Source organism: Leptinotarsa decemlineata, unplaced genomic scaffold (assembly GCF_025532065.1).
Source record: "Leptinotarsa decemlineata unplaced genomic scaffold, Ldec_3_MD MMD2_tig00026354_RagTag_RagTag, whole genome shotgun sequence".
NCBI classification, from domain to species: Eukaryota; Metazoa; Arthropoda; class Insecta; order Coleoptera; family Chrysomelidae; genus Leptinotarsa; species Leptinotarsa decemlineata.
Window position 1 is genome coordinate 3,649,628 of NW_027412702.1, and position 144,179 is coordinate 3,793,806.

Here is a 144,179-nt window from a genome sequence, read left to right on the forward strand (position 1 = left end):
TCTATGCAGGATGTGTGAACAGGAAGATGAAACTGTCAGGCATGTCCGTCTCAGACTTTTCGAAAATTTTTCACAAAATTCAATTGAAAATAAACAATCAACCTTCCTAGGACTTTACAATATTTTTTTAACAAAAATAAGGTTTTCTATAAAAATTAAAAAATTAAAAATTATTTGAAAATGGCGAGGATTCGGGCCCCATGTCATATGAACTTCTTTATTAGAAATGACTTCCTCAATTATCTCCTTTGGACCACAAGATACCTTCTATTTTAACATAAAAATTGGTTAAGATCTTCTCCCATAATGATAACAAGTTGATTATTAGCCAAATTGCATACAGTGATGCAGAAAAGCAATTTCGTTAAATCTGATAAATTTTGGAAGTATATTTGAAAAATCACTTTTTTCCGCGGTATTAATAGAACGGTAAAAAGTAAGACCTCGTTAATCCCCAACTTGCATAAGTTTATACTTCTGAGGGGTGTCGTTCGTAAGGTAATGGTAACTGGTTATCGAGACCACATTATAAACTTCATTTTTGTGGAAGTCGGTTTGATTTATTTGAAATGGCAACACAATCTTCAAATGAGTTTTATATTGATAAATTCGGTCATTGATAAGTACAGCTAACATTTATTGGAAACATTATCTTGGCATTATCTTATCCGTAGATATGATTACAATGATTATTCCTTCTTTCGAAATCGTATCATAATCATAGATGCTTCGTACAAATCACATATTCGTGTTTAGATATTCAGACAATGACATATTTTAAGAAATGAGTGGAAACAATACTTGGTTGGAAGATCAACTCGGTAACCAAAGTGACAATGAGAAAAAGTTTGAATTTAATTGGAGGTTGAAATGTAAAATATACGGATCTAGGATTTTCGGATGGACGTTCATCTCTGCATTTGCTATTATCATTCCAATTTTAGTCTATTACTTTGTCGTGGATCTGGGTACGTACATTTCCATAGATTCGTTCACTTGTTTGGTGAACGAAAGTTTCAGAGTGTCTTGTGGCAAAGTGGATATAACCTCCGAAGATTGTGTTAGTGTAGGATGCTGTTTTGACAGCAAAGTAAACTTTTGTTACCACTATTTGCCTTCGAGGTATTCATACGACCACGATGGAACAAATCATGTCGTATCTCGCCGAAAAACTCCTTTTGGAACGAAGGCTATTGATAAGTTGAAAATTACAGTCAATGAACTGAACTCTGACCAAGTCTCAGTAACCCTCCATGGAGTAAATTCATCTGTAGTAAGTGACACTTTACCGAATAAAAACTACAGGGTTACCAAAGTGAAAGAAAAACTCATGGTTGAAATTTATAGAAATACCACTGGAGAGCTCCTTCTTTCCACTACGAAGGGGCCACTCATAGCTTCTGATGACTACTGGGAATGGACTTTATATTTGACAAACCAGTCATTGTTTGGCTTGAATCAAACTCTAATATCTTTGAAACGCAATTCCAACTTCAGTATGGTTTTGTACCACAACAAAAATAACCACCACTCTTTGCCGACATTTTGGGCGTATACTAAGGGAAAATTTCATGGAGTTTCGATCAAACATGATGGACCGTTGGAGATAACAATTCTGCCCTCGTATTTGATCGTTATGAGGAGTTTAACGGGAGGAAATATCGAGTTGAAACTATCTCTGGGGCCGACTCCTAAGCTGCTGCATGATCAGCAATTGAGTGTCAGTAAATTGCCTCCTTTTTGGATGATGGGAGTACACATATGCAGGTGAGGAATGATGTTCGTTATCCATGTTGATCAATATGTTGTAAATCAATATTATCTATATTATTCGTTTACATTACTCAGACACCTGGATATCCAAGCATATTGAATTAATATTTTTTGTTTCTATATTCCTCAACATTTTTCTAATTCTCGGAGCGATAATTAGCACCAGTGGTTTATTATGACTTCTCTGCACTATATACTTTTCGAAATTAATATACTTTTATTAGTTTACAATTTGAATAAGAAACGATCTTCACCCGTCTGGTTAATAGATGAAACATGTTTTATGTGAAATTTAGTGTACTAATAAATAGATTGCGAGTGGGATGGCTGCGACTAAAAATTGAAAAATGACCATAAAATAGCTCCATAATCGGATCTCCGGGTGGGGGCTGATTCGAGAGCATCATCCTACAGAATTCATTCGAAAACCACCATTTCTGACAGTCAGCAGGCTCCTTCTAATATTAGTCCACAGGGAAATAGCATGGTAACTGCAGTTACTAAGAGGCCCACTAGCGACTTCAAAATCGATTTCTGCAACATTAGAGGACTCAATTCGAATATAAACTCAGTCCACCAACATCTGCAAACAAATAGTCCTAATATTTTTCACTCATAGAAACCAAAGTCAGTGCTGCAACAAACCCGTCAATTTTCTATATCCCAGTTATGATTTCCGCTCCCGTTTCAAATGTGTCTTTTTAACCGAAGCGGTCTCTCCTGTCAATGAGAGGGAATGCTGGAATCCCAAAACATTGATGTTATGGACTTTAAAATAATATCACAGAAGATCACTAAATTCATATGCTGTGTTTATCGACCACCAAGCGATACACAATAAAGCGCACTATTCTCTTCACTTGCAAACACCATTGACTTTCTGCAAATCAATCATCCCAGTGCCGAAATTTCCATATTCGCTGACTTCAATGTCCACAATATCGAATAATAATAATAATATGAGTTTATTCAGATATCCAATACAAATATAAAAATCATCAAATAAAACGAATAAACGAGAATACAAAATCACGAAGCGTCAGTGTTGAGACCATTGCTTGTATGTGATAGATTAACCTAAATATAATATTATTGTAGTTTCAAGACAAAAAATTACTTTAATAGTACAGATCCTATAATTTTATTGATGTGTACGTCACGTTACTTGTATATATTATTCAGATATGAGCCATATTTGGTGTTGACATAGTAGGGTGTATTATCATAGTTGGGAATGTTGTTATAGTTTGGGGAGTTGTCATAGTTGGGTATGTTGTCAGGTGTATTTTCATATTCACAATAGGGATAGTGCCTTGTAATTTTTTGTTTTTCAAGTTCAATATTTTTGTAAGTTTTGATTCATCGCATCATGGAAGAGTTTCCTTTCACTGACCATAATCCAAAGTTTTATTTTATTTTTATATGAAGTAGGAGAATATATTTTTTTAATTGTATCAGGTACCATGTTGTGAAGTCGAGGTCCAAGATAGTTTGCACATCGTTGGCCTATTGTTTTTTTTTGATCTGGGTAGTTTATTTTGTCTCCTCCTCATACCATATTTGTGCTCGACAGATTCAGTTCAAATTTTTTGTTTTCGTACATTAATCAAAATACTGAAACAGAAAATCTACCTAACATCCAGTACTTGAGACTCTTTGAAATTGTTGTCACTCGAGTATGTGGCTTTTTTCCTATAAATTATTTTCAGTATCCACTTTTGGATAACATTTGAATTCTTGAGGTGATAATCACTCACACCTCCCCATCCTATGATTCCACAAGACAATATTGAATGAATCAGAGCGTAATATACTATTTTTAGGTGTTTTATGTCTAAAAAATCTTTCAAATACTTGAATCTATACAAAAACTCTCTTAGTTTTCTTACTAAGTTTTGAATTTGGAGATCCCATCTCATATACCTGTCAATAATAACGCCCAGGTATTTTATCGAGATATCTTCTGGAATTTCGCAATTTTTTTCGAATTTTAATGGCTCCATATGAGGTAAGTATGATGATTGAGAAGTGAATGGTAGGTATTTGTTTTTTTCTAAGTTGAGAGTGAGCTTGTTATATCTAAACCATTCATCATGTTTGGCAAAATCGGTTTCGACCATCATTTTTAAATTAGTCCACGAGTCCGACTGGTACAAGATGGCGGTATCATCAGCGAAACTTATGATACTACCCTCTGCGTTCACACTAAAAATACTGTTCATGTATATAATGAATAGGAGAGGACCTAGTACCGTTCCTTGGGGTACACCGTATGTAACAGTCATCGAACTACTCATAATACCACCTATGCCGACACTCTGTTCTCGGTTTGATGAATAGTCTTCCAGTAATTTGTATATATTTCTTCTCATCCCGTAATTTTCCAATTTTCTGAGAAGCTTTTTATGACAGACAGTATCGAATGCTTTCGACAAATCAAGAAAAATGCCTAGGGCCGGTTTTTTTTCATCGATAGCCTCATATATTCTTGATGTTAAATTGTGAATGGCTCAGATTCTCAAATATCAACGGCGAACAAGGTCGCGAAGCTGAGGCTTTTGCAGTAAGCAGCGGACTTACTCAGATTATAAATGAGCCAACCAGGATTCCTGACTGTCAGAGAGAATATGCTAGTCTTCTGGATCTATAAGTACCTAATAATCAATCCAGAAATTTACACACCATTACACCGTTAGATCTCCATTGGGATTTTCTGATCACAAACTTATTTCAGTGTCGAGTGAATCACCGATAAATGTTGGGGAACAATATAAGCCGCGCAATTCCATTACAGATCAGCTGAATGAAATTATTTTCAAGACCATTTCCGAATTTCCCCTGGCTAGATGTCTGTTTCAGCTCTGAAGATCCATCAATTTGTTTTTCTAAAGTCACGAAAGTTATTCTGTCATCCATGGATGCATATATTCCTTCTTCAATGAAACGAGCTTCTAACGGCAAACCTTGGTTCAACAAAAGATCGCGAATAAGCTGTCGCCTCCAAAAATCTCGACTACCGGCAGTGGCGCAAAAATCTCATTAACGAAAATCGAACTAGGTTTGTTAATGCTAGCAACAGCTGCAAACTTAGAATCAATGAAAGCCAAGAAATTCACATTCAGAGAATTAGGGATAAACTGCTTATAAGTTTGTTGTGGGTTAAAATGGACACCAATATGTCTTGGCAGAATCATGTAGCTGATATTGCAAAGGCTGCTTCTCAAAAGCTTGGAACACTGTTCCGAACCAGAAAACTGTACAAACAACTTTTGATACTTTATAAAGCTTAGATTGGACTGAGTTGTATCGCCAAATGCATATGCAGGAATAACTTCAGTGAAGAATCCTGCACTGACACCTATCGGATATAATCCAACGCCCTTCTTTGTATTAGTCAGGGGAGTAGTCGTTTTCTGATAGGTGTTAGTCCATTAACCTAAAGTGTAGGTAATTTGAGACTGGCCTTGTAGATAATTTGATTTACAGCCAGTCTCCAAGTATGCTCACTCATTTTGTGATGTGAACTTTCTTTTGTTTGTTTTTTGGTAGTATATCTAGTAGCTGTGTAATTTCATTCATGAATTTTTATTAGGTTCATTCTACGTGTTTCATTTTGTAAAAATTATAGTAAGTCATGTATAACTTTCTAATTAAATTTTCACTTTTTGTGCTGTTGATGCAACTAGTGAAACATTTTTGGATTCAGCTCAGCAAAACAACTTCCGAAATTTTGGCTAACAATGAACTTATTATGTACGTAGTGTATATAATTGAATCATTTTTTTAAAACTGTGATAATCTGAATAATGACTTATCTGTAGCTTTCATTGTCCACATATAATTTTCTCTACTCGCATAAAAACTATCATTCAATGATCTTTAAGATATCATCAATATTTCCTGCATATCCTAAAAGCATATCTTATGAAAATTTTCGATTGGTATTACATGGTTGTGTAGACTCCAATCATTCATTGAACAAAAATTGAACAACCATCGTAAATTTCCAATATCAAAAATAGAGGTCCATAGAATGTCCACCAAATATTTCCTCGGAAGAGGCATTTGCCATCTTTGCCTTCTGACATTTGTATTTGAAATGAAATCATAAATTATTATAGACTGTCAAATGCATGATTGCATTGTTTATAAATTCTTGTCCATTTCTTCGTGTAGTTTTATTGTGCTTCTTGGAGCCGTCTTACTTAACACTTCTTCAAAATTTACGAAAACCAATGAAGCATTATGAGCTCGTTGAGTGTTCCTCCTCATCATTTGGGTTGTCCATGAATTATTGGCCCTCTGTGATGTAGTGCCTCACATAAAACACGACAAACTGCCCTGCTCTTTTGCTACATTACCTGCACCCAAGGTCTCCGTTGCTTTATTTTGTTCAAAAAATAAATGGACAGGCCTGTGTCCAGTGTGTGTAGCCCTCCAACTTTTGCCATTATGAGTATTTAGTAAGTATTATACCCTGGGGGAGATATTTTTCACTATTGCCCTTTCCGATAACTTGGGATATTTTTCAGATGCCCCTTTCAATAAAATGAAAACGAATGATATATAAATTAATAACAAGTTGTCACATGAAAGTTTGCCATTTTAAAAAAATTTCCCATCTAGGCAGTCTCTTCTCTTTGTACAGCACAAGACCAATATCCTTTGGAACTTGAATTTCAGTTGAGGTAATTTGAACAACCCTCTACACAATTTTCTTGAAATTGGCGGCAGGAACATACGTCACATACGTCTCAAATTTCAGTGATTCAACATTGCAGAAGCAACATGTCTGTCCCATTCCTGATTCGAACCACAGCACATAACCTATTTTTTCTACCTTTATTCAGAACCTTTTTTCGTTCCATGACGAATTTGAAGTCAAAACGGTTTTTTCCAAAAATTAATCTCTTCTAATTTCTTTTTTTACAAATGTTGTTTTGAAATTCATATTTTCTACTACTTTTTTTTCATTAATTTCGCTAGTGAAATTGAACAAACTTCTTTCATACTGAATTGAATTGCGACATTTTTTTAATACCATCAACCAAAATTTTAGGAAGACGAATAAATTGGACATCACCGAAATAATAAAACAGTTCACATTAGCAGACGAAGCTGACAGTTATTGTGTTGACGACAATCTTCTGATGGCTCTTATGGCTGATAATTTAACGAATATAAACATTCTGAATGATACCCTTACGAAATCAAGTAAAAAAGGAAAGAAATTTCTGCTTTCTGTTCCGCCACAGGTATGTAACGGTTTACAGTATCGATACTTAAAACCCATTCATCTTTGTACTGGTGAGTCCTAGGAAGCTCTAATTTGGTATATAGGTGCTTCTTAGGTCTTAGATGCGCACTAAGAAAGGATTTTCGAATATTGCAACTGGTGCGCTCCCTGGGGATAAAAGGGAAGCGTTTAAATATGAAAATTAACTTTTCATCAGAGTTTCATGGTACCACTATATTTTCGGAGGCTGAAATTTTGTATGTAGGTTCGTTTAATGTTGTAGATGTTTTTCACTGAATAATTGTTATTGTGAATCATTAACATTACTAACAATAAAAAAAGTATTGTCACTGAAATGCTCGATCAAATCAAAAATTTATAGAAAATGAAAATTTCCAATCGTTTTCTGATATATATCGATAACAATACCTACTATTATGTTTGTGCAAGTATTCTCAGTAAAAATCCAGACAAAAATTTTGGGGAGGAAAAACTTAAAAGTTGCTAACTTGTTAAAATTTGGATATTTTTTAACTTTATTCTGGGAGCCCCTATTCTGTGAAGGCACCGGGGCAGTAACCCCCCCCCCCGCCCTCCCCTAAATCCGGTTCTGGTAAGTTCAAGTTATAAGTTATGGACCCTAATCTGTAGGAAACCCTCTGAACAAATTAGATTCAGTAGGTTATCGCAAATTTAGTGCTCAATAGCTTTTTATGAACGCCATTGATTTTGCAATTCACAATCGATAATTTTTAAGAAATTCCAATCATATATATCAGTGTTTTCTTCATTGCTTCATGACAAGTAGTTCCATTTCCGAATATCTTATGTGGGTGCCTATTTTTATTGATTTTCTATTACATTTTTTTCAAGTCTCCATATATATAAAATACCTACTGGTATATGCAGGTCTTGTTTGTTAAATTATAACTTCCATAATTTATACCATAAAATACTGAGTGTATAAAATACAGTACCCCTTTTCTCAAACTTGAAGGTCAGTTGAAAAAACATGAATACCGACTTATAGTGTTGGAAGTGAGCTTTAAGTTTTGAATATATTAAAATGTTATCAACTCGCAAATTTGGGATACCCTGCATATAATATTTGATTAATATGTATATGATAAACCTCTCATATAAATGTAAAATATTTTTCAGGTTTCTGTAGATTCAACATTGCACGAAACTTTAACCCAACTGGATCTAGTATACACCTACAATTTGTCATCCTATGTAGGAAAATATTTGAAAAAAAAAGTGGTTTATCCGGATTACAGTCACAACCGCATAGAAGAATACATGGATGCACTCGATAGTTTCCTAAATAAATATATTTCGGTCAATATAGATGGATTTATGTTGAGTGCTAACTGGCCGTTGGATGACTCTTTCGAAATGTGGAATATAACTGACTTTCCATATTTTCCAAATGTAAGTTGAATCCAGCTACTATATACCTAGATTGAATTATCTTGTTTAGTGTGAATATCAAGAGTCTAGTGGTGTAAGATTACGTGATATTTCCAAATGTATCAATCGACCCCAAACATTCAAGTCCAAGATTCCAGATCCTAAAAAATAAGATATCTCAACAAAGCAAACATTTAAGTGAAGCTCCTGACAAATACTTCACAACCCTAGAATATGAAGTCAATATCTTCACCTTCTACAAAATGGCGGAACATTTAATAATTTCCTGAAGACAAACATATTAATATCGATATTACTTGAAATATTTCTCTTTATCTGCCATATGGCAATTCCAACAACCCGATAAGGTTTGCTAAGTTATTTTTCGTTTATAAAAACGACAAAAACTGTCAGTACGACAATGAACGTGTGTTAAATACTCAGTAACTTAAGAGCGAATCAGTTCATCTAAGTAACCATGATGCCTGAGTGTTCCATGAATGAATTTTACATGTTTTACTTTTTTATTCTTATAAGAAATCACTTAAAGTGATTTCGAATTGGGGTAAAAGAAACCAGGTTCAATTCAATGCCACAAAAACCCAGGCATCAGTTTTCTCCAAGAAGATAATTGTCTCCGAACCGGATATAATAATTTCAGGTCAGACAATTCCGCTTTTTGCTTTGATAAGTTTGTTGGGGGTCAAAATGTACACCAATATGTCTTGGCATACTCATGTCGCTGTAATTACGAAGGCTGCTTCCTAAAAGCTTGGAACACAATTCCAAACCAGAAAACTGTACACACCTCAGCAACTTTTGATGCTTCATGAAGCTCGGATCAGACTTTGTTTGGAATATTGTTCTCATGTATGGAGCTCTGCCCCCAAACAAACCCTGAGGTTACTGGATTCCATCCAGAAAAAAGCCATCCGCCTGATTGGAGACGTGAACATCACGTTCAACCTTGATAGCTTGGAACATCGAAGAAAGGTTGGAGATATATCTCTCTTCAATAGATACTTTCACGGGAAGTGCTCAACTGACTTGGCACATTTGATTCCACCAAGAGCGGTACATATCAGAAATAAGCGACGGACTGTGTCTGCTCATCGTTTTGAGGTTCAACTCAGTACACCTCGAATTTCACTCTTTAAAAACTCTTTCAGCTGGAGAACTGCGTTTATATGGAATAAACTACCTGAAAACGTTTTTACAAATGGATTTAATCTCCAGCGATCCAAATCTAATGTGAATCGCTACTTTCGTACAGGCACCGCTCTAAGAGCGCCTAAATGATTTTTCTGTAGTGCTTGTGTTTTGTCCTAAAAAAAACTAAAGTAGAGAATAATTTTACTCCACAGTCTCTCCAAGCTGACTCAGTTTCATTTCTGCAACTATTTTCATAAAGAAAATATCGCGTAGTGATAAAATTCCGGGACATACTGCAAAAAAATAATGTGACAGTATTTACAGTGACATGGAGAATCGAACGAAGTGGAAACTTTCTGGGAGTGGCATTTGAAAAACAAAGTTGGATCTGGTTTCTCATAAACTGCAATTGTTATTATGATTAATATCGTATACAATGTTTGATTTGTCTAACTTTACAAATAATGGAGATATCTCGTGTACACTAAATTTTGGGAGACCGTGTAAACAGTTTATTTCTGTTTCGTAATACAAAGTTTTTTAGTATAATTTCCTAAACAGGCAGGATGCTGATGGTTTTTAGCTCATCTGGTAAGTAATTGTGCAGTTTTGAATCGTAAAGTAATATTTAAATCTTTGTGTGTACGAATTTTGTAAAATTTTGGTGTCATTATGATTTATTTTTTGGCAAGTATGGTTCTCTTGTACCTGGATATGATATATTCATCTCAACTGTGAAACAGTTAAATCTAGCACTGAAGGGAGGAACTACTTTTCATATTTTATACCTCAGTCTCATCATGAAGCGGGTCGGTGGAATATAGTGTTTTTTATTGAGGTAATATAAGATTATAATATAAGATTTCTTTTGGCTGGGATTTAATCAGATATGTGAAAGAATGTAATTATGATGTCATCGTTGACATAAGTAGATCAAACTTATTCCGTGATATAAAAATCGTAACATATGAATGCATTGTGTGTTTTTTGTTATAATATTATCCAGATTGGTACTAAAGAGCCCTAAGGCGAAACATCGATGTCTACCAGTGAGCATGACAGTGTTCCATGTAAGTGAAATTTTTACCTTTCATTTAGTATACTATGTAAGAATCCCCTGAGAATGATATCTGATTCAATTCCATAACGAATATTTAGAATGCAAACTGAGTAGAGAAAAGTGTTTTTCAGTGTGTTCATATAAAAGTACATATTTGTTTCGAAAGAATTTTTCTTTCGTGTATGTCAATATTTATATGAAAGTAGCTAGTTCAGGGGGGCTTTTTCTTCCATTTTGTGTCTGAAAGTTACTTCTTTGCACGATCTACACATCTATGTATAGAGTTACTTCCTTCAAAATTGATTGCTTCCTTGCTTTCTCTGGAAGATTCCCACATTTTTTTGAATCAAGATGGAGTAGTAGAAAGCCAAAAACTTTCTATTACAAATTACAATTTTTGCAGCTGCGTAAGTTATGTTCATTTGAATCTCTTTATTATGGAATTACAAAGTAGGCTTTCATGCTCTCGAATGTCTAGGTAACTTGTCGACTGAAGTGAAACTGAGAGATTTTGACAAAATAACCAGCAATGAAAAAAATCAGTAGAAACAGAATCAGAATCTGCCAAGGGAAATTATAATCAGTAGAAACAGAATCAGAATCTTCTAAGGGAAATTATAATAGGAAATCGAATATGGAATCTGATAAAAAATAATAGTGAATTATTCCGATTCAACATCCTAATATACAACTTGAAACCAAATCATGAAAGAGTAATGGCCATCAACCTACCGAAATTGAAAGTAAATGAAGAATGGTAATTGATATGTGTTAACTGGATGATATCATAATTCAAAAAACACAAATTTTCAACACTCTCCTGCACTGATGAGAGGTAATACCTGGAACAGGTCTGTAGGTGTTCTAGTCGATTGATTTCAGCATGGTCCTGCTGCTTGATGAACAAGAACCATCTGCAAAACTTACCTCCGTGAGGTATCTTGCATAAATGTCTGTCAGACATAATTCAATGTCTAGCGTGGTATCAGTCGGGAAAGTAGTTGTTTTCCGGCACGCATTTACCAGAACCTACCGTGTAGGTAAGTTGGGAGAGATGAATATTTCGACTTTAGGATGAAGAAAATGATTTTGTCTAATTTCTACTAAGTTTATTATTTGTTACGACCAGTTTCAATATGAATTTCTACATAATAAATAGCTCATCAATCGAACAAGTTGAATATTTCGAGATTTTATTTCGAAATATTTATTTTCTTAAACGTATGCATCTCTCCTCGATACAGTCTTCAGACTTGAAAATATCATTGAAAATAATTGATCTTTCTTCTTGAAATTTAAGGAATTGTAGTAAGTAAAATTGATCGGTCCTTCTTTCTTTTCTTTCTTCATTATTTCAATTCATCTACTTCCCAGGAGAGTTCAACAGCATAAAATGCGTCATTAGAACACGAATTATGAAGTTTTTTGTCATCATCAAATTAAGTGATTTGAATACTTCAAGTTGCTTCTTACATTAATATTTCTATACTAGAGGTAACCATAATTGAGACTACCTCCAAAAAATTACCTAAACCTGTACCTAAGGTACCTCTTCAATTATGATCACCTGAAGCATATTACCTCACATCTACATCAATAATAATTCTTTCTCGATTTTAAGAAAACAATTTAAATAATGGTGATCTATCCAAATCCAGTTGGTCATTCATTAGAATGTTTGAATTTTTAAGTTTATTAATTTCCATTGCTTCTAAATGATTCAGTTTCAAACCTTTATTTTCTATGTGCAAAATTTCGAACTCTTCATTAAAGATATGATTTTCTTCTAGAAGATGATTTGAATATGTTTTCTTATTTACATAGCTCGAATGATGTTCCTGGATTCGATCCCTAAATGTTCTGCCAGTTCGACCAATATATACCTTAGGACACGTTCCACACTTTAACTTATATCCTCCTGATTTCTGTATAATTTTGATTATCTACCTTATCGATAGGAAAAACGTCTCGAATCGCTTTTGCGTAGACTTTCTTGGAAAGTATTTTATTTATTAATTCGGCTTTACACCCATTATTAACCGCAATTTGATTGATGACATCAAGTTCTTTATTGAAATTATCTATTGAAAGGGGAACACTGACTAATTTGTGAATCATGCTATTATAAGCTGTTACGTATAGGACGGTTTGTGATAAATTGAAAAATCATGTTTGCTCATCTACTAATTGTTAAGTCCAAGAAATTGATTGAATTATCGGCTTCTACTTCAATAGTGAATTTGTTTCCATGAATTTTGTTAATCCCTATGAAAAGTATCTAATTGTCTCTAAGTTCCTGTAAAACATACAAAAACTTCATCCACATATCTATGCCAATACAAGAAATTCCTAATCTACTGGTACCAGAAATGGAGCTAAATACTTTCACCAAATAAAACATGTGGGTTCGCCCGATCCAACCAGAACTACGAAGTAGGTATTGATCGCAGAAAGGTATACGAACTATCTTCATTAGTTTTTTTCATCATTTGTCCTTATGGTGATAAGAATGAAAAATTGGTAAATTCCAAAATTATTGTTACTACCACTTTCTCGAATGCTTTTGTGGGTCTGACGAAAAATTGAAATAATGTTCAAACATTACACTTTACTTCTTCAATTTCAGATATTTCAAGAGGCCATGTCCTATACTATACCATGGAATGCAACCAGTGGAGATGTCTTGCATATAGAAAAACACAATTCCTATGGACCTTCCCAACTGAAAGCCTTTGAAAACTATTACAATAATACTAACATTCAGTTTTTATCAGCTACGAGAACTTATGGGCAAACCGAACCTAATTTCATTCAAAATATTGAAACAACTTGGGACAATTTGAACAAATATCTCGACAATATTTTGTTCGATAGTATATCTGGAAACCATTTTGTGAGTCTACCAGTTTGTGGTGATACTAGTATGTTCAATTCTACCATCCAAGAAACACTATGTATTCGTTGGTACCTTGTAGCTGCCACGATGCCCATGTTCAGAATAACTTCCTTGCAGCCTTGGAGGGAACCGGCTAGTTTGGCAGACAAATATGCAGAGAAGGCCACTAAGGAGGCCCTCCGCATTCGAAAAATGTTCTTGCCATATTATTACACCATCCTCAGTCGTAATGAACCACTTATTAGACCCATGTTCTACGACTACTACGAAAACACAACTACATTCAGTATGAAGAATCAGTATATGATTGGAGAAAATATTTTAGTGTCACGTCCGATGACCTCAGATTTACAGAGACTGCGAATTTATCTCCCGAGTCGAGTAAGCGTGTGGTATGAGTTATTTGGGGGAAGTATGTATACCACGAATCAAACTGATTCTTGGATTGCTATTAATTTGAGAGAAACGGATTTCGTGGCATTTGTGGCCCAAGGAACTGTAGTGCCCTTAGTGGTAAGTTGACAATGTACAATAATTAGTGATAAAGGTCAAGCTTTTCTCACTGTGATTTCATCGTTGCATTTAATTTAATGACGAATAACAAACCTTTTTTTATAAATAATTGTTTTCACATACAATTATTTAATTTTTCCATTTCAATCTAAAGGACGAAACACAATCACTACAGGAAAATCCTTAAGGTGCTCTCAGAGCAGTGCCTGTGCGAAAATAGCGATTCTCATTGGATTTGAATCTCTGAAGATTAAATCCATTTGGAAAAACGTTCTCAGGAAGTTCTCCAGATGAAAGAGTTCTTAAACAGTGAAGTTCGAGGTGTATTCCTGATATGTACCGCTCTTGGTGGAATCAAATGTGGCAAGTCACTTGAACACTTACCGTGAAAGTATCTATAGATGAGAGACAAGATGGCTTTTTTCTGGATGGAATCCAGCAACTTCAGGGTATGTTTGGGGGGGAGCTCCATACATGAGAACAATACACGAAAGAAGGTCTATTCTGAGCTTTATATAGCATCAATAGTTGTTGAGGTGTGTACAGTTTTCTGGTTCGAAAAATTATTCCAAGCCTTTGAGAAGCAGCCTTTGCAATTCCAGCGACATGATTGTGTCAAGACATATTGGTCTCCATTTTGACCCCCAACAAACTTATCGAAGCAGAAATCGTTTCGGAGACATTTATCTTCTTTGAGAAAACCGATGCCTGGGTTTTTGTGGCATTGAATTGAACCTGGTTACTTTCACCCCAATTTGAAATCACTTCTAGATCCTCACTGAGATATGCAGCCTTCTGCTGCCGGTGAAGATGTGTCTCCGTAGCCGATGTCCTGGAATCCAAATAAATATAATGACGAGACAAGTGTGCTGTCGTCAGCAAAGCAATATATTGGATTCTTAGTTGTTTCTAATAAGTCGTTGATATACAATGAAAAAAGTGTTGGAGACAATATGGATCCCTTGGGAACACCAGCGTTGATGGTGAAAGTATTCGAGAGATATCCATAGACGGCCACTTGCCGGGAACTTTGTTTCAGGAAGCTGAAGAGCCATACACAAAAATGGTCCGACAAGCCATAGCATCGAAGTTTGGCCAGCAAACCCTCATGCCACACAAGGTCAAAGGCCTTAGAAATATTAAGCGCAACAGCTCATGATTCTCCTCATCTCTAGATTACGTTATTCCAAATATGGGTGACATACGATAGAAGGTTGCCTGTTGATGTTTGTTTCCGAAAGCCATATTGATGATCGCTCAAGATGTTGAAGCCTTCCAAATATTTGAGGATATGGTGGTTTACGACTTTCTTCATGATTTTTAATAAGACCGATAGCAAAGCGACTGGTCTATAGTTATTTGGAAGATTTTTCTTGCCCTTTTTGGGAATAGGCTGAATGAGAGCAATTTTCCAACAAGAAGAAAAACCCCTTTCCAGGTTGAGAAGTCTGCAAAATACTGGTGCCGGTTCATTGGCGCACTTTTTACGTACGATTACCGGCGCTTTATCAGGACCAGACGCCTTGTTGATATTGAACTGTTTCAAAATTCGACTGACTACACGCTGTGGAAACGTAATTTCTGGAATTGTGGATTCTAGTGTGGGAATAGTGGGTGGCGCCTTTCCCAGAAAATCGACTGTGGAGTGGGGCGAAAATTATTCAGCTAGTAGATTTGCTTTTTTCTATGGTTGTTGTTGCAGTTGAACCATCCACTTGTGTTAGTGGTGAAATTGTGGATCTTATAAAGTTCTGATTAACAGCTTCAGCTACCGACCAGAATGATCTAGACCCATTGGGATTGGCAAGCAGTTTATCCCTAATTCTCTGACTGTGAAGTTCTTTGCTTTCATTCATTCTAATTTTGCAGCTGTTGCGAGCATTAACAAAATTACTTCGGTTTTTGGCATTGGAATTTTTGCGCCACTGCCGGTAAGCAAAATTTTCGGAGGCGACAGCTTGCTCGCTATTTTTTTGAACCAAGTTTTGCCAATAGAAAGTCGTTTCATTGAAAAAGCATCCATCTATGATAGAATAACTTCCGTGACCTCAAAAGCACAAGTTGGTGGATCTATTATCATTTATTTTTAATCGAATTTCTGAAAGATCTCTATTGACATTTTAACCCTAGGTTATCCGGGCTGAGGAGTCGTGATAAAATGGAGACAGTAATTTCTAACGTTTCGCCCATAACTACGGACAAACGGACTAATGGATTTTAAACTTTGTACACTCATCAAGAATCCGTGACAATACAATAATTTCATAAGTTTATCTCATTATCCTGATCAGGATCGCCAGGAATAAATAATTCCCTCACACAATCTCTGTGTGAGAGCAAGTGAGACAACCACACTATCTGTGCATGCGTATATATTTTACATTAAAACAGATGAGCTTGAAAGGGCAAGCCAAACTATAAAGTGGAAAATAAATAATTGTTCGAAAAAACTAAAAAAAAACAGGCTATACCAACAAAAACTAAAAAATAAAAAAATTTTAAACTAATTTAAGATTGTGTTCAACATCGATAATGAGTCCTATGGCTTGATATAACTATAGTCTATTTCAAAAGAGTGTAGAGTAATAAAATCTCATTAAGTATTCAAAAGCGCTACAGGGTGATCCGTCAATAAATTCTGTCACTTCCCTAGTCCGCATTGCAAAATTATGTCGTTTCATAAAGAGCAGGTAGGTATCACCCTGTTTTAAGGGATTTGTCCATTGTTATCGACGGATAAATACTGAGCCAGAGGCGCGCTAGTGGGATAATTGCCAAAAGAATATGCATTCATAAAAATTATATTAAAGGAAATAAAAATTTAATACAGCAGAACAGTGTTATTAAAAAAATATAAAATGTAACAATAAAATATATACGAACCGAAATCGGGAAATACTCACAAACACACACGAACGAACTTTACGTATTGAAACACTTGTGGGGACTTTAAATCAATTTATTCACAAAAACGACAAGAACTTTACTGGATACGTTATTACAATTTGACACTTGAACAATACTAAAACTGTGAACTTCCCTTAACGTTTAACAACACTCTATTTATACCCTAATTGAATGTTCTAGAGATTACTAGGTACAATTTTCGAGAACCTTCCGAGAAAATAATTATTCAGACTACCCTTAATTCTAAACCCTAACCTAAGCAAAAGTGTCACTGTCACTGATACACTGGTCTCTGTCCAGATTGCTTATCCCGCTACAGTATATTTACAATTCAATTAAATTATTCTACATCAGTATAGTCTTCATCCGAAGAACTGTCATCATCTCCTGGTGTTATAATTATAGGGTCAACCACCTGATCGACCAAGTTGTCCAGTTCCCACATTTTATCTTCCTCTTTTAAAACATGCTGGATTGCTTTTTGCCAGTTTTCTGATGTGATTTCCATAATGGCTTGATCAAACAATACCTTGACATCTTTCATTTTAAATGTGGTATTGTGCCTTGCAACATATCCTTTAACTTGTGCCCATATAAGTTCTATAGGATTTAATTCGCAATGATATGGCGGTAGGCGCAGCACAGTTACTTTATACTTTTCTGCTATATCTTCTACGGCATATTTCATGAAGCGAGATTTATGTTGTTTTACTATGGCTAGTAGTTCCTTCTTTACTGAATTCGTCTCAAACTGAATACCTTTATTTGACAGCCAGTTAATAATTTCTTGCTTTCTCCAAGCTGAAGTTGGTACCTTCTCTAAGCGCCTTGAATGGTAGCTTGCATTATCCATAACCACGACCGAATCAGCTGAAAGAAATTTTAACATTTCCCCGAAGTAGTCTTCGAAGACATCCGAATTCATGTCCTCATGATAATCTCCCGTCCGGCACGACTCAAAGCTTAACAAACCTTCTTTTAAAAATCCGTCTTCGCTTCCAATGTGAGCAATTATAAGCCTCTTCCCTTTTCCCGAAGGCACTTTAATACCCGTCGAAAGGCCTTCTATGAAAGCTTGGCGAGAACTTGTTATATTTTTATCTTGCCACATTTTTTTGACTATATAACCTTCGTTTATCCACGTCTCATCAAGATAAAAAAATTTCTTTTGCTCTCTGCGGTACTGCTTTATAGTTGTCAAATATTTTCGTCTCCAGCAAACAATTTCATCACTTTCCAGTAATAGTGCCTTTCGATTGTGCTTTTCCCAGGCAAAATTCATACTTTTTAAAGTTTTCCATAAAAGTTTTCTGGATATCAAAGGAATATCGTTATCTTGGCTTATCTCGATAAATATTTTTTCAAGAGTGGGTATTTCCTTTTTAAAATAAAACGAATGAACTTTTCTTCGAATGTCACATTTGGTGTCTTCATCTAAGATTTTTATTGGTCTTCCTGATTTTCTCTTGCATGGACTTACCTGGCCTGATATCTTTCTTTCTCGCAATAATTTAAAAATCGTGGACTGTCCAATTCCAGTCATTCGGGCACATCGCTCAACACTTTCTTGCACAGACAAACTAGGGTGATCGTGTTTTATGCAATCATATACATTTAAAATTATAACTTTTTCGCAAACAGATAGCGGAGACTTTTTTACACTTCTTTTCTTTGGAGTAAATGTCCCCATTTTATAACTTTTTCACTATTTCTATATCACAATATCACTGTACGTTTAATTGGTGTAGTAACAATTACTATTATAACTCGAATGTTTAAGACACCATTACAATATATTTAAACCCTTTTTCTTAATTACCTGGGTTTAATAGGTATTGCATGATTGGTGGGCAGGGTCAAAAAGGGATTATTATAATGACATGGCACCTCGGAACTAAGTGTTAACCCTTTTTTGAGAAATCATGCTCAAGTATATGAACCCAAATTGCATATTAAATAAGTTTACAAGAACCACTAAAATTAATCTTAATCTTTTTTTAAGAAATTTTACTTACCTAAATACATGTAGGTACTTAGTTTTAGACCAAATTACTTCCCAAAAATGGCCTTTTATTATTATCTATGTCTGTAATTTTTAATTTACTTTAATTATTAAGTTTAATAATCCTAAGATTTGCCTACGCCCATGGACGACAACGAAATTCAGGCAAATTTTATGACACTTCATGATTTATTACTCTACACTCTTTTGAAATAGACTATAATTACTTTTAATAAGTTCAAAATCAGAATAAATCTATTTATAAAAAAATTAATTTTGTTGTAAAAAAAGTATGGGATACTTAAAATTATATTTTTCTTATGGATCCAGTCTGGCAAATAGCCCCTAACCAAGTATTTATAACAATGGATTGCACCCCACGCTTTTTTATAACAAAATAAATTTTTTGTAAATGGATTTATTCTGATTTCAAACTTATTAAAAGTCATTAGTTACATCAAGCCATAGGACTTATTATCGACAATCTCACAATCTCAAATTAGTTCCGAATTATTTTTCATTTTGTGTTGCTGTTATAGTGTGTTTTTTCAGTTTTTCAAACTATAATTTACTTGAACAGGTTAAACGTCCAAAAAAAAATTCACTGACGTATTTTAAAGTTGTTACTTTATCAGGCTCAAATGCTATGTTCATATTTAGCTGTTACAGAATTTGTATAATTACATTGGCAAACACATGTACATGGTGGATTGTATTCATCAGTGAGAATAATAGTGATGTTTTTTCCGAAACTTTACTCAGATCCCAGTTTCTTGAATTAATTAATTTTTATTAAATTGCATTTCGTCATATTCGTCCCTTTCCCTCATATAGGGTCTTTCATTAGGCGCTCCCTATCTTCAAATTCAAATAAAACAAAGTGTGTGTGAGATATCGAATTTTTTTATTCGTTTGAGAGGCCTATTGGGTGGAGCGCATCCGAAACGGTCAATTTTCCATGACTCTGGCGCATAATTCAGGCTGAATTTGATCGATGGCATAGGTTATGTTGGCTGCGACTGAAAAAAACCCACAAGAAAAAGTCTAACGGTGTCAAATCGCACGATCTCGGTGGCCAGTTCACATCACCTCCACATGAGATGACCATGCTCTCAAATCGCTGGTGCAAAGAATCCAATGTGACATGACCTGTGTGGCACATAACGCCGTCCTGTTCAAGCCACATGTCGTTGGTGTCCAGAGCATCCAATTCGTGCCAAAAGAAGTTGTTAATCATCGAGCTATAGTGCTTGCCGTTAACAGCGATTGACTAGCTAACATCGTTCTCAAAAAAATAAGAACCGATGACGCCGCCAGCACAAAATCCACACCAAATAGTAGCTTTTTCGGGATACATTGAATGTTCTTGAATCTCATGTGGATTGGTATCGTCCCAAATTCGACTATTTTGATTGTTCACGTACCCATACACCAAGGAGTGGGCTCATCGCTGAAGATGATTTTTTGATGAAAATTAGGGTCAGTTTCCAAATGAATAAATACGTCGTTGTCTATGGTAGATTACCTTCAGTTTCTGGTTCAGTTGAATTTTGTACGGGTGCAGCCCAAATCACGACGCAAAACTCGCCAAGTTGTGGTCTACGAAAGGCAGAGTTCTTGTGAGCGACGCGAAATCGACTGCATCGGATTATCCTGCATACTCTCACAGACAGCGGCGATGTTTTCGGCAGATCTTGCGTTTCGTCGGCGTACGGATATTGGTTGATCGTTCACTGAACCAGTGGACTAAAATTTATCCAACACATTGCGAATAGTCCTCTTGGTAGGACGATTATGCCGCCCGTAAAATGGGCGGAGCGCGCGGTACGTTGCCCGAACACCCATTTTGATAAAACAATGTTATTATTTGCATGTGTTATTGAATCCTATATCCGTACATGGTGATTCGGCAAAACAGACTGAATAAATGACAACTAATGTGACATATGTAGCTTCAACAAAATGATCGTTATCAATTGTCAAAGTTCGGAGGTCTCTGTTGAAAAACCCTATATATGTTTGAACGAGAAGTGGGACCTACTGTATATCTGTTGAATGTTGAAGTAATGAATGCTTCAATGAATAGTTTAAATTATATAACTTCCTTTTTTTTCAGGAGAATAATAACATTAACGCAATAATTGGTCTGAACTGTACGCACAGTCCGTGTCAGGCGACTGGAACGCTGTTTTTAGATACCTACATGCATTTTAATGCAAACGAGTCTTCAATCACCGTATCCAAAATAGATATGCATGACTGCATCTATACTTTGGGATATATAAAATTGTATCATTACGATAATAAAACAAATTACCAAAATTATTACACGAAAAATGTAAAACTATGTAATGGAACTAGCATCACAATATATTATGAAGAATCTAATTAGCTATCGTGTTTCTCATTTAAATATACATTTTTGATATTGTAAATCTGTGTTGAAGTTTATACCTATACATTTTTTGTAACCATTGGTTCCCAGGCTAAGTACTTATATTTGAAATAAATATATTTTTGTTATATTGTCTAGTTGAAATTCTGGAATAGAATGAATCTGGCGAAAATTATTTTACCTGCACCTTAGAGAAAAACTGCTAACGACCATTTCGCCAGACCATCATGGTATCAATGAAAAAAATGAAAAATTATTATTTCCAGATCCTGAATAATGAAAAAAAAAATTCTTATTACACTAGCGATTTATATGCGTATCAAACTCACCTAAACACCTACCCCTACACGTTTCAGTGATCAATTTATGGTGAATTTCAGAAAGTTATCGTGTTAGGAATCACACGTTAAAAGGTAAGACCTCGTTAGTCCGTAGCTCACACAAGTTTCTCAACTTCTGAGAGTTGTCGTTCGTATGGGGGCGACAACTGATTAACAAAAACAGATTTTTTTTTAAACAGACATAACCACATGCATGAGTTTGTTACTTATGAGAAACCAGTCATACGATGGTATCGGGAGGAGAAACCTATACCTATAAATAATTTTTTGAATTAGATATAGAGGATAGTTAGTTCATTTAAAGGCAGGATGGATAAAATAACAACTAAAGAAGCAAGTGAACCAGTGAAGTATTTATATTACTTCAGCCTAAAATATGTAGGGCCAGAGTTCAAAAAGTAAATCACTACATCAAATCATCCAAAGAAACAATTCGTTCAGGCCAGTTTCAACTTTCTACAGTGTAGGTTAATGGACTGACACCTATCAGAAAACAACTATTTTCCTGGCTAATACCACGAAGGGCGTTGGATTATATCCGACAGGTGTCAGTGCAGGAATATTCACTGAAGTATTTCCTGCATATGATGTTGGCGATACAACTGCTGGAATCGAATTTCAATTAATGTAACACACTTGCAGAACGGTTTCGGGCTGTTTGGTCACTCATCAGTGTAAGGTAGTGTCTATCATCAAACGAAAGTCTATGATTTCCGATAATTGAAAATCGAATTCCTTCAGAGTATCATTTCTCGAACTAGGCTGAAGCGGACAACAAGCAACAGTTTTGTCATCGCCCCATCTGCCTGTGAACGAAGTAACCAACAGCATATCTGAAATTTGACCAATTCCTCGTATAAGGAAATAAAACTTTTCTATGAATAAAATCATCTAAAGGAACAATTCGTTCAGGTCAGCCTCAACTCCCTACACTGTAGGACTGACACTCATCAGAAAGCAACTATTCCCCTGGCTAATACCACGAAGGGCGTTGTATTATATCCGTCCACTCTTCAAGTATGCCCACTGACTATATGTGAAATCACTACATAGTATAAAACAGAGTCGTTTCCCGCTGTCTGTCCCTATGTATACTTAGATCTCAAAACTACGCAACGAATTTTGATGCGGGTATTTTTAATAAGTTTTAGAGGTTTCCAATGTGATGTAAATAAACACATTTTTTGCGCTTACATTGCAAACACTGGCTGAACCCATACGAGATATATCAAAACAATGTACTACAGTATTGTACACATTTAAAAGGTCTACAAAAAAGTCCGCGATGGTATATGTATATCCACAATACTTTACTTTATTATGAAGCTATTTTAAGTACTACAGCATCAATACTTATCCAGTTAAGTACCTCAAATATATTGTGCATTTAATATAGATCAATATGGCCCATCACAGCATGTAATTTAAATGAAAATGTTTAAAGATATTAGAAATTTAAAATGCATGGACATAGCGGTTGCGGCGGTACCGGCCTGCAGTTCGTCGACCGGTGCCTATTAATAGCGCGTCATAGGCGGCGTTTAGCTCTATAGCACTCAATGATTAGCAGCGACCGCACGCGTATATATATGTATATTAAGTATCAGCATTACACCCGTACGGAGCCGGGGCGAGTCACTAGTGGGTTCATAGGACTATGCACTGCAACCCATGGGGATTTATTGGGGCTCACGCATATTCAAATTCAACCAAATAAATCCAGCTTCTCAACGAAGCCAATCAATGGTTTAGTACGTGATCTTGCGAGTCATGTGTCAGAAGAGTCTGACATACTGCTAAACTCCGAAGACCAGACCGTTTCTCATCGCAGATTCGCACAGGGCGAGTTTGTTTCATCTGATGCAGAATTTGATGCAAGGCAGATTCATAAAATATCCTGCTCTTAAGAAAGTCTCTCCCTGGCTGCACTACCTAGCCTCCTTGGATCAGGAGATGGAGAACTGAGGAACTCTCGCTCTCTATCCGATATTACAGAGAGGACAGATAGGAGTTCTTCAGTTGACGTGAATCTCCTCTGTAGGCTCAGGTTAATAATCTTTGGTTACTTTAGGGTTCATAAGGGTCCAACGAGTAGCTAGGGAAAGAATGTTTAGCAAGGCAGAGCCCAGCATTAGGGTGACAAGGATTTCTGCAACGAGAGGCCACCTGGTATCTCCAAGGTTCTGTTAGTGACACTAACGGTCTCTGAATCATACGTCCTTTCGGTTTGAATACTCCTACTAGAATAAAACTATTGTTGGGATATCAACATACCCCATACCCCATACCCAGCTATGATACAAGGAAGCAGATCTAAGGTATGTTACTGAAGTATTATAAGATAAGTGAGTTGTATTTCTGTAGAATGAAATGAAATCATTGATTGAAAAGTGTGCAACTATTCTAATAAAATACATATGTATGGCTTAAAAGAGTTGAAGTAATGCAGTCATCTACTCTGCAATATGATCATTAGATGAACTGAATTGCAAGAAGTAGTACATCTAATGGATAAATATTCCCGCAAATGTTTCAACCACAGATATAATATGATTTCGTTTTAACATCAACTAAATAATATTGCACTTAAACTTTATAACGTTTTTTAATTTTTTGGATCCCGTGGACTGCAGCATGGCCAACTCTATCACCTGATCTGATAGGTATTTTTCCTTGAGATATTTCGATAGCTTTTCATTCGACATGTCTTATAACGTTTGATGGTTGCTGATAGACAGGAGGAATTTGACATCTCAATAAATATTATACTTTCCTGAACAAGAAAAGAGTTAGTAATTACTTAATTGTAGCTTTACTCAACAGAGTGAATCATTTTTAAAGATTATATCTAGTGTGTAGCAATCCTGTCAATGAATGTTTGAAGTACAAACTTAATAAGAAAAAATGGTTTTTGTATGATTTATTGTTCATATAAAAGTAGTTGTTTCGAAAGTACTTTTTCTTTCGTTTTAATCAACGTTTATATGAAAGTAGTTGTTTCGAGAAGACTTTTTCTTTCAGTTTGTGTCTGAAAGTAACTTCTATGCATGATCTACACACCTTTGTAAAGAGTTTATTTTGAATATAATTGCTTTATTTTTTCCTTTGGAAGTTGCCCAAATTTTTTATATAAACATGGAAAAGTAGAAAGCTAAAAGTTTTTTTTCCTAAAAATTAATCTCTCCTAAAAATATATCCTTTTAAATTCAAACCATATCTATGTATCATAACTTTATTTTTCGACTTCAATGCACCATTATCTGGTTATTAAACTCTTGAAATTCAAGAAATTGCGGAAAGCAATTATTGCCTAGATTCTATATCTTTGTGGGAATCTAGTTTTTCGCCTATAAAAGATTCAGAAGTAATAATAAAGACATGTCGATTTACATTCTGGCACTTAGTTTGCACACCATATTTAAATAGAGTTGAATCTAATTCTCAAACAGTTATTTATAATTGTTTATTTTCGTCATTCGAATGTATTTTCCAATCGATGAGGTGTATTTAAAATATATCTCTGTTATCGAGCTGGTTGATATATCTTTATTAAAAATGTCATTGGAAAAAGAACCAAACAGCGTTGAATCCATATTGAAACGTTTGAATGAAAAAGATTTCAAACAAGTTTGGAGAATTTTGTATGGAGACGGAACAGAGTGAGTAAAAATTCTATGTATTAAAATGATTCGAGTTATTGACATTATGAACTTCAGAGAATTGAAGATGTCTGAAAAATGTTTGAAACTGGCTACGCGTTACAAGGTTGAACTGGTATCCTGCAAATTCAGAAAAATCCAAGATGAACAAATTAGAAATACAAGAATGGTGAAAGTTGGACTTTTTCAGCAGAAGTTACCTGTTCCATTGACCAATCCTATACGTCGAGTCAAAATGGCAATGTATACTTTAGCTATGGATGCCATAAAAGTGGCGGCTAAAGGAGGAGTGAATATATTTTGCCTACAACAAGCCTGGAGTAAGTACAGACTTATCTGCAATTTCAGAAATTCCAAATGCCAATAAGTAATAACTTGTTTTAGCGTGTTCTGTTTTAAAAAATTCAGAAAGTAAAAAGAGTAGCTTTGAATTAAAACCTCCCAAGAAACTGTAGAACATTGGTAAATAGGTATCTTTCGTTGCAACTAAGTATTGTCCGTTTTCAAAAGTTGACATTATACATATGGTGGCTGTGATGAGTTGATTAAAACCTTAAATTAAACTAAATAACACAACATTTATATAGTGTACGCGTAAAAATAAATTCATTTGCTGCTAAACGTATCATTTTCTTGAAAAATCCTCGAAGAACGATTTAGTCAAAAAAGAGGGGGTTCGGATTTTTGCAAATATCTCGGAAAATATTGAAGATATCTGAAATTTGAAAAAAGATCCGTGAAGAGGAGGAAATTTCCAAAAAAAAAAAACACATCACGGAACTCTATCACCAATATTTATAATTTTAATTTAGAAGCAAAAATAGCGCTAAAAGCCCATTTAACCATTAATATCATTATTGACAGAAAAAAAAATTCCCGTGATTATTTTATTAGATTACATTTTATTAGATATACTTTAGTTAATTAACAAATTTTTACAAGTTTTTAATTTACATAAAAATCCTGATAATTTTTAAACTAAAAACCTCAAATGTTGTTTACTTCTTGTAGCTTTTCTTTTTGTATTCTTATTATTTGAAGTTACATAAAAATGATTTTTCAAATTTTGGATACCTTTAATACGTTTCGAGATGTTTTCAAAAAACTGAACCCCTCTTTTTTTACTAAATTGTTTATAACTATTGCAAATTTTTCCAGCCACTCTTGAAATTTTTCAAAAAGTTGCTGGAGGTCATTCCGAATTGAATGAGCTCTGGATCATAATTTTTGGTGGCCTTGGACTGAAGTTCCAAAAAAATGATCTTGTGGCCCAGACTAAATAGATATCGAGTTTAGTTATTACGGTATTGAAGTATATAGGTTGGTAAAAATTTAACAAATCTCAGTAAATATTTGAATGCACTTCAAAGTATCAAACCAAAGGTTTAAGTAATACCCAAGACGTTACTGAAAATCTCGCAGAACATTTGAGATTATTTCAGGGTTTTTTTTCGAAATTTTAACCTCGTAGACACTTTTGTCTAAATACCACTGGTAGATTTTATTTATACGACCGGTTTCGGGTTTGACCCCATTGTCATTGTTTGAAATATCGGTTTTATTAGAATTTTCAGATATGCTGCAAGGGCAGGTATTTGAGAGATAGGTAGCCAGAGCACTCTATTCTATATACCTATATCTACTACTTATACTTTTAATAATACCTATATCTACTACTTATACTTTTAATAATAATTCAGTTAAGTACTTGTAATAATAATTTAGGTAGAAAATCTGTTAAAAAAAAATTGTTCAAAATCTGTTTTTCCGTTAATCAGTTGTCGCCCCTATACGAACGACAACCCTCAGAAGTTGAGAAACTTGTGCGAGCTAAGGACTAACGAGGTCTTACCTTTTAACGTGTGATTCCTAACACGAACCCTGTTTAATGCAAAACCCAAACTGTATAGAATGAAAAAAAACAGGTATATATAGAATAGAGTGTGGCGAATGATCTGCAGTATATACAGGTCAAACCGGTAGAAATTTTGACATAAGACTGCGTGAACACGCCTGTTTGGACAAAAAATCTGCAATGTACGAACATCTTAAAGAATCAAACCACAAGATGAATGAAGATGACCTCAAAATCCTACACATTTGTAATAAAGGGAGAAAAATGAATTTGTTGGAGGCCATGGAAATTAACAAATCAATTATAAACCAGAAACATATACCCCTAAACGAGCAACTCGATTTATGTAGATCATCTATCTTGAATTTATGAGTTTAACAACCCCGAGAATTTTCAGGGTGGAATTTTAAGTTGGCATCCTGATTCGCCCAACTACCTGTCTCTCAAATACTTGCCTTTGGAGCATACCTGAAAATTCTAATGAAACCGATATTTAAAAATTTCAGATTTCAGTTTTATTCTTGATAATGGGGTCAAACACGAAACGGGTCGTATAAATAAAATCTACCACTGGTATTCAGACAAAAGTGTCTTTATTCATGTCATTTAAGTGATCATGAATTACCATAAAGTAAACAAGTCATCAATCACACATATGAAAATTACATGTTTTATAATTCTAACCGTCTTCTTCATTTCAACTCTGTAGACTTTGTCACTAATAAAAAACTCTTCTTCAGAAAATAAAGTATATTTTGATTGATTGATTCGAGACTCAATTTATTTGTATTTTGTTTGTATGTAAGTTTTTTTGGAGTATTGTGCGGGAAGCACATGCTCCAATAGTAATATTCAACTTTCAAATGTTGAATAATTTGTACTCAGAAAGAAACGTATTTATCTTCAGATATGCCCTACGCGTTTTGTAAGGGTGAAAAATTACCATGGTGTGATTATGCTGAAAATGCCGAAGACGGACCCACAACAAGAATTTTGCAGGCAGTATGTACATGTTGAAAAATATTTTGCTTAGTTTTAATTGTTTTTCAACAAGCTTGCAGCAGAGAACAAAATGGTAATAATTTCCACAATATTGGAGAGAGATGAAAACTGCGAAGATAATATTTGGAATACGGCAGTAGTGATAGATAACCACGGGAATTATTTAGGAAAGCACAGAAGAAACCACATTCCCAAAGTGGAAAATGCTAACGAACCAACATATTACTGTGAAGGGAATACGGGCCACCCTGTGTTTAAGGTATAGTCAATGTCTGATTACCTAAATTCCGTCATAAATCCATTATGGGGGCCGTTTAAAATAGTGATTTATCATTTCAATACTAACCCCTATGATAAGGATATCAAATGAACGAAATATAAAATGTGACTTTATTGCAAATCCAAAGTGGCGAACCGCCCCAGATGGCCGACTAGTATTTTTTTATGCATCCCCATGATATAAGTATCACGTGTGTTAGCAGATGTTACTTCTTCAACTCCAAATAACTGTTTACTACTTTTGGATTCAATCACACTTTTATTCAGAATACATCAATCCAAAACCAGCACTTTTCCCAATCCCAATCATTGTATTTCATTTCTGGTAGTTGGAGAAATTGCTTATTTTGGTTTTATCCTATTTAACTAATAATTCATTTTTTTAATGTTGAATACCAAAACATTAATACAGGGTATGCAGGGAATTTGTTTTCTTGTCGTCATCTCCAACAAAATAAGATGGTTTTCTGAAAAGAATGCGAAGAATAAAATGACCTTCACTGTGAGTCTAATATGGCGGACTTCCAAAGACAGCGGGTTATTTTTTTCATGTATCACCATGATATGGATATCAAATGAAGCATTTGAAAGGAAAAACACTCAAAAAGACAGAAAACAAGATGGTCGCCATTATTATCATCTTAAAATAAACGTTTTATCCATTAAGTTCAGCTCTACAATATATTTTGTTGAAAAAGAGGTTACTGCCCTAAACCGTTCGTAGTAAATAACGCAAGTAATTCATTGATTTAAGTCATCACAAATTCTTTCCAACCTTATTTCAAATTTTAAGAACGTCTGTTTATCTTGAAGTCTGGAAAACTACTAAAGATTCAAATGAAGCTCAAGATTCAAATGAAATCAACAATCACAGACCTACCTCAATCCTCAACAACTTTGACAAATTTCTAGAAAGAATTTTGTATAGCCGTATCTATCGATCCTCTCGACATATAATATCTGATCATCAACATGGTTTCATGAATTCTAGATCCACAATTACGAATGTAGTGTTTTTAATTAATATTTGTGTGAATCTTTAGACCGTAGAGGGCAAGTCGATATGGTGTACACAGACTTCTTTAAAGTATTTGATAGGATTAGCCATAAGTTACTCATTCGTATTGAATTTTCATTGATATCTGCTATTATTTCTTTAGAAGTTTAGGTGACATTCTCATATCATTGTAAAAATAAAACGACAGAAAAGGTTTTTCACGATTTTTGATGTTTTTTTTTCTAGACTGAATATGGGAAAATTGCTGTTAATATATGTTATGGCAGACATATCCCCTTAAACTGGATAGGCTTTGCATTGAATGGAGCAGAAATTGTATTCAACCCTTGCGCAGCTGTGAGTAGTTTTTTTCGTATTTATACCTATAGCTTACCATTAGTGGAAACTTTACAATTATGGAAGACACTGCATTGTTCTTGAATTATCCCTATTATATACTTAATCCATATTATTTTACAATACAAATCAATGATTCAAATCATTGGTGATGGTAATAATGTTCTCAATTTTCTGAAGTTATTTGGTGTTTTGATATCACTGATTTTTTTACAATGTAACAAGATACCACATCGAAAAATGAGTGATGGATGAGCTACAGCACTTTATTATTTGCTTTTTTCAAATTCAATCAAATTAATTCAAAATTTTTCAAAAATAATTTTTGTGCATGATATTCATGCCTCTTGGATTTTTTTTAAAGGACAAAACACAAGCACTACAGGAAAATCCTTAAGGCGCTCTCAGAACGGTGCCTGTGCGAAAGTAGCGATTCACATTGGATTTGAATCGCTGGAGATTCAATCCATTTGGAAAAACTTTCTCAGGAAGTTTATTTCACATAAACGCAGTTTTCCAGATGAAAGAGTTCTTAAACAGGGAAGTTCGGGGTGTACTGAGTTGAACCTCAAAACGATGAGCAGCCAGTCGGTCGCGTATTTCTGATATCTACCGTTCTTGGTGGAATCAAATCTGCCAAGTCACTTGAACACTTCCCGTGAAAGTATCTATAGGAGAGAGATAAATCTCCAAGCTTTCTTCGATGTTCCAGGCTATCAAGGTTGCACGTGATGTTCAACGTCTCCAATCAGGCGGATGGCTTCTTTCTGGATGTAATCCAGCAACCTCAGGGTTTGTTTGGGAGCAGAGCTCCATACATGAGAACAATACTCCTAAGAAGGTCAGATCTGAGCTTTATAAAGCATCAAAAGTTGCTGAGGTTATCGAAGCAGAAAGCGGAATTGTCTGACCTGCCGGTTCGGAGGCATTTCTCTTCTTGGAGAAAACCGATGTCTGGGTTTTTGTGGCATTGAATTACACCTGGTTACTTTCACCCCCATTCGAAATCACTTTTAGATTCTCATTAAGATACGCAACCTCCTGCCGCCGGTGAAGATGTGCCTCCGTACACGATGTCCTGGAATCCAAATGGAATGACGAAACAAGTGTACTGTCGTCAGCAAAGCAATATATTGGATTTTTGTTTTTTTTCAATGAGTCTTTGATATACAATAGAAAGAGAGTTGGAGACAATATGGATCCCTGGGGAACACCAGCGTTGATGGTGAACATATTCGAGAGATATCCATCGACGGCCACTTGCAGGGAACATTCTTTCAGGAAGCTGAAGTCATACACAAACATGATCCGAAAAAACATAGCATCGAAGTTTGGCCAGCAAACCCTCATGCCACACACGGTCAAAGGCTTTAGAAATATCAAGCGCAACAGCTCATGTTTCTCGATTGCGTTATTCCAAATATGGGTGACATACGATAGATAGAAGGCCGCCTATTGATCTTCGTTTCCGAAAGCCTAATTGATGATCACTCAAGATGTTAAAGCCTTCCAAATATTTAAGGATATAGTGGTTTACGACTTTCTCCATGATTTTTGATATCACTGATAGCAAAGCTACTGGTCTATAGTTATTTGGAAGGCTGAACGCGAGCAATCTTCCAACAAGGAGGTAAAAAATCCTTTCTTGTAAGACAGGTTGAGAAGTCTGCAAAATACTGGTGCGGACGCTTCATCAGGGCCAGACGCCTTGTTGATATTGATCTGTTTCAAAATTCGCCTGACCAGACGCTGTCTAAAAGTTATTTCCGGCATTGTGGATTCTAGTGTGGGAATAGTGTATGTTGCTTTTCCCAGAAAATCGACTGTGGGGTGGGAGGCAAATTGTTCAGCTAGTAGATTTGTTTTTTCTATGGCTGCTGTTGCAATTGAACCATCCGCTTGTATCAGTGGTGGAATTGTGGATTTTGTAAAGTTTGATTAACATCTTCAGCTACCGACCAAAAGAATCTAGACCCGTTGAGATTGGCAAGCAGTTTATCCCTAATTCTGTGATTGTGAAGTTCTTTGGTTTCATTTATCCTAAGTTTGCAGCTGTTGCGAGCATTGACAAACCTATTTCGGTTTTCGGCACTGGGATTTTTGCGCCACTGCTGGAAGGCGAGGAAGGAAATTTCAGAAATGATCTTGAATATCCTCCCATTCAGCTGATCTGTAATGCCAAATTGGGCGCGGCTTAGACTGTTCCCCAACATTCATTGGTAATTCTCTCAACACTGAAAGAGTTTGTGGTCAGAAGATCCCAATGGAGACCTTATGGTGATTGTGTAAATTTCTGGATTGATTGTTAAGTATATATCCAGAAGACTAGCATATTCTCCATCACGGTCAGGAATCCTGGTTGGCTCATTTATGATCTGAGTAAGTCCGCTGCTTATTGCAAAAGCCTCAGCTTCGCAACCTTGTTCGTCGTTGATATTTGAAAATTTGAGCCATTCGATATTGTGAACATTTAAGTCACCGAATATATAAATTTCGGCACTGGGATGGTTGATTTACAGAAAGTCAGTGGTGTTTGCAAGTTAATAGAATAGTGCCCTATATTGTGTATCGCTAGGTGGTCGATTATCTTTTCCTATTACTTGCATTCAGTGAAACTTAAGTCCAGTGAAGTAATATGTTGTCATATTATAAATTGCTACTCATTTGTATTCATTATCAAAAAATTAAAAAATATTTGAAACTCTACAATTATGTTCGAAGAACAGAGCGTTAAGAAATATCTTGGTCAGAAAAGCCGCATGAACAATGAATGAACAATGCATGCATAAAAACCATAAAAAATGTCATAGTTGTAGTGTTTGTTTTCTAATATAAATATCTCGTGAAGCATATAGTAACTTTGAATACTGTTTACACTGGTTTCACTCGAATCCACCGTTTTGACTGTTAAGTTTGATTTTTCCGTAAACAATCACCTGAGAACTATGTGAAAATTTCAAAATTTTAACGTCCCTAGTCATAGTGTACAATTATCCTTCCTTCAATTCAAATCGTCACTATTTATTTCTACCTGATTTTTCAGATAGGTGACTACAACGAACCACTGTGGGGTATCGAAGCAAGAAATGCTGCCATTGCTAACGGATACTTCGTATGTGCCATAAACAGAGTTGGGACAGAAATATACGAACACGAATATGAAGATGAAGAAGGGAACAAAGAGTTTCACAAAGACTCGGGACACTTTTTTGGATCTACATACGTGGCTGCACCTAATGGAACAAGATCTCCGGTAATATACATTTTATGTTCTCGTAGAAAAAGTTATAACTGTATTTCAAATTGTTGAGTACGACATATTTCAGAAGGAATCTTGTTACTATTCTGTTCTGTTTAAAATCTGTTTTTCCGTTAAGCAGCTGTCGCACCCCTACGAACGACAACCCTCAGAAGTCGAAACTTGTGCGAGCTAAGGATTAACGAGGTCTTACCTTTTAACGTGTGATTCCTAACACGGCTGTGTTAGGAACAGGCTGGGGAACAGTATTTGAAGCAGTAATTAATTTTTGGGAAAGAAAGTTTTTGGCTTTTGATAACTCCATCTTGATACATAAGAAAAAGTGGAAATCTTTCAAATATTCCTTCTGGCTGGGATTTAATCAAATAAGTGAATGAATGTCATTACGATATCATCGATGATATAAGTAGATCAAACTCATTCCGTGACATAAAAAATCGTAATTAATGAATGAATTGTGTGTTTTTTTTATAATATTATCTAGATTGGTACTGAAGAGCCCTAAGGCAAATGTCTTATGGCGAAACAGTCGATGTCTACCAGTGAGGATAACAGTGTTCCATGTAAGTGAAATTTTACCATTCATTTGGTATATTGTGTAGAACTCCTGTGAATGATATCTGATATAATTCCATAACGAATGTTTGGAATATAAACTGAGTAGAGAAGAGTGTTTTTTGTATATATAATTCAGTGTTCATTTAGAAGTATTTCTTTCGAAAGAATTTTTCTTTCGTATAATTCAATGTCTTCATGAAAGTAGCTGTTTCGGGAGGGCTTTTTCTTTCAGTTTGTGTCTGAAAGTTACTTCTTTGTATGATCTACACTTCTATGTATAGAGTTACTACCTTTAAAATTGATTGCTTCCTTCCTTTCTTTGGAAGATTCCCAGTTTTTCTTTTGTATCAAGATGGAGTAGTAGAAAGCCAACAAGATTCTTTCCCATCACACTAAATTAACTGTTTATGTTAAATAGAAAATATGAAAACTAGAAAAAAGCATTTGCGGCTAATCCAGGTGCAATTATGTAATTCAAACTGAATAATTTTTCTAAAATAATTGTTGAGAATGTTCAACCTCATGTAATTGTAACGTAATTATGTCACTGTTTCTTATCAGTAAGTAAGCAATAATCCAGAAATAACACTGTCGAACCAATCACAGTTGTTGAATGGAACTGGCCGATATTTGATGAAAATCCATATTGAATACAGTTCCTTGTAGGATTTTCATCATGAAAGGTTTACGAAACCAAGCCACGTGTTTCAATATACAGTACTTGATCCAGAATTACAAATAACCACACAGATCCAGAGTTATCGTCAATAAGAGGGTGTGTGTTCGGCGAGTCTTGGCCAACACCTGCCGATATAAAGGAGATGTCTCCTAGTGACCTGTCCCCCTTCCTGAAAAGAATAGGATGGAAGATGACGTAGGAGGACAACTCCTCGGGAGGATGGACATGTGCCCTAAGTGCTGTGGGCCTACACTCACCTTCCCTACTCTACAGAACCACAAAAATTGAAATGACGACTTCATAACTTGTATATAACAAAGTATGCTCGAAGTTAAACATATAATTTCAAGGTTGATCTTTTAAAACATCATGTGATTCTTATTAAAAGGAAAGATAAATTGCAGCCAATACCTCATTTACAACCATTTATTACTATAATAGTTTATACTATAAAAAGAAGTATTTTTGAATGCTTTCTCAAGTTTTTTCTAGAAATTTAATATTACTCTTATTCGGGATGTCCTTAACAGATGAATTTTATTTTTAAATATTCCAGATTTAAGTCTTGGAAAAAGAGTTGTATTTCTCAAGAAGTGGTCAGTATTCGTTCGAATAATTTACGTCGCTCGCCTTGGTCTCACGTCAACAAATTTCGCTCTTTGAATAATATACTATTCCACACTCATTTAATTATATGAAACTTTGTTGAATTTCACTAGTTCGGACTTCCATTGTCTACTATATAAAATGATTGGAAATCCCTGAAACAACTAAAAAAGAAGAATTAAAAATGAATAGCTGAAAATAAGAATTATATTAACCAAAATAAACCTGAAATGAAATAATAGTGAAATAAAATACAAGTAAAAATAGAACAATTGAATAAATAAAAATAAAGAAAAGAAAAAAGAAAATAAAAATAAAAAGTGGAGAGATTCCAAGTCACGTTAGTTCACGACGTTTCGATTGTTGGTATCTACAATCGTCTTCGGGTGATGACTGGACTGATTCCTCCGAGAGATGACTATTTATAGGTCGTTCGAGTACTTTCACTTATCCCCGCTTTCCATTTTCCGCTTCACTGGATCCGTGGGAGATGACCGTTTTGGCGGGAGATGGCCATTTTTCGCTTGATGATGGGTTTCCATATGTTGCGTATTTCTACGCTGGCTTGGCTGAATATGTTGTTGGACAACATGCATGCGGCTTCCTTGAATTTTCTCCTAAACCAATGTTCCTCTCTGTGCAAGATCTCAGCTTGGGACCACCCGACGTTGTTGCTGGTTTCCCTTCGCTGTCTGTGTTTCTTGTGCTCGGCAATGCGAACATTCAATGGCCTCTTAGTTTCACCAATATAGGATTTTCCGCACTCACAGGGTATCCGGTAAATGCAATTCTTGGAATCGCAGTCCGCGTTTGGTGGCCTGGTTTTCGTGAGGCTGCTACGAATATTGTTACCGGATCTGAAGTAGGTTCTGATGTTGTACTTGGAACCAATTCTTCTTATCCTCTCCGATAACCTCTGATGTAGGGAAGTGCAAGCAATGGTTCTGGCGGCTTCTCTTCCTTGCGAGGCTGCTGCTGTCTTCTAGCCAAAGTCTTTCCTACCATCGCTTTGGAGTAGCCATTCCGTTGAAGATCATTTTTGATGATGTATAGTAGTCTAGTTCCTTCTCGAGACCTTCCTTCGTATTACAAAGCCCAAAAACACGGTCTAATAGAGTCTTGATGATTCCTCTTTAAGTTGATTGATGGTGGTTGGATTCGTGGTTCAGATACTGTCCCGTATGAGTGGGTTTTCGGTATACAGGACCCACTTAGTGTCGGTCCTTTTCACCAAAACGTCTAAGAATGGCAATTCGTTGTGGATTTCCTTCTCCATTGTGAAATTGATGGAAGGTCTCACGCTGTTGATGTGTTTCAGGAAGGCGTCTAGTTCAGTATTCCCATGGTTCCATAATATAGAACAGTATCTGAACCACGAATCCAACCACTATCAATCGACTAAAAGAGGAATCATCAAGACTCTATTAGATCGTGCTTTTGGGCTTTGTAATACGAAGGAAGGTCTCGAGAAGGAACTTGACTACTAGACATCATCAAAAATGATCTTCAACGGAATGGCTACTCGAAAGCCATGGTGAAAAAGACTTTGGCTAGAAGACAGCAGGAGATTCGCAAGGAAGAGAAGCCGTCACAACCAGTGCTTGCACTTCCCTACATCAGAGGATTATCGGAGAGGATAAGAAGAATTGGTTCCAAGTACAACATCAGAACCTACTTCAGATCCGGTTACACTATTCGTAGCATCCTCACAAAAACCAGGCCACCAAACGCGGACTGCGATTCCAAGAATTGCATTTACCGGATACCCTGTGAGTGCGGAAAATCCTATATTGGTGAAACTAAGAGGCTATTGAATGTTCGCATTGCCGAGCACAAGAAACACACACAACGAGGGAAAACCAGCAAATCAGGAATAGCATACCATGTTTGGACTCATCAACACAACATCGAGTGGTCCCAAGCTGAGATCTTGCACAGAGAGGAACATTGGTTTAGGAGAAAATTCAAAGAAGCCGCATACATGTTGTCCAACAACGTATTCAGCCAAGCCAGCGTAGAAATACGCAACATATGGAAACCCATCATCAAGCGAAAAATGGCCAACTCCCGCCAAAACGGTCATCTCCCACGGAACCAGTGAAGCGGAAAATGGAAAGCGGGGATAAGTGAAAGTACTCGAACGACCTATAAATAGTCATCTTTTGGAGGAATCAGTCCAGTCATCACCCGAAGACGATTGTAGATACTAACAATCGAAACGTCGTAAACTAACGTGACTTGGAATCTCTCCACTTTTTATTTTTATTTTATTTTTTATTCTCTTTATTTTTATTTATTCAATTGTTCTATTTTCACTTGTATTTTATTTCACTATTATTTCATTTCAGGTTTATTTTGGTTAATATAATTCTTATTTTCAGCTATTCATTTTTAATTCTTCTCTTTTAGTTGTTTCAGGGATTTTCAATCATTTTATATAATAGACAATGGAAGTCCGAACTAGTGAAATTCATCATGAAACATTGTCAATCACCTTCAAACAAATGAAACTTTGTTATTAATTCTTCTCCATGACTTCCATGCTTTTCTAGCTTTAATCTATACTATATTCTATTCTATACTAGATTCTATACTAGTCTATACTAGAAACTGAATAATGAAGCCGTACATACGTTATATTTTAATCGTCAAGTAGTTCCTTTAGAACGTCTATGTATATGTTCAAGTGGCTTAGACATGGACATCGATCTTTTGTAACTTGTAACGGTCCGTGTTTGTATTTGATTAAAGGGGGTCTGTCGTAAGCTCTTGCGTATTTCGTGCGTTTAAAAGAAAAACGAAATTTAATAAAAAATTTCTACAAATGTAAATTGGTTCAAATATGCGGACATCACTTATAACATATCCCGGAAAAACGTACACTTGAAGAAAAAAACGTGTGCGTTTCGGGACACCTGACAGAAGTGATAACAAACTAATCTAAGTTTAACTATTCAATGTTGAAATTGTTTAACATGAGAAAAGCTCAGGTTGTTACTCAAATTTCATGTATATTGAATATGATAATGTAAGGAAAGGTTATTTATTAATAACATATTTTATTGATTATTTTGTGTATGTATATATATTATAGCTACCATAAGCCAATTGTTACTTTTGTAGGATTAAATAATGATAATAATAATGATAATAATGTACATACACAAAATTAGTAGTATCATTTGTAAGCCACATATCACATAATAAAAGAATATTACGCGCTTTCATAATACTGTTAACAGTATATGTCTAACGCACACTCAACACTGAGCGTCTGTCCGACGAGAGAGGAGTCTGCCTCCTCTCTCGTTACGCGTTAGGTAACGAAGCGGTTTACCCTCCCATAAGAAGTTATCACTTCAATAATATAGATTGTCGGGAAATATACTGATAAAGAATATGGGATAACAGTTGGTCAAAAAAACTAGCTAATAGTAATATGCTCTATTATATGTAAGCCTTCGTTAACTTTTGAACAATTTTAAAACTCAAATTGATGGTAGCAACTTGTAACTCGAAGAAAAGCAAATTTAATCTAAAAAAAATATTCCTTGTACCGCTTCGAAAGATTCGGCCGTAACGCATAACATCAGGTGTGACGTTATTGTACGTCATTATGGTAAGCCATATCGAACTAAAACGGTCAGTTACTGCAAAACGCTTCTCATTCATATGAAAAAATGGTGTCTTGAAAAAGCCAGTGTTAAATTTAAGTGGGCATATTTTGTTTACCATTTTCTGAGGTTAGTTTTTCACAGTCTGGAGGGACCAAAGGGTAGGGACTCTTCAAAATAGTTTTGTGAAAAAAATTCAACTTCTATAGTCTCATTGTTGTATTTTGATATCTATATGTTAGTATATGCTCCCTCTGAGTTTTTGTTTTAACATCAACCTCTACTTTAGCAAAAATATCAATATACTTATTCATATTATTTAATAATTTCAGGGACTGTCTCGTACCAAGGATGGTTTGCTGATAGCCGAGTTCGATTTGAATATGTGCCGACAAATTAAAGATGAGAGAGGATTTGATGTAAAACAGTTGACCTATTATCAACGAATTGTTAGTAATACATTTTTTCTAGGTAACACAAAGGCTTCAATTATACCAGGAACTTCTCTCCAATATAATGAAGACAGATTTCAAGCCACAAATAATAAAGAAACGTTGATTTTTTTTTGTTTTTAATCATTCCACCTTTCATAATCAAAAACAGTAGTGTACAACTCAATCAGAAAAGACAAAATTGCATAGAATCAAAATGTTTGGTAGACATATAGGTCATAATTGATCCTTGATATTCTCTCCATTTTTTATTTGCACCTTCTTCTTATAATTTGAGGGCAGAAGTCGGCTTTGGTAGCTTTCAGTAACAACTCAGTGTAAATATCTAACCTTTGTGACATCTGAAAATGAATAAAAATGAAAGAATAACAATATAATTTAATTAGTTTTTGTTTACCAACTGAAAAATTCTTGTGGATTGACGTGTTACGAACGAAGTTGGAGTCACGAGTTTTTATATGTATTTCTACTACTTACACTAGCACTGTATACCGTAGATTATCTCATTTTTACCTGAAATCCCCATTGATCTCGAACTTGTCTACATAGATTCAAATCCATTTCAGCTATTAAGAGCCCATTTTTAGTTCTCGATAATCCCTAACAAAATATAGAGACAAATTAGTTTATTATTTCAGTTAATTAGTTTGGTTCAAATGTAACCATAAAAAAGTTCATTAGGATAAGTTCGTTCGTTAATAAATAAAAGAAAATGCGAGTTCTAAACATATAAACAAAGCAATTGCATTCAATATTCTCCTATGAATAAAATAAAAATGATTGTTTGTTACTGTTACAACAGTATTATGTTACAACGAATTTTGCCATATTGGCCGACCTTGGAGATATCCAAAATTTCAGGGAGTAACCTTAATATCATAAAAGAGATGAGCGGAAAAAAATTGTTTTTCGTATTTTTGTATTTACGTTTTATATGTGATTGCAATCGATTCCACTGCCATGCTGACAATAAGGATTACGTAGAACCGAAATATCTATATAAAAACAAAACATGCTTTCCCCGTGAGTGAGATACTTACTGATGACCTGGAACCGTTGGGAGCAGTTACATAACTTGAACCGTAGAAATAATCGCTTTCCCTATGAGGCGATTTTCCATCCCCAGAAGTGAAGTCATTTTCGAAAATTTCTGTACCCACCCTATTCACAGCACAAGTGTAATAACCATTGGCTATAGCAGCGTTTCTAGCTTCAATCGACCACAATGGTTCACTGGCGGTACCACCCTAAAAATGTAGTTAGGTATGCCTTTTTGAATCATTGAATAATTCCAAACGGTCCTCTTACCGCTGCAGATGGGTTGAATACTATTTCTGCCCCATTCAGACCGAACATCATCCAATTTATTGGATGGTGACGACCGTAGCACACGGCTATTTTACCAAATTCGGTCTGCAACATGAAGTTTCATAAATTAGTGTTAGAAAGAATTTTATAATTAATAAGTGTTATGAAAGCATTTTTATAAAAGTATCATACCGGAAAGAAATCATCGTTCGAAGTTTCTAACTTCTGCTATACAAATAATTGATAGGTACAATCCATATCTTTAAACTCACATTTTCCAACAAATAAGTATTTAGTTGAAGTGGACTGAAAAACATTGTTTTATGAGTTCGATCCCAACCTCGATCAGATATTTTTCTCGAGATAATTTATTTTGTTGAAATTGGGATGATTCTGCAACGTTACATGGCTGAAGGACTGCGAATAGCTATGATGCTCCCTAGGTGACTCGGGGAGTTATTAACATTGCCTACCCAGGACACGAGGCTAACGACCAATGCAGTCGATGCCGATGACACCCGAAGTAAAAAGTAAGGAGGAAGTAGTGCAAAAATGCGCGAGTATGACCGGTGTCAATAGATCGACAATTTTTAGAATTCTTAAGGAACTCAAGAAAAACAACAGCCTTTTGGAGTCGAAAGTATCCACTGACAGAAAGTGTTTGGTTATCGACGTAGAAGTCAAGAATTCTATTAGGAGGACAGTACTTTCTTTTTACATAAAAAAAAAATTATACCTACATTAAATTAAGTTTTGTCAGTTATTCCTGAAGACATTTTTTCCTGATATAAGAAGAACTAGATTATGGAAGATATTACAAGAGGTAAACTTCACTTTGGAAAACAAGATAGAAAGAGCATGTTTATAGAAAAATTTGAGATTGTAGACTGGAGAAGAAACTATTTAAGAGAAATAATGAGAGCCAGAATACTGGGAAAATCTATTTTTTATTTGGATGAAACATGAGTCAATGAAGGTCATACCTCCTCGAAGGTTTGGCAAGACCAGAACATCAAAACCTTAAAGTGTGTCTCAAAGTCGAAGCCGAAACGTCGAACAAGACAAAACTTTGAGCGCGGTTTAACCCGAAAATAAGAAACATATTCTGTTTGTATAATTAACTTCTGACGTTTCGAGGACTTTATTCATCTCCTTTCTGAAACCTAAGATCAATATATTATCAGTGTCAATAATAATTATATCAAATTGATTTATGTATCATTAGACGAATTAAAACTACAAATTATGGATAAAAAAATGGGTAATCTTTAAAACGTCACCAGATGATACATATTAATTTTATATGCAAAATTTTATAAGTTACTAACAAATTAGATTTTTTTCTTTCAAAAAGTCTATTTATCAAATGTAGTAATTTTTTGCCTTTTCTACATTTGTATTTATTTTTAAATTTAATATTCTCATTATTTTATAGATCTGTAGAAGGTAACAATCCTAAATAAAAAACTATTTCAAATTTGAGTTGTCCTTTCCAAAATAACATATTTAAACAAAATTAGTTTTCACGATATTTCAATTATCTTCGCATCATACAGAATATATCATTGTAAAATTTATATTAATACCCCCTCCCCCCAGTCCGACTTCTATTAATAATAACTTTAACGCAATATGAGAAAAACCATCGGCCGCCTTTTTTGATGTCGTTTGTCGTAACTCACTATTTTATTGGCTCGTTAGCGGCGTCCTCAAGGTGCATAGCGGGTAGAAATATCTCAGTGACTTTGTGTATGAATTGCAGTGCCTCCTGCTTGAGACGACTATGTTTCTGTCTTTGATGTACCGGCATGTTTGTATTCTTGAAATTCTTTCACTCTCAGATAATACCGAATGGACTATAGGTCTTTATTGCCATTAATTACCTACCTCGAAGACAGGATGTCCAGTATTTCCCTCAGAATAATAAATCGATTCATTGAAATCTCCTGCTTTAGGGATGTGATTCTTTCGATGTTTACCCAGATATTCACCGTGGTTATCTATGACAACCGCCGTGTTCCATATTGAATCGTTGTGAACCTCGTCACGTTCAAGAATTGGTGAAATGATAACCATATTATGTATTTGAGCTAACTGAAATGAGGAAATTACATGTTGCTGTCAAATTATCATAACAAGTCACGATACCTCTTCCAGCATTTTTGTGGTAGGGCCAAACTGAGCATTTTCAGCGTATTCACACCAAGGATTCTTTTCTCTGGTACAAAAGGCATAGGGCATATCTAAAAAAACAAAAAATTGAGAACCCACCAAATTGAGAACCCACCGATTCCTTGAAGTATAAATGCAAAAATATTCTTAGCTGGATGGTTTGGATTCAAAATTACCGGAGGGGTAGTTTTCGATAAACAGACGTTTCCCATTCATTGTGGAATTCCTTCCAGTTGTTCTCTGATCTTCCAACTGAATCGCTAACCAGCTGTCGCCCCCTAAGAACGACAACCGTTTTAAGTCGAAACTTGTGCGAGCTAAATATTTACGAGGTCTTACTTTCAAAGTGCGATTACTATCACAGTTTGGAGATAGGCAGTGCAAATCGATCGGTCGACCTCGAAGCTTGAACCACTGTTTCACCCGACGGTCAACCCAACGGGTTACCGTGCCGTGTCTGATTTCATTGAATAGTTCAGCGGTTTTCTGGATTTTTTCCATGGGTTGCTAGTAGGACGGTAGCCTGGTGGGTTGACGTAGGTGGTTGCACGACAAATTCAAACAACCGCTGTGCGAACCGGTGGTTCGAACCGCAAGGCCGAATGATCGATTTTCACTTCCCATCGTCTGACCCGTGTTACGAATCATACGATGAAAGGTAAGACCTCTTTAGTCCTTAGCTCGCACAAGTTACAGTTTTGAAAGTTGTCGTTCGTAGGAAGGCGACAGCTGGAACGGAAAAACAGATTTTAACAGAATTATTAATAACATTGTTATCTTCTACTTTGCACTCAGATGCAGGGCCGTCGCCATGGGGGGATGGGGGGAGCCCCCCTGCTTTTTCGACTTGGGAAAAAGTTGGGAAATTTTGGGCCGTGAAGATAGAAAAAAATAATTGTAAAAAAAATGAAAAAAAATTAAAAAAATAAAAATGAGAGAAAAGAAAGGGAGAGGTGATAAGAAAAGGGAAAGAACCAGGAGAAGGTTGGGATTTCCCAACATGCATAACTTGGAGATCCCATACTTTGAAATTCTGAGTTGTTTGAAAACTTCAAAAAAGTTCAATTTCTCCCAAGTAAGAGAACAGTCCTGAACAGTCCACAAATTGTGACAAAAGTGACAATTTTACAAAATTCCCAACTTTTAGCTGTTTTTTCGAATTGGAAAAGTTGGGAAATTTCTGTATATGAACATAGAAAAAATAATAGTAGAAAACAATAAGTACAATATTATTTAAGTGTTGTTTCCTTTCATTTGTATTGAATATTCCTATGAATGGTGGATATGGTGGAAGAACAAGGACCTAGGTCCAAAGTAGAATAATTCCCATTATTATTTTTATAATTACCAAAATTTATTTTTGTTTGTGCATAGGTACCCTTACGGGCATAAAAGCATTCATCCAATCTTTGGATAGCTAGGTAAGAAAATTAATATATTATAGTAGTAACTAATCCCTTGGCTTCCATTTTTTCAAAAGTTGGGAAATTTTGCTGGTGGGGTTGGGAAAATTTGGATTTCCTCCCGCCCCTGGTTTTTCTTATCGCTCCGGCCCTGCTCAGATGAACTTTTCTTTCGTAAACTTGAGCATAGTCTTTTCGTATCCTTGAAAGTCTAAATTTGTACTGTGAAAGTGAAAGAGGCAATTCCCATTTTTCAGGTTCTCTTTAAAATAGTTATCAATACAATGCTCGATCATTGTGGAAGTAGGGTAAAGATTGGCCCTTTTATCAGTTACATAATTGAAGATTGTACATGAAATTCAAAGTGAAGAAGAAATTCCGAAATGAGATAGTCTCTTAGATATGAAAGTGAAGAGTATTAACAAATGGAAAACATTTGCTTATTGGAAACGGTACATGAATTTTGAATCCAAACTTTCCGTTTTCATTTTCACATATTTTTTTTTATATCCGGTGATATGAAAACCAAAATCTAAAAGAGTTTTCTACACTATATGATGTCTGCTAGAGAAGAGCTACTTCTCTGTCTACTACTACAAATACTCAATTATTTTTCGATTTTGGGAACTGCTCTGACACTAGATTGATTCCAGCGAGATTCTGCTGTACGACGAGAAACATCTGCGAGAATGGTATTTGTAAGAAAACTTACAAAAATATCTCTAGGACAGAATTCAATATCCGTCGTTGTATTAGTCAGAGAAGTAGTTGTTTTCCGGTAGACATTTCTCAAACTTTTAAAAATAGGAGAAATGAAAGTTTTGTAAAGAAGTGTGAAGATTTAAAATAATGCGTATAGAAAATATATAACTGTGTACTTTATATTCAACAACGTTCTAATATGTCTCATATACTCTGGATAAAATTTAAATCGATACTAATATTTTAGGATTGGTATTAATTCAAATATGCAGTCACTGTCACTGTTCTATGATTAAATATTGAACTAAATATATGTACTAACTCCACGTTTCGGGAAAGCAGAAAATATTAACTCCTCCCCTGGCAGCAATTCTTACAGCTTTATTAGCAAATTTGAAAAGAGCATATTTCATCTCTTGAATGGGAGTTGATGTTGGAAATGGTACTAATTTGTGTTGAAAGAGCCCAACTCTTACTATCTTAGGACTCCGCAACTGCTCTTCTCTGCAGTTAAATCCGCATGTGACCAATTCAATATTGTACTTCGAAGCGAGTTCTTTAGATTCCTCCGATACTTCAATATTACTGAAAAAACGGACTCGCATCAAATGTCTTATTGCTCTCTGCTGATTTTTAAAATTACTTACTGCATCTCATTTCCGAAGATAATTTTACTAACTTTATCATAGTCTTCTTTTGGAAGCTGTTTTAAAGCACTTTCAACACTTTCAAATTCTTTTATTTCGGACATGGTAGCTTTTCTTCAATCGACTATCTGGGCCCTGATTTCAAGTATTGATTGATTCAATGTATTGAATAAGACTGAACTAAATTCTTGAGCAGAATTTATTGTTTAAAAATAGCTTCAATGCGGCAGTTGAGACACAATAGAACTTTGGCAAACCAACTGACCTAATGCCATTTATCACTGTAATGAAGGATGCCTAATTGAATTCCAGTCGAATTAAAATCCGCATTATAGTTTTCATTTTCATAAATTAGAAAAATCTAATTTTACTAATTTCACTGAAATGTTTCAGAACAGCCCCAGAACAAAGATTTTTCAGGACTCTTGGAGAAACTATTTTTGAAAGATTTTGAAAGCTTTTTTATCTCTATTTTTTTCGAATAGATGAGCTCTATTCGACTTTTTTCACCGCAGTTTCTAAAAGAGCAGAGTGAACTATGGATAGCATATATCCGTTCAATCCGCTTGGAACCTATATTGATACCATTTCTGTAATTGTTTAATTAGAACATTGAAGGACGAAAGATATAGGTAACCATTTATTATTTCTTTCGAGCATATCGAGATAAATGCCGGCGAATTACATTTTACATTTTGTTAGATAAACAATAGTTTTATTGAAAACAAAGTTTCCTCGCCAGAACAAAAATGCTGTCCAAGACAGTCTTAGTCATCTCCTGATGATGCTAAATTGGTTAGCGAAACGCGATATTCTGGTGATGGAAAAGTGATAGATATTGCAATTTTAGTAGGATAAAATTTTTTATATACCATACTTGATAATTATTACACAATTTTCACAAATATTTCAATTTCTATACGCGATTCGCGTATAGTACAGTAGCTTCCTTGGTGATGTACCGAAACGCGTATAGAAATCAAAATGTTTGTGAAAATTGTGTAATTATCATCATGGTGGGGAAATTTAAAATTCAGTTGAGTAGTTTTAGAGTTTATTAATTCCAATAAAAATTTTTTTGTTTAAAATTTTAAAACTAAAATACAACTCATGTTACCAGCTGATAATGTAGCTTTCTATAAGTGAAATGATTTCAAAAATAAGTCATGTAGTTTTTGAGTGTATTCATTAGAAACAAACAAATCTTTACTCGATTCAATGGGTACGGTGAAAATAATACCTCACAATTTACACAACCCTAACATTCAATGCTAACAGCTGTTTCGAGACACTGTGTCATCTTCTGAGCAGCGAGTTATATACTAGGTAAATGATGTCATCTCCTTAAATACTAAAAGTTGCATCGGTAGAGGTAGATATCAAAGGGCATTTGGGAAATAATAATAATAATGTCTTTTATTTACCAAGGTGAAAAAGAAAGTACATAAAGGAAAATTAAATGGGTTTGGTAAAATTCTGGAGCGGAATTCAGGAGACAAGTGTGTGCAACACGCCAAATCCTGCTCTTCCATTCAATTTCTTTACAATATACAAAACTTAAAAGTATTTATCGAACATATGATGTACAAAAAATTATAGTACCTACCTATGTAGTAAGAGAGAGAGAAAAAAAATTAAAGGAATGAAAGAAGGGTGATTCATCATGCTTACAGAATGACTTGCACGAGACTTTAGTTGCACGATAGCTGTTTTTTATATAGCCAGTTACGAGCCTGAAACTTGAAAAGTGGTAATTTTAATTTTTTTAGATGTGTGGGAAGACTATTGTAATGAGTGTAGATAGAAAAACTGAACGATCTCTCGAACAGTACTGTGCTGTGGTGGGGGGGCACTTATTGCATTTTTGTGTCGGATATTCACTTTATGTTCATTTTCACGAAATCGAACTTTATCATAAAGATACTGCGGTGATTTGTTCATGATTATATTGTGAAATAGGGTTAGAGATTGCAATAAGAAACGATTATTCATTGACAGCCATTGCGACTGAGGAAGCTTATGAGAGATATGCTGGAACTTACGGATGCCATAGATGTAGCGTAAACAGGAATTTTGGACTATTTGTATCCTGAATAAATCTAGACTATCCAAACAGGGATAATATATAGGTGAACAGTAGGTGAACTGTGAAAGGATAAGAGTCTGGCATAAATTGATTTTTTAGGTATGCTCGGTGAGGATAAAATAATCTTATGTTCGCGTAAGCTCTCTGGATATATGAGACTTGCTTTTTGAACTTGAAATTATTATCCAATATCAAGCCAAGATATGTTACCTCCGGTACTATATTTAGGGTTATACCATTCAGAGAGATATTTATTTGAGGTAAATATCTTTGGCATAATAACTTGGGACCAAACATAATAACCTGCGTTGAGTTAAAGTTCATGTTTCATATAGAAGAATCATAAATGTTTTGAAGTTCAGTAGGTACCTATTGATGTCAGCAACAACTTCATTCAGCAATCCTGGTTTAAACGAAACATAAAGTTGTGTATCATCAGCGTAAGCATTATACTTACCGAGATTTATCTTAGTCAGTATATTGGAGGTATATAAACTAAAAAGCAAGGACGCAAGTATAGATCCTTGCAGAACACCGCGCATTAATAGCACCGATTCAGATAGTTCGCCTTCGAGTTTCACCATTTGATAAAGTATTTGTGAAGTATTCTTGCATCATCTTAACGGCTGTTTTAGAGAATCCAATGTAATTGAGCATAGATATAAGTATTTCTGGATTCAATGAGTCGAATGCTTTACTGTAGTCCAGTAATATCAATAATGAGATGTCTCCTGTATCTGTTGCTGCCAATGTGTCATCCGTTATTTTAAGCAAAGTTGTTGTACAGCTATGTAGAGGTCTAAAACCCGACTGAAAGAGAGGCATTTGATTAAAGTTACTTATATATTCCCTGATTTGTTTGTTCAAAATGCGTTCCAATAACTTAGACATGGTGAGTAGAATACTTATGGGTCGGAGGTCTTTGTAATCTAAAATATCAGCTGTTTTGGGGACAGGTATAACATACGCAATTTAATTGGGAAAAAATCTTCAAGAATACAGCTATTGACTATATGTAATAAACCATTTTTTATTATCGGAAAGCATATATTTATCATTGTCATATTAATACCATCTACTCCAGTTGCATTAGTTTTCAAGCAATTTACTGCATCTACAACGTCTTCTTCAGATACAAGGTGAAATTCGAAATTATTTCCGTCCAGATTCGGGGATAAGTTGTTATTATAAAACTCAATAAGTTCTTCGTTGTCATTATTGAAATTTGGGACACTGTTTACAAAATGGGAGTTGATCTGATTGGCGTTATTCAAATTTTCTGGGATTGCAACGTAAGGTTTTCTGCTTGTAACATTCAGGTTTCTCAGCTCTTTCCATAGTTGCTTCTGGTCTTTATTGGCACAAACACGGTTGAAATAAACTTTTTTTTCATGATTTATAAAAGTGTTGGTGATGTTTCAGAGATTTTTATAATGACGAAAATTATCCTCTGATTTAGTTTGCTTGTATTTCAGTTTGGCTTTGTCTCTGAGGTTCATTAATTTTCTGAGATTATCGTTCAACCATGGAGAAGGTGCTTTTGTTAACTTTACTAACCGCATTGGGGCATGACGATCAATTACTGTTAGCATAGATTAATTGAGTATTTTCAATTTTTCATCTATATTTTTAGTTACTAATAACATTATTGATAATTGGAGAATTATAAATATCTATCTGATCATTCAGAACAATGTTGTTTTTGTTAGCAAGATGTTTTTTATGTCTATAGATTCCAATATATTTAATTTCAGACTTTTTGATTAAATGTGTAGAATTTCCGGATTTTGTGTGAAATTGTGAATGTTTTCCATAAGATGATTGGCGTTGTTGAAATCTTGTTTATACACTCTGTAATTTCTCAAATTCTCCTGGTTGGTATATGATTCTCTTCATGATCGTTGTCGAAGAACTCAAAATTATCTATTTTATTGTACAGAGCTTCATATAGAAATGTTATAGCCAACTGGTTTTGATATAACTCTAATCAAGCACATAAATAGTTTCACGGCAAGTCAAATATACTTTTTCCTAAAGTATCAGGTGTGGGGAGACACAAATAACTATTCCTGGCCCATTCTACTGTACCTATAAATGCCTAACGATAACAGTAAACTGCTGTTCAGTTATATAGTATCAATATATTTTATAGTCATAAAATTGCAAATAAAAAGATCCTTGCAAAAGCTTCCCTGTGAGAAACCATGATTATCACTGAAACTTGAAGATTTCAAAGTGCTGATTTTATTCACATTGTTTAAAAGAGTACGTCTGGAATAAAAATGAAAACAATAGGTAACAGTAAAACATTCGAATGTGATTAAAACAGCTGAAAATAAAAACACAAATGGGTGAATGAAAAGATAAAACAATTTACTTAAATGCCAGAGCAGTGTGCATGTGTAGGTACTGAAAGGCCTCAACATCTTGAGCGATCATTAATATGGCTTTCGGAAACAAAGATCATCAAGCGACCTTCTATCGTATGCCACTCATATTTGGAATGAAGCAATCGAGAAACATGGAGAGTCAAGAGCTGTTGCGCTTGATATTTTTAAGGCCTTTTACCGTGTGTTGCATGAGGGTTTGCTGGCCAAACTTCGATGCTATGGCTTGTCGAATCATTTTTGTCTATGGCTCTTCAGCTTCCTGAAAGAACGTTCCCTGCAAGTGGCCTCGATGGATATCTCTCAAATGCTTTCACCATCAACGTTGGTGTTTCCCAGGGATCCATATCGTCTCCAACCCTCTTTTTATTGTATATCACCGATTTATTGGAAAAAACCAAGAATCCAATATATTGCTTTGCTGACGACAGCACACTTGTCCCGTCATTTCATTTGGATTCCAGGACATCGGCTATGGAGGCACATCTTCACCGGCAGCAGGAGGGTGCATATCTTAATGAGGATCTAGAAGTGATTTCGAATTGGGGTGCAAGTAACCAGGTTCAATTCAATGCCACAAAAACCCATGCATCGATTTTCTCTAAGAAGATAAATGGCTCCGAACCAGGCAGGTCAGATAATTCCGCTTTCTGCTTCGATAAGTTTGTTGGGGGGTTAAAATGGACACCAATATGTCTTGGCACAACCACGTCGCTGGAATTGCAAATGCTGCTTCTCAAAAGCTTGGAACACTGTTCCGAACCAAAAAAATGTACACAACTCACAACTTTTGATGCTTTATGAAGCTCAGATCAGACCTTCTTTGGAGTATTGTTCTCATGTATGGAGCTCTGTCCCCAAACATACCCTGAAACCGTTGGATTTCATCCAGGGAAGAACCATCCGCCTGATTGCAGACGGTAACATCACTTGCAACCTTGATAGTCTGGAACATTGAAGAAAGGTTGGAGATTTGTCTCTCTTCTATAGATACTTTCACGGGAAGTGTTCAAGTGACTTGGCACATTTGATTCATGATTACATATCAGAAATACGCGACGGACTGTGGCTGCTCGTCGTGTTGAGGTTCAACTCAGTACACCTTGAACTTCACTGTTTAAGAACTCTTTCATTTGGAGAACGGCGTTTATGTGAAATAAACTTCCTCAGAACTTTTTTCCAAATGGATTTAATTTCCAGCAATTTGAATCCAATGTGAATCACTACTTTCCACAGACACCGCTATAAGAGCGCCTTAAGGATTTTCCTGTAGTGCTTGTATTTTGTCCTTAAAAAAATGCAGAATTAGAACATCCGGCAAGAACAAATTCAATAAAATAATTTTTCCCACAAAACCCAACACATCATTAGGCGATGATCAAAACTGTCATTTGAGTCTGGTGTGTAGAAAGGGTTTTTGCTGACCGGTGAAGATAAGTTAAATTATATTTTGCACGAGTCTACTAGGGTTAACGTGTAGCTGGATGATAAATGTTCTATTATATTTAGCATCAGCTTTTATAACCTTGCTAGACAAAAATAACACCAGTGACTTTTATGCTGTAGAAAAGAAAATAATCGTTTTCAATTACTTCTGGTTGGATAACTAAGGAGTAACTGAGTAACATATTTTATTTTTCATTGTTCCTTTTAGCTACTTTCACAGAGCTTTGTTTGTCGCCTGTGACACATCCTCTCAAAAATCAGCTCGCTGAAAATGTGTCGAGTCGAGTCCAATTGAGCTTCTATCAGACAAGAATATTTTCAACTACCAGCATTTGGTAACAAGCCACAGAGTCCGTTTAGTAACAAACTCAAAAGTACTCGGACCAAGAAGTCCTATGAAGTTATATCAGTTTTCCACTAGGTTTATAACTTAATACCTGTTTGTTCATCCTCCATGGTAGTTCCTAACTAGATATGCGCTTAGGTGTTATCCAAACCTGGGGTTCAGTATGCCTTTGTTACATTTTGTTTGCCTATTATATGAATGAATATCTTTCAGAGAACCCGTAATTGTTTCAGGAAAGAAGAGAAATTCTTCGACAAATGGTTGAAATAAATGTTTGCGAAATATATATCATTTATTGAAGATGTACAAAAACACAAAAGTTCAAATGTGTTGAAATATGAAACATCGGTCTAGGGAAATGTAAAACAGTCCTTTGCATATGACAAGAAATATTCAATTTTTTTTGAGTGACTCTTAATACTTTTTGCATCTTCCAATTTAACATCAGGGAAATGATCATTGGGGAACTGTTTGGTGAAAACTTTGGAGTTACTTGCCTCCGTAGGTTTTACAGCTTTCTCCAATAAGTGAAGAATGTCTGATAGGGCACAAAGGAGATAATATTTGGAATCTGACTTCTTTGGTCCATTGATGATTTTTTCCAAGTCGTCACGCATAGTTAATATGTTTTCAGAATCGCTTACAATCCAGTCACTCTGTAAATTGTATTTTGTAAGGAATGCAAAGAAAAACACTAGATCTTACTTACATTTATACATTCTTGTTCTACCGACTTCACAGCTGTTTCAAAGTCCTCAAAGTTTTGCGAAGATTTTAAAGTTAGGGAAATGTTTACCATGCAACTCACAGCCTCCTTCGAGAAATCAAAATGTTCACCATTGAAGTACCTTGCTGTGAAAGCGTAAGCTGCTATTATGTTTATGAGGTTATATTTAACGCAATCAGCAGGGATCTTTGTCTGAAAACAACCAAGTGTATTTACAACAAATTCCATTAGAAAGTGTAATAGTTGAATAAATCAGGTAAAAAGTCAAATAAAATCATTGGTTAATTAATTAAACTTCGAAACATAATATTTTACAAATCAATAATGCTTCATCAATTATTATTTAAGTTATATGTGTGGATTTTATGTTGAGCTATCGTTTACATTCAACTATACATGCATGTCTAGATGTGAGTTCTTATGTAGTGATACTTAATGACAAGAAACCTGAAGAGTTATAAATTGTCTTATGTTCATGACTTTCAAATAATTGCTACACAGGAAATACTTTTACTAGTCTCGACTTACTCTACCAGTAAACTATCTTAGGTATCTATGCATTGAATTTTGTGTGAATCCATGGTTTTTTATAAAATCCCTAAACCTTAGGTTGAGGTATTTTATTTTAAATTAATATATAAGAAAGTTTTCTCAAAAGTAAAATTTTGAAAATTATGGGATTGCAAGCATTTTGATATGTCCATTATATTGTAAAAATAACTCATAAATCTTCTCATGAAAAATTATCACACCCATCTTCAGAATTATCGAGTAGTTCATAATTGACTGAAACAATCCAAAATGTTATAGTAGTCTAATAACGGAAAAGCTTAGTTGGATAGTTTTGAACACAACAAAACTGCAAAAAAAAAGAATAGTTTTCATTAGGCCAAGGATTATCTTGGTTACAACTTTTGATATATTTTCTTCATCACATTTTCTAATTTGTACACCATGGATTTCAGCTATACGAATTTCTGTATTTGTAAAGACCTATAATTAATTCAAACCTCACTTTAAATGTAACAAGTGGAAATGTGAAAATCCCTTATTTCTTTTGAAATAATATAGTCTAAGGCTTTGTATGCGAAAATAAAAAATAACACCTTTTTATTGTTTACTCCTGACGAATGTAAATTTTTTTCAATGGTACTGTCAATCAACATAATTCTCGTTACTGGTCTGACCCAATCTTAAATATTTACTTTGATGTTGTTAGACATAAAGAAAGACTTTTGGACAATTTTTCTCACCAGGAAATTTAAATGAAGATAACCATACTTGTTAGAGCAGATCGAAAATATAGAAACATAAATCACTTCAGCAATATCAGCTTTTGATCGTTAGCATTACCTGTATGGCAATTTTTGGATGAAACGTTTCCTGGTAAATGGATTGGGAGGGATGCGATCAAATGATCCACGAGATCACCAAATGCATCTTCTCCTGATTTATTTTTGTGGGGACACCTGAAATCGAAAATATATGCAACCCCCACTTGAATCGCATCACTAATGAAAGCCAGCAAATAACACCCGATATTCTGCACAATGTTTGGAAACACTTCAAACAGGTGCTGAACTATTGTTTGAGCTGAAAAAAGGACCTTTGAGATATCAGGCGCCTTCTTGTCGTAAAAAGCTTTGTCACCTTATTACGGGGTCCTGCTTGCTGTCGTGATGGACTTTCCTTCTCTAGCTACTTGTGATACTCTGTATAGACCATTAGTTACCAAAATCCTGAACCTGAGTCTACAGATGGACTTCGCCTAAACAATCCCTTGTTTGTAACAAAAGATTAAGACAGTTCTCAGCTTTCGAGTTGAATTAACATAGGAAATGGGGGTTGATCTAACAACCCCATCTTTCCTTCCTGCAATATGCTTCTCAGTTCTCCAACTCTTGAACAAACGTAGGTTGCTAGTTGGTGCAGTCAGGAAACGACTTATCGCCTCCTCAAGAGCAAAATGCGTAATGAACCTACCTTGCACCAAAGAAGCTGAACCAGGAGAAGCAACAATATGCCTTACTATAGGAAGATAGCTGCGAGCATAAAGGTGAAAATCTTGCACTCTAAATAACCAACAACCTCAATGAGGTACGATTTTAGAGCTGCACATTCCGCTCTGAATGACTTGAGGCTATCAAGAAATGACAATGTTGAAGACTTAGGTAAATCTATCATACCAATCAAGTATTAGAAGAATCTATATGTAATATCTTGAGATTGGCAAATATATCTAAATATCTTGGCATAAATTCAGTTAGTACCTAGTTGATTTCTACTTTTTTGAATGGATATTTTTTCAATAACTTAAATTCAATACATATATAAAAATTATACTGTAATTCCGTAAGTTACCTTCATTTGTGAAAAACTTTTTATATCACAAATTACAGGACATTTATTTTTATAAGTCTCTTTCAGGGACATATCTTCAACTTTAGTGTCGGCGTAGTATAGCCACCATGGTTGCCAAGGTGGTATTAATTTTGTAACATCCTCCGACCTGAAAGTGAGTTGTTTCAAATTAGTTGGATATATAAAATTTATAGAGAAAAAATGAGAATGGGATTGGCATGTACTTTTTTAAATATATGGTAGGGATCAGAAACCAACTAGAGCAAAATAGTAAATTCTGTTTATTTTGTGTGTGTATTTCCCATCCAAATCTTTATACTTTATATCAATCTTACTTTGGTCAGCTAATCTCCATAAGTGAGCAATATGCTAGTGCAAACCTTTCCCTATTTGGTGCTTTCAATCTTTCTTCAGCATAATGGGATGTAGGTGATTACTGCTCCGTTGCTTTGTCTCTGCCTCCAGCTACCCAATCTGAGATCGATTGTATCGAAACGATATCCAACATCTGTGCTTTCATCATCTTTTCCAGAACAATAAAATAATCAACGATACAGGAGTTATCCCTGATCTCATCTTTGCCCATCCAAATCGCAAATGAATATTCATCTAGTGAAGAGTATTACTTTGACTTCCTTCTCGCTGACTATGCAGCAATACGTTTGTCTCTCGAAGCAATCAATTGGGATAGTGCACTACACAGAAAAGAGCCTTCTGATATGGTTTCTATATTTTATGACATTCTTTATTCCATCATTGATCGCTTTGTTCCGCAAAAAAATTTGTTAGAAGAGATTTCCATGCTGGCATTCCCGTGAGTTGAATAAACTACTGACGTGAGTAATTATCGTCCCATTTCTATTCTTAGCGTAATCCCTAAAGTTTTTGAGAGCATTATTTCTGACTTCCTTACCTACGACTGCTCCCCAATAAAAGGGACCCCACAATTCGGGTTTACATCCAAAAAGTCAGCAGAAATGGATCTGATTACATACGTTGACTTTTTGTCTGATGCAATGGAAAAGGGTTCACAAGTTGACTCCATGTACACTTATTTTTCCAAAGCTTTTGACAAAGTTAGTCATGGGCTATTGATTCATAAAATTTGTTAATATGGAGCTGATGGCCTAGTATTGCAGTGGTTCAAGAGCTATATTACAGGTAAAAGGGCAAACTGCTTGGGTTAATCATTACTATTTTCATACCATCGCAGTTACATCGAGTGTTCCCCAAGGATCACACTTGGGACCACTCAAGTTTAACCTTTTCATCAATGATCTATATCGCTGCTTCCATGAAAGTGAAGTTTTCCTTTTTGCTGACGATTTGAAAAGTTTTAAGGTAATTAAAAGTGAGGCCGATACATTGATTCTCCAAAATGATATCTGCCTATCTAACTGGTATACACAACCTTCAAAATATCAGTTTCCCGCTTAAAAAACCATATCCTTGACCTAGCCATTCAACATTTTCAGCTTGGGCTATTGTATTGTGTTGAGTGTTACTTGCCTGGAAGAATTAGATTAGTTCATATTGTTATATCTTGTGAATTTTTTCTTAATTGATCAATATTTTATCTTACTGTTTTGTAACTATTATTCTTATAATTTACTTTCAATCCACTACATTGCATTAACTACTATATAAGACTAATATTCGTAGTTGAAGTGGGCCTGCCCATGTATAAATAAATTAAAAAAATTATAAAATAATTGTATGAATTTGGGAGATAAACTAATTTGTTTTTAAATGCATGATGTCTATCACATGAATAAAAAATGATGGCGTTATTAAAAAAAATAATATAAATTTGAAATTTTTCTAGGCGATTTGACATTTCCTATAAAAAGAATGCTCATTTCATTAGGGTGTTGGCTAAACACGAACAAGAAATTTTATTGCTAAATGACTATCATTTTTAATAGCTCATACCTACAAAAATTTGAATATATGAAAATGTTGTGCAACACTGAACAATACAAATCTATTGAGTTATATAAAAAAAAACTGTTCATTTTTGGGCAAACAAAAATTATTTCAAAAATGTCCATAACAACAAGGTATTACCTTCGAGTAAATTTATAGTAACAGGGCCATTTATGAAAAAATAAAAAATACATTGGCCCTAAGGCACTTCTTCGTAGAATGCCAAAACAATTTTTACCCGACATAGAAACTTGTGTTGATTTTAGTCAACATTCAAGATAATTTCCATGAAAGTTCATTAATAACCATACCAAAAGCTATTTCAAAATTTAAGAAATACCTCAATTATATATCATCTTTTACATATTTCTTTCCATTTATGACAAGAGTTGACATAAAATTATTAAAATTCTCCAATGTTAATTGTCTGAAAAACTTTTGGATAAGTATTAAACTAAATACTCCCAAGAAAAATGTGTGTATATTTTGCACATCCAGAATGGAAAAGGCACAACTCAAAAAAGTAATGTTTTCAGTTAATCCTGATTTAAGTTTTATACTTTTTTAGTATAAATTTTTAACTGGGATTTCCTGAAAACATCACTATTACGAGTTGTCCCTTTTCCCTTCTGGATGTGCGATTTGCTATCAAACAGAATAATATACAGAAATCAGTAAAATTCCAAATTCAAAGTCCTAACTTAACAAAAATTCTGAGATTGAAATCAGATTTTATCAAAATTATTATCATTAAATTTCGACTTCAATCTTAGAATATCATTAAATTCAGACTTCAAACTCGGGCTTCGCTCTGTATTCTGGGTATTTTATCCTCATAAGGATTACGCTCATGTTTCTAGTTGAAACTAGACTCTAGTTTAGTTGAAAAACACCAAACGTCACCAGAAGATGGCAAATGAGACTTTGCCGAAATATTGTGAGAATAATCCTTGTGAGGAGAAAATTTATAGAACACAGAGCGAAACCCGAGAAAACAACACATCATACTTTGTCTGTGAGAATCCAATGCCTTTGTAGGTTTGTGATCCCTCAATATATTTTGTTGATAAAACACCTTTGCTATAGTAAATTTGAATTTTTTAGAATTTGTTCGAAATGGTAGAATTATACATATTATACAGCTCTTAATGATTATACTTAAATATTCAATTATTACTTTAAGAAAGAAACAAATTCCTGTTTTTCATCTTCAGTTAATTTAACCCAAACTTGTTCAGCATCATCAAGATCAACACCAGCCAATCTATCCCCAATGTCTAAATATATTTCATCGTCATCAGAATCAAGATTTGGAATATCTTCGAAATTAAGATTTGGATAATCTTCTTCAGAATCACCATCCTCACTAAATGCTATTTGGTTATTTCGGTGGGTTCCTTCAAGTATTTCCAGCATTTTTTTCTGAGATTCTACATCGTTCTTATCCAGAGAGAGTTCAGTTAGAATATTATCTTTATAAAAACTTTCACTGCATTCCAAGTGAGAATTGGACTGGTAACAATTCAAAGAGCAATACAAAAGGTTACACTTAGGACATGAATATTTTGCCAAAGCATTATCACAGCTAAAAAACATTTTTGCATTAAATGATGATCAAATGCCATCCTAAACTTACATTTTGCATGTATTAGTTTCATCAAGTTCGACTATTTTTGCGGTAGCCATAGTGTTATTGCCACAATAATTTTCAAGATATTTTGGTGGCGATTCAAAACATGGAAAGGAATCAATTCCAGAATTATCACATAAACCAAAATAAGATATAATAATAAAACAATTCAAAACAAATCTCTAAACTGTCAAAACAAGGAAGACCGCGACGCCTGGTGGAATTCAGAATTCTTACAGAAAGGGTAGTAGCACTTTCCTTTTGTAAAACCAGGGCAAATTCAGTATATTTCTATGTCGATTTCGAGAATATATATATATATATATATATATATATATATATATATATATATATATATATATATATATATATATATATATATACTGAAAATCGAGGATGTATATGTACTGAATGTCCTTTAGTTTTATTAATGGAAAACGCTATGAACTTTCCTGCATTCTTCATCGAGTGGGGTCTGCCAAAAATCGTTCCTGAGATCTGCCAATCTCCCGGACTGTTTCGTGAATAGGTGGCAAATAAGTCGCTTCAGTGATGATCAAATTGTTTATTTGTAGGTAATCCACACAGAACCATAGTTTTTCAAATTTTTTGGGAACCAAAACTACAGGCGAACAGTAGGGTGAAGTATTGCAAGCGACTATACCCGCTTCAAGCAGTTTAGATATTTCATCATGGACGACTGCTTTCCAAGCCTCGAAATCGTTTTTCCATATCTAGATTGCCGGAAGGGTCGCTCTTTCATGCACCACGGCCTTGGTCTAGGGTTGGCGAAACGTTTCTTTGAAAACGTCAGGAAACTCTTTGATTACCGACCAAAGCATGTCTTTGGTTTCTTCTGAAAATTGAGAGTGCTCTAATTGCAGGGGTATGCCGTCTTTGGGTTATTTTTTATTTCTAGGTTTCATTTAACATTGCAAATAAAATAGTTTTGACTATTGTATCTATCTTTACCAAAAAGAAATAAAGAAAACCAAAAAATTTTAACGTTCAGACTCAATTTACTATTCTATTCGTATTATACTGCGTGGTCTTGGTCACAGATGCGTAAATTTCTCAGAGTCACGGGCCGAGAAGAAGAAATAAGGAAGTTGCAGGTTAGGTTTTAGGTTAAGGTTATGTTCTCGTTTCACATATTTGCATTTGCATTCACAAAAAATAAATTGAATATATTTGACCAGAGAAAGATAACATAAATAAATAAAATAACATGACTTCCAATGAGTATTTGTTAACTTCCTCAGAAGCATCCCAACAATTTTCCATTTGTTTGTGGGATTACAAAACCATGAATGTTCAGAGATATTACAGAAATGGAGGTGTAGTACATACAAAGTGTTTGGGTATATTAGGACAAGATTATATTTTGACTGCTGAACAAGGAAAGCCGCTTTTGCACGTTTGGCCTTTGAATAGTCAGGACTTGGCTAAAAATATCAGGTAAGATCATCTCTTTGAAAACATATTCGTAAAAATTGAATGACGAGTTGAAAACATATTATTAACTTTGGTGGGGCTGTTGAAATCAGGCTTCATAAATTTTACTATGTTCACTGTTTCACTGGACATTGAGTAAAAAAAAAACTCTAAACAAACGTATTTGTTTTCCAATTTTGCTTTCTTTATCATAATATATATATATATATATATATATATATATATATATATATATATATATATAAATAAAAATCTAGAAAGGTTAATGCAGTCATATTGATTTCAATTCAAGAGCCACCGGTAGGCTGAAACAGCTGTCTACCGAAAGCAGGAAACAACACATACGCACGGAGTCAACAACAGAAGCCAACCGCACATTTGTGGTTCCAGTTAGAAGACCTAGAATTCCCAGGCTACATCTAACATAACCACGTAGGCAGCTATAGCTACCTGTGTGACATCCGGGTCCAGGATATAAATACAAATAGAGATTTTATCGAGTATGCATGATACAAATAAAAAATGAAACAATTCGCGGACACAACACTCCAAAAAAGGGGGGCAAACCGCGGACACGTGTTTCTGGCTACTGGCCTCATCAGAAGCCAACTCCGCGCGAATTGTTTCATTTTTGATTTGTATCATGCACACTCAATAAAATCTCTAATTGAATTTATATCCTGGACCCGGATGTCACACAGGTAGCTATAGCTGCCTACGTGGTTATGTTAGATGTAGCCTGGGAATTGTAGGTCTTTTAACTGGAACCACAAATGTGAGGTTGGCTTCTGTTGTTGACTCCGTGTGTATGTGTTGTTTCCTGCTTTCGGCAAACAAGTGTTGCCCATCTTTACACTTGGCTGCACTGCGCTGATGAGGCCAATATCCAGAAACACGTGTCCACGGTTTGCCCCCCTTTTTTGGAGTGTTGTGTCCACGAATTGTTTCATTTTTGATTTAATATATATATATATATATATATATATATATATATATATATATATATATATATATATATATATATATATATATATATTTATATTTATTTATTATATTATATTTATATATTAATATATATTTTATATATATTTTAAAAAAGCAAAATATTTCAAAGAAATATTGGTTCAACCTTATATTTTATTTACAAATAAAATTTATAAATATAACAAATTACTGACTAATCAAACTCCACAAAAGTTTTGCAGTGCAGGTTGGCATGTTCATTCACAAACAAAACTCATTTAAACTTCAATCAAAAACATGCATAGGTGAAGGCCAAGTTCCGTTACAACCCAAGTTACTATACAGCATCTAACGATAGTTGAATTTTGATAGTATCATCTAATATCATTAGTATTTCACATGTACAACCTTACTTTTTTATATTATGTTCTTTGATTGAGATATGCCTTTGTTCCAAATGAAGTAGAAAATAAACTGGAAAAAAAGAGTTGCAGTCCATGTATTGATCTCTGTGAAATACCAATGTGATTTTTTAATCTGACTGCTTATTCTGTATCTCAGGTACTCAATAATTAGAGTAGCAGCATCTGTCAACAAATTTAAATTCAGTTTCTATAATAAAAGTAATGTTTATTAATCTGTTATTTTGCAGGCTCATCTTACCAGAACCAGCAACTTGCATGGATATTTGTCCTCGCAGTGTCTATTTGGCAGTTGGAATCCAACGAAAAATATATGTTTGGCACATGTCATCTGGAAAGTTATTGTCACTTCAGGAAGGGAGTTATCAGTCAATAACTTGCATAAAGTTTTCAAGTGATGGATATTTCTTATTGATAGGAGGGAATAATGGATCACTGATCACTTATAATTTTAGCGAAATGATAAGGATTACCAACAACTTTCTCTCTCAGTCAGATATTGGACAAGCTGAGCCTTGTTATGAGAAAAATGATCACTCCATGTCGATTACAGATATACATGTTGGTGAGTTGAAACATTGTAGCAATAGTGACTTTTGAATTTTATTTAGAAAAAAGTGAATGTCTGCACAGCTCGGATGTATTCAAAACTTAAATACGTTTTTTTCGGCTCATGTTAGTTTTCAAAAAAAAATGTAATTACATTTACGTATTTTTTTCTGTCAATCATGAATCTACTTTCGGAGATACAGCCACTGAAAAGTCAAAACTGTCAAAAAATTGACTATGCCATGTACCCATTTCTGATGAAAAAACTTGTAACATAATACCTTTTTAAGATCGTGTGTTGCATGCATACTTTCTTTCACCTATTTAAAATGTTTGCACAGAATAAAAAATTTATATTTCATCAATATAATCCATTTTTAAAATTATGTTTCAAATGACATGGAAAGTTCTTTTATTTGTCAGCAATGTTGCTAAAGGTGAAAGTAAAGAAAAAAAAACGAACTTGTTTATTCATTTCTGCAAATGAATACATGTAAATTCATCATTCTTTTAAATTGAATTCTACACAAACTACAAAAATTAAATCAAATGTGGACAGCACATTCTAATTAACAGAAAATAAGGTGGCATTCCTTATCTTTTTGATAGCAATATAAATTTGATGACATTAAATTCATTTTTAAACACTGCCAACTGACACACTCTGCTAACATACTGATGAAGTTTCACTAATAATTGTGTTTATAACATTATATAATTTGCTGCAAAAGATATAATTCAAAGAAATTGAATGTTTTGCATGGAAAAATTGAAAATAGCAAGTGGATAAAGATTCAAAGCATGCAATCATGAAAAATTGCATCATTTTACAGAATAAAAAACTTTCCGGAAGTGGGTTCTTGAAGTAGTCAACTTTTTTACATTTGTTTGGTTGTCTCTCCAAAAATAGACCAAATGCAAATTTGTGATCACTTGAACAAAATACATATTTCTGATTGAAAATCATCAAAAACTAGCATGAGCCTTGAGCGAGAAAAAACTTTCAGTTCTGAAACCAATTAAATTTATTATAATCTACTTTTTAGGTCAGTTTGGCAGAAAGGCTCGATTTGCTACTGTATCACAAGATGGAACATGTTTCATTTACAGTCTGCTAAAAGGTGAACTACTGCTGAACTTGGTGTTTGGAGATCAGTTAACTAGTGTAGTTTTTGACAATCCATGTTTGCAGTTGATTGTAGGCACAGAACATGGAGATATCAAGGCATTTTATTTAAACAACCCACCCAAAACTCTGTCATATCATTTCGATGAAAAATCAGGAGTATTGTTCAGGGGTCACCAGAAAAAGATAGTGTGCATGGCTGTTAATCTTTCCCAAACAGTCTTAGCTTCTGGCAGTGAAGATAATTTCGTAATCACTTGGGATATGAAGAGCGGAAAGATTCTAAAAAAAATTGAGCATAAAGGTGTTATCACAAACATCAAGTTTGTGATGGCTTTCAAGAATTTTTCGACTGAAACCCTCAAGTCACAAATAATTTTGAAAAATTTAGAAAGAAGTATAGATTCATCAAGAAACTTCACAGTTTCTAAAATTCAAACTGAAGATATTGTATTAAGCGATGAGGAAACCTCATCAACAAGTTGTAGCAGCAACGACTTGTTGAGAGAAAATAGGGATTTACGAATTAGTAATATGCAGTTGTTCCAGGCTGCTATGAAAATAGCTAGAGAATATGGTTTTAAAAATGTGGACACTTGATCTGTGAAGAACGTGTATTTTTTAAAATGACTGAAGAATTTTTTTTGTGACTTTCATAAGTTTTAAAATATGAGTTAAACCAATGAAAAATTCATTGAATAATATTAATATGTTAGAAAAATGTATTGATGTTGAAGTAAATACTGGTACATATTTTTTCTCTCTGGAATTACTTTGTGACATATGAAATTGAACTCGTGCATCTTTCATGTATGAAACTCATTTATGCTCTACTTTTGAAATTATCTCTTGATGAGGTAAAAATATAATCATAACTACAAATCCTAAATTAAACTCTCCTGTCTATCTATTGTAAATATTTTTTCTTCACCAGGACAAAAATGCTGTCTTTCGATGCGTGAGTTACTAACTAAGTTAGCAAAAAGGGTTATTATTATGTTATGACAGAGTTCCAATAAGTTTTTCTATTGTCGTTCTGATGAAGTCAAGAAGAAAAACTAATGAATTTTATTAAAAGTACAGAACTAGTAAAAATTGACAAATCAAAAATAAATACACCCATCCTGGTTCTTGTTAATCGGTACATATTTCACTAAATGATTTTCAGCCTCCAGTTTTTATATATTTTGCAATAGTTTTCATCATTTGTATCAAAAACAATTCAAATTTCCTTATCGGTAGCAAGACTCATTGAAATGAGTTTGGTTTGTGCCACTAAAGGCTGCTCTGGGTATTGTTGTTTGATTTTCTTTCTCTGCTACATCCAGCATGTTTCACTTTGTGATACAATCCACTTCTTCCCATCAAATATTCATTTACGGATTCTTGGACCTTCTTTTCTTTCACTTTCACAAAGTCTCTAAGAAGTGACAATCCACGCCAGGTATCGTATTTTGTATCTATTTGTTTGAGCATCTCATACACTTTTTTTGCAGTTTTGCACTCTATATTTTTGTCTAAGCAATTGTTATTTAATATAAGATACAAAATGGATGTTTTGGCGCTATGATCATTTCTTTCATTTTCTGCAATTTTCAGACCATCTTCAGTGAAGCCTGGATCAATTGCTAACAAATATTTTTGACCTCTAAGATCCCTTGCGCTCTCATGGATCCATGTCTGAATTCAACTTTATTTTATTTATTTATTATTTATTTTATTTTGATATCGTCCATAGTCATCTATTACTTGTGACATTTTGCATCATTGAGTTCTTGTTATTTCCTATATGCCTGGACCCATAAGGCGAAATAAATTTTTTTGAGATTGCACTGTTACTTTCAAAACTAACACTGTTGCCAAATACCACCTATCATTCAATGCAATATCGAATATGATTCTGATTATTTTTTTTGTAAAAACAACACAGGTCTTGCGCCTATGGAAGTACCACACATTAGTATATTTTGAGCCATGTGGGAATAGGCCGAAGAATAATATAACGTCATGATACAATCTAAGTAGGGCACTTATTTAACCTGGCGTACTGCAAATATAGCCTGATCAAATTTTAGCACACATAATCAATGTGAGGCTCCCAAGATAAAGTTTTATCCAAGTACATTACTAGACGTTTGGTTGTGTTAGATAGTTGAACGTTATTCAGGTTTATTGCCTTCCTCAAGGAGAAACTGAGTGAATTATTTTGTTAGTTGGCTTCTGTCACACCAAGAAAACGTAGCACATGTTGACTCGTCCATTCACGGACATATACACCTTGGTCGTCAAAGTCAACGCCCCATTTATGTCTGCTACAGTAGCAGACGAAAGTTTGATACTTCAGGTTCTATTTGACCATGGTCTACAGTCTAGATTTTGTACTTTTTAATCGTGACTTTGGCCTTGAAAGCCTGTCGGGTAGGCGAACTTTTATCCATCAACGTGCCATTTTTTCTGAAGAATGTTTAATGAGGTCATAGACGTGCCACAAATAATTTTGACTTTCTGATTATTTGGAACTCTTTCCTTGTTTCAGTAAATTTTTGAATCCATATTGAACTAGATTGGAAAATAAATAAGCTCCTTTTTAAATTCTTCAATTTACAACCAATCGAATTGGGAGAAGTTCAGTTTATGAAATGACGTAACATCAGGGTACATAATACTCGTGAATATCAAAATCGTTGATATATTTTTTCAAGTTTGGAAAATACTTGTAGTTTCTTATGATAATATCGTTCCGGAAAACTTGCAGCTTAGCCTGAAAAGCGCGAATCAGATTTACGAGATATTTTGCAGAAAGTCTGATTTCTTCCAAGCAATCAACAAATCTTTATTCTCTATATTTTTCAGGTGTTTTGTAATTGAAATGAACTTGCTTTCATATAGCAACTCGCCATGTTTCAAGGATTCTAATTTGTTTTTAACTATTTTTCTATGTTTTAACTTTTCATTGTTACGAAACAGATATCAATCAGTTTCTATCAGGTCTTGATCAGATTTGAACACGTTTCGATCAGGTTTCAATCAGATTTGACCAGGTCAAGAACAACTCTTAACAGGTATTGATTTGGCGAGGTGGTTTGAACTCATTTTTGTTCTTGTGTGTGTATGAAGTGATCGAGCAATGACATTTGCAGCCGCGTATGTTGACTGTTTATTTCTGTCTTTCAATTCACTTGCAATTATTTCTTTTTGCTCTGCTTCGCTTTTTTGACTAACAGATTTGTGATTTGTTTCAAAATGCTGTTTAACAGACCACCATGTTACATACCACTGTTATAGAACATAAAACACACACCGCTTTGTCACCTTTACTAATCATGCCGTATTTCTCAGTCCACCAAGTTTGAATTTCTCTTATACTCTTACTATCTTGCACTTTTTGTTTTTTGCTGAAGTGGCCATATTAAATATCACTTAAAAATCATAAAAATAACTCGAATAAACTTTAAAATACAATTATATCAACGAAATTCACTACTACCTTATGCGTAATCAAACAATGGTTCATTAGCAATTGAAACCCACAAAAGTACAGAAACAAACGAGCGCCGCGCAGCACTTCCTGCCTGCCGCCCTGCCCCGCACCCGAACACTCCGTAGCTTAGGATCGATCACTCGCGTTCGATCGTTGTAAAATGCTTATTTAAAACTTTTTTTTTGTTCATAACGAATTTCGTAATCGGTGACGTGCCCAAAATTTTGTTTCGCATGCCATCAATGGCACGCGTGCCATTGGACAGATAATACAAACTCATATTTTCAAAACATATATAAATACTTTATTCCAAGAGTACAAGGACGGATACAAAAGTTCAGAATGCATGTATAAAGTCTCATATTTGTTTGGAAGCATATTGTCTCTCACCTATGAAATATAATGGCACTTGGTTCTGGGTGTAAATTGTCATAAAAATGAATAATTTGAAATTGTGATATTAGTTGTGTTTTTGAAATTGAGTGAATACTGTTTTTCGTAATGTTGAAAAATATAAAAATAAATAATTTTGGTTAGTATTTTAGTTTGAAATGCCAAGAGCTGAAATACAAATATAAATAAAATATAAAAACTAATTTGCTACATCACACTACTTCAAGTTGCATTGAATCTTTCTTACAGGATATCACTTTTGCAGGAGTTAGAACAAAAATTAATTATTTCTACTTTTATTCGCATATAACTTAAGTGCCCAAGTTATTCAGCAGCTGCCGATGACACAAAAATTAATATATTCGGAGAAATTGAGATATGAAAAATATTTGGAAGATACAAAAATGTCCATAAGGAATCAAACAATAATAACTTGAAAATTTTGTAGAACGAATAACTTTTGTGTAAACCCATATTTTGCCAAACAAATTATCAAAAACTATAAATAACTGGGAATGACTTAATGATTCAGACAAACTCAAAGAAATGAAAACAAAATCAAATATTGTTTTCAATTAAGCTCTGATTTGAATAAAACTTTGATATTAAGAAAAAGTTATAACATTTTTCCGATGATACACCTAATAATCAAGAATAGAAATGTGTTTATCACAATGTATAAAATTTCTCAAAATAGCTTAATAAAAACTATAAATCTTAACAATAACTAAAAAGCAATCTAACATAAGAACCTAGTATATATCACTTTAGAGATACTAATTACAAATCGATAAAAAATTGAAAAGTAGACTGAAGTATTATGAATATATGGCCTTCAGAAATATACCATATTGAAAAAAAATCATGGAGGAGGAGTAAAATAATTTTCAATAATGGTTAGCATTATAAACTTATTGAAAAAAGGTTTGGTTGATCTGTTTGGATTTGATAAAATTTTGAGATTTTCACAAAACCGCACATGTTTCACTATACAATTGCTTTTTAGATGAAGTGTCTTATAATTTGGTTAGAATCTCACAATAGGCCCTTTCATCATTTGACAAGCGCAAGCAGTGGCCACTGAAATAGTGGTAATTTAAAAATTTTGTAGTATTTTGGGAAAACAATATTATCTCCACGAACAAATCAACAATTGGAATAAATTATTGTACATGGTTCTGTACTCGTTCATAGTTGAGTGGAAGCAGATAATTGTGAACTGTAAAAAAGGTGGTTCTTGATTCCAACCTTCATTTTTTCTAACTCTGATCGTCTGGTCCAGCATTTTTGAAACATTTAAAGCCGCAATAGCTTTCAATACACATACAAAATGAAACAAATTATCAATGAATCATTTTTTTTCTTTATCATTTGCTTTATTATTATATTCTATTATTATATTGCGTGGTCTCGGTCACAGATGAGTGAATTCCTCAGTGTCTTGGTCCGAGAAGAAGATATAAGCAACTTGCAGGTTAGGTTGTAAATTATAAGTTAGGGTTATCTTCACACACTTGCATTTGCATCCACAACAAATATAAATTTGCTGAATTTTTAAATTTGTACCGTATATATATAGATATAATTTCAGCTACTTATTCTTGAATATATTTAACCAAAGAAAGTGATAAAAATATACAGAATAACATGACTTCCAATGAGTATTTCTTAACTTTCTCAGAAGCACCTCAATAATATTTCATTTGTCTCTGGGATTACAAAACCTTGAAGTTCAGCTATACTACAGAAACGGAGGTATAGTACATACAAAGTGTTAGGGTATATTAGGACAAGGAAAACCGCTTTTGCACGTTTGATTGATGCTGATGCTTGTCCACAAAAACAAATTTGTGATGAAAAAGGCCATTAGTTGCTATTTTTGATCCCAAACAAATATCATAAAAAATGCACTATTCCTTGTTTATATTTTGAATATTTGTTTTTTTTAAATGTTCATCAGAAAGGTTAGGTCAGTTGTTTCCTGTAACTGAACATACCTTTAAATAAGTTGTTCACCTGAGTTTTCAATACTTATCAATGATTCAAAACAAGTCTACTTATCGAAGAGCTCTTTTATGAACAGATATGTCACATGAAAACTCGTTAAGACACGTCTCCTGGCATGGCATGACAGCGACATTGAAAATGTAGAAAACATTTTCTGAATATCATATTTTAATTCCTTCAGATACTTTTCCCTTAGTTCTTCAACCAAACCTTCTTCAGTATTTCTTTCATTAATAAACATTTACACATTATTGAAATTTACTGTTTTCACCTGTTTTATAGGCAGCAAAAAATTCAATCGTATTTTCGATTTACTGCACAAGCAGCAGGAATTTTTTAATGCCTTGAAAAGACAATATACAGAAATGAACATGAATATTAACAAAATCTAATCCACTCAAAACCATGAATTTTTTCAATTACAATATGATCTTTACAACTGAGATGTTGAAAACATGGCCATTCAAAATTGGACACAATGAATAATAATAAAGATAGTGTCTTTATCAAAGGCTGTATCTAAAGACAAAGCCTGCACTGACACAGGGTGTTTATATTTGCCGAAGCCCTCTAAACTTAATTAAAAAATTGTTTTTGTGAAAATGTCACAAAGTTTTAACATAATATATACTTTCAACACCTAAAGAAAAGATCAAAAGTATGAAATATTGTTCCCATTTACTCTTCATATTATAACATGTGGTTCGATTTTAGGATATTGATCGATATATTCAACTTTTCCTCTATGGCAGTGGGAAATGAAGGCAAATCTCAGAACAATTCAAAAAACAGAGACCATTTTCAATATAATTCTGAAATAATACTGTCAATTTCAAAAATTTTGGTCAATGTTTACTTTTTTTCATTGGTGGTATAGTACCTCAATATTTCGAAAAGATAGTTGTACCTCTCTAATTAGATTTTTGACATCAATTAAATTTTTACCACCTGTTAAAAAAGTAGGAACAATACAGACTTAAGTTTGTTGGATTTTCCTTCAAGGGAATAGGTGCAATAAGTATGCCTGAAAATACATAAATGTATTAATATTTACATATTTTCAGAGCTGTGTTGTAATCACAGACTTTCTAATTATTGCTGTTTCTGTTGTGTTCACCTTCGAAACCGGCGAAGATACTACCTCTGATGAAACCAACCAAGGTGATACTTTGCTGAGAGTTGGACTGAGAGGAGTTGTCAATTTTGAGTCAAGTTCTTCATTTTTATTCTGAAATAAATATAAACGTAAAAAAAATTAATATTTTTTATTTAGACTATATCACGTCGGTGAAAATTATTCAGGGTCGACTTCTCATAATTGGTTTTCAAACAAAAATAAATAATTTTTATTTCAAGAAGGAAATCTTTGTAGTCTTATGAGTTCATGAATGCCAGATCTTCGTAATTTTATAGAAGCTGAAAGTTTAACAGTGCATGACCCCAAATATAAGTAGGAATTGATACTATGTAGTTTGGATCATCGGGGCTTTGGAACATAACAAGTAACAAAGGTCTGAAAGCTCCTCAAATGATGACTTGAAATTTTATTAAATTATTGTAGTATAAAAGCTGAATTTTAAAGATGTTATTTGGGTAACTGTAAGATGTTTCCTCAGTAGCAGGGCAGTTCCGACACCTAGCGAGACAAACTTGACCATTAGGTGTAGATGTGAGCTCAAAGCGATATACATCCAAGAAGATGTGAGTTGGAAGTGAGTTAGTAAGTATTTTGCTGCGCATCTTTCTGTTACTCACTATGTGTTATTGTAATCTGGTAATGACATTCAAATGTGTATTTCTGTTAACCAGTTGTCATCATCCCCTATTAACAATAATCCTCAGAAATTGAAACCTGTGCTTTGTAAGTATTATGGAGGTTTGATCGATGACCTATTCATTTTATAAAAATTCATATTGAATAAAGGATAAAGAAAATAACTTTAGTCTTATTTTTACTAAAATTTTTATATTTCTACTCAAATTTTTATTTGTTACGGCCGGTTTAAGTTTGTTGAACCATTTTCAAGTAAACTCTTGTTCGTGATGGTTTAACAAACCGAAATCGGTCGAAACGAATAAAAATCTTAGTAGAAATTACACAAAAGTTATTTTATTTATCCTATATTTATTATGGAGTTGTTGAATTTTAATGTACGACTTCTAGTTCGGGTCACTCGATACGCAGTGAAAATAAAAAATCCCATACTAACCAATGGGCTACTATCAGACCTCTCTGATTGTTACATCCTGTATAAGATATTTTTGATAGTTTACTGTACAAAGAAAATAGAAAGATTGCATTGTATTACAAGAGAAAAATTAATAATAAAATCCAAATTACTCTCATTCGCATCTGCTTGGATGTATATTACCTCGTGCTCACAACCTACACGTACCCTTTGAATTTATTTTTTCGAATTCAAATGTTTGTGAATAACAATAAACCTTCACCGGTTGCTGTGTAGGGTCAAACAGACCTACGCACTTTACATCTACCTACCATGATTAGGCACAACACCCTAACGAATTGAGCCATTTCTTTTCTTGGAATTATTACAAGAGACTGAATCCTGCATTCTTGAACATAGTAACCTTTACAATGACATTGACAGTTCAACAAGAAGGGGCACCTCCTCACTATAGCTTTGATGTTCATCAGTATTTCTATGGAACCTTTTCTGTTGAATATGTCAAAGAGAACCAGTGTAACGGCTTGTAAGATCACTAAATTTGAGTCTGATAGATCTTTTGTAAAAAAAAGAACAATTCATGAACAATTAATATAGATGACTAATATCAACGAATTAATGCTGACTGTCAAATTTACTACATTACATTATTGGTATTACAATAATTTCCGTTGAACATTGAAAAAAAACTTTTTTCATGTTGACTTGTCGTTAACTTATAATTATTTTGGAAAGTCAAAAAGAAAGAAGGAAGTGAATAGAAGAAAAATTGATAACTTTTCAACTGAGATATCAATTTACCCTCTAGTCCCATTTGTGATTTAAAAGACGAATCTCACCCCACCAAGGGTTGAAGTGCCAAGGTAAAAAATAAACACAAAAATTTCATCTCCTAAACAAAATTTAGAGGCGGCCGAGAGATTTCCTTCTAAATATCGATCATGTGAAATCGACGACCTTGTTTCCTATTTATTGGTTTACACTAAGCTGCCTATGATGACAAACATGGTTTCACGTGAAGTGTTTTAAAAATGAATAAAGCTCATACTCGGACAATAACTGGTATAATATGTGGTTAAGAATGTGTCCTTTCCACTTGAAAGTCCTAGTGTCGACATGCTTATTTTAAATGGATTTCGTGTATCATGTTCTATACCCAAGTTTAGGAATATTTGACATATTTTAAATTCAAAAGATTTTGTATAATATTCTGAACAAGTGAAGAATCTTTTTTGAAAATCAATTTTAGCGTTGTTCTTCGTTAAACATTCACTGATATATTGTCATATATATATTTTTTAAATTTTCTATAATTTGTTTATCAGCATGTGGTAATGGTCAATCAGCATATTAAAAAAAATACTGAAGTTCTCTTCAACAAAAAATACAATCCATATTGATGAATTGTCAAATTATGAAATCTGGGTGTTCCATTTAGAGTAAGTTGACACCTACTTCCATATTTTTTTGTATATACGTTATTACATATAGTTTAAACCACTACTTGTGAAATTAAAGATGTATAGTGAAAATATTTTGTTTGATACATTCACGTCAAGCAGACAATTGCGAACAAAAAATAAATGAAACAAAAGCATGGCAGCACTCACCTGATCAACTGCATCATTTATTTCAACTTCAACCTGTTCCTCTTTCACCTCATTTTCGTTGCTACAAAATGGATTATTGGGATGGAATGGATTTATGGAACGAAAAGGATTGGCATTTGAATCGTTCAAATAATTAGCAAAAGGATTGAGGTTAACTTTTTCATCTTCAACTTGGCAGATTTCTAACTTCCCATCGTTATGTCCAAAAAACGTGACAGTAACTGGAGTAGGACATCGTTTTGGATCTTTCTCTTCCACCTTATTTTTATTCTCTTCGGTCAGTTCTTTTTCAAGAATTTTCGGAGATTTTAGTATTGAGTTTGTTATAATAGGAGGCAAACTCGGTGGACCACTCACGGAGAGTGTTAACTTATCCCCGCCCTAAACGCAACAGAAGCATTTACAAAAAAGCACAAAAAGCATTCCTCACATTTTGTCATTCTCTGTCCTTCTAATACAAATATTTTCATATTCAGGGTATGAAACTGATCTTACAAATACATTATTTGCTGTTATAACAGGAATATATTTAGAAATAAGGGTATAAAATTTTCCAATAACATGGAAGTGTCAGAAATGCATGTTCTCTATAATAGATATGAGAAATCTAAACACACTCAAATATGAGTAATATTCTGAGACATAATTATATGTTTATTTATTATCATTTTATGAACATTCCCAGTGAACAACCAACAGACTGAACTAAAAAAAAAAAAAAAACGGAGACATTATAGGTATACAAAACAAAATAAAAAATTCTCTCAAAGCAGAAATAGTTACATACTGTTTTATTATGTATTATTCTTTCATTGACTTTCAATTGTTCATTCTATGACTATGACTTTGATTATGTGTCCGTCTTGTTGAGTAAAAAGGCAAAATGATCCATAACTCACACATTCAAACCAATCACAGTTGACCTGTTTGTTTGATTTTAATTTTCATTTCCAATTTATATTACAGAGATTTCAAATCATATCATATTAGATTAACGGAAAAACAGATTTTAAACAGATTTAGACAATGGAAGTCCAAACTAATGAAATTCACAGTTGCCATGATTCATAGCTCACTACCTTCAAAACCAGCTGAGCAAATTCAAAGTCGTATTTCATTTTTTTCAATGTCAAGTAGTCTTTGAGAATTTACCTGATTCAAAATATTCTCAAACGGCAAACCTAATCATTGAACTGATTTAATTTCAACATATATAGTTTCTAATGCAAAAAATCATAACATTAAATTGAGGTGTGAAAACGAGTGTAGATTAGCAGAAATTGAATATGTGACGAAGAAATTGATATATTTCAAAGTTCATCATTTAATAACAAAATTAGAGTGATCGAGTAGTTGGTGTAACATGCGACTGGCAAACTGGAGTAGTACCTGAGTTAAAATCCTAATGACGGCAGATTTTTTATATGAAATATAAAATAACAAGAACAGAAAGTATTTCAAAATGATTTTTCAGGTTGCTTCTTTTTATGAAATTCAATAATTGAATGAATTTTTAGTTACATATACATTCAATTACATATCTCTCGCAAATGAAGATTATTTTGAAATATTCTTGATGTAAGTTATAGAAAAAGTATAGTATTCTACTCACAAGAAATGGTCATTACTCGCTAGAAAGATTTATCCTAAACTTTTTATAAACATTTATAAGCTATTATGCTGCAGTTTTGTACATTCATCACGAATTTTCATTGAGCGTGTTAAAGTTCATTCGGAAAGTTTTGAGTTTATTCTTCTGCCTTCGTAACACTTTTAATAAGTAGTTTTGTCAAATATTGTTTTCAGTGTTTGCGCAAATAATTTTGGTTCACTCTTTGGATATAGGTATTTTTCAGTGATTATGTACTTTAGAAATTCTTAAACCACAAGAGAACAGTTGATTTCAATGATAAGCAATTACTTTACTGCAGTGATTATAGGTTTTACAGGGACTTATACTATATTGGAAATTCCATGACGGTATATTTGAAGATGTAAAGAGGACTTTATAAAAGATGAGAATATCCTGTCTATTTCTCAAAAATTTCACATTTTCCTGATATGACATCAGAATTATGAACATATAATAAATCTTCATGACAAAATGCGAGTTAATCTACATACAGTATTAGTCACTTATTGAATAGTCATTTGGGGATCATGCACATTCCATCTGTGTAATATTCACACTATTGAATTAGGTATTTAAGTTCTTCAATAGGCACAAAAAATTTTGAAATCCTGATAATTTAAAAATTGTGAAGAGAAACCCAAATAAGAAAGCCCTCCTTAATGAAAACGATTAGGTCATTTAGTTTTGTGAAAAAAAAACTATAACTATTAGGCATTCTCCACAGTTCTGTTCTTGCCCCTCTACTGCTAATTCTGTTTAACGATGATTTACTTGAATATGTTGATGATAGTTATTTAACAATGTTTGCTGATGACCACTATTGAAGTCACTGGACTCATTGTGAAAGAATTAATTATTGAAACCAATATAATGATCAATTCCCAAGCTGGTGAGAAAGTTTAATTGACTCATTCTAAATACTTCCAAGTATTCTACAAAAATGAAACAGTGCTTTAGATGAAATATTATCGGTGATGATACCTTATTTGTCACAGAATTTTCAAGATTTAATAAAAAAATAATGTATTGACCAAGAAACGAGATTTGTCCTCCATCTTTCACTGCAGTAAAGGCAACGGGCCGCCTGTGAAAGCTATGTTTATCTTTGATATATGTGGATTGAGTTTTTTGCCGATCCCATGGCGTTTTTGTAAGGGGAGGAGTTTATTGCCTTTACTTTATCTGTATTTGTTGAACTATTCAATAAGTCATTTTTCACAAAACAGGAGTATAACAAAATACAGCTTGTCAAACCTAGGAAGAGACTTGAGAAATTTTTCTCTCTCACTCTCACTGTCTTCTAAAGAACGCAGATTTAGTGGGCGGGGCTATACCGGAATTCAGAAGGCTCTTCCTACATTTAACAAGGTGTATTTATAATCGTTGAATGATCTGACTCTTGTTAGCAAAACATGAATCATTGGCTGGAATCGACAATACTATTTGAAAGTCCATATCAAAACTTAATAATTCAGTAAGATTTTCGCTATAAAAGGTTTACAAAACCCAAACACATATTTCTTTATATAATATCTTCCTCATCATTCCTACTTGAGGATGCTATTATATAGTGAAACATGTGTCAAGGTTTTGAAAACGTTTTATAGTGAAAATCTTGTAGTAAAATGTATTAGTAAGTTTTAGAACATGAATTACACATATTATTTGGTGATTCTGCTGTTGAGATTTATACAAGAATTGTTTTTTGTTTTGTTTTCTACTGCTCCATTAATGTATTACAAAACAAAAAAATCTCCAGACAAGAAAAAAGTGCCAAAAAATCAATGAAAACTAAAAAAAAATGTATGCAGATTTCTCACTCAGTTACAAAACTGAGAGCCCATGTATACGCATATACATACACCAAACATTCAATCAAAATTGATATTATTCATGTAAATCTCTATAATCTTTAAAATATTATTGGATTGTTTTATCCCCAAATGACAACAATAATCTTGTGGTCTAAAAAACAAATCACACTATAATTGTTTCATCAGAACTTACCACAGATATGAAAGTAGCTGCATTCAGAGATGTTTCCTCTTCCTTGGCTTGAACAAACATTTGATTTGTGAGTTTCGAGTTTTGCAATTCCTCCTCAGCTTTCGCTGTGACATAAATTATTTGATATAGAATTGAAATACTAGCATTTCAAAATACAAACCTTTCAAAATATTACATTTTATTTGTCCAGGTGGCAGTGGTTTTGCTCCGCCAATAATTCTACTGATATTGTTCGGTATTTCAGATGTTAGAGATTTTGAACCGCAATCAGCCTCTGCTGTAAAACATAATTCATTATTTCATTATTGAATTTATGATTCACATAGAACTAAAAATGATGACTCGAATTTTTGATAATTTCTAATTCCTTTCCTAGTTTTCAAGGAAAAACACTTACTCTCTGACTCCGTATTTTCATTCCTCTTATCATCCCTTGCGATACCTGTGAGAGATTCTTTGGCCAAACTTTTGAATAAAAAGTCCAACTGGCTATCAGTGTTCGATGGTGTTGGGCTAGTTGGTGGGAGGACTGTAGTTGGACTAACTGGTTTGCTACGAGGTAGTGTTCCGTTTTTACTACTGACTGATAACACTGGGCTGAAAATATTGAAATGAAATTTGTAATTACGCAGTATGTTGAAAAAATCTTGATTCAATTTTGAGCAACTTTAAAATAAAGAGTTCTACAGAACACATTTTTTCACATCAGAACTAAAATACACTATTTTTATTTTGGTATGGAAAAAGTGTTTTCAATAGATCCATTTCACACCAGAGGTTCCAAATACTACTTATCGAATCAACAGTTATTTACCTAGATGACCCGCATCCGACTGATGCCTTCCCAAATGAATTTCCATTGGAGACTTTTCCAAAAGAATGCACCGATGCTTTTCCGAAGCTGTTCTGACCAACTGAAGCTTTTCCAAAACTACTCCGACCAACTGAAGCTTTTCCAAAACTATTTTGACTTACAATGCCTATAGATTCAGGTCCTGTAATAAAATATTTGTTGTGGGAATGATTTGATTTGAATAAAATCAGGACATACCTGTTGGAGTCGGAGTGGATGGTGTTGGAGTGAGACTTTTGGTCAAGTCGTCCTTCACAGTACAGTAGATTGGTTCATTCGATTCATTTGTAGTAGGTGATGACTTTTCGCTACTGTTTGAGGAAGCCCTGAGATTTTCTCTTTCTCGTTCCCTCAATACATGGCTTTGTCTCTTTCCATATCTGAAATAAAAATATGAATAAAACAGAAGATAAATTTGCCAAATTATCTAAAAATTTTACCTCTGACTTGGCTTCCTCTCAAGTTGAACGATTCTTCTAGCACGATTCTGATAAGTACTTTGATATTCTGTGCGACCGGAGTATCTGAATCTTGAACCCATTCGAAAAAAGTTTTGCCTGGCTGACGGCCCTTTAACAGGTGCCCTGAGACGGAAGAATCCATGGTGTTCTACTGCACACTTCCAAAGGTGTTTGCATGCTTTTTCATTATGTAACCTGTCAAAATATTAATTTTATGGTAATACAAAGAATAACTTTCAATGGCGCTGTTAGTTTTGATTATTTTGATGTATATAAACTTCTCTACTAATGTTTCCAGGAACATTCAAGTTTCTAATCATCAAAAACATTTTTTCTAACGGAAAGCTCTGTATGTAATGTTGATAAATTGATTTAGGCTTTCGTGGCCGAGATTTTCATTGTTACCGTCTTCATTCGGGTTCGAAGGCTGTCGTGGTTTGGAACTGTATCCTAACGTTTCTGTATGTAATACTTTTTTTCTGATAGAAAATGATATTTTAAATTGAGCAGGTATCCATCTTGCTGGAAATATAAACTGTGCCTACTTATAAATTCAATTTCATTCAAGAAATTGCGAGCTTCAAATACGCACCATCCAAATCATCACAAAAAATGGAAAGATAATACTAGATATAATTATTCTGGACATTAAAAAAAAGTCTTGCTCTTGACAAGTGTCAGTTTTTTCTAATGTATATGCAATTGGAAAAATTGGATTTATTAGACCATAAAACATTCCACGACAAAAAACCAATTCTTCTCTATGGATCCCCTGAAAGTAATACCTAAACTCTATCGATATTTATATGGTACCAATTTTTGTTATTGAGAATCTTCCGCACTATACTATATACCAAGGACTCATATGGAGTTTTCATCGTACACTTCAAACTAGCTCACGATCTCGCCAATTATGAAATTCTTATTGGTATTCTAGGAAAATACTTTTTCAACTTTGAAATTTTTGTTACACATAATAAATAATTACACAATGAAGTTGTGAAAATATTTATCCATCGCTAGTCTCTGCAACTAGAGGTTTTGTACAACAGATCAACCAGTTTTGGTACCGATTCCTTATATATTCCTTTAATTAGATCAGCATTGTACAAATACCAATTGATAGAAATAGTTCTATTTTCAACATATCTATTCAATAATCGACTTAGCTTTTCGTAGTTACTGTCTATGAACGTTTTTCTGAATTATTTAAAAGCTTTTATTTGAGAAAGAATAACACAGTCTCTGTTGTTGCATGTTGATGTGTTCAAGAAACATAATAAAACTATATAAATATCTCTTACCTGAAAACAAAGGTGTGTTCTTGTTCTCGGCCCTGGTCATCATCCTCCACTACTACTAAAGTTAATTTTTTCTTCTTAAAATTGAGTTTGCCAATCTTTGGCCAGAAAAATAAGCCTATCTTCTGATTAGGCTCCTCAAAAACTAGAATACCTGTCGGTGTTAAACCTAACCTATACTCCATGCTGTCTTTGCCCTGGAAATGATTCATTGAAGCTTCATGATATAAAAAAAATTGAGTTATTTTAAAGAATAATAGGGTTTGTTTCTGTTGAAGTTAATCAAATAATGATATAAACTTTTCAATTTTCTCTAACGTCAGTTTTAATTGGATTTGTGCAAGTAATAATTTTCCAGCTTTATTTTGTACATCCTTACAACGTATTTGATGAAAAGTTTTCAGCACTTTATGAACTATAACGATAAAAATAAAGCAGAAACCAACAACTGATGTAACATGTCAAACCTCACGCTAGTTTTGAATCATGATGAATACGTTTCAAATCATAGTTGATGTGACGTCATCGTTTCAATGCCAGAATTAATGTATTTGAATGACAGGTGAATAAGTTTGAATACATGAGCGCCAGAAAACGCCTAAAGATAATGATTAATTCCAAATACTATGAATGAACAATTAAGCTGACAAAAATAGAGAGACCCTGGTGTAAGAGGAACTTTCTTGAAAACTTACCAGTACTGTATGCATGTCAACCCCGTACATTTCTAACCATTTGACTTCATTCAAAAAACTCTGCTCGGCATGAGCAGGTGTGAGACCTTTACATTTTTTGAACTCTTCCAGAATCTCTATTTCCATTTCCTCCGTTTGATTAGGAACAAACCTGAATTCTGAAACGGTAGCTGGGGAATGCTGAGTGTCATCATAATCTCCAAGTTCAGCTGAAAGTTCGATATAAAATGGATACATTTTTTTCGAGAAATATGATCTTGCAGTAATGAGAAATGAACTGTTTTATCTCAATAAAAAATACGTTTTGAAAGACATAATAGAATTTTCAAACTTACATAATCTGAAGAACAAATAAATATAAATCAACAAAAATCAGTTCAAAATTAATAAAAAAATCTGTTTCTGTTTAAAATCTGTTTTTCCGTTAATCAGCTAGGCTTATAAATAAAAAAATGATAGCAATATTAATACAACAAAGTAGTAACTTATTGGACACTTCAAAGGTTTATATTAAATACATAGTAACTTTTCACAGTGAAATTTTCAGTTTGCCCGTCATTACACTTGAACATATTCCCTATTGTGTAATTCATTTATTTTTCAGATTGTAGAAGGGTAAAAACCCACAAAACATTCTAACTACTCCCTTATAATAAAATATATTGGAAAGTTTGAATAAATATGTCACTTACATTGTAGAGCCAAAGCAGATAGTTTTACCGCTATTTCGTAGGGACATTCCAATCTTCCTTCAAGAAGGTCTTGCTTCAGTTGCAAGAAAAATTGGTATCTGGTTAATTCCTCTCTTAGATTGTTAGGTTCTGATGAGTAGAATTTCACTTTGAGCCTAAGAGTATATGGTGGGCCAACTAATAAAAAAATAAAACTTAAATATGAACAAAATATATGGAGTTCCTACGAAGCATAGTCATAAAAATATTTCTTTCAAAAATATACATATGATAATCAGAAGAAACTAACTTTTGATTTGTTTTTTGATAGATTTGGTAGGATCCAACCAGTGCTTGACATGATTAGCATCAGTGAATTGCAGTCCAAAGTAGTCTTTTTCTATCAGGTCCAAGGAATAAAAAACTTGCTCATATAGATCCCTGGCTTTTGCTTTTTTCTGAAACGATAATTTATAAGGAATAAAGATTAAATTATTGCCCAAATAAAATAAAGAATATGTTGTAAGATTTTTAAATAAAACAAATTACCAAAGTTCTATTAGTAACTGAACAATGCCTATTGTTTTAAGGACTTGGGAACTGGAATATACTGTTGCATAAGGTGATTCATTTATAAAAGATATTAGAAAGCAAGAAAATAATTCCTTTTTCTTCTCTCATGCACATAATTGATAGGAAATTGATCAAAATTATTGTACAACACCTAATTAATAACACCTAAAATTAACCATGAAAATTACCAATATTGAACATTATCCATTTGTTATCAATAACAGGATATCAGTTTATGATTTGCATACCCAGTATAACATACTTTTTTGTTGAAATCAAAGCCTTTTATTTGAATGAATCCCAGTTCTAATGGAAAAACTTCTTATAACAGCAGTAATAGTTAAAATATGACATGATTAATAAATTATGAAATTGAATACTGTTGAAAGTAACGCCTACACAATCAAAAATTTGAGCAGTTATTGTCGTTAACCTCTTTTATTTGAAAATAACTTACAGACAGTTCCACTGATAAATCCGTTCCATCCAATAATATGACCCTACATTGGATTAAATTTTTATTTATCACATTTTTATTCGATTTTCTATCACCTGCACCATTCGACGAGGTATTTCTGGGTTTTCTTCCACTTAAAAATCTAAACATTTTTAGCAGCACTTATATCTCATTTCACGACTATTAGCAATTATTTTGTTTTTATAGGTTAAACAGATAAACTTTAGTTTTGAATTGTTCAAAGTTTCATAATATTAATTATTCCACAATAATTACGATAATTAATACTTTCTCCTCTCAACTGTCACACTGACGAAGAAGCCATGACAGGGGAAGCCGTCCATTTGCGGTATTCTTTCAGTGTTTAGACGTGTTCAGAAAATTTTTGATGGATTTCTTCAACTAACAGAAACGCGCTTACGTTTCGAATGGACCAATAGATGAATTCATTGGGATCACCCGATGAACTCGTCGTGAATTTAAGAACTCGCCTTTTTTACTGTTTTCTGTTCAAAGAAATTTGTAGTCTTGTATTCTGAGCTTGGAGATGTTATGTCACGTCACAACAATGTTTTCTGTCTTTTGTCATCAAAACACAGATCAACATTTTGCAGAAGGAAAGACCATAATTTTTTTATATTTTCAAATGATTGATATGAGTCTCAACAGTGGAAACGATTTTTCTTATCGGTTTTTTCTCAAACTATTAGGTTTGTATATAAATACATTTTCAATAATAGTACATTCGACTTTAGTCAAATGAATTAAACATAATTATAGAATAAAAAAATGGAAAGGTATAATAGGAAAAATACTATAACCTTTGATTGACAATATCAATGGAATAATGGAGATATTCGTCTTCACGTGGCCTTGAAAAAGAGACTGTTATTGATTAGAGTGCCTGTAAAATAGAGTTACATTTTTAATTCACTGGTTTGTTACTAAGGTGATTTTGTTGAGATAGATAGATGAATATCTTTATATCTGTTAAAGTAGTTTTGAACTTTGAATATGGTTTTTTCGAAAACTGTACTTCTTTTTTTGTGCGTAACACATCTTTGAGCATATCAGTTTTCAAAAGTGACATTTACTGATTTGCTAGATATATCGCTGAAACATATTCGTAAAGAGAGTTTAGTAAAAATTTTGTATTTCTTCTGTTCAATGAAGATCCAAAAGGAAGAGAAGTGAAGAAAATAATCTTGCCATTTTTTGGATTCAACTTTGAAACGAATTCAGAATAATTTATTAACCATTCAACTCTTGTCAGTGAAACACTCAAACATTAGAAGTCTATACGAACTCCACGATTCATTTGAAAAAGAAACACTAGGTACTGCATCCTCTGCACATAGGTTAACTGATATCCTTATGAATACCGTCAACGAATTGTTGAGTAATTTGATACAACTACAATTTGTGAACGATATATATATATATATATATATATATATATATATATATATATATATATATATATATATATATATATATATATATACACATCGGAAAAGTCTAGGGATATTTTTATAACATACTAAATATCATAAAAATAAAAGCATGAGGTCATTTAATTTCGATTAAATTGATACACTCGACCACCCTGTAGATTTCTATGGGTTGAACAAAGTCTGCAAAAACGGTAACTAATCTTTTATCAAGTTTTTTACAAACTGTAGGTTTTCGGCTAAAATGAATAATCTGAAAGTGTCGAGTTTGTACATTCTATGCAGTTCTTGCTCAGCAATTAAACTGGAAATATTGTGCTTTAACATGGAACGCCATCACTTACCATTGGCTGAGATGAATAGAGCTGTAGGGCTTCTTCAAGGTGGCATGCGACAAAATGATGTAGCTCTTCGTTTGGGGGTCTCCCAAAGTGTTATCAGTCGATTGTGGCGGCGTTTCCGTGAAACTGGCAGTCCAGCCGAACAACATCCAGGGCGAAGACGCGCTAAAACTGCAGTTCAAGACCGATTTTTGGTCTTAACCACAAGAAGACAACCGACAATCACAGCACCTGAGTTGGTTAACGTGTTGCAGCAGACGCACCAGGTAACCATTGGTCGTGATACTGTCAGAAATCGACTGCATGAAGCAGATCTCCACAACAGAAGGCCATTCAGATGTCCACCTTTGTCGAGAGGCAATCGCGGTAGAAGAATAGAGTGGTGTCAAGAACATCAAAACTGGGATGCAAATGATTGGGCCACAGTTTTGTTTACAGACGAATCCAGATTTGGATTTCATCCAGATTCTCGTCGAGTAAGACTGTGGAGACGACCTGGAAATAATGAACGTTTGAGACACGTCTAGGAAGTCCACACATACAGAGGTGGTACAGTAATGCTATGGGGCGGAATCATGATCGGCGGCAGAACCGATCTCGTTTTTCCAAATCGCTCCCTCACAGCTCGACAGTACCTCGACACCATTCTTCTACCTATCGTCCGTCCGTTTGCTGGTGCTGTTGGTGAAAACTTCCACCTAATGCATGATAATGCTCGTCCACATGTCGCGCGTCTAGTGACTGACTGGCTCACCAACGAAGGAGTTGATGTATTGCCATGGCCAGCACAATCACCGGACCTGAATCCCATCGAGCATGTGTGGGACATGCTTCAACGAAGAATTACTCCGCATATGGGGAACATTCAGACAACGTTTCAATTGAGAGAGCTTTTAATCGCTGAATGGGCAAATGTACCTCAACAACACATTGACAATCTCATTTTGTCGATGCACGATAGATGTAGGGCCATAATAAACCAGCGTGGAGGCCATACTTTGTACTGATTCCAATTTTTTTTGTATTATGATTTTTTTTCGGGGTGCCAAAGAAGAGCCATATTTTTTTTAGTTTTGCTTATATGCGCACTCAGTATTTTTGACCATTTGATAAATTTTGTTGTAAGTTACATTCGTTTAATAATCACCCGTCAACTTTTTTTTCCCTAAAGCGATCTAAAAAAAAAAATTTTGCCATTTTTAAAAATATCCCTAGACTTTTCCGATGTGTGTATATATATTATAAATTGAGAAGCATTAGACATTCCATAAACCGTGGTAGTACAAATTCATACCACCCTCAAAATCAGAAGATGCTTATCGGTATTTAAAGAGACACACGTACGGAAGCAAAAGTCAAGAAAACCTAGAGAGAGAGAGAGAGAGAAAAAGACAGTAACAAAATACAAGAGGAAACTGAAAGGATATATTGTTTGGAGAGATTAATTTTTGGGAAAGAAAGGTTTTGGACTTTTACTTCTCCATTTGATACATAAATATTGGAATCTTCCAAAGAAAGGAACGAAGCAATTAGTTTCAAAAAATTACATCTATAAAAAGATATGTATACCATGCAAAGAAATATCTTTCAGACACAAACTGGAAGAAAAAGCCCTCTCGAAACTACTATTTTTATATAAACATTGAATTACACGAAAGAAAAATACTTTCGAAACAAATACTTTTGTATGAATGTTGAATTATACAAAAAACAGTTTTTCTATTCCGTTTGTATTCCAAATATTCATAATGGAATTAAATCAGATACCATTAACAGAATTCCTACACAACATAATTTTCTGATTGATTCGGCCGTTACTTGATGAAGATCCATAGCAATTTCAAAAACTACACCTCACGATTTGATCTCCACAAACTTTCTTTGAAAAATATATCACAACAAACAACATAATTAATGAAAGAACTAAAATTTCACTGATAGACATCCGAATGTTTCGCCGTAAAACACTTGCCTTTTTGGCTTTTCAGTAACAAGCACGGATAACATTATAAGAAAAAACACTCAATTCGTTCATGAAATTACGACTTTTTGTCATGGAATGGGCCAACAATGAATAATGATGTCTAAAAGGCGAAAGTTTGTTACTGGTGCATAAGTTTTCATTATGGCAATTGCAGAAAAAAGAAAGTTTGTGACAAAAAAATCGTTTGCATCATAATATTCTACATAAAATTATGGAGTATTTATCTGACACCAATCAAAGAAATCCCTAGCTAATAAATCCATTAATGATGTAACCTGCAGTACTTTACTCAAAATACTGTCAGTATATTCAATATCACCGCATTACTGATGGATGAAGGAAGAAACACCACATTGATAGTGCTTTAGTAACTGCCAAAATTGAATTGGCTGGTCCAGTTTTATCACTCTGCTGCAAATGGACAGATATGAAAAAGTTTACGCAGAAATATGTGGTTGCAGTTCCGATATATTTCACTCTAAAATGTAAAAGATTAATGTACCTACGATCCAAAACAGCCTGCACAAAACTATGATATTCAGAAAATCAGATTAAAATATCGTTCAAATTCCAATTCATAATGTTCAAGACAATCCAATCCTCCTTATTGGTCAGAATAATGCTAATCTGATCCTTATACAAGCAAATTGTCCAATTCTATCCAAAACAAAAATTTGATGAATACTACATGGATCTGTGGGGGATACTTAAGATCTAAACTCTGTCCATACAATAAACAATACAATAAACAAAGTAACCCAAACAATGAAAGACGCGTGATCAAAGCATGATCACCATGCACATTTGTATCTATTGGGTTAAATAAATAAGCCTCTTTACGCTGGCCAATCAGATTTAAGGTATTTGCCCACTATACCATACCAAACCATGACCGTGCTATGACCGTATCAGACACGGAAAATAACACGACACTGTCTACCTTGCCCACTGTAATGGAGATACCCGTTTGATAACTGTAGGTAATGTGAAGTATTGTATGTTACTCATCAGTGTAGTGTGAATGTGTAGAAGAGTTTACCACGAAGAACGAATATGGCTATGGCTAATGGCTACATTTCAATGGAATGTATTGCTGAATAAAATTGAAAATGATTTATACACCGTTTTGCTTCCGGATACCTACGGTTTAGCAACGTCACGTGCCATACACGTTACGTATCGGCACCGGCAAAATATTCTCAACTCGAATACTGTCATGGCACGTGCATGCTACGCTACATACCGCTACATACGTTCATATAAATCGAATGAAAGAATATTTTTTAGCATGTGCCGGTACATTTACGGTCATGGTTTGGTACGGTATATTGGGCAGATAGCTGTCGGAATTCATTCAGGTATATCGCTACAGGGTCGTAGTGGTGGGTTACGTTTTAACGCGTATGGGTGTACACATACGGTATTTTAAAGTTAAAAATTTTTCTGTCGAAAATGATTAACCTGGTCGAGATTTATGTCTGGCAGACCCGACCTGAAAGAATTTGTGTCTTCCTACAAGATAACGAGAGCAATGTCTACTGAGAACAATTTGCTGACCTGCAGTCCTGTAAAATAGTCATCTCCAAGAATATTTAAATTTTTTAATTCAATGAGAAATACTGCACTTCATCCACGTCGTTTCTCGTTTGCATTTTAGTAGATTCGTTCGTCTAGTAAGTGGCGCCAAAAATGTGCGTGAAGTCGAAAAACTAATCCAAATCGAAAGGAAGCTACAGATTTATCGATCTGCTTCATAGAAAGTTTCGAACTTCGTGGGTAGATGGCTATAGTTAAAATCCATCGTAATTGAAATACGTTTGTTTCATTGGCGCTTTCCTACCTACGAAAACAATACTACTACAAGAGCTCGAAATTTTCATTGATGAATTTTTATTTTTTAATAAATTTCTTTTATTTTGCAATGCAATACTATAAAACCACCATAGATGTTTTATCTATTGCTGATTACTGTAATGGTATTGCTTTAAAATAACAAGAGTTCCAGTTTGATAAATGGGCATTTTTATGAGAAAATGTTTAGGTCGAGTGGTACCTATTCGTGAAGATTTTTTTTCTGAAATATTCTTATTTGGCTTTCCATATTTTCTTGTGACAATTTATAGAGTCATTCTACTTGTATAATTATACTTTCTAGAAGTTTCACTAAAGTGCTGTACCTATCATTTTCAATATTTCGGTTACTCTTATTGGAAAGAGTTTGTTATTTACATACAGTCCACAAATGCTGCAGTTATGTCACAAGTTATGAACTTGATATTTTGAAAAATATAATTTTTTCGACAAATCAAAATTTTGTTTTGGGATACACGCTTTATCACTTCACTTTTTCACTTTCACTTCACTTTGTACTTCGGTATTTCGTTAGCAACTAAGTACATATTTCAAAATTAAATGTCGATCAACCTATTAAATTTGGCATTTGAAAACATATTTCGAAATAGAAAATTCTGAAGATTCATCTGCGATTCGAAATAATTGAAACACAACAACTATGAAGTTATCAACTTGTGATATTGTGATATTGGTTTCGAAGGTAGTGAGTTATGATTCTATTCAACTGTGACTGGTTCGAAGGTGTGTGAGCTATGGATCATTTTGCCCACATACCCAACAAGAAACGGTGACATAATTGACCTTTTTTCAGTGGTCATAAAATTATTATTGAAAATTCCCGAACAGGTCGGCTACACACTGTCCTCCGACAGTTCAAGTTTCTTCATGTGATGATTCAGACGACAGTTATCACAAAGCAGACCTGTTAGAGAACTCAAATCATTCCTGCTGTAGTCTAACACTTGTTTGATAACGTGTTTCGAAGGATGTATAAATACCTTGAAATACCTTTTGTCAGGAGTCGGCAACTCTTTTTGCGGTGCAAGTATTCAGTGTTTGTTTGGTAAAGCGATGCCAATGATCGTTTGCCTTGTTTGCAACACCCTCTCTTGCAAAAAAGGCATTAGCTTGATAACCTCAAAAGCCAGTGTGACCATGAAAACAGACAATTTGTTGAGCCATCTTGGACGTTGCTCGGTGGGAGTCAAGTGCTTCCAAACCCGCTTGGCTGCCCAAGAATATTTTTATTGATTTCTGTATGAAGTACTTTGTGCTGGATCTGCTACTATATACACCTGCACCAGAACCTGAAGGTGTTTTTGATTCATTATGAACCAATAGCTACCTCTTCTTAGTTTTTTCCCTTCCAGAAGATCCAATCTTCTCTACTGGGGGTTGGACTATATGAGGAAGGTCATAGTTGACATTTGGAGGCAACCAATCCAAGATCATTTCCAAAATCCGCTGACATTTACTTTCAGCCGGTAGTCTGCTATGTTTTGCATTAGTCTGATTTGTACAACTGGCAGACTTCACAATTCTGTATGTTGTACTTTTAGACTCCCACCCCAGTAAAATGTGGAGAGGAGGCACCTCTAAAAATATTTCCATGGCCGCTGACGGTGTGGTGCTTATGATTCCGAAGGCAAGCCGAAACAGTTTGCTGAAAATCTTTCGACCCCAAGGCACTGTCAATGAAAAATTACCAATGAAGCGAATTGCTCTACTTCACATAGAGTGGAGAAGTTTACAAATATCTGGTGAGAATGTGGTGCGTCTTGTACTTCCAGAAGAGCAAAGCTCTTTGAATTTTTGGATCACATCTTGTAAAGCAAAAAAATTCAAGCATTTCAGTTTCAGCAATTCTTCTTGCGAGTCCATTGCTTACTATCTGAATAACCAATTCCAGAATCTCAAATTATGCTTTTTTTTAGTTACTCTACAAATTATATATTAGCATTAATTATTATTTTCATGTAGTTTATGAGAAAGCTGACTGCTTTCATTTTATAATATTCGGTTTTGTTTAGAAGAACTGTCACCTTCATAAACTCAGGCGGGCAGGAACTGTTTGCCTTGATTATTCTCATTTAGAATAATTCTTTTTTTTTCGGGCCCTGGTATACTGTGGTATTCTAATTGGGTCATCTGATAAAAATATTAGAACATTTTATATTTTCTTTTATAACTGATCTCTTGTAGAAATTTTTTTAAGTTGAATTTCTTCCATTGATTCCATCGATTGAATCGAATATTCACCTTTCAAGCGGGTTTTTTATATGTCTCCTTCACTTTACCAGTGAAAAATTTGAAATAGTCGCATATTTCCATTGTATAGGTACATTTGAAGTTGATTACTGAATATTTCACTGGTTAAAAAAACTTATATTTCGATGCCCTTATTTATGATAATTTGAACTGAGAAAACATTTTGGTACATTTTGAAAATGAATATTCGAAATAATATTTGTTTCTACTTCTCCACCTTTATACAAAAAAATTGGTAATCTCTCAGAGAAAGCAATTTAATTCCAAAATAAATTATTTACGAATATGTGTAGATTATGCAAAGAAATAATTTTCAGTTACAATCTGGAAAAAAACCCTCTCCAAAGAACTACTTTCATATAAACATCGAATTACACCAAAATGAAATACTTCCGAAACAACTACTTTTATATGAACATTGTATTATACAAAACACTTTTTTTATTCACAGAATTGCTACACAATATAGTATATGAAAGAGGAAATATATCACATACATGGAACGCTGTCATCCTCAATGGCGGACATCGATGTTTCGGAATAAGACACTTGCCTTATTGCCTCTTCAGCACCAATCTGGATAACATTACGAAATGAAGCACTCAATTCATTTATAAAATTACGACCTTATACCACAAATGAGTTAAACCTACTCATTTCATCGATGACAATATGTAAAGACATTCATACGTTCATTTAAAATAACATCAGCCATAACAGTCTTGTTTAAAATGAAAGAGGTATATTTTTAGGAGAGATCGATTCTTGGGAAAGAAGGGTTTTGGCTTGCTACTTCTCTATCGTCATAAAAATGTGGAAATCTTCCAAAGAAAGGAAGAAAGCAGTTAATTTCAAAATAAATTCATTGTGACTTTCAGACACAAACTGGAAGAAAAAGCCACTTCGAAACAACTACTTTCATATAAACATTGAATAACACAAAAAAATTCTTTAAAAACTACTTTTACATGAACAATTAATTATACAAAAAACACTTTTTTTCATTCGATATGTACTCCAAACATTCGTTATGTTAGTTTTGAAGAAACACATAGAAAATATCGATAGTGTTACTATCTTTATTCGGTTTTGAAGGCCGTCATAGTTTGGAACTTCATCCTAACGTTTCGCTAGCACGAGTAGCTGGCTTCATCAGAGTTTTATTCATCTTGATGATTCACCGACGACTGGTGATTTCTAGTTCGTAGGTTGTATTAATATTGTCCGTCTCTCTTGTTGATGCGTTGCTATTGGCCGAAATGTTATTGCCTGTTAATGCCTTTTCTGTTGTAGCTTTCCGTATGTTTATGGATTTCTATGGCTTTCCGTACAAGCTGATTGTGGTATCCATGATCAGGGGCAAGTGGTTTCACCATTTGAGTTTACTCCCTATTTTGACTTGTGGAAGTCTTCAGTTTCATGGCCTTGTTGATCTCGGTTACACTGTATCCATTCGGTTGCACGTGCATTTCTACTGTATATCCCTAGGGTTACAGACAGATAATCAAAAATAAAACATTAAATAAAAACAGTGTTAAAGCACACCAGGAAAATACAACAAAGCCTTACATCTGCGATAGACAAAAGAGATCCATTATTATCTGCTGCGGAGATATATCGTATACCTACCATGCACCTGCGAAAAAGTTGTTGGTACCACCAAAAGATCCATGGGTATAAGGCTGGATGAACATCGCAGAAACTGTAGATTAGGTCAAATAGACAAATCGGCAGTAGCGGAACACGTGCTTAGTGAAGGAGATCACACGATACTTACTGTTTGAAGATGTGAAACTATACGCAACGTTAGGATGCAGTACCAGTTTCGGCCGCAAAAGCCTTAACCAATTTATCAAATATCGATAGTTTTTAATCTTCATATTCATTTATATTTTTTGTCAAAACATACTAATTTGCTTCAAATGATTACTTTTATGGTACATTAACTCTTCTCAATTCCTTCGCCCATCAATCTGAAGGTATACACTAGGGCGCTAAACAAACAAATCTTTCCAACGATTCTACCTGTACTCCCCGTACTCGCCCTTCACAAAGAGAGATGCCCCTTTGTACAAATTCTTTGACGGGATGACCCTTAAAAATAAAAATTACTCTTAACCGGTTTGACCAATTCTAAAGAAGAAAAGGGTTGATATTTAAAAATATTGACCCTTGATTTGCATACTGGCCTGACCAGTGTGGGAAAAAGTTTCGGGGTCCTTATCACTCCGGCAATAAGGACCAAGATTAATAGATTATATTTTTTGCCATGGTCATTATAATATACTAACGGTTTTTCGATTTTTATTTCGATTCTGTTATTTGTTATGCAGAGAGAACCGATGAGCAGATGGTTAAATTTCATCTGACTGAGAGGTTTCTTCGACTTTGGGAAGTGATTCACAATTTAGGTGTGAATACAATTCAGAACTATTAATAATTATGATAACTCTCAGAAGAGATAGTATGTACCTTTTGTGACAATCTATTTTGAAAAAGAAACTATTCAACTTTTTCTTCTTTTATGTGGTTGGTTTGTTTTTTTTTCGAAAATTCGATCATCATGAGTATTTATAACCTCGTATAATCGAAGCTGCAGTATTAGTTTTCGACTTGGTTTTATACAACTAATGAAAGGACCGAGAACAAATAAATTAGTTCAACTGAATTATGTGAATCGAGAATAAATTCGCTTGGTTGAACTTGATTTTTAATTCTGGAGAATGCAAATGTTTTATCTATATCAAACTTTGCGAATGATTGTTCGCGAATGTTATTTCGCCATCGAACAAGACTTAAAAATACTTGAAAATTTAGGTGAATTCACATTTTCAACGTTTCAAAGAAATCTAAACAAACAACTTCGAAGGCCGCCTAGGCCTTTGGCCACTTCATTTATCAGACTTAACGCTTTTGGATTATTTCTGGTTAGTATGTAGGACAACTTTTCTGAAATCAACATCAACTAAATGAAGTGAGATGGATTCATTTATTCCGACCTGACATCATGAACATATTGTTGGACTCTCCTTGAAGAACAAGCCTGATTACGAACAGGGGCGTGTTTACTCACAATAACTCCATCTTTGTATCGACAGGAAACGCATAACATACTTATTCTCTTATCCAATATAAATAAGGGTTCTTAAGTAAGGCCCCTACAATTTAAACGTGCAGAGAAAAACAGAAAGCGATTTCTGCGGGGATGTCTACATGCTCACATATTACTGTGACAATCCATCAATGTTTGTAACACATGGGCTGAAAAGTCCCGGACCACTCAATCATTCCAACGCCGCTCTAACATTTCAATACCAATTTTGTAGAAGCATTTTTTTTTGCCTCAAAATAGGCCTCAGTTTCAGCGATAACCTCTTCATTCGAGCGAAATTTCTTACCGGTGAGCATTTTTTGAGGTCTGCGAACAGCCAGTAGTCGCTGGGAGCTAAATCTGACGAATACGGTGGATGTGGGAGCAATTCGAAGTTCAATTCATGTAGATTTGCCATTGTTTTGATTGACTTGTGACTTAACTTGTGTGGTTGTCGATGAATATTACATCAGGCACATTCCAAAATATCGAGGCCATAACCTTTCCAGCCGATTGTTGTGCCTTCGCGGGCGCTTTAGACGTGGTTCACCAGTTGCTCTCCACTCAGATGACGATCGTTTTGTTTCATACATTGTCACATATCGACGGAAAAATGTTGGTATGTTATGTTCAAACAGGACCAAACACTGTAAATGGTAGATATAATTGTATATAACTGGCCGATACTTCATGAAAATCCATATTAAAACTAATTAATACAATTTATTGTATGCTTTTCACTATAACTATCACTGTAGTGAAAATCATTCAATGAACTGTATTAATTAGTTTTAAAAGGTAGATGCTGGTCCCACTCCGCAACGGCTTAGGCAGCGTGAATAGCTCAATAATCGGACATCATCCTGCAGAAGTTATTCGAAAACCACTATTTCTGACAGTCAAGAGGGTCTTCCTAACATCACTCCACAGGGAAATAGCATGGTAACTGCAATTGCTAAGAGGCCCACTTGTAACTTCAAAATCGATTTATGTAACATCAGAGGACTCAAACTCAGTGTACCAACATCAGCCAACAAAGTTCTCATATTCTTGCACTTACAGAAACCAGAGTGAGTGCTTCAAGAAATCCCGTCAATTTTCTATATCCGGGATCTGATTTCCATTCCCGATTCAGACGTAACATTGGATTGTCTCTTTTCATCAGAAGCGATCTCTCCTGTCAATAAAAGGAAATATCGGAACCCCAAAACTTTAATCTTATGTGTTTCAAAATAATATCAGAGAAGATCAATAAATTCGTATGCTGCGTATATCGACCACCAAGCGATACACAATATAGAGTACTATTCTCTTCGCTTGCAAACATCATTGACTTTCTGCAAATCAATTATCCCAATGCCGAAATTTCCATATTTGGTGACCTCAATGTCCACAATATCAAATGACTCAAATTTTCAAATATCAATGACAAACAAGGTCGCTAAGCTGAGGCTTTTGCAATAAGCAGCGGACGAGGATGCCTGACCGTGATGGAGAATATGCTAGTCTTCTGGATCTATATCTAACAACCCATCCAGAAATGTACACAGTCACCGTAAGGTCTCCATAGGAATCTTCTGATCACAAATTTATTTCAGTGTTGAGTGAATTGCCGATAAATGTTTAGGAACAATCTAAGCCGCGCAACGTTTGGCATTAAGGAGAATCTTCAAGACCATTTCCGAAATTTCCCCTGACTAGATGTTTGTTTCAGTTCTAAAGACCCAACTATTTGTGCTTCTGAAGTCACGGAAGTTATTCTATCATCGCATGGTTGCATATACTCCTTTTTCAATGAAACGAACTTCTAACGGCGAACCTTGATTAAACAAAAATTGTGAGTGGCGCAAAAATCCCAGTGCTGAAAACCAAACTAGGTTTGTTGATGTTCGCAACAGCTGCAAACTTAGGATAAATGAGAAATAAATAACTTGCCAATCCAAACGGGTCTAGATCCTTCCGGTCGGTAGTTAAAGCTGTTAATCGAAATGGTACACAATTCCATCACGAACACAAGCGGATGGTTCAATTGCAACAACAACCATAGAAAAAGTAAATCTACTAGCTGAACAATTTGCGTCCCACTCCACAGTTGATTTTCGGAGAAAGGTACCACCCATTATTCCCACTCTAGAATCCACAATGCCAGAAATTACTTTTAGACAACGTCTAGTCAGGCGAATTTTGAAACAGCTCAATAACAACAAGGCGTCTGGTTTTGATGAAGTGCCCGTCTTCGTACTTAAAAAGTGCGCAAATGAGCTCGCACCAGTTTTTTGCAGACTTTTCAACCTGTCTCGCTCACGTTCAGCTTATTCTCAAAAATGGTTAGAAAAATCTTCCAAATAATTATAGACCAGTCGCTTTGCTATCAGTGATATCAAAAATAATGGAGAAAGCCGTAAACAACCATATCCTTGAATATTTGGAAAGCTTCAACATCCTGAGCGATCATCAATATGGCTTTCGGAAACAAAGATCAACAGGCGACCTTCTATCGTATATACCCATATTTGGAATAACGCAATCCAGAAACATAGAAAGTTAAGAGGTGTAGCGCTTGATAATTCTAAGGCTTTTGACCGTGTGTGGCATGCTCGCCAAACTTTGGAGTTATGACTTGTCGGACGGCCTGCAAGTGGCCGTCGACGGATATTTCTGGAATGCTTTTACCATCAACGCTGGTGTTCCCCAGGGATCTAGGGACCTATATTGTCTCCAACCCTCTGTCTATTGTATATCAACGACTCAATGGAAAAAACAGGAATCCAATATATTGTTTTGATGACAACAGACATTTGGATTCCAGGACATCGGCGGCGGATGTACATTTCCACCGGCAGCAGGAGGTTACATATCTTAATGAAGATCTAGAAGTGATTTCGAATTGGGGTGAAAATAACCAGGTTCAATTCAATGCCACAAAAATCCAGGCATCGGTTTTCTTCAAAAATATAAATGTCTCCAAACCGGATATAATAATGTCAGAACGGACAATTCCGCTTTCTGCTTCGATGCTCAAAAGCTTGGAACACTGTTTCGAACCAGAAGACTGTACACACTTCAGCAACTTTTCATGCTTTATAAAGCTCAGATCAGACTTTCTTTGGAGTATTGTTCTCATCTATGGAGCTCCGCCCCTAAGTACACTGAAGCTGCTGGATTCCATCCAGAAAAGAGCTATCCACCTGACTGGAGACGCGAACATCACTTGCTACCTTGATAGTCTGGAACATCGAAGAAAGGTTGGAGAGTTGTCTCTCTTCTATAGATACTTTCACGGAAAGTGTTCAAGTGATTTGGGACATTTGATTCCACCAACTAAATATCAGAAATACGCAACGGCTGTGGCTGTTCATCGTTTTGAGGTTCAACTCAGTACACTTCGAACTTAACTGTTCAAGAACTCTTTCATATGGAGAACTGCGTTTATGTGGAATTAACTTCCTGATTCAGATTCAATTTGAATCGCTACTTTCTCAGAGTAGAATATCAAGAAATTTCAAGAGCTGATTTTGAAAGTTAGTACTAACTGAAAAAGCGGTGAATGCAATAAGACTAGCGCCATCTATGTGTTAGGCTTGGGTTCTTTCAGCCCAGATAGTATGTTAGTTCGGGTCATTTCATAATCTCAATATTACTTTGATTCCTGTCGAGTCTATCTGCTGGTTTTATCACTTAGGTTCAAAAAGTCAGCAAAAGTAAATTGGAAATATTATTAATAAAAAGATCATTTATGATGATTTCTTGTCTGAAGTTTTCGAATTCCAAATCGCTGTATTATTTGAAGCACATTTTTGAAGTAACTAGCGCCTAACAATAAATACCCAGTACCTATACCAATCACAAAATGTATCAAACCAAAAAGGAATGTACATCATACATATCTGACTTATGAATCTTTGAACTATCGTAACCAATTATAGAATTAACATTTCAAAATGCAGTATTTTCATCCTTCAAAACTGTTTTTGCAATTTCACAATTTTGCAGGAAGACTTCTATGCTGTATGACTCGATGACGCAACGAGACATGTAATAACCCATTTCAAGAGTTATCCTGAACTTCCACATCGGACACCCCTGTTGCATTGTCACCTCTGACTACCCCTTTCGAAAATGACCAAACCGTCCGTTGAGAATCTAACATCAATTTAAAAAATTGCTCCATTGAAACATCCGACGAGTTGAGCAGATGCATCGCCAGCGGTCCTTTGATTAGTGACCTTTTCTAGGTAAATTTACATACTGGTCTGACCAGTCTTGAAGCCGAAGACTCGACCCTATTGTTCAAAGGAATGACCCAATTCGTACCCCTGGATGACCGAAAGGGAAGCGTAATAAAATTTGCAGTGTTTCTTTTAGTCTGCGTTTGAGTTCCGCATTAAAGTTGTTTGTGAGCAAAGTTGGATTTTGTTTTGTGGCAGTGGAATGTGTGCAAGTGGTAGAAACATGGGTTGTTTTTCAAGTAATTGAAACCTATAGTAACTGCTAAATTGGAATAATTTTCAATGAGCAGACATTATATTAGATATATGTGTACAAAGGTTGACAACAAAAATTTTATTCCGGGTATTGGGACTTTCGTCAACTATATCAAAAGTGATAATTTTTTATAGAAAAACCAAAATAGTTATTAGGCAAATAAGTAACAGATTTACTGCCGCGCGGCTGAGACAGTGAAACTAGCTAAGGCGGTAAATCTGTTCCTCTGCCGTGTGAAACTTATAATTTTTTTCCAATTGTTTCTACGGTATGTTCAAAAAATCGAAATAAAAAATAGTTATACTATGATTACAAAGGGCTAAACGGAATATCAAATCAGTGGAGTAATATTAAAAATTTCTTCGCACATTATCCGAAACAATCAATAATACAATAGAATTTCATATACCTAATTACATTTTTGTTATTATGTTCGTTATTTTCCGTGTTATGTTTCGTATTCTGATTCAATTATTGCTTGAGTTAAAATTATTATAAAATTCTGAATTTTGTCGTGCTTTTCATAGGTATCTGTCATACATTACATTTTCCACAAAAATATACTTATACTAACTTTAATAATAATAATAGTAATATAACATATTACAGGGTATGATTTACATCGTTCTGCAACATAAAAACATAAAATGCAACAACGTCAGACAGATTGTACGAATATTAAAAAGAAAAACTTTGTTTTGTAGTTACTTCATCAGAGTATTTTTTGGGCCGGTTGCTTATGCAGAGCAAAATTTCAAAAAAAGAAAGAAAAAGTAATTTTTCAACGCCTTAACATTCTATGATCCATATATGTCACTGAAATTGACGTTTGACGCCAATCGGAGAAAAATATGTTTCAAAATTACTGAATGGGAATATTCTACTTATATTATACATTACACACACATTATACACAAAAAAAAAAAACGAAAACATGAAAATCAGTTTTTTGGACAAGAGGGATTTCTCAAATGACAGATTCAACTTAATTCAGAAAATATTATCTTTATTTATTCGCATTAGATAACTAAAATCCAAATGAGTTGAACATAAATATTCTTTAGAGAAAATTAATTAATGTTTTTAATAACACTCTCGAATATAAAACAATTAATAATTTTTTGTTATTTGGTTTCGAAGGTTTCAAAAAAAGTTCAAAAAGTTTAAAATTGACAATAAACAGAGAAAACGCGAACCAATCAAATCGAATTAAATTCGGGAAAAACCGACGAACCGAGCTTTTTTGTTTATATTTTTTGGTGATATCATTCCACATTCAATACAAATCAATAGTGTTATGAAATTGTGACAAAAACGAATTTGTTAGTCAGAAACTAGAGAATTTCAATATTGAATATTTTAGCTATGCAAATTAGTGAATGTGAAGATCATTGGTATATTAGTTTGGTAATAGAAAGTTCCCCCTTTAAAGTTCCAAATAGCTCGTACAAACTAGCTGAAAGAAAAAAAGATTGGATTTCATCCGATGCGATAAACTTCCTCAGAAAGGGATTCACGGCTAGATTTGCTTATTGTTAGGCAGTAAATGGTGATGACAGTTTGAATATCAATAGTTCTTAATTTCATCGGGGTTTTTTACATAGGAAAAACAAAAATTATTATGGGGCCTACGATGAAAAAATCTGCGTCAACACCAATATACTTTTCTATGAGAAAACTATAGAACATACGTATTTAAATGTCATCAACAAAAAAGTACAGATTATTATCTTATCGATTGTGTTATTGATTTCTGACATTTGCTAATCACTGTATAAAAGTGATTGTTTGCTTCCTACTTTTTTTCATACTGTTCATAGTGTTTCATGTTTTTGTTATAATTTCCAATGACCCAATTTTCAATTCAAAATTTCTTCAACTACATCAACCTCCACTTTTTTGAAACGACAATAGATTCTTTCATTCGATTTAGATGTCGGCAATAAATTGATTATTTGCAAACTTAAGCAGGTTGATGAAGAAGTATAGAAATATCACGATAAAAGTATAGAAATATCACGATATTGCGTGAAAAAAAATATTACTTTTTTTAACATTCGTATACTTACTTTCATTTCAAATATAACATAAGTTCAGCCAACCGTATATTTTCAAAGTATTACAACGTATCAAAAGAAGTAGACATACGAAAAGATTTTCAACATATAACTGGAATTTAAGTTTAATTAATAAATATTTTAAAATATAATATATTGCGGTTTTGAGAAAGAATTTGAAGAATTTTAAATATACACGGCAATGAAAATTACAAATTTGACACAATTTCACAATTATGAAAAACTTATTCATAAAAAACAAATAGAAAATTTCGATTGAATTTCGATATAATTTTTTAGCCGATTTGTGTAAGTATTTTTCAACAGTGAAATAATTCAAAAAGGAAATTCAAAAATAGGAAAAAGGTTAACTTTGATTTGAAAAAATACGCCTCAAGAACTTTTTCAGATTATTTTTTAACATCCTATATTTCAGTACTGTAGAAAGAGACCACTTTTTTTGTACACACCTATCAAAATAATGAAAAATACTTGTGATGCACTCTTTGGAACCCTTGGTGTAGTAATGAATACTACTGGAGTTTTTTTCCCAACACCAAACTGTTATTTTAACATCTTGCCACGTGTTTCGATCACCAAGTGATCATCTTCAAGAGGAAGATCAAACTGTTTGGTAATGGAAAAAACTATAGAAATATTCATTAAAAAATGAATGAATAATTTTTTTTATCTCATTTCAAAAGTAAATTATAAGTATTTGATATTTTGGATAAATCTATCGTAGAATAGAAAAAATATTTTGAGTTTTCCTACATAGATCATTTTGGTTCAATTCCTCATTTAATTTAAAAGGAAAAACATCCCTTCATTTTTTTTAAACAAAAAACGGTGAGAGAAAAATGTATCTAATACAACTCTTTTTATGATTCGTTTGAAAGTTTTCGTAAAGTTTATGAAAATTTTTGGTGAATCGGCAAATAAGTTTTTCTCTCATTACGAACGTATAAAATTGGAGTATAAACACAAATTCAATGAGAAAAAGTGATATCAGTGTAATTCAATGTTAAAATCTTCAAAAGTAGTTATTTCGGATGAAGTTTCTTACTTTCTTCCCATATTTTTTCGTATAATTAAAGAAAAATAAGTAAGTATAAAGCGAAAACAATTTCTTTTAAAAATAATCCCCCTGTAAATATATTTCCCTTTCAAAAGTTTGAATTTGCATTTTTTATTCTGAAAACTAAGCACTGGTGCTCCTTTCCTTATCTGTTTAGTTGGCGCTCATATTCAAAAACTCATTCAAGTAAATGACATTTTTCAAATCCGTAGAAATGCGAAGTTCGTATTGGAAATTCATTACAGCGAAGAAAACTCCTAATCAACCTGTTGAACCACATATCCGTTCAAGATATCAAGTTTCAAATAAAGCCACTCTCAATCGCGAGGCAAATAAGAGACAAAAAATGAAATGTCCCCAGTGGAAATCAATAAAAGTGAAGACTACAACGAAACTTTAAAATTTCTGAGTTCGGCGTACAATCGGACATTAAGAATTTCTCCTGTCTCTTTTCCAACGATTGATTTTACGATTCGCTCGACTCTTTTCTACTTATTATACAGCCGACCCTTTCGAGAAGTGTAAAAGTAGGGTGAAAGAATAAAAGAGGGGCATAAACGGGGGTGTTTGGGGGTGGTAGGGAGTAAAAAAGGGGTGAATTTACATCGGAAAGAGTTGATTGCTTTCCCTGAGAGGCGGCCATCTTACTTCTTTATTATTGGCCATTGCCTTTATGGAACACTGCCAGATAAAAATTTAATGGTTGTTTTTTCAAGTTTTAATACCAATTTCGGCGTTATGGTTGAATTTTTCATAACGGAAAACAGAGCTTTAGATTACTCAAGTTATATCAGGAAACGCTAATCCATTATTAAAATACTAATCAATATGGATTCGGTTCAGCAACTGGTATATTACTTTTGGATTATCAAAGATCATTCTTATTGCACTACATTTTTCAATGACTTGAACTTTGAAATTAACTAAAAAAAACACTTTTCACATACTGTAGACTTTGGACAAGATCTCTCAAGATGACTAAACCTGCGATTTTCCTAACATCGCTGTACGCGTCTTGAGAAACAGTGGTTTCCGGGAAAAATTATTTCCATCCAAAAAAAAAATATATAATCTTATGACGATTAGTCCGCATATAAACCTGAATAAATCGCATGTTGAAAGCTAATTTCCTTGATATTCCGCAGCGGACTGACAGCGTGATTAGCTCATCTTAGGCATCATACTTCAGAAGTTAAGACCTCGTAAGTACTTAGTTTGCTTCGTTAATTGTTTCTTCAATAGTCCGGGTCGATTTTGTGTCTCAATTTTTTAATTATCTTCTGGAAATTACCTAACAAATCTCTGTATAACCTACTAATATTTAGTAAAGACATAAAAGTCACGGGTGAATGAACTCCGAAATTCACAATTACCATCAAGATGAGAAATATATCGAGTGCTAATAATACCATTCTCATGTAATTATTGCTTCTTTGTTATTTAATCTATTGTATGAAAACCTATAGTAACTTATTCAGGACGATAATTTATTGTGATATTTTCCCTGCACAGTTCACAAAACCACATCGCGTGTTTCACTTCACAATAACTTCTTCAGGCGTATTCAATACTATGTACTATATGAGCAACACCTTCCAATAATGAAAAAAAAAGGAAATCAATGAGATTCTTTTGTGAAATAGTGTACAGATCATCTGAAACTACTTTCCCATTACAAAAATCACCTTCTCTCATTGATTTACTGAAAAATTCCAATACTTTTGGCTCCATTCGTTTCATAATTCAGTTATTTTCCAAAATTATTGATAAATTCAAAAACAAAAATCTAATATAAAAATTGCACAGCAAAATATCGAAACAATCAGTACTATATATTCTAAATTGAAAGTTCAAATGAAATAGAATGTAATTTATAGTACCTATACCTTATATCGAAAATAAAAAATAAATTGGTCAAACTAGTCAGAATTTGAAATCTAGAACAGTTGGAAATAAAAGTGATCATCGACTATGAAAAAGATGTTGTTCTCTCACAGAATATGTTATTGATGAAGAACTTTGAGGAGGCGAAAATATTACATACAGAAGAAAAATTGACCAAGATAGTTTGAATAAAAAGAATGACCTAGACCAAATGAGCAAAATATATTCATATCTCTCTTCTCTGTAACATTTTCTGAATATTTCGGTATAAACTAGCTTAATAATAATATCTATCAATTTCTAAGTCAATCAGTGTTTAAAAAAAAATCTGTTTAAAATCTGTTTTTCCGTTAACCAGCTGTCGCACCCCTACGAACGACAACCCTCAGAAGTCGAAACTTGTGCGAGCTAAGGATTAACGAGGTCTTACCTTTTAACGTGTGATTCCTAACACGTTTCTGTCAACAGAAATGAAAATTTACTATTTCTGTCATATTTCATTAATTTCTTCATTCTAACTCATTTAACCCGTTAGCATAATTGAAGTAATACTAATAACAAGGAAGAAATAATATTTCATCCTGAGTTTGATTCTCATTTCCAACCGTTGTATGTTTCGACCATCCTTTTTAACTGAAACAATGTATATTCGAGTAAAGACATGCATGCAAGTTCATAGTCAGTCGTAAATGAACGCGAGCCTTTAGGAAGCCCGGTATTTTTCTACAAATTACTGTGTGGAGTGTACCGCTCTCTTGCAAAAGGGAGAAAATATATAAATATCTCAGCTTCAAAGAAAATCTTTTAAAATGCCCGGCTTTGAAATGATTCTTTATTAGGAAAATACGAGAAGTGGAAACCTGGAAAAAGCATCCTACTCGCGATGCTAAGGTTTTATTTATTTCTATTTACATTTTGAAATTACTAACGTCGGAGAGAGCAGTTTTCTTTGTGAATAAACCCGACTTGATTGTTGATTTTCAAGCAATATAAAGAAAAATGACCTGGTAGAAATAGACTGTTTACAGTCTTTGATAAATTTTTCTAACAGGAGGTACACAATGTTTCGTTAAATTATCGAAAAATTCCTTTAAGACGATTGAAAACATATTCGCATTTCATTAAAAAGTAGAACACGTTATTTTTTAATTTGAGTTGTCATTAAGACATGTAATTTCCTACCTGCATTTTTCTATCCTTAACGGTTGATAACGCCATCATTGAAAAGTCAATCAATCCCTTGCGATAATTATAATAGTTTTTTATCACATTATCATCACAATAACATGGAAAATCTCCGAATTAAATGTTTCAATTGCTGACTATTAACGTCAAGTCAATACCCTACATCTAAACCTTCACTATGAAGCTTCAATATTTTCAAAAAAAAATTCCAAGTTTTCCAATAGTGTAAAAATCTAGTGATCTTGGTGGCCATTTAATAAGCTTCCGTCTACCAATCGATATATTGGTAAATATACATTGATTGTGGTGGTTTGAGTTCAGTCAGTTGATTTTCTTAATAGTGGACTGTATATTTGTTACGATACTTAAGAATACCCCAGAAGATAGAAAATACTTTGTAAAACGTTCACGAATACCTTTTATTTAGCAATAATTACTTCGCTTCTGTATGAAAGTCAATCTGACAGTTCTCGCCTCTTGTCAATGATAATTGAACATAATGGCTACGGATTAGCTACGAATTCTACAACCGGTTATTGCGTTTAGAATTGAAACTAATCACCTTCAAAACTTCGATTCTTCTCTACAATTGTTTCTATCTCACTCTTCGTCAATAATTTTAGCTCAGAGTGACAGAAACCAAATTCGAGCTAAAAAAATTGTCGTCAGTTTCTTCTAAGAGCGGAAATGTGAAACAACCAGACACTGATATACAAGAGTACTTACATAATTTCGCTGGCTGCTTTGAATGATTTGATCGGGGTCAAACTGGACACAATAATACTTGATACGAACATTTTGGTGAAATAGCAAATGCTGAAATACTAATATTTTATTAAGAAATTTTACCAAACTATTAAATGGACATGTAATAAAAGCATTATCAATTTCCACATTAGTAAACAGAGTAGACCAAGGGGTAGGATTCAATTCTATATGGTTTTATTCAGTAAATTTTCTGAAATCCTAAATCTATCGATTTCCAAGCATTCCAAAAGAATGAGTAACAAATCATTCTTTTCCGAATGTAATACGTCATAGTCGTGATTAAACTCATGGCCCTCCGCCAAAAGATGGTTTGCAAACGTGGAATTGGTCTTCACGATTGGAAAATACTCCCATGTTATTCAATTCTTCGGAAAGAGATTCTTCCTGTTTGGCCAATATAAAGTTTCGAGCAAGGATCAAGGAGTAAGTCAACTTTTATACTCCAGATCTATCCGAGTTTATTGGAATTGACAAATTGGATAAACTTGCTCAATTGCTCACCTGTACCAGTAAAATACACTGAGATATCATCTACGTGTCTGAATCAGGATAAGACACTGTTTATCACATTTTTATTATGAAATTCATTGTCAAGGTCCTACATACAAATTTCAGATAACATAAGATGATTCTTGAAATATTAGAGTACTGTTTCCAAGTTCGAGTGTTGTACACACCTCAGGAACTAAATTTTTTATATAGCTCAAATTGGTCTTTTTTGGAATATTGATTACATATAATTTCAGAGCTCTGCTTCACAAGCACAATCTGATGCTGCTGAATTCTATTCTGCTGGAATATCAATCAATCTCTTGCACTTTTGCACTTCTTCTTAAAAGCTATTTTGTTAGAAGAACTAAGTTTACCAAAAACACTTCATGAAATACATTTTCCAAATATAACACATGATTTGAATGCAATAAAACACGCCAGATTTACATTATTGCTCTCAGTGCATCTTTATTATTTTCTTTCAGTGTGAAGCTTCCTGCATTCTCTCTCTCGACTCATTAGGATGGATTGAACTTACTATAGAAGAGAAACATTTGAAAGTCGAAGTATTTCATTATTAATTGTACTCTCCCCATGATTGGGTACATTTATAAAACTTTCACTTCTCTTCATACTTTTTTACAGTAGAGTGGTCTGTAACGTCGAATAGTAATTCCCAGTTACTGTTCCACCCTTTTCTAGAAAATTAATCCCAATCCGAAATATCTTAGGTATTGAAGAACTAGAGCGATTGATAAAATGGAGACACCATTTTATCAATCGCTGCTTTGTTTTCAAATTTCCTAAGTACCCGGGGCAGTCGATTTAGCGTCACTCACAAAAACTCGGCCTTTTGTATTCCACAACTTGGGGAATTTTGAGTCGTGAATTGGGCTTGCACTCGAACAAAATTCAAATGACCAAGGAACTGAAGGTAAACGACCGTAGACAACGACGTGTGTTCGCTGAATGGGCTCTGGAGGCCTGAGGCCTACATCTGAGGCTCTGAGGCCTATATTTTGATGAATAAGTACGTGAACAAACAAAATTGTCGAATTTGGGACGATACCAATCCACATGAGATCCAAGAGCGTCCAGTTCATCCCGAAAAAGTTACCCTTTGGTGTTGATTATGGGCTGGCGGCGTGATCAGTCCATATTCCTTTGGTCAGGCCATCACTATCAACAGAGAGCACTTTAAGTCGATGATTACCAACTAATTTTGGTCTGAATTGGGTGATCTGGACACCAAACGATAAGTGGTTTCAACAGCATGGCGCTATGTGCCACATAGGTCATGCCACATTGGATGTACTGCACGAGCAGCGATTTGATAGCATGGTCATCTCGCGTGGAAGCGATAGTCGTATGTTATATTTCAGCTATAATGGCACCAAATCGACATATACTATATGATGGACGTTCATAGAAAACAATCAGTGGGGGTGGACACTGAAATTGCCCTTTTCGATTAGTATTCATCGTCAATGGAAACTTTACCTTTTTTGAAGTTTGTAACCCAATTTTTCACGTTCGCATACAGAGGACACTTATCGTCAAGAGAATTAGGAATAAATTCGTAAATAGCTTGTCTTTCGATTCCTTCAAAACTATGTACCTACTTGATGATGGCTCGTTAATCCAATTTTAATGATTTCCATAGACATTATTTTCACATTTTATTGCTTAACCCTGGTTAACAATTGGAGAGAACAAAATCCGGGCTGGTATGCCGTGGTTGAATGGATCCTGATTTCATTGTCTAGACTTCAAGATATAACCTTTGTCCTCACAGTCAACGCGCTTACACCTGATGATAATTGTAGCAGTAGCAGACGAAACGGTTGGTACCTACTTCAGGTTTAATTTGACCACAGCCCGGATTTTGTTTGCTTCGATTGTGGCTCCAGTCGTAAAAGCCTATGTTTTTATATCTGATTAGACTTTTTTGGGAAAGAAAGTTTTTGGCTTTCTACTACTTCATCTTAATACAGGAAAAAAGTGAGAATCTTTCAAAGAAAGGAAGGAAATAATCAATTTTAAAAGAAGTAACTGTATACGTAGATGTGTAGATCATGCAAAGAAGTAACTTTCAGACAAAAACTTTCTTTCCCAAAAAATTTATCACTTCTAAAAATGTAACCTTTTCTTTGTTTAACCTTAGCTTTATTTATTGTCTCATTAACTATTACAGTTATTAAAAACATTCATATTGATAGTGAATACATTGGTTTTGCGTTATACTTCACATTGACAGTTCCAATAAGTTAGTTTTCGTTGCTATAGTTACCCAAGCTAACCTAACCTGCTGTATCTAGGTTAACTGGAAGTCAATTCATCATCGTATAAATTTGAGAGCAATACTGTTTGTTGTCTCTTTCGATGAAATGAAGTCCTAAGTGACATGAATGAAATGACTGATTCGTTTTGTGATGTTGTTCAAGACAGTGCTGATGAGGTGACAAGACAAGTATTCTGTCCCTAAACTTCTAAGTACACCACTGAGAGAAATTTATATTAATACAATTTCATATATTACGTTGTATAGGGTTCCTATGAATGATATTACTGTTTCAACTCAATAACGAGTATTTGGAGTATGGGAAAAATTTAAATTTGTACCAATCAATGTGTGTGTGAAAATAGTTGTTTCGAAAGGTTTTCTCTAGTTTGCATCTGAATGCAACGTCTATGCATGATCTACATATCTTTATAAATATTTTCTATTATTGAATATTGAATTTCGGACTTCCATTGTCTAATATTATATAAAATGATTTGAAATTCCTGAAATAACTAAAAAGAAGAATTGAAAAAATTAAAGAAGAGGAATAACAATGCATAGCTGGAAAAACAATTATATTAGGCAAAAATCTGAAATGAAAATTAGTGAAGTAAAATACAAGTAAAAATGACAATGACAATGGAAGTCCGAACTAATGGAATTCATCATGAAACATTGTCAATCACCTTCAAACAAACATTTTCTATTATTGTTATTTTTGTTTCTTCTTTGGAAGTTCTCTTCATTTCTTATTTAATAATGGAGGAGTATAAAACCAAGAAGTTTTTCCCCAATACTAATCTCATTTCCTGTCGCTCGGCATGTACAATACCGTAGGCAAAATTAGTAGATATTCTCAATATTTCCTCGAAATTTGCTAAAGGATATCGCTTAAAAGAAGGATCCCATTAATATTTGCCTTCCATAACTGATTTTTACGAGAGTTGCTTTTCGATTACCGCGTCAAGATTAAGACTCGGCCGATCTTGATCTTTTTTGATGACTTTTCTCTTCTGCGCTCCCCCTCGAGATACATCTTTCGCCTTTATCAATCACGTTCAGCAGGAGGGAATGGTGTTTTCAGGAATTTCTTACAGAATAAGCATTTTAAATAATAATTAGATGCACTTTGATGCCGAGGGACTTTTTGGTAGCAAATTATTATTGCATGAATGACGTTGTGCAAATGGAGTATCAAAATATACAACGTCATTACCATCTAATTGATGTTCATCTTTTTTGGCTTTGTCAAAATGCGTAGGGAGTGGAGCTTTGTTGTTTTCTGAAGCATAACTGATAATTAATGAATTGATATGGAGTTTTGACAAGTGGAAGGATAATGTTTCTAATGAAAAATCTGTAAATGTTAGTGAAGACGCTGAAAAAGCACCTTTTATATCTGAAATCAAAATGAATCATATCAGATTTTTTTCCAGATTGGCTTCTCTGGAAACAAGGATGGAATCATCAAAAACTTTCCTTTCTTTTTGAAGTAATAATTTCTTATGGAAGTGTAAACCGCTCCGTTACCTACCGCGTAACGGCGCCAGTTTGTTTGGCTTCCCTTTCTCTCACGCACACGTCAGTGGAAGGCAGGATTCTCCTCTCTCGTCGGACAGACACTCAGTGTTTATTGTGCGTTAGACATATATTATTGATAGTATTACAAAAATCTAATCAGCAAGCACGTAATATTCTTTTATTATGTGAAACGTGGTTTGAAAATGATGATACTAATTTTGTGTACATACACAAAATTATCAATTTATATAAATAACCTTTCCTTATATTATCATATTAATATACATAAAATTTAAGTAATATCCTAAGCTTTTCTCAACTTAAACAATTTCGATATTGAATAGTTCAACCTAGAGAAGTTTATGTTATTACTTCTGTCGAGCGTCCTGAGACACACACTTTTTTTTAAGGTCACAGTGAAGTGGATATATCCATTCGCTTAAGACCTTAGGCGCAACATTTTTATAGCATATGTAATACTGCGTTGAAGGCATCTAATTTATCTTGCACTATACCAGTCCATATTTAATTATTTCATCGATTTTTTAAAATTTCATTGACTTTCTACCTTGAATATAAATCCCACCTTTCACATGTCAGCTGGACTTTTTGAAAATATAAGATAGGTTTTACAGGATTAGTCAAGTCCATGCCAATTGCATATTAATGGTATGCGTGAATGATTTAGGAATGCTTGGGTATAACTTCAAAAATCCCATCTTTTTTATAACCAACTGAATTTTGAAGCCTTTATCCTCAAACGATCAAATCGACATTTTGCATACATGATTAGCTGAAAAATATAGCGAGTCGCCCAAAAGAACGGCCTGGTTTTTTCCATATATACCCATGATATGGCTATCAAATGAAAGCGTTTGCTGAGAAGAATACGAAAATTAACATGACGTGATTCTAAATACAACATGGCGAACTGCCCAAGATGTCTGACTGGTTTCTTAAGCACTTTATTGATATGGGTATCAAATGAATCGGTTTGCTGAAAAGAATTCGACAAATAACATGACGTCGCTATCAATCCAATATGGCGAATCGCCCAAGATGACGGACTGGTTATTTTATGCATCTCCCTGATATGGGTATCAGATTAAGGAGTTTGCTGAAAAGAACATCGAAAACAACATGACGTCTTTCTAAATCGAATATGGCATACCACTCAAGATAGTGGACTATACAGGGTGGGGCACTGAAAACGAAACAGATCGAATATCTTCAAAACACACGTGTTCTGAAAAAAATGCAAAAACACGTCGATTTTTAATCCAAGGGGGACATCTTTCTATCATAACTTCAACTGTCATACCTCTTCCCCCACCCCTTGTGACTATCACCGAAACAATTTGAATTGGGAAAGTAGTAAGTGTGACACATCGTTAAAAAGGTAATTTCACAAGAAATTCAGCCATGTCAGTTTTATCTACCTAACTTTAGATTTTGGCGACTTCTTGCGGGTAAAAACTGTTCCGTATTCCAAATTATAATACTTCATTCGCAAGCTAATTTGACATAAATTCGGTGACAATGCATTATGGAGTTTTTCTAGGGAAAAAACAAGATGACGGCTTCACAATGGCAAAAAAGACTTGCAATTATGGTCCGATTGGATTCAAAATTGATAAGTGGTGGTTTTCAGGGTCGGAAATTATGAATTGTTTATCAGTGCAAAAAATCAAGATGTGGCTCCAAAATGGCGGACGAAATTTGTAATTATGGTTCGATTTAACCCGACACCGAAAACGAATTCTTCAAAGCACATGTGTTGTGAACATGATGCAAAAACACGTCAATTTTAAATCCAAGGGGATGAAATCTTATCGATACCTTAACTGTCATACTTCTCTCCCCACCCCTTGGTCATTCATACAATTTGATTAGGGAAAGTACTAAGGGTGACACAGCATTGAAAAGGTAATTCCATAAGGAATTCAGACATGTGAGTGTAAGTGTAAAAATTTTTTTCCCACAAGAAGGCGCCAAAATCGAAAGTTAGGTAGCTGAAATTGACATGACTGAATTCCTTATGAAATTACCTTTTAAACGATGTGTCACATTTACTACTTAACCTATTCAAATTGTTTGGGTGATAGTTACCGAGGGGTGGGGGAAGAGGTATGGCAGTTGATATTATGAAGGGAAGATGTCCCCCTTGGATTACAAGTCGACGTGTTTTTGCATTTTTTTCAGAACACATGTGTTTTGAAGATATTCGATCTGTTTCGTTTTCGGTGCCCCACCCTGTATAGTTGTTTTATGCCACTCCCATGATATGAATATCAAAATAGAAAGGTTTGCTGAGAAAAATACAAAAAATGACATATTGTTTCCTGAATCCAATATGGCGGTCCATGCGATATGGCGGATTAATTTGTTCATGCACGTTCGTAACATTGTAGTTATCTGTGAGGTTTTGCTTCCATTTGAAATAGGTAATAGGTGAAAATATGTGATGGAATTGGCCTATACTTGATGAAAATCTGTTTAAAATCTGTTTAAAATCTGTTTTTCCTTTAACCAGCTGTCGCACCCCTACGAACGACAACCCTTAGAAGTCGAAACTTGTGTGAGCTAAGGATTAACGAGGTCTTACCTTTTAACGTGTGATTCCTAACACGGGTTGGACGATAGCAAGTGAAGATCGATCGTTCAGACTAGGGCTTGAACCACCGACCAACACGGCAGTCAATTCGAGTGAGTGAACAAATCACCCACGCCGAACCGCTTGGCTACCGACCGGCCAAAATCCATAACGTATTCGAGTAACATTTTATTGTGAGATTTTCACTGGACAGTTTACAAACCTGAAAGCCATGTTTCAATATACAATAGCTCCCTCACACATGTTCATACTGACTCCTCAGTCAGTATAGAGTGTTACTTGAAGAGAGAAAATAAGTGGAAGTGGACTACTAGAACTGGGATAACAACTCCAAAAACTGACCGAAGTGATGCATTGAAGAAATTTTATGTACTAATCTATTCAATTGTTACCATAATAATCCTTTCAAAGAATTACCTGCTCATACGGTATTATTTAAATACTACCGTTGCATTGAGAGTTTCTTAAGTTTATTCCTAAAATAAGTTAACTTTCAGGTATCACGTGGCAAAAATAGATGGCACTCACGAATGTCACTGAGTACAACTAATTGCACTCTACACTCTATGGAAGTGCGAATCTCATCTCCTATTTTTACGAATTATTGGAAATCACATTTTGATGTTTGTTTTTCTGATACACTATACCAGAATGCCATACAACGATATTTGAAGCCTGTCGTGTATGTCAGTCAAACAGATAAGCCTTAGATATAAAAATGAGTCTGAAAATTGTATCGAGGAAAGAAAATATATATTTTGAAATGAAAACTCGTAAACATGAATCTCTCACAACCTACTCACACAATAGGTTCTCGTAAATAAATACCTATTGGAAAACAACTACTCTTCCAGCTAATATCATGCTGGACATTGAATTGTATCCGACAGACAGGCTGTCCTCCAGCAGCGGGACAGGAGTCGTCCCGCTGCTGGAGGAGCGAGAAACATCTGCAATACCATCCTCTGTGAGTGAGGTATCTTGCACAAATGTCTGTCGGGTATAACTCAATGTCCAACGTGGTATTAGCCGGGGAAGTAGTTGTTGTTAGGTTGCCATTTACCAGAACCTACTGTATAGGTACGTTGGGAAAGATTAATGTTTTGAGTTATCATTTCGAAATATTTTCTATTAGCCCTTAATGAATATTTGTACTCGTTTCTTGTATATTTTTTTCATTTTGCCGTTCGTGAGATAAGAAATTCTTTTCTCAGAATTTTCATATTACATTTTGTGAATTTTGCACTTACTGTAAGCTACCACATTTCCATATTAGTTCTGCTTTACTTATCACAATGCAGGGAATAGTGAAAACATTTTTGTACTCCGAAATATGTGTTTTCTTTGAATACCTTTCTAAATAGTTATATTTATTATTGACTTTTTGTTGAAGAAAATTTTTTAAATCAACATTTCAATAGAAGAAGAAAAAAAAACCTGGGAATTTACCAGTTTGAACTGCTTTGGTGCTGGTGTCTCAAACTCATTACTAATAGCCATACACAAGCCTCATTTTTTTGTATCTTACATGTATTCACTTTGCATGTGCTCTGAGAAATTGAAAAAATATAAGAAAAAAATCATGTCTCAGTGAATAATAATACACCCGACTAAGCTTAACTCAACGTAATTTTGTAATCTTTCAGCTGTAGATAAAATTCATGCTTCAATAGTTTGGCACAAACACTTTCAAAACAGTATATTCAAAAGAAAGGATTTATGAGGTCATTTATTTATTTATTCTCATACAGGTGTAACCTAATTACATGAGAAAATCGTTGTAAAAGTATCATGAATTCATATCCAGTATACAATGAAAGAAACTATGATATAAGAAAGAGTAAATAAGTAATCCAAAAATATAACAGATAAGCTAATGATTGACACCCAATATGTGCTTTTTCAAATCAGTGAGACAAAGCTGAGTTCGGACATTATTAATATATTATTTGTGACTTTCAACATCGTAACGATTGGGGTACCTTGAGTCGTGGTGACTAATAGAATTTCAAAAAAAGGGGTTAATCTTGTAATTTTAATAGGGATTCTTCTTTTCGGTAAACTACGTAACTGAGGACAGTTGAGAGAGTTACTATAAATTTTGTCCTCTGGGTAGACTCCATATTTCCTAAAATATAAATGCCGTAGTAGTCTATTTTGAATTTTTTCCAAATTATTTTATATATGAAATGATACGGATTCCAAACGGCTGCACAATATTCGAGTTTGGGTTTCACCAGAGCGTTATATATCCTAATGACTGGTATTTTCTAACATATTTACTTTGCCCCAAAACAAAACCCAAACTCTGTAAATCCTGTGAGAGTACTATTTTTGAACGACAGAGTTGAGTCATATGGTACCCCCAAATCTTTAACATTACTTACTCGTGCCAATGTGATATATTCCATTTCATATGCATACTCTATTTTTTCTCTCTTTCATTTTTGCAACGCATTACAACAGAATTTGACGTATTGAACTTATTTTTCACACTCCATTGGTAAACGTTTTCAATATCCTTTTGCAGCTTACTACAATCTTGAACACAACCTACTTTTCTATAAAATTTAAGGTCATCTGCAAAAAGTAAACAATTTTAATATTTAATTTCTTCTGGTAGATCATTAATAAAAATAAGACACATCTGAATAGTTAGTACCAAATTTAACTCTGAATGTTCTTTAGTCTAAGTATGATGCTGAAAATTTCATAGTTCCTTTAGTAGCTTCACATAGAGAAAGTTTGTTTAACAATACATCATGATTTACTTTGTCGAACGCTTTTTGGAAATCAGTGTATATCACGTCGATCTAAGTAGAATTTTCCAGACTTCTAAGTACGTTATGACTGAAAGATACAAGTTTTGTGGAAGTTGACTTCTTTGGTACAAAGCCGTGCCGTTATTCATTTATTAAATTCTATACTTTGTACCACACTTTTGCAAACTATTATCTGTTCGAACAATTAACCAGGAGAAGGTAGCACAGCAATTGGCCTGTAACTTACTATAAATGACATTTTACCAGATTTTTGTATAGGAGCTACGATAGCACGCTTCAATCGTGATGGAAACTCATTTTGTCTCAAAGAAAGATTATATATATATATATATATATATATATATATATATATATATATATATATATATATATAATATATATATATATATATATATATATATATATATATATATATATATATATATATATATATAGCTGCGTAAACGCAAGCGAAACATAAGTGGAACCACCTATTGGTGTGACACCCAAGTCAAGTTTTATGCCAAGTTTTTATGTCAGTGTTGGTGGTTTGACCAATCAACCGACAACTGCGGTAGCAGAAATTTGGGAAGCTAACCTGAAATGCCATCGGAAAACGAATCCACATGTTTCTAGAAATGATATGAAATCTAGAAAAGTTAATGCAGTCAAGCTGCTGGAAAATAATTCCATGAAAATCAAAAAATAAATAGATAAGTACTCTTTGATCATTCCCATATTGATTTCAATTTAAGAGCCACCGGTATACAGCTGTTTCAGCCTATTGGGCATCGTCAGTACCGGGCAGGCGGTCCTCGATTGAAGACAAAATGAGAAAAAACCAAGAAAGTACTTGATAAAAATAGCTGCGTAAACGCAAGCGAAACATAAGTGGAACCACCTATTGGTGTGACACCCAAGTCAACTTGCCAAGTTTTTATGTCAGTGTTGGTGGTTTGACCAATCAACCGACAACTGCGGTAGCAGAAATTTGGGAAGCTAACCTGAAATGCCATCGGAAAACGAATCCACATGTTTCTAGAAATGATATGAAATCTAGAAAAGTTAATGCAGTCAAGCTGCTGGAAAATAATTCCATGAAAATCAAAAAATAAATAGATAAGTACTCTTTGATATATATATATATATATATATATATATATATATATATATATATATATATATATATATATATATATATATATAAATATGAAAGTTATTGAGTGTCTTGATATAGAAACATAAGTTAATATCGGACATAGCACTCATGAAAGTGGCAAACCATAGACACGTGTTTCGGGCTTTTGGCCCATCATCAGTATGGTGCAGCCAAGTGTAAGGATGGGCAACACTTGGTTACCAAAAGATAGAAATATAGAAATACAAATGCACGAAATGCGGTTGGCTCCTGTTGGTGGCTTCGTATAGAGCCATGTATAGAGTTACTTATTTCCAAATTGATTATTTGCTTCCTCTCTTTGGAAGATTCCCACATTTTTTTTTGTATCAAGATGGAGTAGTAGAAAGCCAAAAACTTTCTTTCCCAAAAATTAATCACTCCTAAAAATATAACCCCTTCAATTCAAGTCAGTTACTGTTACTTCGTCTAATGAGAAATAGGATGTTTCTTCAGTAACGAGGTTAATGTTGTATTTAGTATTTGCTTGCAATATATAGTTTCAAAATATTCACCAAAGCTATTTGGAACCTCAGCTCCACTGAGTTTCATATTGTTGTATTAAAAAACCGAAGCTGATGAAGAATTTTTTTATTAATTTTTGTATATGTCCAAAATTGCTGGTGTCAGTTTTGATAGCGTTTTCAATACCAGACATACTGGCATGCTAGTATGTCTGGAATGAAATGAAATCATCCATACATTTTTTTCATCTTTTTTCTGAAGCAAGTATATTTGTTTAAGTATTTCAATAATGACCACAAAGTTTCTGTTTCATTGCCGAGAAACGCCCAGTAGATCATAAATATGAAAACTCGTAGAGTTTCTGACGATTATCATCTCCTGCGGTCCAACATTAAAGACATTAAAACTGTTTACGAAGCCATTGCTTTCTGAAAAACTCTAATAAATTATACGTATTCAAAAGATTGTCAAAACTTATCTCCAACCTTAAAATTTAAAACGTAGCAATTAGTCGTTAATGGCTCCGAAACAAAGAAAGTCGTTTTTCAAAATTGTTTCTCCTCGAATACACCTTATTCATTAAAAATGCTCCCTGCACAACTTTCAGACTGTCTCTGTCGGCCTTCGACTACGTGATATAATTCGTCTTTGTTTTTCTTCTGCAGGAAGATAAGACGGGACATCTTTTAAATACAAGACTGATAGCGTTCTTAATTTGAAAACTTGAAAGATAAATTTTCTTTACAATACATTAGAGTTGATATCTCGTCTTCAACTGTGGAGAGTACAATCGATTCAGATATACAATTAAGTTTTGTTGTTGGTTCTTGAAAAATACATCTTTCCTACAAATACTAGATGAAGAAGAATTTAGTTTCACAAACAATATTTTTGTTCATTGACAGGAAGTAATGACTGATAGATTCAAAACGTCAAAAACTAAATAGAGAATCTAGCAATTATATGTCTAGTCATTTTTAAAATATATCAATTATATTTAGTGAGGTTCGGAAAATTATTTATTAGAGTTTGATGATTCATAATAAAAAAATGTATTTGTCAGGATTGAGAGTCAATCATTTTTAATAGAGAACGTTGAAATGGAAAAATTGAATGTGATGATGCAGAAGAATTGCTTGACAAGTTTTAAGTTCCCCATTTAGCAGTTTTAGAATATGTCAATTCATAAAAATAAATTCTTAAGAGATAGAATGACTGGAAAATTCAAGTATATCCTGAAGTTTCATTGTATATGAGGTTGAAAAAATATATTTTGTAATTCAAGGCTAATATTACTGAATATTACTGGAGTTTTTTCCCAACACCAAATCGTTATTTTCAACACCTCGACATGTGTTTCGATCACCAAGTGATCATCTTCAAAGAGGAAGATTAAAACTAGAAACTAACGCGAAGCTATTTGTGCTATATAGATATCCCTTACAAGTAACCCATCCAGGTGTACCACCCATACAGGTATACCAACCTAAATTAATTTTACAATTTTTCCTTATCTATTATTTTACAATATATGTTCAACTGTTATAGCTGTATATAAAACAATTTTCAGCTATATAAAAATTAATTTCACAATATTGCCTATCTAAATTTATTTTTGCAATGTGTCCTTATGTAGTAATCAGTAAACCCAAAAATATTATTTTAACAAGCTATATAGTATGCTCTTTGGTATAGGTCCGTCATCGTTATTCATAATATTAACGTGTTTACTTACTTCTACACTCTCATAGGCATCTAGTGGCCTGTTGTTGTTAACTTGTCTAACTAATTTTAATGAACTGAAGTCTATGGAATGGTTTTGTTGCAAAATATGATGGGCGACTGCTGATTTTTCAGGTCTTCCATATTTTAAGTGTGCTATGTGTTCCTTATATCTTACTCTAATAGATCTTTTCGTCTCTCCATAATATGGCCATGGGAAACCCTTTGTCCCCCTACCTGGCAGACCTGTTCATGAGCAGATTCGAAATGGAAACCAAAGAAAAGTAGAAGTATTTTCCTAGGATTTGGCTAAGGTTTGTGGATGATATTTTCGCGATATTCGATACCAAAAAATGGAATATTGAGGACTTTGTTTCCATTTTAAATAATAGATGTCCATCAATAAAATTCACGTATGAGTTAGAAAATGAGGGACAACTACCATTTCTTGACGTTTTGATAATGAGGAGCCAATATGGAGGGTTAGAATACGATATATTTAGAAAAGAAACAAGCACGTACAGGTATATTCCTGACAGTTCACATTACTGTGGACAGCACAAACGTGTTGGGTTGAATTTTCTAGTACATCGTCTTTTGACTTTCCCTCTAACACATGATAGGTTCACAAAAAAAGACCTACAATACAGGAAATAGCAGCCACTAACGGTTTCTCGAGGGGTATTGTAGATGACATAATAAGGAAGAAGAAGTTTAGGTTAAGAATGAACGAAATCTCGACTTTCAGAAAGGACAAAAACCAAGATAAATACATCTCCATACCACCAATATACGAGGAACTTTGGAAAGATTTCCAAGGAACTAGGTATGAAGGTGGTTTTTAAAACAAGTCATACACTACAGAGCCTTTTGGGAAGTCCAAAAGACAAAGTCGAGAATTCGGAAAATTTTGGAATTTACGAAATTGAATGTAAGGACTGCGATGCAAAATATTATGGACAGACAAAACGATCTATTAAAGTAAGATATAAGGAACACATAGCACACTTAAAATATGAAAGACCTGAAAAATCAGCAGTCGCCCATCATATTTTGCAACAAAACCATTCCATAGACTTCAGTTCATTAAGATTAGTTAGAAAAGTCAACAACAACAGGCAACTAGATGCCTATGAGGGTGTAGAAATAAGTGAACACAATAATTTTATGAATAACGATGACGGACCTATACCAAAGAGCATCATACTATATAGCTTGTTAAAATAATATTGTTGGGTTTACTGATTACTACATAAGGACACATTGCAAAAATAAATTTAGATAGGCCATATTGTGAAATTAATTTTTATATAGCTGAAAATTGTTTTATATACAGCTATAACAGTTAAACATATATCGTAAAATAATAGATAAGGAAAAATTGTAAAATTAATTTAGGTTGGTATATCTGTATGGGTGGTACACCTGGATGGGTTACCTGTATGAGATATCTATATAGCATAAATAGGGTTAGCTTCGCGTTTCTAGTTTTAATCTTCCTCTTTGAAGATGATCACTTGGTGATCAAAACACGTGTCGAGGTGTTAAAAATAACGATTTGGTGTTGAGAAAAAACTCCAGTATTATTCATTATTACACCAAAGGTTCCAAACAGTGCATCATAAGTTAATATTACTACCAAATATTTTAAAACATTCACACTCCAATGCGAAATTTTCATTGACCTAATAAAATAAAAATTTCGGAATATGTTATTTTGTGTAAATGACATAAGATATTTCTTTCAGTATTTACTCTAGAAATATACCCCATCAAAATTTAAAATTGAAATGATTTCATTTTCAAGAGTGACTAAGGAAAGAAAGTTTTTGTCTTTCTATTACTCCATCTTGATACAAAAAATGTGGGAATCTTCCAAAGAAAGGAAGGGAGCAATCAATTTCAAAAGAAGTAACATAAACTGGAAGAAAAAGCCCCCCCTGAAACAACTACTTTCAAATAAACATTGAATTACTCGAAATAAATACTTTTATATGAACACACTCAAAAACACTTTTCTCTACTCAGTTTGTATTCCAAACATTCGTTGTGGAATTGAATCATATATAATTCTTGGGATTTCTACACAGTATACTAAATGAAGGGTAAAAATTTCACTTACATGGAACACTGCCATCCTCACTGGTAGACATCGATGTTTCGTCGTGAAACACTCGCCTTGGAGCTCTTCAGTTCCAATCTGTATAACATTATGAGAAAAAACCCACAATTCATTCATAAATTTCAATTTTTTATGTCTTTGGAAGATTCCCACAATTTTTGTATCAAGATGGAGTAGTAGAAATTCAGAAAATTTTTTTCTCAAAAAACCCCATCAAAAATTTTGAATTTGAATTATAAAAAATTTTTTATTGATTTTTTCGTTTAGCAGATGGGCGGTGAACTGTGTACCCACCGATTAATTTTTTCCCTTTTTTGAAGGTGTAGTTTACCAATAAAATCAAATGAACATTTTCCAGAATCTATACTTTTATACTACTACTTCATTATAAAAAAGCCGTTGCCCACTTTGTTGGGATTTCAACATTTAGGAAAAAATACCGAAATTCTTTAATTTCGTTTTTATTTTTTCTGACATTATTTGAGAAAATTAAAAACATATTACTTGCCACTTTTAAAGTTCACATATTTTAATCCGACGTTCAGTCTCCGAGAAATCGTAACCAATTTTATTTTTTTATATGGACCCGAAAAAAGAATCACCATAAATCAATCAATCAACCAAGTTGATCTTTTTTGAGAAAACTTCACCAAAATCAATCAATCTCTAAGTTTTAAAACATCGACCATCTTTTTTTTTAATTTAACCGACTTTTTCTTTTCTATAGCACCTTTCATTGAGCGCTTCCTATATTTAAGTTTAAATAAAACAAAGTGTGTGTGAGATAACATTGAATTTCCCAATTCGTTTGAACGACCTATTGATACCATTATGTGTGGAATATAACATCGTTCAAATGTCCGCCACAGCTTCTCTGGATGGAGCGCATTCGAAACGTTATGTTGGCTTTGAGAACCGCTATGATGTGTGGCTTATTCGCATACCCCTGCAACTTAAAAAAGCCCCACAAGAAAAACTCCAATGGGGTTAAATCGCACGATCTCGGTGGTCAGTTCACATAACCTCCACGTGAGATGGCCTCATGCCCTCAAATCGCCCGTGGCATGAGCTGTGTACGACGTAGCGCAGTCTTGTTGGAACCAGATGTTGTTGGTTTCAAGATGATCCAATTCAGGCCAGAAGAAGTTGGTAATCATCGACCTAGGTACCCGTTCATCTAGAAATGGGCCTCATCACTGAAGATGATTTTTCGATGAAAATCAGTTCGTGGGTCAGTTGACTTTTGTACGGGTAAAGGCCTGAGTCACGACGCAAAATTTGACAAGTTGTGGTCTGCCTCCGGCACACTGACAGTGGCGATGTTTTCGGAAGATCTTGCGTTCCGTCGACATACGGGCCAGTCACTTTAGCATAAAAAAGGAGTTAACCTCGAAATGAGAGGTAATAAGTTAAATATTTGTATATATCTTTATTATGGCGTTCTAAAAGCTGTCTCATATAATCTCGTGTATGTACGGGAAGTTATACGAGGTCAAAGGTAAAAAAACAGTTTTTAGCGGTTATCTCAGTTTCTATTGCTCCAATGATGTTAACGTCTATTATAAAAATTGTAAAGCATAAAATTTAGGATAAATTTTATTTGAACCTTTTTTTCATGCGCTCAATCTTTTTTGAGATAGAGGGCAGTATACGCGCAGCGCTCTGCTGTGCGTACTGTGATCCAAGGTCAACCGCGAATATCTGTGAATATTACCCTCAATTTTGAATAATTTGTATTATTTATCAGTATTTTTTGCTCACGAAGAATATTCAACAAAAACCCCAAGAATTCGGAGCAATCTTCTTGTTCTCTTAACGAGAATCTAGTGGACTTCAAAAACTCCAGGAAATCGGTTGGCGGGAAAGATAATACATTCTTTCGAAACTGCAACTTTATGAACAAGTGTTTCCTAAATTATCTAATTCAATTCTCTTCTCAAGATTTTCAGGACAACTGTCTACTGATTCGTAAGGAAGAAGATTTTTCACAGAATCTGTTTCAGAACCATTTCTCAAGCTGCAATTGATTTTTTCAAGTGATGAAGAGTTTCGTAGAGGGGTCGATTCGGCTCTTGCTTCATGAAGCTCCTCCACTGAAAGGTGGTAGTTCGATATTGATTTGTGGTGAAATGACACAACAAATATAAGTATCTGAAAAAAAAACTATCAATCAATACATGGAATTCCAATCTTACGATTTACTTAATTACTAATTGAAATTCATAATGATTTCCTTAGAAATAAGTTCACTAAGAATTTTAAGAACACCTGAGATTTAGGATGCTTTTCTATTTGCTATGTGTTATCACAGAATAGTAGGTAAGAGTTATTTCAACGGTGGTTTGCTCTAGACTTTCCTGGTCTACGAACTCGAAGGTATATCGCGTTTAATATGTGTGACTGATGACTTGTTTACTTTATGGTAATTCATGATCACTCAAATGAAATGAATAAAAGCACTTTTGTCTAAATACCACTGGAAAATTTTTATTTATACGCCGGTTTCGGCTTTAAACCCATTATCAAGTATAAAACTGAAATCTGAATTTTGAAATATCGATTTATTAGAATTTTCAGGTATGCTGCAAGGACAGGTACTTGAGAAACAGGATGCCAACTTACAATACCACCATGAAAATTATAGGTGTTGTTAAACTCGTAAATTCAAGAGAGGAGACCTACATAAATCAAGATGCTCGTTTAGGGGTATATAATTCTGGTTTTTAATTGATTCGTTAATTTCCATGGCCTCCATCAGAGTGTGGCGAATGCTCTGCAGTACATACAGACCAAACCGGTAGAAATTTTGAAATAAGACTGCGTGAACACGTCTGTTTGGACAAAAAATCTGTAATGTACGAACATCTTCAAGAATCAAACCACAAGATAAATGAAGGTGACCTCAAAATCCTACATATATGTAATAAAGGGTGAAAAAAAATGAATCTGTTGGAGGCCATGGAAATTAACAAATCAATTAAAAACCAGAAACATATACCCCTAAACGAGCAACTTCATTTATGTAGGTCTCCTCTCTTGAATTTACGAGTTTAACAACCCTTAGAATTTTCATGGTGGTTTTGTAAGTTGGCATCCTGTCTCTCAAGTACCTGTCCTTGCAGCATACCTGAAAATTCTAATAAAATCGATATTTCGAAATTCAGATTTCAGTTTTATACTTGATAATGGGATCAAACCTGAAACCGGTCATATAAATAAAAATTGTCCAGTGGTATTTAGACAAAAGTGCTTTTATTCATTTCATCGTTCTCTTCGATTCGAATTATATTATTATGGTTCATTTAGTTTGGGCACCATTGTAGTATAATGAAAATATCTGTAGGTTATTCTGGATACTCTTCAATAAACTAGAAATTAAAAAAGAAATTTTCATTTCTCCGTTCCATTACAAAAATTACTATCACTAACATATTTTAGTAACATAATTGGACTGTACTAGATAGAATAGGATGATACTGTATAGTTTTGCCAAACAGCATCGATTTTCACAAGATGGCAAGTGAAAGTTTTGCATTTCAATAAACAAATATTTTCAGACATAGAATTCTTAATTAGTTCTGCAAATCTATACATATAATCTTTGATTAAGAGGATTTCATATTATGACAAAGTAAAAGTTACTTAAAATTACCGAAAACAACCAAAAGAACGTTAGTCTGATCGAACGAATGTTCACAAAAAATTTCTTTGTTAGCATTCGGAAGTATTTCAAAAGTAATTTTTTGGTATATTGGGAACAATATTTTTTTCATTCAGACCATGATTATGAACAGTCTGAAATATGAAATTGAATTATTCACCATGGATTTGAAACATATGATGAAAAATTATCTGAATCTTCTGCCAAAATGTTTTACTTGAGATTCTTTTTCATTTTATTTTCCCACTCCAACCAGCGTTATTAAACGAATTCTTAATGGATTTTCAATCCGAGAATTACGTTTTCTTGTTAGTCAAAGGTTCAATAATATTCAGCTTTTCCAAAGGAATTGAGTTATAAAACGTCTGAAGTTTTCAATAATTGATGAATGTTCGAGAGTTTTTCTTTCTTTTCGTTCGCTGAAGTTTTTAGCTCGAACAGAGTGCGAAAATGAGAAATAAGAAAATTGTAAAAACCTGTTATTGATCGGGACTTTTCCGTCCTTGTCAAATCTCTCTTTCATATCCTTGTCTTCCCAAAGAAATAACAAGTTCCAATTATATACAAAATTAAAATTCATCTCATTGAAAAAGCGAACGAACTCAGTTTCTATTAAAAGTTTTTAAGAGAATTTTCACCCTAAAGAAATGTACGAGGAGTTTCATTAAAAACTTAAATTACACAAAGTGGACGATTGAGTTTGATAATTTTAGTTTTCCTTCATCAATTAATTTGCTGAATTATAAACTTTGCAGCTGGAGATGTGGACGGTTGTTCGTTTTGTGAAGGAATGGACAAATTTGAATATTAAAAAAAAAATACAGAAAAGAAGAAAGTGTGAACTTGTTAGGAATGAAAAATAATAATCTTCGAGAACATACGTGTTTCTATCATTACATTACATAAAAATTAGGATATTTAGGATAGTTTTCTACCCTTAGTGAAATGAAATAAAAATGTGGGTTGGTGATGAATTAGATAAATTTACAAACACAATTTATTCTCGCATTAGAACTTGAAAGGTTGGAATAGTAACTGAAGAGGAAAAAGTGGCTTCCGTGAAATTCAATGTTCATATCCTTGAAAGTAGTTGTTTGGGATAAACATTTACAGTTTGTATACAGGGTGTAACATAAGTAAATTAAAATATTCAAGTATAACTGAGAAAATTTTAAGAAAAAAGTCTATATATATATAAAATTATATCCGGTAATGTTTCGGTTCGGAGATAGAGGGTGTTGAAATTGAATTTCTTTTCGTGTTTTGAAAATTACTTTGGCACGAAATTTGGTACCCGGAGTTTATTTGACGTAGAAAACAATAATTTCGTATTAATTTTCATGTATTTTTTTAAGGACAAGCACTACAGGAAAATCCTTAAGGCGCTCTCAGAGCGGTGCCTGTGCGAAAGTAGCGATTCACATTGGATTTGAATCGCTGGTGATTAAATTCATTTGGAAAAACGTTCTCAGGAAGTTTATTCCACACAAACGCAGCTTTACAGATGAAAGAGTTTTTAAACAGTGAAGGTTGAGGTGTACTGAGTTGAACCTCTAAACGATGAGCAGCCACAGTCTGTCGTGTATTTCTGATATATATCGCGCTTGATGGAATCAAATGTGCCAAGTCACTTGAACACTTCCCGTGATAGTATCTATAGAAGAGAGACAAATCTCGAACCTTTCTTCGATGTTCCAGGCAACCAAAGCTCTTTTATGGATGAAATCTAGCAACTTAGGGTATGTTTGGGGGCAGAGTTTCATACATGAGAACAATAATCCAAAGAAGGTCTGATCTGAGGTTTATAAAGCATCAAAAGTTGCTGAGGTGTGTACAGTTTTTTGGATCGGAACAGTGCTCCAAGCTAGAGGGCGTTGCGTACGAAGTCATTATGTATTTCAAATTGCCAGAAAACTTTCGGTACTTTTCGTGAACAAACCTAATTCCCACACCTTTTCCAAGAAAATTGTAAATATCTCGAAAACGATCACCTCCAGCGTTGTTGAGGAAGTGTACCTTTTTACTTGAAAAAGGTGTAGAAATTAAATTTTTTAATGAAATGTACCAAAAGTTTACTGTCAAAAAAGTTAGGGCAATTTGAAATAAATAATGATAGCGTACGCAGCGCCCTCTATATGTGACATACCAAATTTCGTGCAAATAACTTAGGTTTTGCGAAAGTTATGTTTAAAAAACAAACAAAAAAATTCGATTTGAACACCCTGTACTTCCGAATCGAAGCATTTTCGGACAGAAGTTTATATAGACTTTTTTTTTAAATTGTCCCAGGAATACGTCACTTGAATATTCTAACGCACAGCTTGCCAAATCTAGGAAGAGACTTGAGAATTTCTGCTTTCTCTCTTTTGCTAGTACTCTACTAGTGAAAGAAAGAGAGCAGAAATCCTCAATTCTCTTCCTAGATTTGACTCTGTATATGAGAACTGTCTTACAATAAAGAATGTAAAGGAAATATATGGGAACAAAATTAAATACCGTAGGTTAAAAAAATTGTTGCTGCAGAAAATAGCAAAATATATGTGTTTTCAATGAATTACAGTGAAAAACTACAGTGGGATAATGAATAGGAAAACCCTATAAACTGAAGATACAACCTTGCACGTGGTATGATGAAAATTATTTTTCTTGATTCTCTAAATACTGAAAATGCTAGTTGAAGGTACAATCAATACCAATAACAACAGCTTAACTGATTGCTGTCTGTGCATCTGTTTGTGCGCTTTTACCAATATGTTGCGTTATGTGAGCTTTACTTACACATTTAGTGCTTGACTCTGTATATCGGTCTGAATCGGTCAATGAATGAAAAAGTTATTTGCAATCAAGGAATCACGTCGAATATTTGTATAAAAGTATGTACAAAAGTTAACATAAAATCAAAATAAATCTCCTCGTCTATATTTATCGAAATACTTTGCTCATTGGGATATAATTGAAGATTTTAACAACAATTTCATCCTCCAAATGTTTTCTTAAGTCCAAAACTGTGAAAAGAAGATAACTACTGATGATTATTCTCACACAAATTTAGATATGAATGCTTGTATACCCCTTTCAATTTGAACTGTATTTTTAGTTTGTGGATTGATTTTCTTGAGAATCAAATATAGACAAATACATGAGAACATATTGTTGTTAGAAAATCTGACGAGTTTCAAGAAAGTCCACGCGAACCAAGTAAATCTAGGTCACAATAAAAACTGAAACTATAAGTACTAAAAAGTTACAATGATATTAGCGATATACAAATTAATATTTATAATTTTATATACAAGGTATTTATAAAACCACACAAAGGGTATGTTGTATTAACTGAGTAGGTTATTCACTTTGTCATGACATCCCTCAATATGAACAGTCAGGAAATTTGTTTAATGTCAAATGATAAGGATTTGTAATGTAGATATGTATAAAATTGTTCTTCACTGCCTTATTACACCAAAGGCAAGAAGGATATTTTCAAAATTGATATCTTCAAAACAACTTTTAGGAACATTAATACAAACAGACGTGCTCTGATTTTTTTATGCGACTGTATTTCAAGCGGAAATTTACGCTATTGAATTGTGTGCGGAGAAATTGGATAAATCCAACCTCACCGACCTTACTGGTCACTCTCATTTGAATCATCATATGTCGGAAGACAGTGTGTGTCGCCTCTGTTTGGGAAATGATGAAACAGCAGAGCATATACTTTGTGCCTGCCCCGCTGGGGACCGAATCAGGTTCTTAGAGTTCAGCAGATCCGAACTCTTACCATCTGACCTGAAAAACCACTCACCATACAAACTTATCGGCTTCGTTAATAAGCTGGGTTTATTTAGTCGAGTGTGAAGAGGAGTGAGCCACTATAAACCCTTGCGGGTTGTGGTGGAGGGTCGAATAGACCCACTCACTTTAGACCTAGCCTATCCTAACCCCTGATTTTTATGATAATATCGTTGATACGAAGATATCATCAAGAATGTCTATCAGTTGTAACTTCTGAACATTTGAAACTGTCTTAGGTGAAAAATAAAAAAAATATAGAAAAACATTTATATTCCAATATCCATGGTTATAATTCAACTTGCTCTTCAGTTTTGAAAAACTATAGTCGGACTACGGATGAATAAAATAAATTGAAAATTAAGTAACACATTCGGTGCTGATTACTATCAAGTCTTTTGATATGTAAGATTCAGGTCTGTACAGTTACACATTCTGTTATAAATAACGCTATACTTAATTCAATCAGATGTTTCATGCGAGCATGTATGTTTTGTAAATAACAATGCAATATCCTGGAATTTACATTGAAATATTATGTTATTGAAAAATGGCGGTACCATTTACCACCAAATTTGTTTTTTAGTTTGATATTAGTACATAACATGCACACTGAAAAAATTAAACTATTGATCTTCTGTATTGTACTATTTTTATAATTATGAACGGATATATTTCTGCTCATTTCTCTAAAATATCTCTCGATATCTTAGTAAATACAAAAATTTCAGAGACTTCCGTTTTAGATGCAACACCCGTCACATTATTTTTTCGCATCAAATGTCATTCATGTCGCTAGAACTATAAAAAGGAACTGATTGCCAATCAGTCCAGTAGCTTCAGTGGAACAAACGTTAATAATAATTTAGAAATATACTGCTAATATTATAGTTCTGGCCTTTGGCTTTGCCAAAAACTAATGCTTCAAATGCATCTTCACGAATAATTATCTCTCATTCGCAATACTTTCAATGTATCACCCACCCAATTCGATCAACTGCTACTATACTTACTATTTCCATGTTATGTGTAAAACCATATTGCTGACTTCTTACGCCACATTTGGGGCAGCAGGATTAGTCGAACTATCATCAACCGTGGAAAGTATACTTTTTGAACTGGATGAAACGCATTCTAGAAAAAAAATTTGCTCAAGCTCAAAAAGATAATATGTAACTTCTATACAACTATAATTTCAAAAGGTTTGAGAGTTATACCATTGACGCGATTCTACCTCTCAAAATAAAAAAAGGGTTGACAGTTTTACAAGAAAATAACTGAAAAATCATAGCATGACTTATATATCTGAATATCAGAAAGTTCCACCCCTTTGAATATTTCGTCAAAAGAGGTTGATTAACAGCTTCCACCATTGCCAACTTTTGATAATCACCATTACTTGTGACTTCAATATGCTGCACTCATTCATACCAACTGATCTGCATTTCAAATTTCTTAATAAACTCGACTCTTCCTCCTTCAAAGAAACCTAATTTTTCGTCATAAAAATAAATAAAATCTCAAAGGGGTTCAACCCTTTCCAATCTGTGATTTAAAGTACATAATCTAATATCTTATATTTTCCTACAGGTCCACCCCTCGATGGATGAAATCTCGGATGACAGCGAAAGAAAAACTTACTGGTACCGAAATCCAAAATGATTAAAAGTGTAATCTACGAACACACTTTATCTTGAATTCTTATCGTTCTTTGGAATTATTCTATGCACCCTAACACTTTAGTTGTGTCAGTGGTGGAGACATGTTGAATTATTCCTGTAAAAAATGAAAAGGTAGCTCTGTTCAAGAAATAAGGTAATTGTCCGAATTTCGTGCGCTACGTACAATCGATTAGCGGTTTTTTTTATTTTTTTTGTTGGTATACTCGTTTTGAACATCTATACATAGTTTAAGCATGTTTAGTTTATTGGTGAGAGTCGTAAGAGTTAGAAGTCTTTTGCGTGTTCGGCGATTTTCTGATATCGAAAAAATGCATCAAATTTTGTGTAAAATTTGGAATAAATATCTTAAAAAACATTTGAAATTTTGACAGTGGCATACGGTGATCGTACTCTCAGTCAGAAAAATGTTTTTAAGTATTATAGTACAAGCTTTTCACAGATGGTCGAGATGGTGAATGACGACTCTCGCCCTGGACGCCCCAGCACTTCAACAACCGCTGAAAGTGTTGAGAAAGCGAAGACAATTCTCATAGAGAATCGTCGAGAAGTTACTGAGTATGTTGGCATATCGGTTGGCTCGTGCCATGCAATTTTTTTCATAAATTTTGTGCATGGAGCGTATGGTAGCAAAGTTCGTTTCAAAATTGCATCGTCAGTACCGGGCAGGCGGTCCTCGATTGAAGACAAAACGAGAAAAACCAAGAAAGTACTTGATAAAAATAGCTGCGTAAACGCAAGCCTACCTATTGGAACCACCTATTGGTGTGACACCCAAGTCAACTTGTCAAGTTTTTATGTCAGTGTTGGTGGTTTGACCAATCAACCGACAACTGCGGTAGCAGAAATTTGGGAAGCTAACCTGAAATTCCATCGGTTTTTCTCGTTTTGTCTTCAATCGAGGACCGCCTGCCCGGTACTGACGATGCCCAATAGGCTAAAACAGCTGTCTACCGGTGGCTCTTAAATGAATCAATATGGGAATGATCAAAAAGTACTTATCTATTAATTTTTTGATTTTCATGGAATTATTTATGTATAAAGTTACTTCTTTTAAAATTGATCACTTCCTTCCTTTCGTTGGAAGATTCCCACATTTCTCTATATCAAGATGGAGTAGTAGAAAGTCAAAAACTTTCTCTCCCAAAAATTAGTCACTCCTAAAATTATAACCATATCAAATTATGGGTATATCGTTATGACATCGAAACCAAAGTCCAAAGGTTATTGTCAAGGCTAATTGTCAAGGTTATGCTCACTGTTATCTTCGATAACCGTGGCGTAGTTCATCAGGAGTTCATGTCACATGCTCGTACGGAGTATTATCTTGAAGTTATACGCCGCTTGCAATACGAAGAAAACGTCTAGTATTGTGGAATGACAATTAATGACTTTTGAATCACGATAATACAACCTGCTTACTGGTCATTGCTTGTTCGTATTTTTTTTTGTCAAAAACAACACTGTAATCCTGCCTCAGCCACCGTTTTCACCAGATTTGGCCCCCTTCGACTTTTTCTGTTCTCAAGTTTGAAGAGACCCATGAAAAAATCTACGATTGAGAAGGTGAAAGTTAAATTGTTGAGAGAGTTCAAGGACATATCAAGAAGTGATTTAGAACTGCTTCGACAATTGGGAAAACGTTGGCACAAGTGTGTTTATTATATCTGAGGCGGACTACTTTGAAGGGGATACCTTATTTTTTGAACAGAGTAGTATATTGAAAATTATAATTTTTAATGCTACTTGAAAATAGTTTAGTAGTATGAAATTACTTAATAAATCAATTTTGTGATGTTGACTTTTATTTACACTTAGCAAACCCATAGTGACTTTTTTATAATGGCAGTGAAGGACTATGAAACAAAAAACATACAATGTGATTAGCTCATAGTTTTGATGTATATCAGCTTCAATGAGAAAACCTAGATATTTTGTTTTCAAAATCTATTTAATGAACTATGGGTTCCAATAGAAATTTCACTGTTTCTCTATGACTAGTGAAAAGATGAATCATGTGATCGTTTCTGGTTGTGTGAAAATTTCCTACATCAAAATTTTTTCTCGTACTTCAAACGTCACCAGACTGCAGAACGTCATGAGGCAAAACTTGATATTTTCTGAAAGTTCCTCAATTTATAACAAAAGGACAGAAACTGAAAACTTAAATAACTCCTCGTGGTGTACTTGGACTTTGGACACGAGTGCCACTCAATTTTCAAAGTTGAATATAATAACAAAACTATGAAAAAAAATAGGAAATATTGTTGAATGTTTTTAGGTTGCTCATTGTTAAAGAATTGAATGGTATTTCTCTTATTCGATCTTTGTTAAATGTACCTCATTTCGAAATATTCTTGCTATAGCCTCAGAAAAGGTATATTGTTTACCTCACAAACTTATGTTTGAAAATATCCTTTTAGGACGAAACTGTAGTAACGTTAGTTACAAATGAAAGTGGTAAAAAAATAGAAAGTTTCAATTCTCTTTCCTTAAATTTATTAATTTAATTTTTTGAAAGACAGAAAATTGTATTTAATGAGAAAATGCACCAAATTTTAAACCCTGAAAGTTGAAGAACCAGTTCTCCTTCTAGTGATGGCAATTGGCTTCTATTCAAGACTGATATGGGGTTGAAAGTTACTAGAAAAAAGTAGCTAATTGGTCTCATGAGAATAAAAATGAACGGAAAATGGTGTAATGTAAGTACTTCTAGTCTCTGGAAACCAACAACATAGAACAGATGTTTGTACTGTGTTTATAACTATATTTATGTATTAAACTTTAAATTGTTTTAAATATCAGATGAATTCGAGAACCTTAATTTTTAGGGAGAGGATTTGACTGGCTTTGAAAATGAATGGAAATAATATGTCTAGCATAATACGTTAGTACCTATTGGTTTGTTTTCCATATTATATTTATAATAATTTTGAAACTTCGACTGGTATATGGTGAATATTCTAAACTACGTCGTTACACAATATGTGCACTTTTCACATTATCGATATATTTTTTGCAAACTTCTGTTTGTAAATATTTCGTGAAAACTTCAAGGTATTCGAATTATTTGCATAATAGTTTCATTCTGGAGAAAACGGCCTCATATGTTTCAAAAAAATTCACTGTATCGCTTCGTGTTCTATCTCAAATCCGATGCTTTTTCATTCAAAATAGAACCTAATAAAAATCTTGTAACGTTCAAACTAATTCTCATGGAATTCAAGCCAAAACTATAATTTAATGAAGTTTGCTAACAATACTTTAACCAGTATTGGATTAATTTCACTTTCAATTTGAAACTAGTCGTATCACCCTGATCATATCAGTATCTTTTTGAAAATATGTTTTCCGTTAACCAGATGTCGCTCCCCTACGAACGACAACTCTCAAAAGTCGAGATTTGTGCGTGCTAAGGACTAACGAGATCTTACCTTTTACCGTGTGATTCCTAACACGGGTTAGACGATAGGAAGTGAAAATTGATTGCCCGGCCTTGCGGTTAGAACTACCGGTTCACACAGCGATCGATTGAGTGAGTAGAATAAACTATCCACCTCAAGCGACCGGCTACCGTCCTTCAAAAATTCAGATATCATTCTTGGAACGGTATACAATATAATATATGAAAAAGTACGGATATTAAACTCTTCATGGAACGCTACTTAATATCATATTTGGAAAAGTAACGATATCAAATATTACATGGAAAACCATCATCTTCAATGGTGAACTTCGAAGTTTCGAAATGAGTCATTTGTCATTTGTATTACCCCCAGAAAGGGGGTAATAAAACAATTGACTTTTTGTATCTAAAAGTAACTCATATGTATGACGTACACATCTTCGTTGAGAGTATTTTGAACATAATTGCTTAAGAAGTTGCCCACAGTTTTTGTATGGATTTCTGAAAACTATTTCCTTCTAGAAATTAACTCTCTTTCAATTTAAATGAATCAGTTTCTCACTCCTTTCCAGCGTACTACGTCCCTGGCTGAAGATCTTTTTCGTTTCATTCGAATTCACAGAGATCCTGGCAGTCTGAAGAAAAGGACAAGGGGATGTAAATTAGCCATTTTCATTTATTTCGCCCTCCTTTTAACTTTGTTTTTTATGCCGTTGTTTTCTTTCTATCCTTTCCAAGACTAATGATATGCTATTCACCGAGAATAATGTGAGTCTGAAAGCAATTTGTATCCTGAACTTGATATTTAAATACTGGCACTGCTTTTGGATCTCGATTTCTCAACCACTAAACTGTATTAACGTGGAGGCGATTGAAAGGGATGCGGTGTGGTGAAGTTATTCGGGTTTCCTAGGAAAAAACACATGCTGTAATAATACAGAGATATATCTCAGCATAATGACGAAGTATAATTCTGAATGAGAAACAATTGAATTCTATATTTTCAATGGCATCAATTGAATATTTCTCATTCACAATTTCTTATTGATTCTTCTTTTTGAATAAGTACAGTTTGGTTCAGGTAATGTGGTTCCATTGATAAAAGCTCTTCTAGCTCTTCAGAGGACAACTGTTTGATGTGAGAGCAAGTAGACTACTTCGACCGTTGCCGCATCGCCTTTAATAATATCTGCCGCAGTTGTAGATAACACGTCAGGTTTACAAATCTGATTTGATTTCGGAAAATGAATCTGAAGTGGGAAAGAAACGTTCTGGCTTTCTACTTCTCCATCTTCATATAAAAATGTAGGAAACTTTTGAAGGAAGGAAGAAAGCATAAACATTCAAAATCAATCCTTCACAAAGATCATGTAGAGAAAATAGTCTCTTCTAAAAATATAGTTTCAATTGTATATACATTATTCTTCCACAAACAGAAGAACATTGCAACAAATCAAAAATTTTGGTAATTTTGGGAAACACACCGTAACGGAAGAAATAATAATAATGTATTATCTTGTTTTACATTATTGAACATACATATGACACAGTGCAGAAGGGAATAAGACGGGGAGGTACAATTGAATCTAAAGTTAATAATGATAATATAACATAGTACATACAAAGAATATATAATATCTAAATAAACAATACCTGAGTCTATAGTTGATAAGAGTAATATGTCTATGATATAACATCAATTATTTATAATACATATAAGAAGAAGGAATATAGAAATACAAATATGCTCCACCACGTTATATATATACACACATATACATATATCTGTATATTTAAAATATGTTTTTCCGTTAATCAGCTGTCGCACCCCTACAAACAACAACCCTCAGAAGTCGAAACTTGTGCGAGCTGAGGATTAACGAGGTGTTACCTTTTAACGTGTGATTCCTAACACGGGTTGGACGATAGCAAGTGAAAATCGATTGTTCAGCCTGGGGCTTGAACCAGCGACCAACAAAGAGTTCTCTGATTGATTCGGCTGTTACTTGATGAAGATCCTTAGTCATTTCACAAACTACACCTCCTGATTTGATCTCCACAAACTTTATTTGAAAAAATATAATCAAAACATGTTTCTCTAGCACTGTATAGCTTTCTTCTAGCTATCTTCTCAAGTGTATGATTCATACACTTGAGAAGATAGCTTTCAACTAGTGAGTATGGTGTTCCTCTTCATATCCTTCCAAAACTTCGAGAAGTTGACTGTGACTAACTGTATCGAACGCCTTTTCCAGGTCGACGAAAATACAAAGGATTGGTGTTTTTGGTCAAATAAAACGGTAGAATTCCTGAGTTGACAGCAAAGAAATCTTTTTCAAATTTGGTATCTAGTTATAGTAATGTTTTACTAGTTTGGTTTGTAATGTTTAACATTGATAGTTCTTTCACTTTCATTATTAACCATGTAAAGGAGGTCCTGAGGCCGTTCAAAGTCTGTATTGGCAAGCTCAAAAAAACATGCAACTAGGAAAGAAAGAACACTGGGTTAATCGAATGCTCAGAGAAGCGAACATGAAGGAGAGGGGAGAGGAGAAATCACGCCTGCCTAAGAAATATTATCCAAAGATAATAATCCAAACGTCACGAAGTGATTTGTTTTTACTTTCTATTCATATTTCTCCACCATTTATTTTTGATTTTCATTTTTTATTTTTCAAGCCATTTTTCAATTAATTTTCATTTGAGTTCAGGATAATTTGTTTTCTTTACTAATTAGCATTTATATAATTCTACAATTTCATACTCATTGTCTATATCAATTTTTATATATTATTTAATTTTTTACTAATTCATCGGATTAATTAGGTGGTAGTGTTTTTTAATGCACTTGATTTCTTTTCCATATATTTCACATTTGTGTAGACATTTGAAGTCCGAAACTCAAAATTCACCAAAAATATTTTCAGTCACACTCCAGGAGAAAAATTCAGTATGTTAAAATTTGAAAAATTTCCGAAGTCCGAAACTCAAAATTCACCAAAAATATTTTCAGTCACACTCCAAGAAAAAAATTCAGTATGTCAAAATTTGAAAAATCGTTTGAAAAGTATTTTCTGAAATATTGTTTTTAGTCTGTCAGTAAATATGTGTCGCATTTCCAAAACCTGTGAAATATTGGTATATTATTTTCATAATTTTTTATATGAGTATTATTTATATCGACCTTTACTATATTTTACCTACGCGAAATAACACAGCAATGAATGCTATTTGTGATGTACTTCTAGACATTTGAATAGCTCATTGTATATAATGATTGAATAGTAGAAATAATAATAATAATAGTAAATAAATTATAATTAGAAATTCGAAATTTCATTCGAAAGGCAGACATACAAGATATGACAGATTGTGACAGGGGTATTACCAATTTTTATTGATACACTAAATATCTCAATGTTTATTGACCTGACCCTATTAGTAACAGAGACTTCTCCAATAGCCATTGACTGCCCTAATATTTCGTGATGAGAAACAATGTTGGGTCCTCCAACCGAAGCCCCGTGGCATATTTTCCCGTTATATAATAATTTTTCTCATTAAAGCCTCATAATTAGTCAATTAAAATCTGTGGTTTGTCAACTTAATTATCGACGTATATTCCCAGTACAAAGCGAAAATATCCTCGTGGATCCCCTATCGAGTGGTGGTCATAGAATATAATGCTGCAATTTTAGGGACTCCCGTGGTCTCGTATGATTACCAGTATAAAAGTGACTCGGAGGTAACGGATTCTGTTGCGAGGATGTTAACCTTTGTGCATGTTGACCCTTTGACCGTTTATTATTTCCACGCCGTGAATGAAAGAATGGAAAGGTGACCTATTATTCCCTTAGGGTTCCTTATATATATATGTTTCAAAGTCATAAAGAAATTTAATTCAATTTTATTATTGAAAAAGAGATTTTGAGAACAATATTAAATTAAAAATTAATTTAAAAAATGTTGTCAGAAAATGATAACGTATTTAACATTATTTTATTGCGAAAATTTTACATGACAGTTACAAACAACAAATGACAAAAAAAAGTTTTGCAGTTTTTCGCAAACCATGACATAGCCACATTGTCATACGTAATCTCTAGTTACATCCATTATAGCAAGAAGTGGTAGCATTCAATAGTATGCTTCTCAGACGATTGATTTTACTATTTTCAGAAGTATTTTCCAACCCTTGCTGAAAAAAAAATAAACAAACACAAGCTGACAACAAGGTCTATCCATCTACAAGAGAAAAAGGTAGGTATAATAGAACATTTGAATGTAGCTTATAGAAAAAATAATAATTCGAGAAAGACAAAATTTCAGTTTTACATCAGAAATGTATGTTTTGGTTGTCTTGTGGTTCTTGTTCCAATTTTTATATTGGTCAAACAAGATAAACTTTCTGCAAAAGAGAAGAAGTAATTTTTTTAATGAGAGTACCGATTCAACACTTGAAAATAATCTATTAGCAGAAGGCAGAGACTGTGATGTACGTTTAAAAAAACGGTATAAAACCAGTAGACTCAGTTCAAAGACCAGAAAGAATTGAGTAATATTTATTAATGACAAACTTGACGATTAGTTGATTTCAAGTAAAGTCGATATCAGAAGACAGATAACTTTTATTATAGTCCATTTTGACGAACATGTTCTTAAAATTGTTATTAATTAATATTAATCAAGTCATTATTGAATGTCACTATAATTATGAGGCACAGGGCACCTGCTCCAGAACTAACATCGGCCAGACTAAGAGAAGAGTATCCAAACGTCCTCGATAGATGTCAAAAAAAAATTTTGATATCTATCAAACCAAAGATAGAACTGCAAGATTCGTTAGATTCTTTTCCAGGTCTGGTTGTGGAAGATGAAAAAACCCAAAAATGTTTGTTATAATGTGTCCATTTGCTATCCCCATCTGAACAACTCTAAAAACCGAAACTTGTGCGATTTCTATCTCGGGTCAGACGATACGGAGTGAACATAAACACCCATCTTCTAAGAATTAGGATTGAAACAAGTTGTCGAAAACCTGAAAAGTCTAGAATTTGAGAAATTGAATATGAAGAAAGAAATAGTATACTGGTGAAACTAGATGATTAACTCGTTTGAAAGGAAGCATGCACATATATAATTTCATAGACCAGACAAGCGTTGTGTGAAGCATATTCTGACTTAGAAAAGAAACTTTGCTTTGCTGTTACGACCTTTTTATCAAACATCAGACTATCGCAGCAAGCAAGAATACGAGACACGGTTGATGTCTTAGAAATTGAAATATATTGAAATATTTGTTCAGATATTCGAATTGAGCGGCATTACTTATGAAAATTGGGGCACTTCAAGGAAACGGAAAAGTCAAACTCTTCTACATTCCAAGTAACATAACATCAGTTAGGCGACAGTACCTTTAAAAATTTGGATACTTTGAAGAAACGGAAAGAGTCAAGCTCCAGAATTTTCTGCATACCTGTAAATTCAATATCAATTAGGTACGTACCTAACCTCATTATTTTTATTAACTATTATCAGTCTTAAGGATAACAACGTCCATGACATTGTCAGGACTATGAAAGTTCTATCTTGATAGTGCTGAAATAAATAGGATGAAGGAACCCAAGAATATTTCACTCTGTTTCAGAATATAGATTCTCAAGAGGAAAAAAGTTTAAAGGGGCGTCTTTAAGGTGCGGACCATTGAAATGTCGTGTGTTCAAAAGTCTCAGATACCACACCTTCTTTATTTACTTCAATACCAGTTTGCAATGTCAACATAAATGTCCCTTTTCAGTCGGTATGGTATGTATTCTTTAGAATATACATGATTTCTAGTGACAAATGACAAAAGTATGCAAAACAAAAATATAGTAAACATTTTTATCCGTAAAGGCTTAGAAATGAAAAAAATTGATTCAGTGGGATACAATAACTCATATCGACTATAATAGAACATTTCTCAGTTTGTTATACGTTGGTAATCGATGCTAAGAGACAAAAAACGACACTATGTCAACAGGAGAAAGATATTTTCCGCGAGCATTCAAACTAAATTAAATTTCAAAAACGAAATAAATATCCCAGCACTGTGAAAGTTGAAGCAATGTAAATTTATATTTAAAATATTCCGTTTTAAATTTCTTGCAATAAAGACGGCTATTTCATTTTAATTTTTCATTTTAATTCAGTTTGGGCTCTGAGACTCGCTATTGGCTACAACGAACAAAAAGAATGGGAGCAGAGCTTTTAAAGAAAAGCAAGCGGGTTTTTATCAGACCGGCGAGCCTGGCAAAGAATAATGAAAAAAGCGCAGAATAGCTGTAGGAGTCGGTCTGTTTTCTCTCTCTCCTTTCTTGCATTGCAGGAGATTCGTATAGGGTGTACAACAATCAAGATTTCATTGATCAGAGTTGAGAAAATATTAAATGATTCACAGTGTTATATCAGCCGATATTTCTTGGTGTTTCCTTGGGAAAAATATCCGATATTCAAATTACAGAATATGTCCAATCGTCCATTATACATATAATTTTTTCTATTATATTTCATAACTGAACTGACAGGAATTCCAGGCGGATTTTATTCAAACACCTAATTTGGCTCAGTTGTGATGACAATCCCATTAAATCATAAATAAGGAGTTTCAATAACTAATCTGAATGAGTCATTTGAAATTCAGATGGTATAAAGAGAAGGTCAGTTTATTCAATTACCAGAAAATTCCCAACGGTCATATTTTTCGTAACCATAGTGCAAAAAACAGTATAAAATACTCTCAAATTCAGTTATCAATCACTTCCTTCTTTACGATAGATTTTTTAAATACTTAATATCCACATAGATAATATAAAGTTGTGTAAGAAAATGTCAATACAATGAAATAGAGATAATAAAAATTAATTGTATCTGTCGAATGTACCACATCTGATTCATTTTTTTTTTATTTCTTTTGAATCAAAGTAACAGAAATATGCAAATTTTCATTAGGTTTGAGTTCAACTTCATTTGTAGGAGTCAGCAATAGTTAGTTATAATAAGTAAGATTGATAATAATGTGTACACTCTGTAGAAAACCAGTCACTTGAATGAAATGAAAACTCGTAATATCTTCTTCTGCCAGAAAAGACGGAATTATGAACTATTCTGAAATTCTAATATCGTCCTCGATTCAGAAAACTACAAGAAAATCTGGAATACAAATTAATATTTTCCTCCCTCGCCGAATAAGAAATGAAAAATCACAATTTAATTTCCTCGAACGTATTCTTAAATATCCCTCATTTTTCACGGCCTGAAGCTGACAGTCCCTAATAATAAGAAAAACTCCGGTGGAGGGGAATATCGGGAGGGTAAAAAATTACGCGGACTGGTGGGAGATACTTATTAGGGGAAATAAGATTAAAAAGAAGGGTGAATAAATATCTGGCCGTTCGATTACGATTCCTCCACTTCAACCATCATCACAGTTTTTAGGGTGGTTGATATTGATTTTTCGTTTGTCTTCCGCGAATTCCTGTGATGGAACGGACATTTTTGTTTCTTTTGTTGTTGCTTGAACGGAAAGAATGAGGGTTTGCTAGCTAATTCTGGAAAAGGGAGAGTCTGAGTTAATACTTTGATATGAACGTCCGAATGTTGCATAATCAGGAGTACTTCAGAATTTCACTTCTTGAAATAATAGGCCGGATGAAGTATCAACCAAAAACCATATCATTTGGTTGGTCAATAAAAATATCTCAAATCATCTGACATGACAGTTTTTGCTAGTTTACGAGTGAATACATTTGTTGGGACTACCAATAGTATGCCAATATCCATTTCAATGCTTATTCATTACTGTTTTCAACTTGCAATCACAAATTCCTAAAGTAAGTTAGTAGTTGTCAAACACGGCCAAAGTTCTATTGAACGAAAACATTCTAGAGTAACAAAAAAGTAAAGAAGTCTACTTAAAAACTGGTGGAGGAGGGCAAAAATAAATATTCCAGTAACACTTTATTTTCACTTAATTTTTTACAACACTACAACACGTGTTTCAATATACAATAGGTATTGTTCATACTGACTAAATTCTACCCAATTAGTAGTTGATATAATATAACAATTTGTATCTTATGACCTTTTACCTACATGATGACTAATAATTACCTGAGATCAGGTATAAACTAATTAAAAATTTAAACATTATAAAAGACATTTTACCAACACATTAAATGGGCATGTGATAACGATCAATTTCCACATTAGAAAACCGATTTTATAGAGAAAAAGAACTCAATCATATTTGATCATTCTGCAAATTTTCAAATCAAATTTTCAAGATGGTTGTGGTTGAACTCATACTCCTATGCCGAAAAATGGTTTATGAATTGGAATTGGTCTTCATATTCTAGGAACTACTCATATGTTCATTTATAAATATATGTAAATAAATAAATAATAAATATAATAAAATGAATATATAAATTTTAATAAATTTGTTTGTAAATCAATGTTTATATGAGAGTAGCTGAATATTACTGGAGTTTTTTCCCAACACCAAACCGTTATTCCTACACCTCGACATTTGTTTCGATCACCAAGTGATCATCTTCATGAGGAAGATTGAAGAGATAAAGGAAAAAGTTTTATTTTTCTCTTGAAGATGATCACTTGGTGATCGAAACACGTGTCGAGGTGTTGAAATAACGGTTTGGTGTTTGGATAAAACTTCAGTGATATTCATTACTACACCAAAGGTTCCAAACATTGCATCACAAGTATGAGAGTAGCTGTCTCGAGGGGGTTTTTCTTTCAGTTTATATCTGGAAGTTACTTCTTTGCATGATCTACACATCTTTATTTAGAGTAACCTCTTATTCAAGACGAGTTTCACTGCACGTAGATTCATCAGTTGAACTGGCAAGTCAAACTAATCTACAATGTATTTTATATAACAGTAGATGGTTACAAAACTTAATTAGATAAATGAGTTATTATGGTAAAACAATTACGAACTGTCCTATAAAGTACTGTTCCCGAGTATAGAGGGCTGGATCCTTCGGGAGAAGGAAATATTAAGAGCAGATAGTTATTGGTTCACAGATGGATCGAAAACACCTTCCTGGTGACGGTGTTTTCAGTCGCAGACCCAGGACAGAGATATCAACCTGACTAGGAACCTAGTCGACTGTATTTCAAGTGGAAATTTACGCTATTGAATTGTGTGAGGAGAGATTGGAAGAATCCAACTTCATACACAAGTCAATAAAAATATTGTCGGACAGTCATGCGGCGTTGGAAGCTCTTGGCTCTTACGGAGCAACGTCTAAATAGGTAGCAAATCGTCAAAAACAACTCTTCTCGGTAGGAAAGAAGACTTAACAGATTGTCTCTGGCCTGGATTTCTGGCCACACTGGCCTTAAAGGCAACGAGGCTGCTGACTCCCTTGCAAAGGAGGGTGCTGCAAGCAGCTTCATCGGACTAGAACCTGTTATTGGAATCGCTTTAGGCTTTGCCAAACAAAGATTGAACACCTGGATGGCAAGAAGATTCATGGACTTCTGGTAGAATCTTTTAGGATTGGCTCACAGCAAGGCGTTTATTCACCCTTCGAAGCTGGATACCAAACAGTTGTTGGACTATAGTAGGGATGAACTACGATGTCTAACAAGCCTTCTCACAGGTCACTGTCATTCGACTCATATGCAGAGACTCGGACTGTCGGAAGACAGTATATGTCGCCTCTGTTTGAAAAATGATGAAACAGTAGAGCACATACTTTGGGCCTGCCCTGCTGAGGACCGAATCAGGTTTTTAGAGTTCGGCAGAGCCGTACTCTTACCATCTGACCTGAAAGACTACTCACTATACAAACTAATCGACTTCGTTGAGGAGCTGGGTTTATTTGGTCGAGTGTGAATATGTGTGTGCCACAATAAACCCATGCGAGTTGCGGTGGAGGGTCGAATAAACCCACTCACTTTTGACCTAAACTAACATAACCCCCTTCTGTTTTATTCTGGGCACTGTTTGAAGAATGTATTGGACATTAAGTAGAGAATTATGGGTTTGAGGTTGAATTTGAAACAAAAAAAGATTCATTATTGAAGCACACACTGGAGAAACTCAATAAGTGGACTTTGTCATCTCCTGATGATGCTAACAGCAATTTCTTTCTGATGAAGAGAAAGTGTTTTCAAAAGAGACAAGAGAAAGTAAAAATCTCAGAATCAGACAATTTTGAAATATTATTGTAATACAATTACTAAGTGGAAAATTTATATTTAAAGAAATGAAATAGAATGTAGAAGAAAATTGAAAATCGACTCATTTGTGAAAAAATCTCACTGCATTCCATAAAGTGGTTTTTATTGATTCGAAGAGCACCAATATTTCAAAAATCATGAATAATTTTGAAATTGTTTGTATCAGTTCCACAGAAAAGTGAAAAATATCGACAATCGATCAACATATATTAGAAAGCACTATTTACAAAGAAATCAGCATTTGTGATCAGATCGTTGATTTTTAAAAGTATCATACCGAAACGCAATTCAACAGACTTTCATTTGGAATCCCTATTGTTTGTATTCATTTGTGTTGGAAGATATAAGAGATATACCTGCTCGCTGAAATTGTTCATCAGATCCGGTATCAATAATGTATTCCACCCCAAGACGGTATTTCAGGAGACAAAAGAGATGCGAAATGTAAATAGTGTTTTTGTGATATCTTTTTAACGTCCTCCTTATCCCGACATTCATTTATTTCTTTGCGAGCGTCCGTCTTTTGTCTTGGCCCAAACAAAACACAGCCTTAACTACCTTTTGTCCAAGTGTCACTTTTCTTTTGTTTTCTTCTTCTTCTGCTAGGCATCGTAAAAGTTTAATGTTGGGAGGTTTTTATCTGGGAGTACAATTTCTTTATGCAAATTATTTTCCTACTTTGCTGTTCCGATATGCCATGATTCTTATCTCTGCAGTTTTGAAATACTCCTTCATTTAAATTTCTCAGTAACATTTATATATAGCTAACAGATGATTCAAGAACTTCCTTTTATTACAAAATAAATCTTGTCTATGAAAATTTGTACTGGAGTATACTTGCATAATGTTAAAGCAGATATTTGACATGAAATTACTTTCTTCACTGATGCCATGGCTCTAATTAAAATGTATTTTTTTAAACACTTGAACTAGAGCATCTCAGTATACCTAGTTCTGATGTGCGGAGAAAGTGTTTCCATCGGACTTATTTCACTACAGAAGTTTTAATTTTACCTATTCACTCTATTTTAAATACTATGAATGTTGTATCCAGATACATACTATAGTAAAAACATCATAACCTTTTTTTCCGTGATGCAGAATTGATATAAGATGCTATAGGTAATTATAAGTTGAGGAGGTACCTAAGGTATATAAAAGTTCAGTATCTATCCTAGGTAATTATAATCCAAGAAGTACCTGAGCAGGTATCTGTGGTATATAATAATTAGAGTATGTAGTAGAATTAAGTTTTAGTACGTCAGTCACTATGGAAAAGCTACTGTGATAGCGAAACATGTGATATTTTTTGAAAATAAAGTTTGTGAAAATCAAATCGTAACGTATAGGTAGTTTATGAAATTGAGAGTAGGCTAAAAGTTGACTCAGTCTATACTGACTTTTCTAAAGCCTTCGATAGAAAAAAAAACTAATTAATACAGTTTATTGTATGATTTTCACCATAAATGGATTTACAAAAACTGCGACAGGTGTTTTGCTATACAATAGCTTCCTCAATCATTTTATTGAGGAAACTATTGTGTAGCGAAACACGTGTCGCGGTTTTTGTAAAACTCTTTATAGTGAAAATCATACAATCAACTGTATTAATTAGTTTTTTAATTTGGATTTTCATCAAGTATCGGCCAGTTCTATTCAATTATTCAAGTCTTTGATAGAGTCAACCATGGCCTACTTATATCTAAAATTCATGGTACAGAACTCTGCCTGTAAAATACGGAGATACAATATCTACGCCAATTCAGGTTCCATCAGGCGTACCGTAGGGATCCTATACGGACCCACTGCTGTTAAACTTGTTTGTATCGGACATAGACTTTGTTTTTAAATATTCGGAATTTCTTATGTTTGCTCATGATCCCAAACTTTATTGAGCAATTACGACTGATGAGTGTCAAATCATCACGTTCGGTAAAAGTCCAATATTCTTTGAATATATATTGAATAATATAGCTCTTGAAAGAGAAACATTTATTCGCGATCTGAGAGTTAAATTTAGTAGCAAAATTAATTTTAATCTTCTAGTATCAGAAACTGTGGTAAAAAGTCTCAAAATGCTGGGTTTTGTGTTGAGAATTTCTACTGATTCTTCAATTAAAATGAAACAGATTTTATATTGTGCTTTCGTAAGTTCCATTCTTGAATATTGTTCGGTTATATGGGACCCAAACTATAATGTAGATCGAGAATGTTCAAAAGAAATTCTTAGAGAATTGTCCTTTTCAATTTGGACAATGAGAGAATTTCTATGAACTTGAGTTTCCTCTTCAAATTAGTAAATAGTGATTTAAACTGCCCAGAACGACTTCAACTAATAACTGTTCATATTAAACAAAAAGATAAAGAAATCCTGACATTTTTCGTATACATTTTTTCCATACCAATTATGCTTTGGACAGTCCGATGCCTCGTATTTTGAAGCTGGGAAATCAATATCATAATAACTCAGCTTAACTATTTTATTATTAACTATTAACTATTCAATGTATCACTTCAGGTCTTCAAAAATCAATTGAAAAGCCTATAGCGTTTTCGAAGCTTTTTTTACCTTACCATTTTCTCTGTAAGTACCAGAATTGTTTCATATTTTAGTAATATAGTTACGAGACATAATGATTTATTAATATTTTGTTTTTCACACTTTGCTAAATGTTTTGTAAAGTTGTAAATTGTAATGTAGATATCAGACATGAGCATTCAAAAAAACTTTGTAGTTCCTCACACTTTGTTAAATATGTTTTTGTGAATTGGCTTTGCCGTTGAATAAATAAATAA

General features: G+C 33.9%; 6 protein-coding genes across 11 annotated transcripts; 3 read left to right on the forward strand and 3 right to left on the reverse strand.

Annotated features, from left to right (window-relative positions):
- Positions 1-699: 699 nt before the first annotated feature.
- On the forward strand, positions 700-21,475 carry LOC111503482 (lysosomal alpha-glucosidase). The gene is made up of 5 exons (XM_023157786.2): positions 700-1,767; positions 6,833-7,028; positions 8,171-8,443; positions 13,261-14,043; positions 21,069-21,475. Exons 1-5 carry the CDS (start codon positions 785-787, stop codon positions 21,342-21,344), a joined length of 2,511 nt encoding a protein of 836 aa, XP_023013554.2. The 5' UTR covers positions 700-784; the 3' UTR covers positions 21,345-21,475.
- Positions 21,476-25,150: 3,675 nt separating this feature from the next.
- On the forward strand, positions 25,151-39,116 carry LOC111503463 (beta-ureidopropionase). Its single transcript, XM_074184512.1, has 8 exons — positions 25,151-25,347; positions 25,405-25,667; positions 28,110-28,204; positions 28,257-28,463; positions 29,727-29,837; positions 32,881-33,090; positions 38,886-38,972; positions 39,025-39,116. The coding sequence occupies exons 1-8, from the start codon at positions 25,169-25,171 to the stop codon at positions 39,109-39,111; spliced, it is 1,239 nt and encodes a 412-aa protein (XP_074040613.1). The 5' UTR covers positions 25,151-25,168; the 3' UTR covers positions 39,112-39,116.
- Positions 39,108-45,424, reverse strand: LOC111503483 (beta-ureidopropionase). The gene is made up of 8 exons (XM_023157787.2): positions 45,238-45,424; positions 44,913-45,175; positions 42,462-42,556; positions 42,201-42,407; positions 40,314-40,418; positions 40,046-40,252; positions 39,519-39,605; positions 39,108-39,346 (listed from the first exon to the last, which is right to left on the reverse strand). The coding sequence occupies exons 1-8, from the start codon at positions 45,339-45,341 to the stop codon at positions 39,254-39,256; spliced, it is 1,161 nt and encodes a 386-aa protein (XP_023013555.2). The 5' UTR covers positions 45,342-45,424; the 3' UTR covers positions 39,108-39,253.
- Positions 45,425-51,775: 6,351 nt separating this feature from the next.
- LOC111503485 (zinc finger HIT domain-containing protein 2) lies at positions 51,776-58,361 on the reverse strand. Its single transcript, XM_023157790.2, has 5 exons — positions 58,153-58,361; positions 57,694-58,101; positions 54,591-54,738; positions 52,212-52,421; positions 51,776-52,158 (listed from the first exon to the last, which is right to left on the reverse strand). The coding sequence occupies exons 1-5, from the start codon at positions 58,200-58,202 to the stop codon at positions 51,853-51,855; spliced, it is 1,122 nt and encodes a 373-aa protein (XP_023013558.2). The 5' UTR covers positions 58,203-58,361; the 3' UTR covers positions 51,776-51,852.
- An 879-nt stretch (positions 58,362-59,240) lies between these two features.
- On the forward strand, positions 59,241-63,416 carry LOC111503484 (WD repeat-containing protein 18). The gene is made up of 3 exons (XM_023157789.2): positions 59,241-59,604; positions 61,217-61,551; positions 62,582-63,416. The coding sequence occupies exons 1-3, from the start codon at positions 59,375-59,377 to the stop codon at positions 63,259-63,261; spliced, it is 1,245 nt and encodes a 414-aa protein (XP_023013557.2). The 5' UTR covers positions 59,241-59,374; the 3' UTR covers positions 63,262-63,416.
- A 3,007-nt stretch (positions 63,417-66,423) lies between these two features.
- Positions 66,424-81,516, reverse strand: yrt (yurt). Of its 6 annotated transcripts, none has more exons than XM_074184411.1 (14): positions 80,993-81,516; positions 80,273-80,420; positions 79,984-80,160; positions 79,292-79,500; positions 78,600-78,793; positions 77,275-77,490; positions 77,033-77,214; positions 76,796-76,976; positions 76,379-76,578; positions 76,142-76,255; positions 75,982-76,085; positions 72,342-72,722; positions 69,628-69,770; positions 66,424-69,566 (listed from the first exon to the last, which is right to left on the reverse strand). In XM_074184411.1, the coding sequence occupies exons 1-14, from the start codon at positions 81,140-81,142 to the stop codon at positions 69,494-69,496; spliced, it is 2,472 nt and encodes an 823-aa protein (XP_074040512.1). In that variant the 5' UTR covers positions 81,143-81,516; the 3' UTR covers positions 66,424-69,493. The 6 variants fall into 6 exon arrangements, with proteins under 6 accessions (XP_074040512.1, XP_074040514.1, XP_074040511.1 ...); XM_074184413.1 differs by having other exon boundaries at positions 69,660-69,770; positions 76,142-76,258; positions 80,993-81,515; XM_074184410.1 differs by having other exon boundaries at positions 76,142-76,258; positions 80,993-81,515.
- Positions 81,517-144,179: the final 62,663 nt, after the last annotated feature.

Excerpts from the sequence above, each read along its gene's own strand:
- LOC111503482 (XM_023157786.2), top strand. The coding sequence starts at position 785 with ATGAGTGGAAACAATACTTGGTTGGAAGATCAACTCGGTAACCAAAGT. Across the intron at positions 1,768-6,832 it reads ATGGGAGTACACATATGCAG|GAAGACGAATAAATTGGACA; the intron begins GTGAGGAATGAT and ends CCAAAATTTTAG. Across the intron at positions 8,444-13,260 it reads ACTTTCCATATTTTCCAAAT|ATATTTCAAGAGGCCATGTC; the intron begins GTAAGTTGAATC and ends CTTCAATTTCAG.
- LOC111503463 (XM_074184512.1), top strand. The coding sequence starts at position 25,169 with ATGTATTTTCCAATCGATGAGGTGTATTTAAAATATATCTCTGTTATC. Across the intron at positions 29,838-32,880 it reads TATTCAACCCTTGCGCAGCT|ATAGGTGACTACAACGAACC; the intron begins GTGAGTAGTTTT and ends CTGATTTTTCAG. Across the intron at positions 33,091-38,885 it reads CTAATGGAACAAGATCTCCG|GGACTGTCTCGTACCAAGGA; the intron begins GTAATATACATT and ends TAATAATTTCAG.
- LOC111503483 (XM_023157787.2), bottom strand. The coding sequence starts at position 45,341 with ATGTCCGAAATAAAAGAATTTGAAAGTGTTGAAAGTGCTTTAAAACAG. Across the intron at positions 40,253-40,313 it reads TATTCAACCCATCTGCAGCG|GGTGGTACCGCCAGTGAACC; the intron begins GTAAGAGGACCG and ends CTACATTTTTAG. Across the intron at positions 39,606-40,045 it reads CCAACGGTTCCAGGTCATCA|GGATTATCGAGAACTAAAAA; the intron begins GTAAGTATCTCA and ends ATATTTTGTTAG.
- LOC111503485 (XM_023157790.2), bottom strand. The coding sequence starts at position 58,202 with ATGGCTACCGCAAAAATAGTCGAACTTGATGAAACTAATACATGCAAA. Across the intron at positions 52,422-54,590 it reads AAAGTTTTTCACAAATGAAG|ACAAAGATCCCTGCTGATTG; the intron begins GTAACTTACGGA and ends GGTTGTTTTCAG. Across the intron at positions 52,159-52,211 it reads TAGAACAAGAATGTATAAAT|AGTGACTGGATTGTAAGCGA; the intron begins GTAAGTAAGATC and ends TACAATTTACAG.
- LOC111503484 (XM_023157789.2), top strand. The coding sequence starts at position 59,375 with ATGACTTCCAATGAGTATTTGTTAACTTCCTCAGAAGCATCCCAACAA. Across the intron at positions 59,605-61,216 it reads GACTTGGCTAAAAATATCAG|GCTCATCTTACCAGAACCAG; the intron begins GTAAGATCATCT and ends GTTATTTTGCAG. Across the intron at positions 61,552-62,581 it reads GATTACAGATATACATGTTG|GTCAGTTTGGCAGAAAGGCT; the intron begins GTGAGTTGAAAC and ends TCTACTTTTTAG.
- yrt (XM_074184410.1), bottom strand. The coding sequence starts at position 81,142 with ATGTTTAGATTTTTAAGTGGAAGAAAACCCAGAAATACCTCGTCGAAT. Across the intron at positions 77,491-78,599 it reads GAACACACCTTTGTTTTCAG|GTTACATAATGAAAAAGCAT; the intron begins GTAAGAGATATT and ends ATATTTTGACAG. Across the intron at positions 69,771-72,341 it reads TAAATGATGCAGTTGATCAG|AATAAAAATGAAGAACTTGA; the intron begins GTGAGTGCTGCC and ends TATTTATTTCAG.